At 41.7% G+C, this 144,179-nt stretch overlaps 1 long non-coding RNA gene across 4 annotated transcripts; it reads right to left on the reverse strand.

The window, feature by feature from the left end:
* Positions 1–11,980: 11,980 nt before the first annotated feature.
* LOC140635713 (uncharacterized) lies at positions 11,981–93,234 on the reverse strand. Of its 4 annotated transcripts, none has more exons than XR_012033058.1 (5): positions 92,982–93,234; positions 56,464–56,809; positions 53,818–54,005; positions 33,690–33,759; positions 11,992–12,625 (listed from the first exon to the last, which is right to left on the reverse strand). It is a non-coding gene; the product is annotated as an uncharacterized lncRNA (long non-coding RNA). The 4 variants fall into 4 exon arrangements; XR_012033059.1 differs by lacking the exon at positions 92,982–93,234 and adding an exon at positions 57,558–58,055; XR_012033057.1 differs by lacking the exon at positions 92,982–93,234 and having other exon boundaries at positions 11,988–12,625; positions 56,464–58,048.
* Positions 93,235–144,179: the final 50,945 nt, after the last annotated feature.

The following is a 144,179-nucleotide window of genomic DNA, read 5'->3' on the forward strand; positions in this document are numbered from 1 at the left end:
AAAGTGGCTCCAAATACAAAAAGTGTAAAATTGAAATTAAGTGTTTAATTGAATGTCTACAAGATGTAATACTATGTCGACTCCATTAATTGTTCAATTTGGTATTCATCAAAAAAGTCATTATATTAGAAAATCATTTAAGATTCCTCATCCCATGAGAATTCTTGAATATGGATATTTCTAAAAATCACCCATCATAAATAGTTTTAAAACCAAAATTAGAAAAAAAATTTAAATTTAATAGCAAAAAAAGAGAGAAATTTACTGGGGTCCGTGGAGGCATTTCAGATTCTATCATAGACTTAGGATATTTGAGAAGATTGAGGGTGAGTCTTCATGGGTAAAAGGGCACAGGGCACAGACTTCTGAGAAGGGGCCTGGCTATTCTACAGGGTCCCTCTTGATCATTTTCTGGGACTTCCTACCAGCATCTTTCACCAAGACAACAAAAAGTATCTGGAACCACTTCTGAGTGATTCAGAATATCCTCGGGTAATAAATAATGCTCACTTGGAGCTATGTTTGATTACACTGTCTGGCGTAGGCTCAGATTCTTGGAATGTTTTCTGGAATTCCCAATAAGTAACAGAATGCCTTTCCAAGACGTCACTTTTCCTGAGGGTGGGATTTCCCTGACAAGTGAATGACTTGATGAATGCCTATCACAGTACTTAGCACTTAGTTAGTGCTTAATAAATATTTATCTAATAGGCAAAAGCTCCTTCTAGGACTCCACAGTGCTTCAGAAATCTCCACCTCCAATGCAGCATGTGTCTACTGCACTGCAGCTTTTGGTGTGTTTTTTTTCTTCTTTAGGCCTGAGTGTCTCCTCCACTTAGTTATGTACTCCAGGAAGATAGGCACCATACTTCATTCACCACTGGATATGGAGTACCTAACACGGTGCATACTAGGTGTTCAAAAAGTTGAATGAATGAGAGGCTAAAGGATAGAGAGAGAACAAATCTAAACGATTAAAGCAAGGTTTTCTCCTAATGGGTCAGCTTGTGCTAATTCCAGTTCTAATAATTCTACCTACCAATTTTTGAATGGTTAGTGTGCCACTGCATGCCACATGCTTTTCAGTGAAGCCCCAGATGTGTATGAAGAAGGCAGTATTAAATAAAGATAATGAGACTGAGATTCAGGGACATGAAGCAAGTCGCCTAGGGTCACACATCTAGGAAGAAGTGAGATAACATTTGAACCAGTATTACTGATGTCCTCACAAAAAAAAACAAAAACAAAACAAACAAACAAACAAAAAAAAACGAGCTTTCTTTTACTCTGTTCTGTACTATGGTCTTGCTTGCTCTGTCCAAGAGACTCAAGATCTCATGGACATGAAGTGCGTCAGAATTCCTGCTCCCCACATCCATGGTCCTGATTTCCCAGGCCTAAATTCTGACCATCCCTTTCAGGAGGGGGCCGCTGCCCACTAACCATGCAGTGAGCACACACAGGAGTGGAAAGCAGCAAGGGCGGGGGGGGGGGGGGGAGCGGGGGGGGGGAGGACCAAGAGTCATCACAGTGACCCCCTAAGCCCCTCCAGGGGCCACACACCATGAGGGACAGGATGCTGGCTCAGGGCAGGAAGCTGGGGCTCAGGGTTCTGCCTCAAAGCAGCTGTGTGACCTCTGTTAAGCCTGCCAGCTTTCCTGGATCATTCTCACAGCCTCCTAGGTGCTAATGTCCTCTCTGCCTACAGGCCCAACCTCACCTCCACCTTTTTTGTATCCCAGGGGATGTGCCTCTTCTCAACCTGGCCATCATGTCATGTCTGAGCACCGAGGATGAATTACCTCAGGAAATGTAGGCTTAACCAGTGTAACTGCCAAAATGGCTGTTATTCTTCCAGCCATCTGAAAGCCCAGCTAACCGCTTGCCTCAGTTAATAGTGAGCAGGTTAGGTTCCTTCACAGGTTAATTACACATTGAGAGGAGAGCATTTCCTTTCATCAGTTCTAAATTTGCTCCCTTTTAATTTTGTCAAGTGCGGCCTCTTTCTCCTATTAGGGGAAAGGGCAAGAGGAGCCTGCAATTGGCTCACTGCTCCCATTCATTACACCGCCACCTCAGAAAGTGCTCACCCCTTTCCTCTGCTCCCTTCAGAGTGAAATGTTTCATCTTTCTTGGTGCGGAAGTCGCCCCTCCCCCCATATCCATCTGTTCTGCCCTTCTGGGGACCTTTTCTATTTCTGCTGTGTCCTATCCAAGATGAGGTGAGCCACAAAGTGAAAGAGGTAGTCAAGGTGAGGAGAGAGTGCAAATCTACCCGATAGAGTAACAATTCTTCTCCAATTGTGCTCTGGTTCTTTCTTAATGCTGGCTAATGTCTTGCTCACCTTTTGGCTTACTCTTTCCCTTTAGAAATGAAATCCAATAGTGTATTCAAGATAACTAGTAGATCCTTTTTACCCAAAAGGGTGCCAGTAATTTAAGACTCAAACTCAGAAGTTTAAATTTCTCTCTCCAGCGGTAACTGGGACCTTTGCTACTTTGCTCTTTGTCAATATGTAATGTCATCTTCACAAGAAAAAGAGAAATTTGTTCCTTGAAGTAAAACAGCATACTACTCTCAAGCCCAGGAATCCTAGGCCCAGAAGGCATCTGTGCACTTGGCACCGAATCCCGGTATTTGGATCTGGATATGGCATTCAAGGCCATCCAGCAGGACTCTCTATTAGGGCTACCAAGCCCAAAAAGTTTACTGGGTTGTCCCAAGTATGCCATTCTCCATTTGACTACTTAACAAATATTTCTTGAGTATTCACTATAAGCAGACACCATCATAGGCATTGAAAACACAAGGATAAATAAAACAGATCTAATCATAACAGCTACCAGTTTCTGAGAGCTTGCCAGGCATTCTATAAATCACTTCATATGGTATCTCACGTCATCCTACCCACAACTATGAGGAGAACACAGCTATTCTCATGCTCATTTTTCATGTCAGGACACTGAGGCTTACAAAGGTTACAAGATTTGTCCTAGGTCCCACAGCCGGAAAGTTGTGGAACCAGGAGTCAAACCAAAGAGGTATGACATCAGATGGTGGCTACACTCACTCTCCCTCCTGGGCCTGAGTCGGCAGACTCAGCCAGCTATCTGGGAGCTTGCTGCATCCTTCCTTTAAAACTAGGCTAGGAGCTTTCCTCTCACTATGGGATACTCATTATTTCTTCCAGCTCTCATCACTCTACCATGTCTCAGCCCATCAAGGGCTTTTGGGCTATACCTAAGACCCACATTAACATTTGAGCCCTGGATTATACCCAAGCAGAGCTTTTCAGGACTTATAAGTGGTACCAACAATTCTGAGGTTCAGGGCTTTGGATTCAAACCCATCCCCCCCATCCCCGCTCCTTTAGCCTGACTCAGAATGCTATTCTCAAATCAGATGCCAGAACCCAGAGCAGGGAGTGGCAGGATGTTCCTGAAAGAGGGTGCTCACTAGCCCTGCTCTTGGAAGGGGCTTCTACTGGGCTGCTTGAGGCCCGTGAGAGAGAAGCAATGTTCATACGTGTTCATATGGGTTCTGGATGACGATGATGAAAATAGGTAACATTCAGTGAGCATTCACTATGGACCAGGCACTATGCCACGTGCTTCACCCATATTCCCTCATTTAAGACCCACAACTGCCCTATGAAATAGGTTCTATTACCTTCTTTAACAGAAAAGACTGAGACACAGAAAGGTTAATTAACTTGCCCAAGGTTGCAAAGGGAGGCAGGATTCAAACCTGAGCTATCTGATTCCACAAGGGGAATTAAGAGGGAAAGTCTCAATGTTTGAAGAAAAAAAACCTTATAGATAACCATGGAGGTCAGTGGCCCATCACAGGCTCCTGGCTCTCCTACACAGAACTAGCATATGGATTTTCTCTCCTGAGTTCAGGCCAGCCATGTGACTAGAATCCAGGAGCAGAAAAAGAAGCCTCTGCCCTTCCCCACTAGCTCTGCCTGCTTAAAGCTGCGGCTGTTTATTACTGACTTCTCCTGATCTAATGGGAGTTGAAATTTCCATTAATTAAGAATATAAATAAATAAATGGGTAGGAAAGAAAGCGAGATGGTGGCATGGTGCCCAGAAGGCTCTGCTGAAAGCAGCCAGTTCACGCTTCATTAGCATCTTTGCTTCCTCTCCAAACCTGCTAGCACAGCCTTTCTCTGAGACATACTCAGGGAACTCCAGTTTGGAGGGGATGCTTTGGTTCAATGCTCCTGTGTATTTCTCATTGGCCTTTCATTGTCTTTAAAGACCAGCTTGCCCCCAACCCAGGTTACTGCCTCAGCTCCATCACCCTCTTTCCCACAATGCCTTCAAAAAGAAAACTATTTCTGCAGTCCCCCCAATGGGAGCCTCAATGCAGTCACAATGCAATGGTGTGATAGTGACTCAACTGGTAATTAACATTTTCTTGGTCAAGTTCTCCCCTCAGCTAGGTCTTTATGTTCCTCAGGTCAAATCTCTTCTCATCAGCCTGGGTTGAAACAGCATTGCTAGAAGTGAGCATTTTATCAGCAGGCTGCTACTATAGACCAGAAGCAAGAATTGGAAGGAAGAAATGAAGACGGGACAACAGTGGGAAGTCCATTCCACCAGCAAGCATGCCCAGCTTGAGTCGGATACAAGGTGGTGGAGCAAGTTCCCTGCCCTCCATGCACAGCCATTGAAGGGAGAAGACATAATACGACCACAGGCAGCATTTAACAGGACAAAACTGTGTGCCGTAGACTCCATACAACGGAGTTCAGGAGAGGCAATGGGGGTGGTAGAGGTAGAAAGAAGCTCCAGAACATCTATATGGTAGGGACATGGAGAGAGGACCTAGGCTACGACTTGTTTCACAGCTGCCCAGCCAGCACAAGCACACTGCTTTACTTTGCTACAGCTTAATGGAGAGAAGGGTGCCATCAGCACCTCCCATCAAGCTGTCCTGTGGTGCTGCTACACTCATTGAGGGCTATGCCATCCTGGAAGCTGAGGCTCGCGCTGGGCCAAGAAAGGATGGTAGACATTCCATTCTGCTTCCTCGTGAAAAAATAGTATTAGCAGCTAAAGTGGGTGACCAGAGCTGGGCTCAATGGAGAACTGTTGCAAAAGCAGAGTCAGAGAACTCAGCCACATGCCAAACAATGCAACTGGACCATTGTCTTACACTATCCACAAAAATTGACTCAAAATGAAAAGGCAATCTACTGAATGGGAGAAAATATTTGCAAATCATATATCTGGCGAGGGGCTAATATCCAAATTACATAAAGAACTCATACAACTCAATAGCAAATAAACAATCTGACTAAAAAAGGGGGCAGAGGATCCAAAGAGACATTCTTCCAAAGAAGACATACATACTGACCAACAGGTACATGAGAAGATGTTCAACCATCACTCATGAGGGAAATGCAAATCAAAACTACAATGAGACATCACACCCATTAGAATGGCTATTATCAAAAAGACAAGAAATAAAAATTTTTGGTGAAAATGTGGAGAAAAGTGAACCCTTGTGCACTGTTGGTTGGAATGTAAGTTGGTCCAGCCACTACTGGGAAACAGTATGGAAGTTCCTTAAAAAAAAAAAAACTAAATATTTTTAGGTTAATTCCACTTCTGGGCATTTAGCTAAAGAAAAAAACACAAACTCAAAAAGACATATGCACTCCCATGTTTGCTGCATTATAGCCAAAACATGGAAACAACCTAAGTGTCTATCACAGATAAGCAGATAAAAGAAAATATGGCATATGTACATGGTGGAATATTATTCAGCCATGAAAAAGAATGAAATCTTGCCACTTACAACAACATGCATGGACCTCAAGGGCATTATGCTAAATGAAGTAAGTCACACAGAGAAAAATATCATATGATCTTACCTGTATATGGAATCTTAAACAAAATCAAAAACAAGCACGTGGATACAGAGAACAGATGAAGAGATTAGTGACTGCCAAAGGGTGGAGGTGGGAGAAATGGGTAAAGTGGGTCAAAAGGTACAAATTTCCAGTTGTAAAATAAGTAAGTCACAAGGATGTAATGCACGGCGTGGCAACTGGAGTTAATAATGCTGTCATGCACACTTGAAAGTTGCTAAGAGAGTAGATCTTAAGAGTTCTCATCATGTAAGGGGGCGCCCTCAAATCCTAGAGCCGCTTACCCACAGCCCTGCCCTGGTGACAAGGAGAGAACAGTGAACCGAAAGGGTTCCGGGGCACCTGGCCTGTGTGTCCTCCCCAAGGCCATTTGTAGCCAGCTTCAGATCCCATTCCTCATGGACAAAAACTGTTTTAAAAAATAAATACATAAATAAATAAACAAACAATTTAGGCGATGCAAACTTTCACACTTGCTGAAGTGAACAGTCTCCTTGAGGAGAACTGCAAAATTGGGGGTGGGGGGATAAGAAGATTTTATAGGATATGAAAGAAAAAAAAAATACAAGGAAGAAGCTAATAATAGACGTAAAAAACATCCGATTGGCTGCGGTCACACAGCCAACCTTGTTTGGGGTGAGAAGGCCCAGAGTCAGCTTCATATTTGCAGATTGGCGGCTGGACACAGTTTCTGATCCAGCACAGCATTCATAAGTACGAGGAAGTTGTTGAAATTCCCATTCGCTGAGGTGGCACCCTGGGCAGGAGCGGTTCCATCTTGGATGAGAAATTTATTTCAACAGACCCCAACCCTGTTCTTATCTCTGCCTTCCATACTTTGCTTAGCTTCTTTTCTTTTTTCTTTCTTTCTTTTTTTCTTTCTTTTCTTTCCTCTCTCTCTATCTCTTTCTTTTTTTTTTAAGTAAGGGTAAGGCAGCAGCTGCTGGTCCTCTGGGCCTGTCGCTGGCTTCCGCCTGACCGGGGCGCCGGCCCAGGGCCGCCCCTTCTCCCCGCCTCCCAGCGGCCTCTAACCTCCAGAAGCACCTTGTCCGCCACCCTCCGCCCCGCCAGCAGCCGGCGGGGCGTCGTGAGCTTCGTCGTCGTCGGCGTCGCCGCCACGGCCCGCGAGCTCCCGGCTTCACCCGAAGGACGCCAGCACCTGTGGGCCTCGCACGCTCCTCCCTCGGGGCGCCCGCTGGGCGGCGACGAGGCGCCCCCGACGGCTCGGTGACTTCCGGGCGGCCACTTCCGGCACGAGGCGTCGGTGACTTCCGGGCGGCCACTTCCGGCACGAGGCCCTCCCGCAGGCTGCGAGCCCCGGAGCCGCCCCGCCGGCCTCGCCCCGCCGCCGCGAGCCGGGGCTTCTCTGCCCGAGCCTCCCCCTGCCCCGCCGGGCACCGTGTCACCCCCTGCACCCTCTCCCGAGCCGTGGGCCAAGTGGAGACGGTAAAGCTTTATTGCGGGGGGGTGGGGGGGGGCAGAATATAACAGTAATATTCCCTGCAGTCGGCCTGCTTCATAGGTTAGCCTCATCAAAAGAGATTCACAGCATAATTATTATAAATATTGTCCTGCTTTGGATTCTTGGAGGTTGGGTTAAACTTCAGAGTCATTGACTTAGGAGTTGGGGTGGGGGTGGGGGTTGGATGTGAATAAGGACAGGGACACGGTTTAGGGCATTAGAAGGAGCTCATCCAGCGTTTCTAGCTTCCTTCCAAATTAAAGTGCAAATCATGTCCCGTTTCATTTCTTCTGCCTCTCAGTCCCTGCCTAGTCCTCTCAGAGTTTCCAGAGAATAAGCTCACCCACCTTGATTGTTCAAATGAGAAAGGAGGTGCTATTCTTAGCCAAGGAGATTTCACTTGTGTTGCTCTAACAACCTGCCTTTCTCTACTTTCCCCTAGGAGCACGTCTTTTTCTCTATTGCGGTGGTTTTCAGCCCAGTTACATATTAGAATCGCCTGGGGGTGCTCTTTAAAAAAAAAATACCAACATCTGGGCCCCAACTTCAGTGATTCTGACTTAATTGCTCTGCAGAATGTTTCTAATATTCAGCCAGGTTGAGGATAACTGCTCTAATGTCTGAAATAAATTTATCATCCATTTCCCTACCCTCATCAAACAATAGGCTTTTCCTTTTCTCCGATGGGGTGAGAGTCCAGTTCTACTCACAACTTGCCTAGCTTTGGATGGATTGAGATTTTTTTTTTATTAGTTTTTGGTTTTAGTCAATTTGAGAATTAAGATCTTTATCTTTCAGTGAACTGTCAGGATATTACATGAACCAACTCACCTTTCCTTTGACCAAAATGAAACAGAGCAAAATATTTTTAAAATAAGACTCTGAAACTCAGTGTACGCTCAGAGAATTCAGTGTAACACTTTTGAGGGATAGTAGGATCACTTATTCCAGGATTCCTCAACTACAGGCTGCATCAGAATCACCTGTGTCCTGCTCAGTGTCCCATTTTAATCCAGATACCAGGGCCCATCCGTGGAAATTCTGATTCAGTAAATCTGAAGTAGGGACCAGGAATCTGAAGCTAAAACAAGTTACCCAGAATATTCTGATACATAGCTAATTTGGGGAAGCACTTATTTTGACAATTTCTCACTTGCATTAATAGGTGTGAATGCCTTAGTTTCTAAAGTCGTGTCCTTCAACCATCCTCTTTCAAAATGGTGTCCAACCTTTGAACTGTTGATGCCTCATCCCTAGCATCCCCCTCTATATACCCTCCGGCACATATAGCATGTCCTGTTTATAAGTAGAGAAAGTTTGTGTTGAAGATTCTGAGAAAAAGTTTGGGGCTAGGGTTAGGGTTGAAATAGGATCACATAACTCCCTTTGGAAATAGCACCAGACAGGTATACTGCAGTGAGAACACACTAGAATCAGGAATACAGTGGAAGGGAGAAATAGTTGAATAAGAACTTGGCACGCTCCCTGTTCAAAGACCATGAAAGGGTCCCTTTCCTGGATGTTCACAGAGGTCTATCCCCCCCTCCCCAACCCTCTGTGTGCTCTTCAATGCAAAGGAAATTAAACAGGAGACTTAGAAAACTGAGGGAAAGCTAAGATAGAGGGGAGGGTAAAAATCCTGTAAGGAACAGTACTGAGAAGAATCCTAATCGAATTTGACATTAGGAAAGAAAAAACCTCAGAGAGAAAATAGGATACACCATATGCCTCAATCCCTAGCACTCTGACTACAAGTCTTCGGGATGTCCATGGATCATTCCCATCTCTGAACACACAAAACCTGATGCAGCACCATTTTTCCAACAGAGCAGTATCCAGCATACAGATGTGAAATGGGGCTCCACGTTTACCACACTTCTTTACCAACTTACAACATCCCTATATTGGTTCCTACCAACAGAAATTTTAGAGAAGTGGAGGGGAGCCAGCCTACAGGTGGAGTTCTACAAATATGAGTTGAAGTTGAGATCCAGGGAGGCAGTGCTTTGGGCATAAGTTATCCAATCACTCGACTTTCTCTTTTTACAATATCACTGAGCACTTGTTAGCTATCTTGCATTTACCCACACATTATCTCATTTTGTCCTCATTAGGGCCCTAAGCAGCAGGACTACCATTTACATTTTACCGATAAGGAAACTAAAGCTTCAAGAAGTAGCATGAAACATGATTGATCCAAAGAAGTAGAGCCTGATTCAAACCCAGATCTTTCTTTACCAAAAACAGTGCTCTTTCCACCATCCCCCACTGCCTTTAGATTTAAGCTTCAAGTTTTGTGAACAGGCCAATAACCAGGGAGGAAATTGAAGCAGTCATCAAAAACCTCCCAAGACACAAGAGTCCAGGGCCAGATGGCTTCCCAGGAGAATTTTATCAAACGTTTAAAGAAGAAATCATACCTATTCTCCTAAAGCTGTTTGGAAAGATAGAAAGAGATGGAGTACTTCCAAATTCGTTCTATGAAGCCAGCATCACCTTAATTCCAAAGCCAGACAAAGACCCCGCCAAAAAGGAGAATTACAGACCAATATCCCTGATGAACATGGATGCAAAAATTCTCAACAAGATACTGGCCAATAGGATCCAACAGTACATTAAGAAAATTATTCACCATGACCAAGCAGGATTTATCCCTGGGACACAAGGCTGGTTCAACACCCGTAAAACAATCAATGTGATTCATCATATCAGCAAGAGAAAAACCAAGAACCATATGATCCTCTCATTGGATGCAGAGAAAGCATTTGACAAAATACAGCATCCATTCCTGATCAAAACTCTTCAGAGTGTAGGCATAGAGGGAACATTCCTCGACATCTTAAAAGCCATCTATGAAAAGCCCACAGCAAATATCATTCTCAATGGGGAAGCACTGGGAGCCTTTCCCCTAAGATCAGGAACAAGACAGGGATGTCCACTCTCACCACTGCTATTCAACATAGTACTGGAAGTCCTAGCCTCAGCAATCAGACAACAAAAAGACATTAAAGGCATTCAAATTGGCAAAGAAGAAGTCAAACTCTCCCTCTTCGCCGATGACATGATACTCTACATAGAAAACCCAAAAGTCTCCACCCCAAGATTGCTAGAACTCATACAGCAATTCGGTAGCGTGGCAGGATACAAAATCAATGCCCAGAAGTCAGTGGCATTTCTATACACTAACAATGAGACTGAAGAAAGAGAAATTAAGGAGTCAATCCCATTTACAATTGCACCCAAAAGCATAAGATACCTAGGAATAAACCTCACCAAAGAAGTAAAGGATCTATACCCTCAAAACTATAGAACACTTCTGAAAGAAATTGAGGAAGACACAAAGAGATGGAAAAATATTCCATGCTCATGGATTGGCAGAATTAATATTGTGAAAATGTCAATGTTACCCAGGGCAATATACACGTTTAATGCAATCCCTATCAAAATACCATGGACTTTCTTCAGAGAGTTAGAACAAATTATTTTAAGATTTGTGTGGAATCAGAAAAGACCCCGAATAGCCAGGGGAATTTTAAAAAAGAAAACCATATCTGGGGGCATCACAATGCCAGATTTCAGGTTGTACTACAAAGCTGTGGTCATCAAGACAGTGTGGTACTGGCACAAAAACAGACACATAGATCAGTGGAACAGAATAGAGAATCCAGAAGTGGACCCTGAACTTTATGGGCAACTAATATTCGATAAAGGAGGAAAGACTATCCATTGGAAGAAAGACAGTCTCTTCAATAAATGGTGCTGGGAAAATTGGACATCCACATGCAGAAGAATGAAACTAGACCACTCTCTTGCACCATACACAAAGATAAACTCAAAATGGATGAAAGATCTAAATGTGAGACAAGATTCCATCAAAATCCTAGAGAAGAACACAGGCAACACCCTTTTTGAACTCGGCCATAGTAACTTCTTGCAAGATACATCCACGAAGGCAAAAGAAACAAAAGCAAAAATGAACTATTGGGACTTCATCAAGATAAGAAGCTTTTGCACAGCAAAGGATACAGTCAACAAAACTCAAAGACAACCTACAGAATGGGAGAAGATATTTGCAAATGACATATCAGATAAAGGGCTAGTTTCCAAGATCTATAAAGAACTTATTAAACTCAACACCAAAGAAACAAACAATCCAATCATGAAATGGGCAAAAGACATGAAGAGAAATGTCACAGAGGAAGACATAGACATGGCCAACATGCATATGAGAAAATGCTCTGCATCACTTGCCATCAGGGAAATACAAATCAAAACTACAATGAGATACCACCTCACACCAGTGAGAATGGGGAAAATTAACAAGGCAGGAAACAACAAATGTTGGAGAGGATGCGGAGAAAAGGGAACCCTCTTACACTGTTGGTGGGAATGTGAACTGGTGCAGCCACTCTGGAAAACTGTGTGGAGGTTCCTCAAACAGTTAAAAATATACCTGCCCTACGACCCAGCAATTGCACTGTTGGGGATTTACCCCAAAGATACAAATGCAATGAAACGCCGGGACACCTGCACCCCGATGTTTCTAGCAGCAATGGCCACGATAGCCAAACTGTGGAAGGAGCCTCGGTGTCCAACGAAAGATGAATGGATAAAGAAGATGTGGTTTATGTATACAATGGAATATTACTCAGCTATTAGAAATGACAAATACCCACCATTTGCTTCAACGTGGATGGAACTGGAGGGTATTATGCTGAGTGAAGTAAGTCAGTCGGAGAAGGACAAACATTATATGTTCTCATTCATTTGGGGAATATAAATAATAGTGAAAGGGAAAATAAGGGAAGGGAGAAGAAATGTGTGGGAAATATCAGAAAGGGAGACAGAACGTAAAGACTGCTAACTCTGGGAAACGAACTAGGGGTGGTAGAAGGGGAGGAGGGCGGGGGGTGGGAGTGAATGGGTGACGGGCACTGGGTGTTATTCTGTATGTTAGTAAATTGAACACCAATAAAAAAAATATATATATAAATAAAAATATTAAAAAAAAAAGCTTCAAGTTTTGGTCTAATAGAACTAGAATGTCATTTTTTCCTATTAACTGCTACCTGTAGAATATGAAAATGCCTCTCATGTTAGAAGAATTAGTAAAATTTAGGAGATGAATGCATTAGAGGACATCCCTTTGTTACTTTCTTTTCCCTAAATTTTCCTCACTCTGTTGGTTTCCTTACAATTGCCCTTTGCTTGTCCCCATCTTATAATCAGAACAGTTCTCCAGCAATCTTCTCAACCAGCTAGACCATGTGGAGGGTCATCTGCAAATGGAAGAATAGTTATTATAACTATCATTTATTTATTTTATTTTATTTATTTTTAGCCATCATTTTTTTTAGTGAGAGCATATCATGTCAAGAAACTAAAGTAAGTACTTCATAGATATTATCTCATTTAATCCATACAATAAATTCTTGTGAGCAGTTCAGTTAGTATCTCCATTTTACACATGCGGAAACTAAGACATAGAATTTATGTAACTTACCCGAGATGTCACAGCCATTGAATGGGTTACTCCAGAGATTCAGACCCATATCAAACCACAGAGTTCACATGACTACACTAACCTAGATGAGTTAAGAGAACCCTGAAGCTCTCAGGCCAGACCATTCAGAAGTAACATAAAGCCCATACCAGAATTTCACAAATGGAATGAGCATGATATCAAAGTGTTAAGCAATAATTTGAATACTAAAGTTAATATGAACCATAAAAGACCCCCAAAAAGCCAAAGCAATCTTGATAAAGAAGAACAAAACTAAAGGCATCATGCTTCCTGCTTTCAAACTGTATTACAAAGAGTAATAAAAACAATAAGATATTGGCATAAAAACAAACACATAGATTAATGGAACAGAACAGGGAGTCCAGAAATAAAGTCATGCATATATGGTCAATTAATTTATGACAAAGGAACCAAGAATATACAATAGAGAAAGGACAATCTCTTCAATAAATGATGTTGGGAAAACTGGACAGACATGCAAAGGGTAAAACTAGACCACTGTCTTACATCATATGGAAAAAAATAACTCAAAATGGGTTAAAAACATGACTATAAGACCTAAAACCATAAAATTTCTACAAGAAAATACAAGCAGTAAGCTCCTTGACATCAGTCTTGACAGTCATGATTTTCTGGATTTGACACCAAAAGCAAAGGCAACAAAAACAAAAATAAGCAAGTAGGATTACATCAAATTAAAACGTTTCTACATAGCAAAGGAAACTTTCAATAAAATGAAAAATCAATCTACAAATGGGGAAAAATATTTACAAATCATACATCTGATGAGGGACTGATACCCAAATTATTTAAAGTCATACAACTCAATAGCAAATAATCTGATTTTAAAAAGGGACAGAGCAGCTGAAGAGACATTTTTTCAAAGAAGATATACGTATTAGCCAGCAAGTACATGAAAAGATGCTTAACGTCATTCATCATCAGGAAAATGCAAATCAAAACCACAATGAGGCCTAACCATTAGAATGGCTATTATCAAAAAGATGAGGAATAATAATTTTTGATGAAGATATGGAGAAAATGGAACCCTTGAGCATTATTGGTGGGAATGTAAACTGATGCAACCACTGTGGGAAATAATTCGACTTCTGAGTATTTCTCTGAAGAAAATGAAAGCACTAATTTGAAAATATATGCAGCCCCATGTTCCTTGCATTTTATTTGCAATAGCCAAAATATGAAAACAACCTGAGTGTCCATCAACAGGTAAATGGATAAATAAATGTGGTATATACATAAAATGGAATTATTTGGCCATAAAAAAGAAAGAAATCCTGCCATTTGTGATAACATGGATAACAAATACCATATAATCTTACATATAGAATCTTTAGAAAAAGAAAAAGAACTCATAGAACAGACTGGTGGTCACCAGAGGCAGTGGGATAAGGGGGAAGGGAGAAATGGATGAGAAGTTCAAAAGGTATAGATTTCAAGGTATAAAATAAGTCCTAAAAATGTAATGTTTAGCTTGATGATAGCTAATAATACTTAACTATGTATTTTAAAGTTTCTTTTTTAAAAAATATTTTTAATTTATTTGACAGCACAAGTAGGGCAGATGGAGAGGGACAAGGAGATTCCCCACTGATCAGGGAACCCAAAATGGGGCTCAATTCTGGGATCATGACCTGAGTCAAAGGCAGATATGTAACTGACTGAGCCACCCATGCACTCCTATTTGAAAGTTTCTAAAGGAGTAAAACTTTCCATCACAAGAAAAAAGATTTTGTAACTATGTGTGGTGACAGATATTAAGTAGACTTATTTTGGCAACAAAAATTAAAAGCAGTTAATAAATATAGAAAATGAAATGAGAGATTTCTTTCTCTTTTTTAAATTAAATTTAATTAGCCAACATATAGTACATCATTAGTTTCAGATATAGCTTTCAATAATTCATTAGTTGTGTATAACACCCAGTGCTCATCCCATCATGTGCCCTTAATGCCCCATCACCCAATTACCTCATCCCCCCACCCACCTCCACTTCAGCAACCCTCTCTGCTTCCTGGAGATAAGAGTCTCTCAATGTTTGTCTCCCTCTCTGATGACTTCCCATTCAGTTTTCCCTCCCTTCCCTTATGGTCCTCTGCACTATTTCTTATATTCCACATATGAGTGAAACCATATGGTAATTGTCCTTTAATTGTCCTTCTCTGATTGACTTACTTCACTTGGCATAATACCCTGCAGTTCCATCCACTTTGATGTAAATGGTAGGTCATCATACTTTCTGATGGCTAATATTCCATTATATATACATATGTATGTATATATATGTTTGTATGTGTATATATATATATATATATATATATCTTCTTTATCCATTCATATGTCGAAGGACATCTTGGCTCCTTCCACAGTTTTGCTATTGTGGACATTGCTGCTATGAACATTGGGGTGCAGGTGCCTCCTTAGTTTCACTACATCTGTATATTTGGGGTAAATAACCAATATTTCAATTGCTGAGTTGTGAAGTAGCTCTATTTTTAACTTCTTGAGGAAACTCCATACTGTTTTTCAGAGTGGTTGTACTAGTTTGTGGTCCTACCAACAGTGTAAGAGGGTTTCTCATTCTCGTCAACATTTGTTGTTTCCTGTCTTGTTAATTTTAGCCATTTTAACTGGTGCAAAGTGGTATCTCATTGTGGTTTTGATTTGTATTTCCATCATGACAAGTGATATGGAGCATTTTTTCATATGTCTATTGGCCATGTGTATGTCTTCTTGGGAGAAATGTCTGTTCATGTCTTCTGCTCATTTCTTGACTGGATTTTCTTTTCTTGGGTATTGAGTTTGGTAAGTTCTTTACAGATCCCAGATACTAGCCCTTTATCTGATATGTCACTTGCAAATATCTTATCCCATTCTGTAGTTTGCCTTTTAGTTTTGTTGACTGTTTCCTTTGCTGTGCAGAAGCTTTTTATCTTGATGAAGTCACAATAGTTTATTTTGCTTTTGCTTCCCTTGCCTTTAGAGACATGTCTTGCAAGAAGTTGCTGCAGCCAAGGTAAAAAAGATTGCTACCTGTGTTCCCTAGGATTTTGATGGATTCCTGTCTCACATTTAGGTCTTTCATCCATTTTGAGTTTATCTTTGTGGGTGGTGTAAGAGAATGGTTTGGTTTACTGTTCTGCATGTTCCTATCCAACTTTCTCAGCACCATTTACTGAAAAGACGTTTTTCCATTGGGTATTCTTTCCTGCTTTGTCAAAGATCAGTTGACCATAGAGTTGAGGGTCTGTTTCTAGGTTCTCTATTGTGTTCCATTGATCTATGTGTCTGTTTTTGTGCCAGTACCATACTTTCTTGATGATCATAGCTTTGTAATATAGCTTGAAGTCAGACATTGTGATGCTACTAGCTTTGGTTTTCTTTTACAACATCTGGTTATTCAGGTCTTTTCTGGTTCCATACCAATTTTAGGATTATTTATTCTGGCTCTGTGAAAAATGTCAATGGTATTTTGATAGGGATTGCATTGAATATGTAGATTGTTCTGGGTAGTATAGACATTTTAACAGGATTTATTCTTCCAATCCATGAGCATGGAAAGTTTTTCCATTTCTTTGTGTCTTCCTCAATATCTTTCATTAGTCTGTAGTTTTTAGAGTACAGATCCTTTACCTCTTTGGTTAGATTGATTCCTAAGTAACTTATGTTTTTGGTGCAGTTGTAAATGGGATCAATTCCTTAATTTCTCTTTCTTCAGTCTTATTGTTGGTGTATAGAAATGCAACTGATTTCTGTGCATTGATTTTGTATCCTGCTACATTGCTGAATTGCTGTATGAGTTCTAGCAATTTTGGGGTTTAGTCTTTTGGGTTTTCCACATTCTTTCTTTTAAAAAAAAAGATTTTTTATGTTAGAAAGAGAGAGCCCACACATGTGGAAGTGGGGGCAGGGGCTGGGGGAGAGAATCCCAAGCATACTCCCCACTGAGCACAGAGCCCAATGCATGGCTGGATCTCACAACCCTGCAATTTTGACCAAAGCTGAAATCAAGAGTCAGATGCTTAACCAACTGAGCCATTCAGGCACCTCCTGGAATGAGAGATTTCTAATGCTATTCCAGAACAAATAACAACTAAGAATTTTCCAAAATGAGTGATGCAAGAGTCACCAACTCAAGACTGCACTGTGACTGCTATGCAAGAAAAATAAAGTTAAATCCATATCCAACACTCGTAAACCTGCAGAACATCAGGAAGAAACGAGAGAAAAATACTTCAAAGCTACCAAAAGAAAAGTGAGACTGCCTACAAAGGAATGACATTTAGAATGACAGAAGACTTCTCACAAGCAACAAAGAGGATAGATGACAATGGGGTTATGTCTTTGAAAAGCTGAGGAAACAATGTCAGCCTAGAATTATAGACCCAGTTAAAATACTGTTCAAGAGTGGAAACAAAACAAAGGCAAGTTTTAGTCACAAAAGGGCAAAAAATATATCCTATGTATCTCCTTACTAAAAAATGCACAAAAGGATGTACTTCAACAAGAACAGAAATGAACACAGAAGAGAATCATGGCAATGTGGGAAACTAAAAATGAGAACAGAAAATAATTTAAGTCAATAATTAACTATTGGCCATAAACATTAATAACACTTTTTTCTGTAAAAAAAAAAAGCAGGTAAAGTCACACTTTAGACAACAATAATGAAACAGGGTACAAGAGTTGTACTCATTAGAAAAGGGTACTAGGTCCATATTATGTTCAAAAGAAGGATAAAATTATTTAGCATTTATAAATGCTTCTAGTCAACTGTGTTTTTTTTTTTAAAGGGTAAAGGAAGTGAATGATAAAAGAGCAGGAGCACAGTCTTAATCTTCTAAGCCAACAGAAGTAATATAAGAAGTTGATGGTGGAAATAAAGAAAATTGATCAATCCACAGAAGGCAAGAAGGGAAAAAAAAAATAAAAGGAAGGGAAAAAATGATAAAAACACAAAATGAAAACATTAAAGTAAGTCCAAATATACCACTATGTGTATATACAGATTAAACTTTCAAGAAAATATCGAAGAATAGCATATTGGAATTTGTTTTAAACACGACTATTATTGCTTAAAACAGATACACCTAAAACAAAACACCCAGAAATTTTAGAATAAAGAGTATACCATTTAGGGGGAACAACTGTATCAATATCTAAGTAAAATCCAAGATGACCAAAGTTCTCACTTCTTGGTAATATATTACAGAACAGTGTTTTTTAATGGTATCAATTTTATAAGACACACATATGCGTGCACGTGCACACACACACTCACAAAATAGAATAGGAAAAGGAATAAGTAGATTAGAAAGGATAGACTATGACAGAATGGGATAGATATCAATGTGTATATCACAGTGCTTCAAGGATATAAGGATGTATTGTTTCCATAAAACTTTTATTTGTGGTATCTGTGTACATGATTATGCAAATGTGCATGTTACTAAATTAAAACATAAAATGCATCTCTTCCTTTTATTGAGTTTGAGAAACCCTAGCCTAGAGAAATAAATTCTTGCAAGTGTATACAAGAAAACATATACCAGGAAGTTTACTGTAGTATTATCTGTCATCAGGAAAAATTGGAAACATCTTGAAAGTTCATCAATAGGAAAATGGATACATTAATTGAGGTAAATATGCATACAACAAAGAAAATAAACTTGATTATGTTAACATGGATAAATCTTAAAAACAAAATATTATATGAATAAAAGGAAGCTTCAGGCATGCATACACTCCATGCTAAAATTTATACAGAGCTTGAGAGCAAGCAATACTTTGTGCTCTTATAAATGTACACATGCAGTATGTGGAATAAAGGTATAAAAACCTGTAAGGGATGATAAATACCAAATCCAGGAGAGCAGTTGACTCTTGGGAATGAGGTGGGGGTAAGTAGTGGGTATAGGAAGGATTACACAATAGCCTTCAACTATATCCATAATGTTAAACAAAAAATGGAAGTAAATATAGGGGAGATGATAAAATTTGATAAGGCTGGGAGGATATATGAGTGTTAACAATTTACTCCTTATATTTTTCTCTATGATTGAAAAATTTTAGTGACAAAAATTGTAAAGTTTACCAAAATCTATTATTTTATTAATCTCTGGGCTAATCCCGGGGTCTGGCATGAACTTCCACTCCCCCAAACCTCATGCGTGGCTCATCAGTATTCTAAATATTGACCCACTATCTTACTCCTAAGCATGCAGACATAGTTTTTCCATGATCACATGAAGCAAAAGAAAATTCTCCAAACTGAGCGTGAACCTCACACATTTATTTTTACCTGCAGCAGAAGCAGAGTTAGAACTCAGCTCTATGTATTTAAAGAAAAAGGCCACCACATTAACCCTGAGTACAACACAGGTCCCATTGTGCTTCTGATGAGCGAAAGATGACTGTATCACTTTACTCCACCTAATGAACATTTCAATCTTCTAATAAACACCCTAATAAAGAAAAATTGAGACTTAACTCACTTTTATTATCCCAGCTGACATGTCGCAAGGTCTTAATTGGGCTGAAAACGACTTCCAATAATAATACCCTCCTTAATTGATTCATTAAAGGGGCCCCTACTGAGATAGAAGTGCTAGTTCCAGGAAAAGAAATGAAATAGAGCCCCCAGTTTCCCACTGAGTGGCTATGATCCCTCTGCCATCAACTCCTGGGGCCACTGAAGAGGATGTTAAGAGTGTCCAATGCCTGGAATCACTCTTCTAGTTCCAAAGTGGGCACACACTAATCCCTCAGTGAAGTAACAAAAGAAAGCAATGGAATCTCATGGAATTCTTAGTATCAGATTAATTGATAAATTAAAAAACCAGGAAATGGTAACTACACTTATCATGGTGAGCATTGAGGAATGTATAGAATTGTCAAATCACTATTATATGCACCTGAAACTAATATAACATTGTATGCCAACAGCAATAATAAAAACTTTTTAATTAAAAAAAACAGGTGAGGGGATGCATTAATAGCAAGAGATTAAAGCTTTTTATAAGACTGAACCAAAAATGACCATATCCTAGCACAGCTGGGCAAGGAGAGGAGGGGCAGATGTAGCAGAGAGAAGACATGAGGATTAAAAGAAAATTATCTGTTTGCAAGAAAGGATGGTTTTGATCATATTAAACAGGTAAGATTCTAGTCGTTAAAAGCATGAGATTTGAAGTCAGGCAGACCTGGGAGTCTGTCCCGTTCTTCCTTCCACTTACTAGCTCTGTCACCCTGGACAGGTTACCAAGCCCATCTACATCCCAATTCCTTTAGCTATGAAACAGGAATGATAAACTAATAACTTACTCCAGCAGCCAGAGAAAGTCAGATCATAGCATTCTTTTGCCCACAGTCTCCAATGGCTCCTCAATCCATTCCTACACTATCTGTGCCCTCCATTACCTCTCCCACACCAGTTCCCACTCTCCTCCCTCATTCACTTCCCAGTGCTCTGCCCTCCACCACCCCCGACCCCCATTCCCTGAAAGTACTCAGCAGGTTCTCATCTCTGGCCTTTGCTAATAGTGCCCTCCAGCTCCCTGTCCTGTTCACTCTCACTTCTGTTAAGTTTTTGATCCAACATCACCTCCTCCATGACTATTTTATTTAAAATTGAAAACTGTCTGTATATTCCAATACCACTTCCTCTGCTCTACTTTTTCCTTTTGCATAGCACTTATCACCTTCTAACATACCGTAAAACTCATTTGTTATATCTATTGTTTATTCTCTCCTGCTGTTTTGTTCACTGATCTATCCCAAATGCCTAAAACACTAAACAACATATAGCAGGTGCTTAATTTTTGTTACATGAAAACCTCATAAGATTGTTTTGATGACTAAATTAGATAATGCATGCAAAGCATTTAGCTCTATGCAGCCATACAGAAGTATTCAGTAAATATTACCTATTATTACCACAGTGGTTACTATTATTGTAATTGTTCTTACTTCCCATTCAACAGGAGGGATATTATTAACTAATCAGGTCATGGTTCTTTCAGCCATTGGTTCCTGGAGATGGAAGGACTAGATTTAATTAAGTACAGTTTTTCTGACACTATATGTCATCTTGTCATGCATACATCACTGGCAATGTCCACTGGCCAAGGATTAAAGGTGCCACATCACCTATAGATGCCAGCCCATCCCATCCACAGGGCTGAGGGCAGCTACTAAGTCAAGAATGTATATCAAGGTACATCTAAGAACTCTAGCTCTCTCTTGCCCTTTTAGAACTGTACTGCATGTAAATACCAACTTAAGAGCACTTGCATTACAGCAGATGGGTAGAAAGGGTTTTATTTTACATTTAACAAAGGGTAAGGAAACAGGGAAGGGGATTATCCCACTGGCTTCCTGAGTCTCCAGAATTTACTCTTCTGCCACACTCCCTGAGATATTTGTGCTTCTGTCCAAGAAAAGAAGAAAATAGCACCATCTGCCTACCTTATACCCTCTCAGACACTAATGAGATGCTTTCTTCTTTGTCAAACACTTAGGAGCTTCCATGATAAAACACTGTCCTGAGTAAATAATGAATGGAACAGACCCATTAGCTCAAAGTTCAACTGTATCTTCTGTTTCCTGAACATAAAGGAAGACAGGAGCAGCCAAGTCAATGAGCCATTCAGCACCCAAGAGCCAAAGCTCACTCTTTAGTTCTGAGCTGATAAACCATGTGAAGACTACACAGCTGCCAAGATGCCAAATGCAGGTTTCTATGTGTTTTCTTTCCTGTTGTGTCCAGGTCCATCTGCATGCTGCAGATGACACCTGTACAAAGAAACACAGTTGGTGCATGTGAAAGCACCAATGGAGCCATCAACTTGGCCATCTACAGAGACAACAGGGCATAGGGACAGGGCAGGTGTTCAATAGCACCAGCATCTGAACCAAAACGTACTATGTTCAAATCCTAAATCTCTCAAATCAGCATCTGTGTTACTTCCTACCAGTTACTTTAATCCCTCTGAGCCTCAGTTTTCCCATCTGTAAAATGTGATGCTAGCAAATTCATAAAGCTTGTGGAGGACTGAATGATCCATTAACATTGAGTTCGAAGGATAGTAAATGCTCAATAAATATTACCCTTTCTTTGGAGGATAGAGGGTCTGCAAGGAACAAAAAGCTTATGCCAATCATCTATTCATTCAACAAATATTTATTGAATATCCACAAGTTCAGTCAAATATTTATTGAATGCCTACAAGGCCAAAGTCTGGCCACCAAAGATATAGCAGCGACAAAGCAGACAAGATACCCTGACCTGACAGAGCTTACAGTCCAGTCGATACTAGTGGCCAATACATAAGAGGTACTTACCATGTGCCTGGCAGTTTTCTAAGTGCTTTATCTATCTGAACCTATTTGATACTTACAACAACCCTATGAAATACATTAACATTATTATTTCCATATGACAGAAGAAGCAATGGAGGCACAAATCTGTGAAGTGAATCACCCAAGGTCATAAGGATCAAAGTCAGGATTTGAAGCCAATTAAACTGACTCCATAGTCCATTCTCTTTTTTTTTAAGATTTTATTTATTTATTCATGAGAGAAACAGAGAGAGAGGCAGAGACACAGAGGGAGAAGCAGGCTCCATGCAGGGAGTCTGACGTGGGACTCAATCCTAGGTCTCTAGGATCACACCCTGGGCTGAAGGCGGCGCTAAACCACTGAGCCACCTGGGCTGCCCCATAGTCCATTCTCTTAAGCATTACATATACTGCCTTCTTGCAACTGCTAGACAGTGAGCTCTTTGCAGGTAGAAAATACATGCATTTCATTACTGTATCCCCAGTAAGCACCTGACTTGTGAGAATGCTCAGTAAGTGCTCGTTGAAGGAACGAAGGACGGTTTTTCTTTGAGGCACTAAAGCCACTTTTTTTTGCCAGTCTCATGACATCTCCCTATAAACCCTGAATATATAATGAAAATATACTATTCTTCCTCTGCATAGAGAACATTATTGATCTTCTGTCCATAGGCTATTAAATGTAAGGCTGTTTTTCCAGAAATGGTGATGAATTTTCCTTGAACCACCTACATGCATTTGAGAGGGGTCTGGCAAGGATTGAGCCATATTTTAAAAGTTCAGAAAATATGGTGCCAAGGGGACAGAATACATCACATTTCCCCTTTATTTTGGAAACCAATTAAATACCCCAACCACACTCAACACATCTCACTCAAGGCCTGAGATCTCCCACTCAAACACCTCTAACTCTTCACTCTTCTCATGACTATTTATGAACATACTAGTTGAAATCTGAGTGGGCCACAACTGAAGGAGATGTTAGAAGCTACTACTACTACATTGCGGGGGATGGAGACAGAAGAAAGAGGAGCTCCCCAGGGACTTAGATGTATTTATAGTTCAAGAGAACTAGCTAATCTGCACTGAATATGGCCAGTACTTGATCAGTAGTAATTATAACATTTATTATATTATATTAACTGAGTTAATTGAATTTTATACATTATATTAAATGTTTATATTTTTAATATGGTATGTTATTATTACAAGTGCCATTTATTCAGAAAGTCTGCTAGGTTCCTTTTTTTTTCATATTATCTCACTTAATCTCTTCAACAAACATCAATAGTAGCAGTATAATCTCTTGAAGGAGCAAAGTTCCCTTAACAAAGGCACCCAAAAGGAAGTAGTTTAAACATGATAGTTTTTCCCCTACTGTGTAACAATCTAGAAGAATCATTATGTACACTCTAAGCTGCTGTAACAAAGATAGAAAAAAATATTATTTAAACACGATCAAAGTTCCTCTTCTACATAATAGTCAAGGACTAGGAAGGCAGCCTGCCATCATAAACACATAGCTTCCATTTGGGGGATCAAAGTGGCTCCTTGACCTCCTGTGTCACGTTTCAGACAGCAGCAGGTGGAAGGAGCAGTCGGAGAACATGCACATTTATTTTATGAATACAATCCAGAAGTGATATATATCACTTGCATCCCATTGGCTAGAACTTGGGCACAAAGTTGTGGTGAGGAGTAAATTGAAAAACCAGATGCCTTGAGTAATTTGATAAATTTAACAAATGTCTACTTCTTTTCCTTCTCTTTTGGACATCAATTTCTTGAAAGGAAACTTGGCATATAATCGGCTCTGTCCACTGGGAAGTTAGTAGATATGATGCAAGCACAAGCTTTAAATGTGTTGTGTGGTTCACTTAGAGTACTCCACTGATAAGCAATAAGAAGAGCTTGTCCCCTGCATGATTCTGAACTGAAAACTAACTCCTATGGAAAAGACCTGATCCCAGAACAGCCTGGAGCCAACTCCAATCATGTGCAACTTAAAACAAGCCCCTTTGCTGAACTGAGCCTAGATCGGCTGAATGACAATCCAACAACAGACCTGCAAATGTGAGATTAAGTGCTTGTTATTGTAAGTCATGAGTTTTAGGGTAGTTTATTATACAACGTTATTGCAGCAATAGCTGGCCAACACAGAAATTGGTATCAGAAGTAGAGTACTGTCATAATGAGAACCTAAAACATGTGACTGTAGTTTGGTGATTAGGCAGCAGATGATGAGGAAAGTGTTATAGAAAGCTGGAAACATGCCATCCATGTTATTTAGTGATGAAGCACTTGGCCAGACTCATCTGTGATAACGTGGAGGACAGAAATCTGCTTAATGAACTTGAAACATTGGACAAGAAAGTGTCAAGGCAGAATGTTGATAGTGTAATTTGATTATTACTAGCTGGAGAAGGTATTGCAAGACAAAGTTGAGTTTGTAAAGGAAAGTGATCAGTATGCAAGCAATACTGAGAGAAAACATAGAAAACCCAGAAATTCCAGGACTTGCAGGTTTGAAAAGTTAAACTATGTTTATCTTACCATCTTATCAGCCTCAGGACAAAGACTAAATCAAGCATGTGATTGTCACATCCTTTGTTACAACCTGTTTTGAAAGAACTGAAGGGGTGCCTATCAGTAGTTTTCAGCTGGACAAAGTGCTTCCAGAAATATAAAAGGCATGATCCTACTGAGGCCTGATAAACTCAAAGTAGCCAAAATTAAGTCTTAAGAGGGAGATTTGTCTCAAAATGAATCCTAGATGTAACAAACATGGAGTTGACCGAAATCAAATGTAGGAAACTCATAAAATTTTTGAGATACCTGCATTGATAAAATGCCATCAACCTAACTCTAAAACTGAGATGTAAAAAAAAAAAATACTCTAACTCGTAGATTTCTATAAGCAGAAAGCAGGCTGTAAAAGCTGCTGATCCAGAAATAAAGGCTTACTCTTTAAAGTTCTCTTCAGAAGTGGCCATGCATGGTGTTGAAAAACACTGGAGCCAAAGACATAAAGAATAATGGGAAAAAAAATAAAATAATGGACCAGTAAGCCACACCCAGGGAGAAGAACTAGGGCCTAGTCAGGGGTCAGTGAAGCATGGCCCACAGACCAAAGCCTACCTCACCTGATTCAAATAAAGTTTTATTGGAACAGAACCCCACCCATACATTGATATATTGTCTACTGATGCTTTTGCCATAACACAAAGTTGAGATGTTACAACAGATAATATGGCCTGCAAAACCTAAAACATTTACTATCTGGCCCTGTACAGTTGCCAATCCCCGGCATAGTAAAAGAAGACTATACCTACCCAATAAGGAATTCTTTCTATACTATAAACAGCAGGATTTCAGAATGGCTGGGGTCACTGACTAAAATCTACCCCATTCTTTCCTTTTTTTTTTTTTTTTTTAGATTTTAATTATTCATTTTATTAGGGAAAGAGAGTAACTGGAGGGGCGCAGGGTGAGGGAGAAAATCCCAAGAAACTCCAGGCTCATGGGGAGCCCAAAATGGGGCTGTATCCTACCTCCCTGAGATCATGACCTGAGCCCAAACCAAGAGTCAGGTGGTTAACCAACTGAGCCACCTATGTGCCTCTCTTCCCTTTTGCAGTTGAGAGTATTTATTTCAATTACTCTGTCCCTGTTAATATTGTATATCAGGTGGTTAGAAAGCAAATAATTTGTCTTTTTATTTCATAAGTGTTTCAGTCAACAGAAACCATATCAGGATTTGGTATAATTTCAAGATCTTAGACATCAAACCTGATATTGCCCAGATGATATTTCAGGGTATTGAGATGGGAGTGAATATATTTTGCATGCACAAAAAAAATGAATAAAAAACCAGATTGTGATGGTTTATGTTACTAATCATTCCCCCTTCCATCCCATTGGGTAGTATATCCTTCCTCCTTGCATGGGCATGGCCACATGACTTGCTCTGGCCAATGGAATTTTACCAGATATGGTGGGAATAGGGACTTTCCCTATGTGTTTACATGTTTCATCATAGGTCTTGTATTCTAATGATCTGCCATGAGAAGAGCATCCTCTTTTATCTGGTAATCAGACTAAGTATATATGAAACAGATGTAAACCTAAGACGTAGGCTTAGTCCACAGTGGTGGACTGTGTGTTGGAACCTACAATTACCAACTTGGAAACCCATATTAAGCCAAATCCAGTCAACCTGAAGCCTGAAGCAGAGCCACCCAGATGAGGCCAGGTTAGATTAGCTAACTTCAGTAAATCGGTGGACCAATAAATGATAGCACAAATACTAGTTTTGAGCTACTGAATTTCGAGGTGGTTTATCACACAGCATTATTGTAGCAGTTACTGATTGATACATAGGGCCCCAATAAAATGGTAAGATGCCTGGAACCTAGTAAATTACACTTTAGTTCTGAAATCAAAAGACCTCAATACAAGTTGCAGCTCTGCCACTTACCTGTTATTTAATTGGAGGAAGTCACTATACCTTTCTGAATCTCAGTTTTGGGTTTTTTCTTTATTACAAATAGGAATATTCACAACCTAAATTATAAGGTCTATTATAAGATTAAATAAGACAGTATACTTAAATATGTTTCATAAATTCAGTAAGGTATACAAGATATTTTCATTATTAACTTCAATTCACATAAAGAAGCCCTGATTGTTTTTAAGATTTTATTTTTAAGTCATCTCTACATCCAATATAGGGTTCAAACTCACAACCCTGAGATCAAGAGTTGCATGCTTTTCTGGCTGAGCCAGCTGGGCACCTCAGCCTTGGCTACTTTTAATCAATGGTAAGAAGGAGTTATGCCACTTCTGTCCTCTGACTCTGAAAGATGGCCATGCTAAATCTGGAAAGCTAAATATCTATAAGCTGTTAACATTGCTAGTGTTTTAATAATTCTTTCTTTTTTTTAAATTTTTATTTATTTACGATAGTCACAGAGAGAGAGAGAGAGAGAGAGAGAGGCAGAGACACAGGCAGAGGGAGAAGCGGGCTCCATGCACCTGGTGCCCGACGTGGGATTCGATCCCAGGTCTCCAGGATCGCGCCCTGGGCCAAAGGCAGGCGCCAAACCGCTGCGCCACCCAGGGATCCCCAATAATTCTTTCTTGATTTTGTTTAATCTTATTACTGAAAGTTTTTTCTCTAGTAAACATGTATAATTTCATAATAAAAATCCAAAAATAATCTAAAGGTTATTTCTTTTAAAATTGATTATGCTACCCAAACTTGACACTTCTGAGCAATTTCTGCTTCCCCAAACCTCCCACATGAGGAATACATAGTGCCCCTGACAGCAGTAACCTAAGTACTAGAGTGAAAGAAAATTCTCTGAGCCTGCATTCCTCTCTCATTGCAGAACAAGAGAAAAATCAGAATGCTTCCCTTTCTATACCACCCACAAATCACTGAAAAGCCCAACCAGTTAGCAAGATTCCCAGAAGACAGGGAACCTCCATTAGAAATAAAAGCCCACATTATTCCACCAAATTATTTTCCATGGACTCCTGTAAACCACACAACCAGACTTGTATCTGGGGTATTGCAACACCATTATTTTGTGCTCATGTCAAAAATATTTTTCCATGTTGTACACATGAAACTAATACAATATTGTATGTTGATTATACTTCAATAAAAAATTTTATTTCTCCAAAATGCCAAAGGGAAGAGTGGGTTTCCTAGAAATGGCTCTAAATTGTCTCACAGTACCCTAGAGAGCAGAGCAGTGAGGGCATAGACACTGTCCACCAGGAAAGGGGCAAAGGCCAAATCAATACACTGACGGTATCCATTTGTTCCACAAAGACAGCCAACCCAGATTTCAGGGGAAGATTATTTGAGAAATAAATCTACCCACACAGTTCCTCTCAATCCTCCAGACAAAGTAGCAGAACCCACTAGAAATCAGATCACACCTCTCAGCTTACTTCCTAACAGAGCAGCCGAGCCAGGCAACAACACAACAAAATGGAATCATTGATCAGATTAGCATAGTGCTGAGAGCTGTGGGCATGGGGTACAGGACACAAGGGCTTTGGTGGAAAGGAGGGGATGGCTCCTGGGGAGAAGTTAGATACTTATGAGCAGAGTCCTCCATAAGGCAGAGCAATTGTGGTGCCCACCACAGGGCTAACTTCTGAGGGCTACTGTCCTGCTGTGGGCACTCCCAGGCACTGAACAAGAAAGCAACAAGCAGCAGAGGAAGGAGAAGAAGAGATAGTGGTACTGCCAGCTAGTCCTCATGATGACCTGTAGACTACTGATAGAAGACAGAAGCCTGGATCACTCATTCCCCCTATAAATATCTGTTGGCCACCTACCACATGCTTGCACTATGCAGGGTGCTGGATATGTGAAAATAAGTAAAAGACAATTCCTGCTCTTACAGCGTGTATGTCCCATTGTACCTAGCACATAACAGGAGCCCAATACATAATCACTGTTACCTTACCATTCTGCTTTATGAAGCCTCTTTTCTCTGCCCTCCATAGCACTTTCTAAAATCCTTATTTAACAAGTATTTATAGTAGTCTGAATTTTAGTTACTGGTGCATATTTATTTCCCCTATAATACAGCAGGATTGCTCAGTATAGGATCTGTGTTCTTGTCATTGCGTCGCTCAATAATTATTTATTGGATGAATGACTGTAATCATAACTAGTGTATCACCACCTTCTACCACCATTAGAATAGGATGGGAGGTCTAGGGTCTGCAACTAAGAGAGAGGCATGCTGGGTTAGGAGTCAGGAGACCTTCCTTCTACCAGAAGCTGCTGTCATCTGCTGGCTGAGTGACTGTGGACCACTCTTGAGTGTCTCATGCTCAGCTGTAAGAAGAAGGAGTGGGTAGATGATGGCTAAGGTACCTTCCAGCCTACGATTCATCATTTTAGCTGTAGATTACAGGTGACATTCACTGAGCACTTGGCATGGTTCAGCATTAATAACTTTGCCTGAGTTTTTTCATGTGGTCCACAGAATAACTTTTTGAGGTACAATGACTATCCCTATTTTACATAAAGAAAGGAAGTCCAGAGAGGCTAGGGAGTAGCCTAGGAAGTAACCTTCCTAGTGCCACACAGTGGTGGACTGCGTGTTGGAACCTACAATTACCAACTTGGAAATCCATATTCTCAACTACTAAGCCAGTCTGATTCTTCTTGCTCGGCCACATGTCGGGCAACTTTTGGGCCATTGCTTCTCCTGAACAGCCTCATTTTCCATCATTGCCAATTTTTTAAAAAATGTTAGAAAAGCCTTTATCAGAGAGGCACAATAGGCAAGCTGTGCGTAACTCACATGGGTGGGTGGTGAGTTTCCTTACGTTTTTCAAGGCTTTGGAACACCACTCAAATTGCAGGGATCACTACAACAGCAAGAGAAACTCAGCAACAAATCACAGGGGGTGCCAGCCATGGCCCAGGCATAAGGTAGTTTAAGCCTCATTGAATAACCATCTGATAAGAGAAGAAAAAAAAAGATAGATATAATTTTGTTCAAGGAGCTTTGGGGAACTGTAAAGACTTTGACCATATTCCAAGTCCATCTGACAGATGCTTCTATTCATTCTCCCCCATATTTAAAGCATAGAGAAGAGAGATGTTTACTCTCCAACAGACAACTGGCAGAGTTTGCTGGGACCCCAATAGTGAGTGTTTCTAGGCCCTCACCAGTTTTGGGAGAACATGGTGCCTTACACATGGGCCTCAAAACACCCAAAGGTGGCAGAGATCAATGGCACTGATCAAAGTGTTTGGAGCAATATAGGAAAAAAAAAAAAAAAAAGATTTCTCCAAAGGAATATACTTCTAAAGCTGACAGAAAAGCCAAGTAAATCTCTAAACCTCTTAGAGTTGTATCCAGATTTTTCAAAAAATGACACATAACAAGAGTGAATTCAAGAACTGAAGAATTAAATGCATGGCCCCCAAAAGTGAGGATAATAAACACATGCTACTTAAAGGGGAAAGCCAAGGAAAACACAGCTCCTGTTTAGAAGTCAAAGATATTCAGGAATTTGGCAAGAGGAAAGTTTCTGATTAATTAACCACGTGCAAGTGAAAGGATGTCCCTTCCAAACCAAATGACCTTGAACCCAAGGCAGGGAAAGAATACAAGTATGGGATTTGAAGGAAAATAAATACATTTCAATTGTCTCAAAGAGAAATGTGTGAGTAGAAATCCAGGAGTTCTTTGGGGGGGGTGTGTGTGTGTTGTATTGAGAGAGAAAGAATGAGAGAGAGAGTTTCACTTGGTGGCAGAAAAATAGAAACCAGTGGCGCTAGGTGGCTGTTACTCCCACAGTGAGAGGAAGTCCCATTACATCTCATAACAAACGAGCACAGTGAGCCTTCCTATTAGTACTGGGCAAATGATCTTCCAGATATGCCTAAATCCAAACCACACAAAAGGAGCCAGGGCAGAGAAAGGCAGTTTGCTCTGAGGCAAAATGACATTTTTCATGCTTAAATTACCAATTCCCTCCTCCACCATCTTCCTTTAAAATGCTGAATTGTTAGAGCAGTGGGCATTCTGGAAAAATAGGCAGGTAAAGATTTAGGTTTGTTACCAGAGAGCAAAACCTGACTGCATTCCCCTGCCTTTGTTGGAGCCAGCCAGGTCCACGCTGCTTAACCCTGCCACCCTCTCCTCTCCCTCTCCTCCTCAGATGGGCTCCCAGCAAACTCAGCCACCCTCCTCCTCCTGAGTTGAATGGAAACATCCTCTGTTGATACAGCCTCGTGCCCTTCCTAAACCTGATTGACAAGTCAGTTTTCAGACCTGCCCCCACAAAGCTGAGTGCTTGGCTCAGCCCTGACACCCACTATAGGTCCAGGAGTGGAGGTAGATAGCCAGACATGTCTTGAGGCCATTTTGAATTATTTAGTTGGCTGCTTCTAAAAACAACTGCTTCCTATCTCCCCTTCTCTGAAGATCATAATCCACTACACCTCCAAAATTTATATTGGGTCTATTAGAAATATTAAAATTGACAATTCTACATGAAGGGTGTGAGGGAGGAGGCAGGGTCTCCAGCTGGCCTTGTATGTTTTCCTCAGGGCTTACAATTATGCTTTGGTGTTTTAAAAAATCTGTGAAGAATAGATGAAGAGAAACGAAGGTGGGAGGAGGGTGGGGGAAGAAAGGAGAAAGGGAGGGCGAAAGGAAGGAGGGAGGAACAGAGGGAGGAAGAGGAGACAGGAAGGCAGGTACCCAAAGGAGTTGATAGAATATCCTAGCCTGCCGCTCAACTTCCTCCTTTGAGCACAGTAACACTGCCACCTAGAGGCTGAAAGTACCTTCCTGAACTTGTACACTGGTGTGCAAGATGTATTTATTTGTGTAACTAAGCCTGTTAAGGATCTTGAAAGGGGGAAGGTAGATGATTGGGGGGAGAGGGGGAGTACTGCTATCAAGAACTCGAATATTTCAAAGTGGCTAATATTTATTAGGTGCCTACTGGGTGCTGGGGACTGAGCAAAGGGCTGAAACTACGAACATAGGTTAAGACATTCCTCTGCTCAGAGATCTCCATGTAAGGGTGGAGACAGACACATACAGAAATCATGCAGGCAGTGATAGTAACCATAACATATGGAAACATTGTGCTCACAGTATCAGTGGGATTAATTCTGGCTAGATCTAGAAAGAATTCAGGGAAGAGATGCAGGTGAGCTGGGTCACAGGCAATCTGGACAGGCAAGTGGAGCTTTGGGTGAAGGTAACTGCCCAACAAGGCATGAAGAAAGGACACTGAGAATACTTAGTATGACTGAACAACAAGGAATGTGAATATTGCCTGCAGATGTACAAAGAGATAATAAAGGCCAGAAAATGAGTTAAGCCAAATTGTAGATGACATTGAATGTTAGGCTGAAGAGTGTGCACTTTTTAAGTGACACAGGGACAGGGCTCTGTAACTGCTTTGTTCACTCTGGTATGCCCAACACCTAGAAGAGTACTTGGCCCTTAGCAGTTGCTCAATTAGCATCTGAGGAATGAATGACTATAATGGGAAGCTAATGAAGATTTTGGAGAAAGAATAATCAGATAAAATCTGTTTCTGGGAAATTAACAAGATAATTTGTAGGCATGGTAGAACAGTGGACAGGCTCCATTAGACAGGTACTGCCAAAGTCAGGTAATGTGGGTTTAACCTAAGGCACACCAGTGGGAATGGAAAGACTGGAAGGCCCACAAACAATTTTGTTGAAATCGAATCTAGAAGTCTTTTTTTTTTTTTTTAATCTAAAAGTCTTCAACACCAACACCCATTATATGTGTTTAGCCTGAGTCATGGCATTGGCCAAGATAGAGAATGCAAAAGGAGGGACACTGCTGGGGAGGAGATAGAAAGTTTAAGAGATAGAACAGTTCAGTTTCCAGGAGTTTAACCAAGTGGGTATGGCCAGTGGGCAGTTATAGACACAGTGTGGAGCTCTGGGAGGACTTTTGGCACACACATACCCTGTGCTCACACAGACATGCATTTTTTTTGCCCAAGTTGAATGCTACTGACATTTTTTTAAAAAATCCTAGTGTCAAAAATAAAGTAAACCTGTAACAACCTTGAGATTCAATTGTAGTCTATGCTTTGGTAGCGTCGGAAGGTAGATGGAATGTTCTCATCTTCCATATCTGGAAAATGGGAATTATTGTAACCCATGTAAAGTGCTTACCCCAGTGTGTGGCATAAAATAAATACACAATAAGTGTTGGTCTACAATCTAATCTCTCATTATGATGTGATAGTTAGATTGTAAGACTAAAGTTCAAAGTCCAGTTCATCCACTTATGATCTGTATGATCTTGGACAAGAAACATGGTATCTTTGACTTTCCATTTGTTCATCTGATAAAGAGGAAAGGCATTACTTACTGTATTTGCCTCACAAGATAAAATGAGATAATGCTCATGAAAGAGTCTATAAACTTAAATTTATAAATATTAGTTACAATTTATCAAATGGAAGATTGAAGTAGAAAAATCTCTGAAATCCTTTAAAATACTGTGGTTCTAGATAAGCATGTATCTTTTTAACACCCTTCAGCCCAAAGAGAGAGATTCTTCTCTGCCCCTATTTAGCAAGAAACTCCTCATTTGCCACCTTTCCATGTTCCAGACATGCTTTCATCACAGCACATTTCCTTTATCCCATCTTCAATTGAGATTTAAAAAGAAATCTTTGAAACTCCCCAGCTGGTAGAACCACTAGGGAATCAAAGCACATTTGTTCTCTCTTCTACATATTCCCCACATGGTTGACCAATCAAACTCATGCTGTTAATCTCAACTGACAGGAAATGGAGTATTATTTAAAGGAGACAAAGATGAGCAGGGCAGAAAAAGAGAAACAAGATTATTTAACTTCTGACCCACAAAGTATTTTGTTTGTTCTTTATGCTGTCGATTCCCTCTAGAACATACCTGTAACGAGAGGTCAAGAACCTGGACAGCTGCTGGTTTTAGCCTTGTGGCCATCAACCCACCTCTGCACCTGTGTTGAGGCAATAGGAAAATCACAGAATCATTGGGCTGGAACTGAAGGAAATAGAATATGATGTGACTTTCTTCAGACCAATTTATAGCACAATATAGGAAGTCTTTTTACAGTCAGTGACTAGCAAGTATTTAGCTTCAACTTAATCCCATTCAGGACCAGGCATTCATCACTCTGTAAGAAGCTCATCCCACCAATAGGCAGACTGAATGAAGCTTTAGAAGGCTGTGTTACAAGTTGAAGCCTACTTCCCTGCAGCTTCCAGTCATGGCTCTCAGAGCTGCCCTCTGCTGTTGCACAAAATGAATCTCCTTTCCCACCTCAGCCTTCTTTTCTCTAAATAGCCTTCATTCCTTCACAGTGTCCTTGTATGTTTGGCTGCCTCAACTCATTGCTGAATAAAAACCATGACTGCAAAAAAAAGATTTGAGATCTCCTTGTTGTCCAGTTACCCCCAGGTGGTCACTGTGAATTAACCCTCTAAAGTACCCAAACTGTACTGGGTAGCCCAGTTCCACAGAAGGGCAGCATCTCTGTGTGGTATTTTCTGAGTTACAATAGGCCTGAGGGTGACTGATAAATCACAGAGCCCCTTCGATGGAGGATAACCATTACCACAAATTGTAGAGGAAGATTGGAGGTATTTTCAACTTATCTCAAACTGAGGGTAACAGCACTCCCCTTCCTCCTGCAGTTCTGCTTGTGGGCACTACCATGGTCTTGGGGATATGGACCCAGCCTCAAAGCCTCCTTCTTCATATCCACATACCCAGTCAACTGCCAATTCCATCCATTCTCCACCTTACACCATCTCTTGCATTCACTGCTCTTTATTCTGACCACTGCCACCTACCTCTGCTCAAGCCCTTTTTGTGTTCAGAAACACTGAATGATTTCCAAGTTTCCTGATTTAAAAAAATACATAAATAAAATATTGAGCATAGCCCTCAATGTTCTCGAAAATCTAGCTATATCCAATCTTTCTGTCCTAGTCTCCTACTACTCTCTATATCAGTCAAGGAAACAGATGGCATACACACTACAGGGTTCAACTATAGAGAATCTACTCGGGGGAGTGCCTGTAGGGCTGTGAGTAGGATTTAAGGAACCATCAAGGGAAAGTGAATCCCACAGGAACCAGCAGCCAATGGGAAGTCATGCTGTGACTAAGAGTGAAGAAGTGAAGGCGAGGAACAGTGTTATCCAATCCCTGGGAGAACCACAGGTGGAGGGAGAAGAGCCTGTGACAGAAGTGTCCCTAAAAGACTGGTGGACTGTAGCTCTGCTGAGACCTCAGCAGCTTGGGGGTGGAGAGGAAGAGGAGGTGAGAAGGAAGGGAACAAATAACCCCACCTCTGCTTCCCCCAGCCTCTGATAGCTTGCTGTGCCCCCAATTGTTCAATTCCAACAGGAAACCTCAGAGCAAGGGAGCCCCTGTGAAGGAACCACAGAAGTCAGCTTTCTGGGGCACAGAGCAGGAATAATAAAGGCAAAGAATAGGTATCAGGGGCATCTGGAGAATAACCCATACACTCCCTTACTAGTATTCTATCTTCAGTCAAAGGCACAAGCTCACGATTTTCTAATCACATACACAATTTCCTGATCTTGTGTCTTTGTTCCCACCACCTCCTCTCTTTGCAATGCCTTTCCCCTGCAGGAAAGACTTGCTCAGGGTTATCTGAGAGTCACCGAGGGTTACACATTCACTCACATGATTCTTGCTGCAAGCCTGGTTCACAGTAACATATCTGGTAGAATGAATGATTGAGAAGGAGGGCAGTACTCATAGGCAAAGCCCCACAGGTGGGGTTCATCAACCAGGAGGGAGGCTCAAAGGAATCCCTATAGGCTCTTAAAATGCTCCGTTCATTTAAAAAAAAAAAAAGCAGATACTAGAAATGCAAATATGGACCTGTGTGTGATGACATCTGTCACTGGAAATTGGAAGGCAAAGCCTGTCTCTCTGCAGTACGTCTCATTCCTCAGGTCAGGGGCTGGTGGCAGGACCACTCACTTCAGATCCTGGGTCCTCTTGAGCCAAGCCCCTGTCCCAGCTGCCAGGCTCCTGAATTGATCTGTGGAACCATAAGGCGGGTTCTGCACTTAGCAATTCTTTTCAGAGTAAAGGTTTTCCTCTCTGCATAGTTCTTGCCTTTTGTCAAGGAAAAGAAAAGAAGAATCAACCCAGAGTGAATTCCTTGTAGCTGGATGTTTGTAGGCAGCAGATGCTGCCAGAAGCACACACAGCGTATTTGTCTGAAACTGGCTCCTGCTGCACAAAGGCAGGAGGCCCCTGCCTCCACCTCATCAGGGCCACCCTGGGGGCTGGAGCTCGGTTTCCAGTCTTCAGGGGGCCAAAGAAGCCACATTTTCCTTCAAGTAGAGTAAGTGGGGCAAGGTGGGGGGCCCCTAGGCATTCTAGATGGCTCTGTAAAGCTGACAAACACTTCAGCTATCATGCAGAACACTTTCAAAGAAAAATCAGGAGAGCTGATGAGGAAGCTTCTTGTTTATGTATTCAATGAACATTTGCACTTAGCCTGGCAAAGCAGTGAAAAGCAAGGGCTCCAAAGCCAAACTGAATGGATTCAAATCTTGTCTACACCCTTAACAAGCTATATGCCCTTGGGCAATTTGAGTATTCTCTGTGCCCCTCTGCTGGGAGGCCTAAATCAATCCGTATTAAATAATTAGCACAGTACCTGGCATAAAGTAATAGCTCTCAAGAAAAATACCTCCATTTACAAATGAGATTATGTGGGTGAAAGTTGGTTATATAATTTGCCCAAGGTCATTCAGCCAGTAAGTGTTAGACCTAAAATTTGAAGAGTAGCAATGAACCAAAAGGTAAATTCATAATTGCCTGGTAAGAAATGCTATGAAGAAAATGCAAAGCATACAGTGATAGAGCGGAGGGGAGGGTCCACTAGTGACAGTGGTCAGGGTATCCCATGCTGAGACTTGAAATGAGAGAAGCGATCAGTTGTACGAAAAGAAGAGATAGAAAATTCTAGGCAGAGGGAATGGTAGAGAGGAGATACTCAAGTGGGAAAGAGATCAGAAACTGAAGGGAGAAGGTAAAAGAAGACTACCGTGCTGGGATGGGGTGATCAAGGAAGAAAGGGAAGTGGGATGTATCTGGAATGGAGGGCAGGATCCAGAGGATGGCAAGAACCTAATAGGTCATTATAGAGACTCAGATCCAAATGTAGCTGGAAGCTGCTAGAGGGTCCTAAAATGAAGGGCAACCTGATCTGAATGTTTCCATGTCATGAGCCAAGAATGAAAGCATGGGGATTCTTAGAAGGCAACTGTGATCATGTATAGTGATTTGGACTGGTAAATGTCAAGCTTATTATAGATAAGGGAAGTACCTTGTGATCAGTATAGAATAAAGGCCTCACTCACATCCTCAGCCTAGACTTGATACAAAGAAAACATTGTGTTTTTCTATCATCAACATCATCATCACTATCAAATCATGGGTGCATTTTGGAGGGAAGATGGCAGTGGAGTAAGAGGACTCTAGGCTCATCATGTCCCAAGAACACAACTATCAAATCATGGGCAAGGATCAAAGTGGTCCTGGGCTAGTGATGACTCCATTAAGGCTCCCAGCATGGGGTCTCCCCTCTGGGATGACAGCTGACTGCATGATGCCCCATCCATAATGCATATGCAAACACCTAAAGAAACCCTAAACATAAAAAGCCCAGAAAGAGAGTATATACCACCAGCCTCTAGCACAGATGGAAGGATGAAGACCTAGAGCAATCATGGGAGTTGCATGTGAGATACAACTGTCCTTTTGGTTGTATTGCCAATGAGGGACCGTAAGTGCCCGCTGCCCCATTCTCTCAGCTGCATGTTTGATACACAACTGCCAAGTATTGGGATGCTTATCCATTCATTCATACAACAAAAACAATTGAATAAACATGCTATATCTCCTGTACTGGGTATTGGGAAAATACTAAGACAAATAAAACACCATCTATGCCCGCAAGAATAGTAAGGTTTCTTACTCCACAGACAAGTAAGAGGGCAATTACAGTGCAATATGATTGGAGCTAGGATAGAGGGGGAACAATGGCTGTGGAAGTACTTAAGATGACCATTAACCTAGGGGCAAGGGCAGAGTCTCAGAGTAGGAGTGCAGGGAAGACAAAAGGGGTGGGGTAGCATGTATGAGACTGGAGAGCACCTCTGGTTACCAAGGGACTGGAGGCATTTAGTGTGATTTAAGCCCAGCATCAAAGAGGTGATAAAGGGACATGGGAAGAGCGTTTAGGTTATGCTGAGAAATTGGGACTTTTTCCAAATGCTATGGAAAGTCATTAAACATTTTAAGGGAGTGTACAATGGTTGTATTTCACTTCAGAAAAGCCTTCTGTGTGTGGTATGAAGAGCAATGTAGAGGGGGAAAGATTGGAAGCAGGAAAATCAGGGACATGTCTTTTGTGGTGAATTACCACAAAATTATTAATTATTGAATTAGTAAGTAGGAAGGTATGTGCCAAGGCAGGAGCAAAGAAAAAGGACGGAAGGAGGGTCAATCAGTGACATAAGGACAGGGTAAATCAACAGGAGACATGACTAACTGGATTTGGTGAGAAGACAGAAAGAGAAAGAAGGATTAAAGCTTCCTCCCTTATGTGAGAAAGGAAGCCATACATGAGTGGTCCTGCATGCCAGCCTAGGGTGTCTGAGCCTGACATGTTAGGCAGTGGGGAGGTACTAAATGCTTTTAAGCAGAGGAGTGAGAGATCATGGCTGTTACTTAATATGAATAATAAGCCAATAACATATAAGACAGGTTGGATGAGAGACACTAGAGAGGAGAAGATAAGTAAGGACTCTCTTATGACAGTCTACTACTAAGTGGGAGGAATTAAGGGGCATGCCCATGGAGGAAAAGGGGCATATCCCATGCAGGGTAGAGTCAAGTGCAGGCAAGTTTCCTGAAGGGAAGGCTATCATGAGCAAGAGTTGAAGTGTTTGCCTTGCCAAGGACATAGGGCTCTTCAAGCCCTGAGATGGGACAAAGCAGAGGGAGGTACATTCCACATGGAGAAGAGCAAAGCTGGTGAACCCTATCTGCCCCCAAGCTTCTTAGTAGCATCAGCAGCCACAAGGACCAACTAAGAGTGAGGGGTTTATGCTAAAAATCATGTTGAAGGCAAATACTGAAAGACATATAAAAATGTTCAGAATTTATTGTTAAGTAAGAAAGCAACTTACAAAATGACATAGGTATTATAATCTTGTTTGTTAAAAGCATGTGTGTGGACTGCAAAGCTCCATGCCAGAATGTTAACAGTGGTCATCTCTCAGAAGGGGAGTTTTAGGTGATTTTTACTTTCTTCTAGATGTTGTTTTTTTGTATTTTCTACAATGAACAACCATGACTTTTGTAATCAGAAACCCAACAGAGTTTAAAATATATTTGTTAAGCTTATATAGCATGGCTGTCTCCCAGAATTGAAGAGAGGGACCTATTTGTTAACTTCTTTTTTCCAGTACATTTATGGTTCTTGAGACACAGAATGACTTAAATGCTCCTGATAGGAAAAGTTGTGGCCTCCATTTATAACATACAGGGTCCGCCTTCATCACCCAGAAGGACCTCACTGCTCATCAGAAGGTCTTCAACCCTTTTTCCCAATTCATAGGGTACTGGCTTCAGGCATCCCTCCCAGAAACTCCATGCTGGAGCAGCCAAACCCATCAAGCTCTGAGCCTCTGACACTCCCACCTCTCATCCACACCTCCAGCCATCCTTCCTTGTCCCCCATCCCTCCTTTCATCTTTCTCCCAATTTCCTTCCTCCCAAGGCTCAACCCCAAGGCTCAACCCCAAAAGCTCCTGTTCTGACGACCGGCTTGCCTCTCTCTTCCCTTTGCTTCCAAATTCTTTCTCAAGGTAAACATGTCATTCAGACCCAAATCCTGGTGGGGCCAGGGACAGAATAAAATAAAAGAAATCAAGTTTCTTTGAAGGAGGTTTGGGGGAATGTGAGCATGAGAATCAGAACCTTCCAGATCATGTACCCCCACTAATGCCAAGTGTGTTCACAGAAGCTCCTTAAATATTCTGCACACAATAGATTCCCTGTCCATGGGGGACACATTTCAAGACCCCCAGTAGATTCTTGAAATACAGATAGCATTAAACTCTACATATACTATGTTTTTCCATATATATATATATATATATATATATATATATATATATATATATATAATAAAGTTTAATTTATAAATTAGGCATGGTAAGAGATTAATAACCAACGCTTAAAAAACAATTAAAATATACTATAATAAAAGTTATGTGAATGTGATCTCTTATTCTTTCTCTCTCTCTCTCTCTCAAAATCTCTGTATTGTGTTACCCTTCTTGTGATGATGTGAGATGATAAAATACCTATGAGATGAGATGAAGTGATGTGAACAATGCAGGCCTTGTGACACAGGTAGGCTGCTACTGACCTGACATCTCAGCAAGGGAGGCTCACCTGCTTCCAGGCAGAGGGAGAAGCAGGCTCCATGCAGGGAGCCTGACATGGGACTCGATTCCAGGTCTCCAGGATCACGCCCTGGGCTGAAGGTGGCGCTAAACCGCTGAACCACCTGGGCTGCCCGGGGATGTTATTTCTTATTATACTACCCACTCCTCAAGAGCAGGACACTTTTTGTCTTGTGTCTCACTCAGATCCTAGCCCTGAATTTTCTGTGTTATTTCTGAGAAATAAGACGCAGAGAAGTTAAACAAGGTACCCAAGATCACTCAGTTATTTATTTTTATTATTTTATTTATTATACTTTATTTTATTTATTATTAGATATTTATGAGCATTGCAGGCAGTGGGGATTCAGTCCAGGTATTATCCCGGGAGCTAGGGAAGCAGAGCTCTGTCCTCAAGGGGCTTAGAGTCTAATTATGATAGAGCTGGGACATGAACCCAGGACCTCTGACTCTGACATGGTATATTTTCGCCTCTAGAATAACACTTTCTCTGAGTTTGATCTCTTTACTTATGAAAAAGAAATCATTTTAATTTTACTCCAAATTTTCAAACATCTTATAAAAACTTTTAACTACAAAAACAATTATTTATAACTATATAGTACAAAAAAGAGTATAACTAAATTCTGGGGGAAGTATTTTCTGGAGACTCTAAAAACAAATAAATACTCTTTTGTTACATCAGAGAAATCTTAAAATACTTGCAATTCTAGCTTAGATTTATAATAACTTTCTTATTATTTCATGAAACACTCAAAGACTTTCTATGAATGGTATCCCATTTCTTCTTAAATACTGAGACTTTTAGCAGAAGATTCTATGAGGAAAAAAATAAGATATAGAATTTACAGTCATATGATTAATGAAAATACTAGCCTACATACCAGTTGCTTGATTTCCTGCCTATATATTGTTTTTTGGTTCCGTGAATCTAAAGTGAAACTTCTTAAAACCAGCATTTATAGAATCATAGAAAGTTAGCGCCAAAAGGACTAAGTGTCTTTTAGAACAGCCCCATAAAAAAAAAAAAAAAAAGAACAGCCCCATGCTTTCATAGATAGGGAAACTGAGGCCATTCAGTAAAGTGGCCATCCCCAGTTTCCAAGCAGCTACTCAATATCACATCCACCATTAAAATCCAGCCCATACTTGGCTGCTGGAAATTGGGTCATAGAGACAGCCTTTAGGTAATAAAAGATAAGAGGAGGTGGCAAAGGTCTATGATAAACTGGGCAAGGAATTAAGAAGTGAAGTAGACCCAAAGAGCACAATCATTTGGGGACTGTATTCTCCTAATACCCCCAAGATCAAAACCAATAGAAGGAGGCCTGCTTGGCAGGGTTAACAGGAGCTTGGCTGCCAGGCTACCCTCCCAGGCCATAGCCAAATGAGGGCCAGGTAGCAAGCAGCTGGGAAGCCACGAAAGACCTTCTGGCAAAGGAAAGCTTACACTCTCCAAGGAGAATGCAGTGTAGCTAGAAAGGGAGCTAGGTTTTAAAATATAACAAGAAACAAAAGGAAATGTCTGACATGTTCTGATTTCCAGCTTTGTGTTTTTCTGATTCAGGTCAGCCCGGGGTCACCACCCTGCACAAATGCAGGCCCCCTTACACAAGTGTGATGTAGTGGTCCTAACTAACATGGCCAAGGGCACAGTTACCTTAGAGAGGTTCCTCTAATGTGGAATGAAGAGCCCTTGGTGGAGGGTCTGTAAAGGGGGGGACAGCAGAGATAGCAGGAAGCCAGAAGGCCCAGAGATGTTGGCTGGGCTGACGGGGGTCTCTCTGGCCACAGGCCTACTGGGGTTCACACAATGGATTCTCATTTATCCATGGTAACCACAAGAAAGGTAGCCCAGCTCATTTAAATCCATGGCTATAATAATCAAAAAAATCCACTATAGCTAAAGTCAGCCTCCCCATCCACCAAATCTCTTAAAAAGAGCTGCTAATAAGGAGCAAAACTGAGTGGCTTAAGTTTTATTTCCCTTTATATTTCCTTTCTGGTAGAGGTGTTAATGAGAATGGAAAGGCCCAAAGAGCACAGAGAGACGAGATGAAAATGGTCTGGAAAATATAAACTGTGCGGTCAACCTTCAAATAAGGATGGGCTGATGCTAACATTAGCAGCGACAGACATTTGCAGACAGTTCAAAGAATTTCCTTGTAGATGGCCATGGAGATTGTAATGCAAGTGAGGGGAAACATTGAGTAACAAAAGAGACCTGGCCTGAGAGTCAGAGTTCATGGCTTCTCTTGTCCTCAGTTGTTTCCACTACAAAACAGTAATTGTGGACACAGTGATTTAATGTTCTAAAATCTAGGATATAAATTCTCACAACTCTGTAATATTAAGTTCCCTTTGCAGAATGGCAGTATAATCAAACCTACTCTTCAGGGTCTTGTGACGATTAAATGAGAGCAGGCAACATAAATTTATGATGTGCCAGGTAATACAAGCACTTAATATGCATTAAGTCATTTATTTCTATCTAACAACCTAACAACCTCTGCAGATAGGAATTAATATGATCCTCATTTCACAAATAAGCATGTTGAGACTTGGAGAAATTAGTGGACATATCTAACATCACACATGTACCAAATGATACAACTGTGATTTCAAACAGATCTGTTTTGAGTTCAAAGTCCTATTAGTAACTTCAATGCACACAGTCACTCTGATAATATGTATGCAAGCTCCTGAGACATAATAGATTATCAATAAATATCAATAATGCTTAGACTATCACTCAGTATGATGCACTATTTTAATATGTGTTTATTGAATAGATGAATAAATGAGCAAATAAACCACATGTCACATAAGACTGTCACACTGAGACCCTGGACTTCCAGTGGCCATCCAACCCCACTGTACAACAAACCTAATTACTATGGGAATTCTAGAGCAGTTGCCTTTTCAAAGAGTCAGGAGCCAGAGTCAAGGAAGTTGTATCTATCCAAGGACTAAAGTATGGAAGAGTCTCAATAAAACACAGCAACCACATTACAGCACAAAAGCACCTAAGATATACTTGGGCACTATGATTTGGCTTTTGTTGAATTTTAAGAAGAATAAACAGACCAGGAAAGAAAGTATCCTATTTAATGACATTTTCCTGCTTAGCTCATTCAAGAAGAAATGAAAAAAAAGAACTGGAATTCCAATAAGGAATTTTCCTATGTTCATTACTGCTTTCCTAAAGTTCTTTTGACTCTTTACAACCATATGCAAGACAGCTTCTTCAGAACAGGGGTGACATTTAATGATGAGTTGTTGAGCAGGGTATATGCCCTTGCTCACCCTCCAGAGCAGACTAAAACAATAGCTGAGTAATCCCTCCCAGCGCTAGGGTAGTAAACTTTTCCCTTCACACCCCCACTTCCTATGGCAATCCCAGTCTCCATAGCTAATAAGCAAGGTAAGAGGTTGTCTAAAAGAAAAGAAGTGGGCTTCTTGGAAGCAGGCCTCTGTGCAAGCAGCACCGCCTGCCTTTCCCTCATTCCTGTTCAAGTCAGCCCCATTTCTCCCTGTCCTCTTCTACTTCTGTTGCTGAAGACCTGGGTCACTGGGTGCTAAATGACCCTGTCTCCACTCTCAAGAGAACTCTCACAACCACACACAGCATCCAATCCAAGAGGTGAATTCTCTCTACTTCACCAACAGAACCAACAAATTGTTTGAAAAACAAGAAAGAGGAGAAAGTAACATTAGAAGTAAATAAATCACTAGAGCATGAAAGGAATCTTCTCAAAACACACAGGCAGACACAACCGGCAGAAGGAGGCTAGGGAATGAAGAACAATGTGTGCTGTCCTCCAAGGCACAGAAGAAACAAAATGTGTGCTGGAGCCCAAAGAATGCATTGTTTCAAATTGCTAATCAATGTTAGACACCAACACCAGCAACTGCTAATAACGAAGGAAGAATCACCTCTCCTCAGTTGTAATTATTTCTGACATGGGTCTCCAGGAGGAGTGTCAAGACTCAGGTTAGCAGCTCAGTGTGATAATAACCCAAGATTACCAGCAATCTGCAAGGTCTGAAGAAAAGGAGGGCTTGGAGGAAGGGAAGTGGCAATTAGAAATACTTGTCATGGTAATTGCATTGTGAATAGCAGGCATCCACTTTTCTTCTGTCTGACTTTAGAAATACATCTTCCAGCAGGTAGAGCAATGAAGGAATACATCAAATTTTCAGAAATAATAGTGTGAAAAAAATTATTATTTCTGTCCAAATAATGGTGTGCTAGATAATAAAAACTCTTGAAATCTATAAGGCTGAGAATAGGATTATTTGACCAGCTAGTGGAACTGCCTTATGTCAACTAGTAGCCCCCTGATTTTTTCACTCATGGTGATATTTTCAGCCCATGTCAACATGTTGTCCTTCGCCAAGACCAAGATAGCCCTCTGAGGACAAAGAGTTGAGGCCCTTTGACATTATTCTTCAATCATTCACTCTGTCAAAAATGGGCACATCAGAAGCTCTCCATGCTGGAGCTGATCTAAACATTCAAACTGAAAATCGTCAACCAAGGTCTCTCAAATGTCAATCCTCTAGGATTCATAGCAGCCCACTCATGGCTCCAATAAATAGGACAACATTACTCTTCCATGGCTTTGAGAAACCAGGAAATGCAAATACTCATTGGAGTCTCCAACAGAGTTCTATCTGAGCTTTAATACTGAATGATGCAGCTACTACTAAACTTGGAGCTTATATGAGCAGTGAGCATTCTAAAAAGCAACTCTAACCATGTCAACCCATGCTCAAAATCCATCAGTGGTATCCCATTGTTTTTTGACAAGCCATAGTCTCCTTAACATGAAATCCTTCACCTATAAGGCTATATAACCAAGCTTCTCGCCAAGTCTCCATAACTCAGCCCTGATACACTCACATCAAAGTCTAGGCACCAGAGGCTGAACTCTATTATAGTATCTTCTCTGGCCAAATATCTGTATTTTAACAATACTTAAAGAGTTTTTTTAAATATAGAAATGTATTAAGGATATTTTTTACAAAAGCATTTATTGAGAATTTATAAAGAGAGGCAGTGACTTCCAATATCCCTCCTCTGCTTCCTCTCTGAAGAATAGAGATGAACAGTAAAGCAGAGACCATGCTGGGCCTGCCTGGGCTCTCTTTGGCAGGCCCCACAAGGTTATGCCTAAAGGTTGGAATGCCATTTGAGTCTTACCTTAGGCACTTGCCTAAGGAATAATCTTTTAAGAATTGACTTCAGTTAATTTCTAGAAAGGTGCTGCTCTTCTCTGCAAAATGCTGGTTGTGCCTTTATAAGCCTACAGTAGCAAATTCCCATCCTGAGCTCCATTTTCATGGTCCCTCCCTCTAACCAGTAGATTCTCTGGGAAGGCTCCATATTACTCTAGGCAAAGTGTGGTGTAAAGTCTATTTGGTAGAGTCTTTCCCTGCTCTGATTCAAACTTATGTGGACCACATTTGCATAATGTCACATCATTTCCTGCAAAACACCAGTAAATATCCCCTGGGCAAGGCAATTTGAGACTTGACTTTAGTTGAATTACTTGATGCTAGGTGATTGTGGCCTGTGTGGGGCCAGAGACACTCACAATCCTCATGTCAGATACTTGCTTACATGGAGAGAAAGTGGCTTATAAGGAGAGTTGGGGTTCCAGCTGTGGAGACAGAAGGAACATAAGGAAATAATATCCTATGTGTAAGATTTCCAGTTGGGCTTTGCTTGATACAGGCTGGGCCCACAAGCAGAAGTGAAGGAGCTGTTTTCATTGGAATACTTGTAATACTTCAGGCATAGGAGTCTCACACTAGGGCAAAGAGGACAAAGTACAACCCTGATGTACTTTATTTGCATAGTAATGTCAGGAGAGTTTGCAGATAAGAATATCTAGAAGATAGCACTCCAGTCAGGAAAGCAATTTTCTAACGAGGGTACCAGCTACAGGGTACCCTCCTTGTAGTGTCTTGTGGGTTAAAAACACGATCAGGAGCCTGAGCCAGGAGAATATGAAAAGCCCATTTATGATCAACCCTCTGCAAATGCCCAGAAATACCTAGGTGGAGGATGGTGATGGGCAAGACTTCAAAGATGCTGTGATCCTGCAAATGTAGGTGGGGCTAAAGTCTGACTGAATTAGCACTCATTAGCCAGGAAATTGTTAAAGCAATTTCAGTCATATCCTTCATGTGCAAAATTATCAAAAGCACCTAAAACCATTTCTGGCATAAAGAAGGTACTCAGTATATGTTATTACATTTAAAGTTGAAGCAGAAAAAAAAAAAAAAGAAAAGCTGAAGCAGAATCATGGAACATGGGACCAAGCTGACATGCAGCTAGTGCACACCACAGTGGTCAAGTGCTCACCACCAACATCTGCTCTGAATGGTCTCTGTGCTATTCCATTCATTGTTTTGAATATTGCTCCTAAATGAGACATTAAGAAGTCTGAGATGACCCTGCCCTCTCCTCTGGTGATTGTCAAAGCAGTTCTGGACTGGCTCAAAAGATTGCAGGTTCAGCAACTTTCCCTGAAAGAAGAGAGAGGAAGCAGTTCCCCCACACCTACTCCTCTTGTCCCCACCCTCCCACTTGCCTCCCCATCCACACTCCATCAGAACCAAATACATCCCAAACCAAGTTCTCTATAGTCCTCTCACGGAAAGACTCAACATCTGTGACTTGGGAGTAACACAGCTCATCTTTTGTAGCATTTTGTAAGTTTTGCCCTTAACGTGGGTGCTGGCCCATCTGACAGTTGTTTTGTGAGGAGCAGGGAAGGGTGTTTTACAGCTCAGCTGCTGGGAAGCACAGATGTTGCAGGCTGTGTCGTGGTGAGGTGGTAAAGGCTGCAAGGAAGGTGGGAGAGCATTAATTATCTTCTCGCAGCTGTTCATTAGCCTGCAGATGCCTTGTCTTGCCGTCTTTGGGACTGACAACCACATGATTCCGAAGTAAAGCAAACCAGGAAATTAGAAGGAGGAAGGGAAGAACTACCTGAAGGTTAAATTGGAAAGCAACATGCAGAATAGCTTCAGAAGACACCCCGAACTACGGCTTCTGGGAGCACCGGTGATCACAGGGGTCTCTGGGAGATGACCTAGGGCTCAGCCCATCAGCGCAGCAGTGAATCCCAACACAGGCTGCAGATAAAGCTGTCTATCCAGATGCTGGCAGACCAGCCATATAGGTATCAGGAAACAAAAGGCAGGAGCAAAGCTTCTCCTTTTAAAATTTAACTTGCAAGTGTTAATGAAAGATGCTGCTTCCCTGGCCTTGTCAACTCCAAAGCTCAGCCAGTTTAGTCTGAGTAGAAGCAGAGTCCTTGCCAACAAATCTCAAGGACAGCATTTCAGATCTGGGTGTATCTTACCTGCTGAGATCTCACCTGAGCTTCATCTCATTTTGCTCCACACAGGGAAGGCGCATGTGATATCCCCCAAAACCAATGGAACAATGTTCAAACCAGCACCCATGAGTTTTAGCCTCCCTGCTCTGTCACCAAGTGCCTGGTTCTAAGATGGAATAATTATGTCAGTATCTTCATTTTCCACATATGGTGCTCCCTTGCTCCCAGACCGTCTTCCCAGAGCAAGTACCTTTCTTGCTTCAAAAATGACTTCAAACCCCATCACTTTGTGAAACCTTGAAATCAAGATGGGAAGATGAATACCTCTTCTTGCTTACCCCTGTGCCATACACTCTTGTTCCTCATGTATCCCATTCAAAAAGGAATGAAAAAGGTAATATTGTGTGGGGCGCAGATTAAGAGTCCATCTGATCAAGCCAGATGTCCCTAAAGTAGAGCATGTAATGTGCTTCCTTCCAAGGCTGGTGGGCAATTGCAGCAAGAAAGGGTCTCAGGCAAAAGATGTAGGTGAGGGCACCTGGGTGGCTCAGTGGTTGAGCATCTGCTTTTGGCTCGGGGTCCTGGGATGGAGTCCCATGTCAGGCTCGCCACAGGGAGCCTGCTTTTCCCTCTGCCTGTGTCTCTGGTTCTGTGTGTCTCTCATGAATAAAAAAAATACAATCTTTGGGGAAAAAAAAGATGTGGATGAATGAAGTGCTTCTCTGGCATTTCATGGGAATTTCTGCAGGCTGGGATATGGCCTCAAACTGTTAGGCCTTCTGCTGGTTCCCAAAATGGGAGATTGCCCACTCAAGTCCCAGGGTTGAAGCACCACTGTGAGCAAGGAGCAGGGCTCTGTCCTGCCCCTACCACTCCTCCCTTCCTGCAGGCGATCATGCTAACCTCCTTTCACTGGGATGGTCACATCATCACAGACAGCCATGTGGGTTTCTACTAGCCACAGAATACCAGTCAAGTATTGACACAGCTATTTCTTTAATGACCTTGTATATGGTATTAGTTTAAGTGTTTCCACATGTCCTAGAAAGACACAAGCATCCCAGTCAGGTACAATCTGAAACCAGTCCCTGGACTCAAAGGGCAAGAAGAGACAGAAGAGGCAGCCACTGCAGGTTGGTAGGTGGCAGGTGTAATAAGCAAAGAGAACTTTGTAAGTTCTCTTGAGGCTTGCCTTGAGTGGCCGCAAGATGAGTAGATCCCCACAACTGCCTGCGCATCTTAAAAGTTTATACAGAGGACCTCATTGGGTTTAGCTGTGTACACCATCCAGATGGTCACAACACTACATCACCATCTTAAGGCTCTGTCCTTTTGGCCACTTCTGGGAGACAAAAAGGCAAATGGAACCCATATTCCAAGGATTGGAGAGGGGGTGAAGAGCCTCTGAGTGCTGGGGTCCATCTCATGGGTCATCCAAAGGTCACATTCTTTCAATGACCTCCTCAAATTAAGACAGAACTCAGGCTAAGGGGGAGTGCTGGGTGCCATCTTGTCTGTCCCATCACCCCAGACCCTGACTGTCATTTGAGAGAAGGGACTTTCATTTTAGAGATTTCTGGGGAAAGGAACTCATTCTTTCATCTGTCATCAGGTCACTAACTTACTTGGCCTTCTCTAAAAAAGTTCTCCCTCATGTCTAACCTGAACTCTGTTGAAGCTTTGAATCATTTCTCCCAGCTGTGCACATTCCCTGTGTCTATGGAGTTTCATGACCTATTTCACATGTAGGCAATAGGAGTTAAAGGCTGCTCTGTGACAAATTAAATCAAGGACAAGGGATTAAAAGTCGGCCTGCCATCCCAGGGCCAGTCACTCAGCCACTTTTCTGGTCCAAAGTCCCTAATCAAATGAACAAGATCTAGGTTCTTTCAAAAGCAAGCATTGATTCCTATTCTTTTCCTCTTCTTCACCCCTAAGTGGTAACTCAGAGCTATCCATTTTTAAGTGATTTTCTTCTTTCTGAGTAGTTCCACTTTGGGCATTTTGCTATTTTTATATTATTTATATGGGTGTGATCCTTTTGTGATGATTATCTGTGATTAATCCTCGCAGCTATGGGAAAGTCAGTGTAACAGCTTGTACTGCATCTAACAAGAGTTGATGTCTGTGTAGCTTTTTGTGTTAAGCAGCTTTGCAAGTTCACTTTAATTGACAAGAGAAAAAGAGGATATGCAATTAAAAAGGTGTTTATTATTTATTTTTTAATTTATAATTTATAGAAATTATGTATATAGTAGACAGATAATAAGGCATGCTTTCAGTGGGATTTAATGAAGCCAGGTGGCACACTGGCAGGGCCCTAGTGCCCTCCAGCAAAGAGCTTCTCATGCCCTCCTCCCCACGTCTAGGCTCCCATCAGAATGAAGCCATCTTCTGCCAGTTGGAGGCAAGAGAAAGGGCAATATTGTGATAGTCCTAGGAATATGATCACAGCATGGATCTCCAACTCCTATTAAAACAGGAGCTGCATTTAAATCATCACACCTCATTTCTGACGAAAGGGACAAGGAGAAGTCAATTCACTCCCCAAGAGTGGCTGGCTCTTCAGACTCTGGCAGTCAGGCAAGAACAACTCAGCTCTTGAGTTTAAAGGGTTAAAAAGGAGATTTACACCACCATATTTCTTTCCCTGAAACATCAGGCAGTTCATATGTACACATTTCTCTCCACTAAGACCTAATTTTCCACCATTTCCCTTGATTTGCAGCTCCCTTTTCCCCATTTCCTTGATTTAATGCCCAATTATTTTTTGTCCCATTGCCAGTAAAACAAAATATTTCATAACTGCTTCTGTGAGGTTTTAGATACTGTTTTAAACACATGACTTACACACCTTATATTGCAAAATTTAGAGAAATCTCATGAACACTTACATATGAATTCTGCATTTTTCTCAGCCAGCTGACCTAAACTTGATATTTAAAAGCACCATATCATTCTTCAACTAATCTCTACATTCCCCTGTCTCTCAGGTTCCCACTCAGCAGTCTTGGTGTCCATTTGGAAGCAGAGACATCAAGACGGCATTTTTCCTCCTTTCCCTCCTCTGGTCATGAAGGGACACAAAGGGACAGAGAACTATCTGGGAAGTCAGGAGACTGGCACCTAGTTCCACACCTGCCGCCAATTGACTGTGGGGCTTTGGTTGCCTCATCTCACCAATTGGGTTATTAGTTACTTAATGTCTAGAACAGGGGTTTCAAATCAAGTCACTTCTAATTTTCTTACAGCTCTAAAAACTCTAGATCCCCTTCTGTGTCCTAGAAACAAAAATTAAACATCCAGACTTATGGGCCTGGTTTTGGTATTTGAGGAGGGAGAAAATAAAACATCAAGAGGCAAGGCTTCTCTACTCTTAGAATCTTTTTTCCCTACTTAAGCCTCGTTTGGCCTAATTTTCACATGCCATAGATACAAGGACAGTAAGATGGAAAGGAATCTTATAGGAGTTGTCGCTGATTTGTTTGATAATCCTACTTATTTTCCTGCTCACCAGCTTTACATCTAACTGTTTCTGTTCTCAATAAAATAAAAGTAAAAGCAACTTTGTTTTGAAAACTTCATGAAGGCTATAAAAATACTGGAGACAACCTGGAGTATCTGAAACCATTATTACCAAATTCACTCTGGAAATGTCACGGAATGTGGCTACTCAATCGCACTCCTACCAGTAAGAAGGGACTACTTATAATTCAAGGCAAAACTCCCTCATGTAAGCCCCTAGTCCTGTCACATTTACTCTCAGGCCTGATTTCCACTACCCAGAGGGGGCAGAGCTGGCTCTAGCCAGGTCCCAGCCAAAGGTCCAAGGCAGGGATTAAGTTCTATAAAAGGCACTTCTTACTAGATATAAGATCTAGTGGAGCAAACACAACAAAGTCCTGGGGAAAAAATGAGCTTTGAATCCGAGACCAGACACAGGGGGCCGAGAGGCAAGGAAATCAGAAGTGCAGAATTGAGTAGAGAACACCCAAAGGAATATTAGATTGGACTAGATAAGAAGGGATTCCCAAGAACACCAAGGTAAGAGGGCAGCCTGGACAAATTACCAGGCCCATGCTGGAAAGGGGTCAGATTATATTGCACATCAATCAAATCAGCCCTTGCTAGAGGGCCTGATGTTGTTTCCCACTGGGGCCAAACATACCGTTAAGTTCCTGGGGCTTCTAAGGTGATTACTATAAACCACTGATAGTATTTGCTTCTTGGGGACAGACAATGGCCTGACAGCAGGTTGGAATAGGCTGAAATCAAGAGGATTTGGGAAAGATGGTGGATTGACTACATAATGTTCCCCCCACACACACACACACACACACATTTCCATCTCCAACTACCTCTATTTCCTGAGCAAAGGAGCCATTAGAGCCTGAAGGCACCAGGGTGAATATGGGGGAAGGCTCCCGGGACTCTGTGGAAGAAGTTGGTGGAAGTTTCTCCACTGTGGGCCTCCACTGAGATGCAGTTTCAGAGTGCCCAGGTCAGAACTTGCAGGTCCTAATAGCACTTGATGTACACAGTTGCCCTATGCGTGCACGCACGCGCACACACACACACACACACACACTAGCAGGGGCAGGTCTACATCTGTCCTGGGTGAGGGTCCTGTTCTCTTTACCCCTATGAAGAGCTGAACTAAGTCCTCCTTGCTCTTGGAGTTGGAAAGGCCCAAAGAAACCAGGAAGAAAAGAGAGTCTTCCTAGAGTTTAGCTGCAACACGGGTCTTCAGGGGTGACAAACCTTTGGCCTTTCTTCAAAATACCTCCACTTAATATTCTCCAATAAGCACACCTGAGCCTCAGTGAGGAGCAACACAACCAGCAGCAAAAGAACTGAAAGAACATTGAACACAGTCCTGACCTGTGGGAGCTTATATTCTAGGAGGAAACAAATACCATGGCAAGAGCCATGCATTTCCATCAGTACTAAAAATAAGCCAACAGGAGAAAATCATCCTCTTTCATAAGGGGCAAGAAGAGCTTCTCACAGACTGCTTCAACAAGCAGGAAATGGGCATTTTTCTCTTTTTCCATATTTTTGGAGGAATTTTTTTTTAAATAAAGGGATAGGGCCAAGGAAGACTTTCTCTCTTGTGACTCCTTACTTTTTACTATGTCAGACATAACTATACCACAAGGAAGCTGGCCTCATAATACAGGCAACAGAAATTTATACACCCAAATGAACATAGTCGATGGTGTTTTAAAAGACTGATAAATAACACCTCTTTCTTTATCAGCTGGAGATTAAAACCAAATGAGAGATATACACAGGAGTCATATAGATAGGATTCAAAATATCACCAACATTATTGACCATGAGGTTTTAGATCTGTGGCCAAGAGGGCTTACTAATACTTTACTTCCAAGTTAATCAGACCCACCCATGCAGACTTCTCCAAGGGGTGTCTTACTCCAGGCCAAGACATCTGAAGGCTGACAGATCTGAGAGTAGAGCCCAAAAGAGGCTGAGCCACCCATGCCCAGTCCTACTCCCTAACTCAAAGTCAAATGCAATTATCATTTGCCCCTGGAAGGAATAGGCATGGGTGGGGAGTGGGTGGAGATTGGCCAACAGAGTTATTCTAGAGGATCGCCCTCTATGCAGGTGCATATAATCGGGAAGACACCTCTTTTGCCCCCAACCTAATAACCATCTCCTTCCAGGTGGACCCCAGGCACAAAGTCTCTCTTTCAAATGCTACAATTGTTCAGAATATTTTGGAACTCCTCTCCACTCCTCTATTCAGAGTCTGCGGTTACACTGTGAATACCTTCAGCTACAGCAAAGTTTCATCTCCAGACAAGAGACAGTCTAAAGTCATTGGAATAAAGCAGGCAGAAAACTCTGGAGCCAGTATGAGAATGATAGTGGAGAGATGAATGTGCTTTTCTTGTATGACGTACAGTAGTCCTCCCCTTATCTGCGGCAGATATGTTCCAAGAACCCCGGTGGGTGCCTGAAACCACAAAGAGTCCTGAACCCTGTATATACTCAGTACATACATACCTATGGGAAAGCTTAATTGATAAATAGGCACGGTAAGAGGTTAGCAACAATAACCAATAATAAAGTAGAACAATTACAACAATATATGTAGTAAAAACTATGTAAATGTGTTTCTCTCTTCAAAATATCTTATTGTACTCACCCTTCTTGTGATGACGTGAGCTGATAAAATGCCTACGAGATGAGATGAAGTGAGTCGCAGTAAATAACGCAGGCGTTGTGATGTAACGTTAGGCTACCATTGACCTTCCGATGACTCCATGATTTGATGATTTGTCAGGAGGAGGATCCTTGACCAGGAGGAGGATCCTTGACGAGGGGTAATTGAAACTGTGGAAAGCAAATGGGCAGATAAGGGTGAGGGGGTTGTTACTGGTGTTACTGTATAAAAGGATCCTGAAGTTCAATCAGTGTTTTTACATAAGAGCAGCACTCTGGGCATGAAGGTATGGTTACTGTGGTGATACTTTCTGAAGCTAAAAATTGAGACACATGGGCTGACAAAGACTTTTTGAGCCACTTTCACGTGGAAGAAGTGATCTTGCAAATATAACTTAGATGCTGAACTACTGAACTTTCTGACATATTTCAATGGTTTATGAACAGAGCCAGATGAAACTTTGATGGAGAACTGCATTATCAATTCTAAACACACAAGTGGCATGTGTGGAGTACTTATTAAGTTGACAACTTTGAAGAGGATAGTTTTCATTTCACAAAATTCTGGTATATTTATACATTAAAAAAAAACCACACGGCTTTACAGTAAAACCTCAAATGTGAACACTGGTGAGAGGCTTTGGTGCGTTATACTGACCCTCACCAGGAAGCCCAAACAGCTATACCAGCTCAGCTGTTACTGGAACAAAGGAGTGAGCTGCAGACGAATAAATCCTTTTTAACTGCATATCCATTTCAGAAGAGGAATTAATCATATTTTCTACTACATTTACATTATCCATTGGTTTGTAATTAATTTTGTGGGATGGCCTCTTTTATAAGACGGGAAACAAGTAATAGGGTTCAGAAGGTGGGTGGAAGAAGATGAGGCATTCAAAGGTAATTAAAAGTTAAAAACCCAAAAGCCAAAAGGAGGTTCAGTAGCCACATAGGAAAAACCCTGGTGTTTAGAAGGATTTGCCTCTTCTTGGTGAAGAGAAAAGCTCCACACAGGACTCTGAGGAAGAGAGGGAAAGACCTGAGGGTTGGGGAAAGCAGACAGGGTACAGCTTGTGATGGTTAGAAAGAAATGAGGGTATTTTCTAGCTACTTCCTCATAAGGAGGGAAGGAGGGGGAGAGGGGCCCAGGGAAGTAAGGCAATGGGAAGCTCAAATAAATAACATTTCTTAGAAAATCATAAGAAACATGGGACTTGAGGCACCTTGGTGGCTCAGTGGTTGAGTGTCTGCCTTTGGCTCAGGTCATGATAGTGGGGTCCTGGGAAGGAATACTACATCGGGTTCCCCACAGAGACCCTGCTTCTCCCTCTGCCTATGTTTCTCATGGATAAATAAATAAAATCTGAAAGAAGAGAAAGAAGAAAGAAAGAAAGAAAGAAAGAAAGAAAGAAAGAAAGAAAGAAAGAAAGAAAGAAAGAAAGAAAGAAAGAAAAGAAAAAAGAAAAATATGGGACTTACTCCTCTTGGCAAATAATGGCATTTAGAAATGCATTGTGCAGGGTGGAACACGGTGGCCCCCCCAGGGTTGTGCTACCAGAGCACACTGCTCCCCTAGGGCCATCCTGGAGGACTCCCATTAGAACATCAAACTGTTCACCCCTCTGCTCAGAAGATACTTTGACGCTGTCGGGAAGACAAGAACAGCTGGGCTGTTATAGTCAACAGGCTCCCACTTCCACACCGACCAGATTGTGTCATAATTGGAAATGTGAAATATGCCTTCCTCTGTTTAGACTTCTGAGGCAGGGTACACCTTGTTTGTGTTGCCTCCAAACCCCAGAAAGAGACAGTCCCAGGTTTGCATAAAGGTTCCAGGCTTGTCAGTGAGGAGAAGGGGCCAGGGCCCCTGCCAGGTCAAGAGTGAAATGTATGGGCTCAGTTGGAGGGAGAAGGATAGGAGACGGGAGAGGTTAGGACTGAAAATGTGCCAGCTTAGCTATAGTAGTATTGCACACGGAATGTCCTCACCAATCCCCCCGAACTGCCTATAGAATCTTCTGGTCCTTCAAGTTCAGGTCAAACCCTGCCCTGTTCCATGAGGCATCCTTGGTGTCTCAAGAAACCCTCACTCCTTATGGGAGGTTGAACTCCCATAATGCCTGCAGTTTGCACGTGGACCCCCCCGCCCCGGGACCCAGAGAAGTCTGCTGTGAGACCAAGCCCTCTGTCCCTAAGCTGCTCTTTCTTCCTTTTCCGTCAGTCCTCATCTTACCCATCCCTTCCCTGAAGTTCTCCCTTCCTTACCCTCCCCCACCCACCCAGAACCCACTCCCTCCAACCACATAGCACAGAGCCCCAAGACCTCCATTACTCAGGCTCTGCTGTCTGTGGTGGGTCAAAGATCGCCCTCCTCTGCCCCCGATTTCTGCTCCCAGACCTGTGTTCCTAGGCTGTGGGTTCATGTATGGGAGGAAGGACTTTGGGGTTTACCATCCAAGTTTGCACTTTGCTCTCTCCCCAAATATCTAAACATACCAGATACATCTCAAGCTGCAAAGATTCATTTCCTGCCAAGACGCATCACCAGGCCTGCTGAAATGACATGCAATTATCCCGTTAATGCGGTTTTGAGCTGAGTATTCTATCAGATGCCGTCACCCCTCCTCACCTTCCTGCCGGTGGAAGGTACTGTGCCCAGCAACTCCTCCTCAACTTCTGGGTTTCTTTGTGGCTTGTTGAGGGCGTAGAGGTGAAGAAAGTCAGAGAACTATCCAGCTACCCAGAAATTAAGATTTTTTTCTCCCAAACCAAGATGCAAATTCCTTTTTATTGCCCATAGGATGTAACATGGCACTGGGCCCATTTAGCTGCTTCAGGGCTGTTGCTAGCTAAGCAACAGGATGGGCCTCAAACTCAGGTCTATCAGACTGGGGACTTCCACACTGTCTCTGCTTGACACCACCTGCCTTCCTGTGTCCCATGATTTTCCATGTCTGGGCTGACCAGATGGTTCTCTGGGGAAAAAAAATAATAATTATTATTATTATTGGATCTGGGGATAAGAGGACAGGGGTGTTTGGGACAAGCAGAATTCCCTGCCCCCTGTCCTGTTGTGTGTGGCCTCCTAGCAAGCACATAATAAGTGGGGTCCAAGGCCATTAATGTCCATGGCAATGTTATCAACAGCTCCATCCTAGCTCTTGCCAAGGAATTTGACCCCCAGCCTGTGGCCAGGGAAAAATGGTGAGCAGGCCAGCCCAAGAACCCTACTCTTCCATCATGATTTGGCTGAGAGTAAGAACAGCGAGCATTAGTAATTTGTATTCTTTTTTATTGACAAGAGTCATGCCACTGAATCAGTACAACCTGCTAGGCCCCACACCCAGACTGAGATCTGACCCTGGGTCAGCAGACAGAGGCTTTCATGCATTTTCTAGTATTACAATCCCTTTTCTCCAGTGAAATCTTACACAGAACCCCAATATGGAAAAATAGTGAAGGTGGTGGGGGTGGGGATCCCAGAGCCCATCTACCCGGTCCTCCTCCCATCTCGGCTCCCTCACCCACCCCGGATACACCCAGGGTGAGGAAGAGTCCTAGAATTATAGCAGCAGGGCAGCAGGGCAGCGGGGGGAGGGAGCGGTTGGGCAGGAAAGCTGAATAGCACATTTGTTCTGCACAAGGCCCCTGGAAGTGGAGCTACTTTTGTTTTTAGAGACTAAATAATGGGCCAAGGGATCAGAATGAAGCCTGACACAGGACCTGTCAATGTTTCTAGCATTCATCGTCTTTAAATATTCAAACACCATGATTTTGAAGGATCTTTGACTTTTCTCTTCAATTTTTTTTCCCAAATGTCAACAAACACTGCCTCTGCTGAGTGAAGAGTCTGGCCTTGCCTTTCCTGGTGGAAAACAAAAGACGGAGAGTGAGGGAGAAGGTGAAGAAAAACAAGGACAAAGAATGATAATCCTCAACCATCCTGAGAGAGAGACCTAGAATTCAGGGAATGGGAGACAGGTGCAAGAACTTGAGAGCCACAGGTGAGCAACCCTTCGTGTGCTGGGTTGTTCCATCATGCCCTTCACCCTACAGATAAGGAAACTGGGGCTTCAAGAAGTAAATGGACTTACATTAGCTCATAAAGCCAAGTTGAATAAAAAAAAGTAAAGTTGAACCTGGAGTTCACCGTTTCCAGTTTCACATGGTAAATATTTTTAAAAGGGAAAGGCTGTTCTCACAGACTAAGGGAAAAAAAGATGCCCAGACGTGAATTAATGCTGTCAGCAAGCATTTATTGAGTCCCTACTGTGTGTCATCCATTGCCCTGCAGGCTGGGGAATAGAGATAAATAAGACATAGTCCCCGCCCCCAAGGAGTCCACAGGCCAGTGGGTGAAGCAGACATATAACAACCACTGCAGTACAACCTCATAAGTGTCTTGACTGTGCTGTGTGTATGGGGCTTGGAAGTGTCAGCAGGACAAGATACATAATTTACGGGCTCCAGTGCAAAATAAAAAGGCAGGGCCTTGTGTCAAAAAACAATTACTAGGAATTTTAAGATGGCAACAGCAGAGCAGTAAACCAAATGTAGGAGTCTTCTGAGCATGGGGTCCTATGTGACTGCACAGGTGCCACATAGCACTTCATAGCAGAGGTGCTTCTACAACCAAGTCTGAACGACAAAGAAGTCACCAGGATACAGGAGAGGAAGAATGTTCTGGGAGAAGAGAACAGCATGTTGGGGCGCCTGGGTGGCTCAGTCAATTAAGCATCTGCTCAAGTCATGATCCCAGGGTTCTGGGATCAAGCTCCAAGTCAGGCTCCCTGCCTGCTCAGCAAGGAGCCTGCTTCTCCCTCTCCCTCTCTCTTTGCCCCTCCCTGCCATGCTCTCTCGCAGTCTCACTCTCTCAAATAAATAAGTAAAATGTTTAAAAAAAAAAAAAAAGATAACAGCATGTCTAAAGGCATAGGGAAGTAGAAACGCACAGTATATTTGAGAAATAGAACAAGTTCAGTTAGGCCAGAGTGGGAGTTAGGTGGGAGAATAACAAGAAATGAGGCTGGCAAGGAAGCAGACCCCAAATAGCAAGATGCTTTTCTTTCTTTTCTTTCTTTCTTTCTTTCTTTCTTTCTTTCTTTCTTTTTTTTTTTTTTTTTTTTTTTTTGTAAATTTGTATTGGAGTTCGATTTGGCAACATATAGTATAACACCCAGTGTTCATCCCGTCAAGTGTTCCCCTCAGTACCCATCACCCAGTCACCCTAACCCCTGCCCACCTCCCCTTCCACTACCCTTTGATCATTTCCCAAAGTTAGGAGTCTCTCACGTTTTGTCACCCTCTCTGATATTTCCACTCATTTTCTCTCCTTTCCCCTATAATCCCTTTCACTTTTTTTATATTTCCCATTTGAGTAAAACCATATGATGATTGTCCTTCTCTGATTGACTTACTTCACTCAGCATAATACCCTCCAGTTCTATCCACGTCGAAGCAAATGGTGGGTATTTGTCATTTCTAATGGCTGAGTAATATTCCATTGTATACATAAACCACATCTTCTGTATCCATTCATCTGTCGATGGACACCGAGGCTCCTTCCACAGTTTGGCCACCGTGGACATTGCTGCTATAAACATTGGGGGGCAGGTGTCTTGGCTTTTCACTGCATCTGTATCTTTGGGATAAATCCCCAGTAATACAATTGCTGGGTCGTAGGGTAGTTCTTTTAACCCTTTGAGGAACAGATGCTTTTAAACCATACTAGGCAGGGGAGCCTGGGTAGCACAGTCAGTTAAGTGTCCAACTCTTGGTTTAAGCTCCAGTCATGATCTCAGGGTTGTGAGATCAAGCACCCTGTCAGGCTCCATACTCAGTGTGGAGTCTACTTGAGATTCTCTCTTCCTCTCCCTCTGCCCTTCCTGCTCATTAATTCTCTCTCTCTCTCTCTCTCAAATAAATAAATCTAAACAAACAACACCATACTAGGCATTTGGTATTGGTGAGTCATTGAAACTGCTTAGGGATAGGATCTAATGGGTACTTTGGGGAAAAGCAAAACAAACCATTTGGGCAGCAGAAAGAGTGTGAGTTGGAAGACAGTGAGCCTGAAGCGAGACCCAAGTATGAAGGTTGGTACAATGACCCAGGCAGGAAGAGGAATATTCAGAGGACATCCAAATATTGAAGAAAGAGTATATGGCTGGAGATGGAGATGGAGATTTAGGGGATTGTCCATGCACAGGGCAATTGAACTCTTGAGACTAAAGTTGCCCAGAGGGAGAATGAGAATGGTCATGAAAGGTAAAGAGGCAGGTGAAGGAAGGAGACTTCCAAGAGGATGACCAAAGGAGCAAATCACATGATTTAAGAGACAAACAAGCTTCATGGCGGACAGAGTGGCCAGCTTGTAAAATAGTCCAAAGAAAGGCAAAGACTACAGTGTCTGAGATAAAAATGTCCAAGGATGCAGATGGAGTCAGTGGCTGTTTCCCAGACATGGCAGTCCAGGTGAGCACAAAGACAATAGAAGGTTCTGGCTCTGCACCTCCATGTGCCCCGTGGCTGGATGCCTGGCTCTCCTCAGGTTCTTGGGGGGCTGCAGTAGCCTGAATCACTGGCTGTTCCAAGAGCTAGAGCAAAGTAGCTCTTCTTCCCACCTGCTCTCCTGTGGCCACCATGTGCCCCTGTGAGGGTTGACACTGGGAGGACACTAAGGTGTGCAGCTACCCCATGGATGCCTTCCATCTTTGTAGATGCTGACCCAATTACTCAGCCCATTGCCAGCCACACTGTGACCTCTGCAGCTGCCCAAGCTGTTTGCACAGAGGGTACACTACTGCCACCAACTTTGAAACTCTCTCATGAGGCCCCAAATAGGAAGATCCTCCACCATGCTTGTTAGAAGGCAACAGTACATTTATTTGACTTATTCTCCCAGCATAATAAATAGCTCATCTGGCTTAGAACTTAGTACAAGTTTCCCAGAAGGACCTGCTCAGGTAGGTGAGGAAGGTCTATACAGCAGGTAAAGCCCGTTCCTCCATTGGCCCTCAGGCAGTAGACTGAGCCCCCTCCAAGCCCCAAAAGAGCTCCTGCCCTATGAAGTACATGCCCTGGGAGATCAGTGGTCCAACATGGAATTTTCTTTTGTTAAGTTCCTACCATGTGCTAGGTGTTTCACATCGATTAGCTCATTTCTTTCTCAACTCAAGCCTATAAGTACTAGGATTGTCCTTTTTCCCAGAAAAAAATAAACCAGTGCAGCCAATGGTCGTATGACAGTACAAAGAGTGCTCAGGTCCTCTACTGCATATGGGGGAGGAGGCCTTTACACATTCTTTTGCGCTCTTTAATATCTCAGGCAATCATTTCTATAAATTCAGTATATTCTGCATATTCAATAGCTCCTGGCCTTGCCTCTCCCCAAAGATAGCATAGTAAGATGAATCAATCAGTGGGATCCTCTCTCATTCGTGGCTTCACATCCACTGGCTACAAGACTGTGGAAAGGGAGTGGGATGGGCCAAACTGGCTATGGTCCAAGGTTTCCAAAAGAAGTATCTCTCCTGACCCTGCAACTGTGTGGCTTCCAAAGGAGAGCTTCCTTTCCACTCCCAGGAAAGCTTCCTGCTGTTTGCTGAGAACACAGCACACACATGCATGTGCGTGCACACACACACGTGCACACATACACACACACACACACACACACACACACACACCGATCTCTTCCTTACTGAGTAAAACCCATTTCTCCTGCAGAGATAAACCACAGATGGAATCCACATCATATTTGAAAATGCAAGCCAGTCCACACTGGTTCTGGCTTGTTTACAGCTGGCATTGCTTCTGATTTGGCTTCCATCCATTCTGACTAGTTGATGCCCATGCCGTATCTGTTGGCTAAATATTTTTTGTATCAGCCTTGCTTCTGGAGACAATGAGGCCCAGACAAGTTAAGTAATATGTCTATGGACTCTCAGCTGTTAAATGGCAGAGTCAGCATTCATAACCAGCCCTATCTAACTCCACAGCCCAACCCTCCTAGCCCCAACACTCCATACATCAGGACTCTCTCTGACTGAATGCCTATTGGGTTGCCATATATATATAGACTCCTAGTGGTCCACCGAAACATGTTTGATGTCTCATGATAAAAATTCAAAGTTGACCCTGTTTGGAACCTTAGCTATACACTTAAAAAAAAATCTCTAAGGAAAGGCAAATGGTGAATCCTATTTCTACAAATCTCATAAATTTTGGATAAACCATCCAGTTGGAAGAATGAGCCAGGGCTTTTTTTCCCCTCTGAAGTGGATTACCAGTTCCTGGGAAATGCCCATAAATCAACATGCTTTCAGTTTCCAGGCCTTTACTAATGTTTTTCTTTTAAAGATCTTAGCTTGTTAGCAGGTGACCCTCACGAGTTTAGGGCAGTAGACCAGCCTAAATACTACCCAGATGAGAGACACTAAATTGAAACAGTTGCAAATAACCACCTTTCTGCTCTCCTGTGAAATAATTTTCAGGAAGCACTCAACAAGCCACAGGTGCTACAGCAGCATCGCCCCACTGGCACCCTGGACCAGAGGGGCTGGGAGCAATGGGTGCCTCGTTCCCACACTTCCGGGCTTCCCTAATCCACTAAGACAGTGGTTCTCAAAGCGCAGCTGTTACCAGCGGCAACAGCATCACCTGGAAACTTGTGAGAAATACAAATGCTCTGGCGCAACCCCATAACTGCTAAATCAGTGTATTAACAAGCCCACCACTGATTCTGATGTGTACTAGTATTTGAGAACCACTGCACTAGAGGTCTGCAAAGATTAAAATCACAAGAGTCCATCTCTTTGACAAAGAGAACTTCGGAACCGTCAGCCCTTAAAGAGAAGAATGTCCAAAAAAAAGTGATGTGAGAGAAGTATGAAATTCAGAGTATGAACATGGAATTGTATCCCAGCTCAGCCACTTACTAATCATATGGCCTTGAGCACCTCATTTAATGTTTCTAAGAATTAGTTTCATTGGCTGTAAAATGGAAATCATAAAACCTAGCACAGTGCCTGGTATACAGAAGGTGCTAAATAAAAAGTGACTGTTATAATGATGCTTCATCTCAATCAGCAACTGAGCACAGCCAACAGCTACTGTGTACCTCTCTCTCTGGTAGGTAAACTACAGGGAACATCCACGCAAGGGGAGGGATAACCTCCCTGGGGACAGGGGGACAGACTCCTCCACCCTCATCTGGAAATCTTGGTGGGGGAGGTTCAAACTTGGATGAGCTCTATTTGTGCTCAGCAAGGAGAATAATGGGATCACAGTGATCTCATCAGCACAGTTGGGGAGCAACAGATATGAAGCCCAGATCCAGATCTTCAGAGACAGAATGTCACCAAAGGAAAGCTGCCTCTCTTCTTCCTGCCGACATTCCCCCAAGAGACCATTGCTTGGAGAAACTTCAAGTTCTGTGCTGAAGTGCAATGCAAAGCTAAACAAGACCCTGAAATGCAAATGTCTTGTCAGCACAAGGCAGAGCAAGTCTTTACAAGGTAAACCAAAGGATCCTCAGCTCCCAACCTCCTGGGAGAGAAGGGATAGAGGGCAGGATCGGAGGCAAAGAATCAGAAGCCAAGTGCACACCTGTCACAGGGTCAGAAGGTAGGGCATGAGTCAATATAATTTATATCAGAGCTGCTTCTCCACTACACAATGAGTATAATTTACTCATTAAAATGCAGATTCAGAATCACCAAACCTGGAAGGGTGCCTGAGACTCTGCATTTCTTCAAGGGGAGAAAAAAGGACTAGATAATAAGATTATTTTTGATGGGCTGGAAAAAAAGGGAAATTTATAAATGCTGGCAACTTCATAAATTTTGTCTTCTTGCATAGGAACATGTCCTAGCCCTATGCTTCACACAATGTATTGCTTAATAAAATAAAGGATAAATTATAAAATAGTCTGTAGAAAAAACCACTAGTAAATGAAATGTTATTGTCATAATCATTACCATGTTACTCTGGACTCTCCCTAGCATGTGGTGTCTTAGAGTGCCAATCGGTCCTCATTTATTCAACATCCTGAGGCTCTAAGGACTACAAAACGAGCCCTGATTTTAGCCCAGAATTTACTGAGTCCACACTATTATTGTTTATTCATAAATACTTGTGCTTGCAGTTAATGAGAATAATATTTTATAATGTTATTCTACATATGTTTCATTTCTGATAATTTTATGGTTTCTGTTGCCCACCAGCCCTCCATCCTCATAGTCTATTTATCCATGATGTGGGGTGGGTGAAGTAAAGAGCAAACAAGGGATTAAATTTTCCAAGAAGAAGGCTTTAACATTAAAGTTTAGTTTTTTAAATTCACAGAAAAGATATTAATCTTGAGAGACGTAGTTTTCCAGTACAAGAACTAGGCACTTGAGAAGATGAAAGAGTCTTTCTGAATTCTGTAGACTAGGCAGGATGGAAAACATGAAGTGGGAAGAGTTTACCTCCAATGAAGGAGGAGAAGCTCAAGGGAAAAAAATCACAGAGTAGAGAGAGTTATGTAAGGTGGATGTCCTGAGAGGACTCCACCTGTCCCTTCTAGGGCACCTCTCCAGATGGTTGCTTACAGAATCCAAGTGGAAAGAAAGTCTCCCTATCACGAATTGATTGGGCATTGGTCAGGGTCCCTTGTTCTGAACCAGGAGGACAGACCATACATTACACCAGCTGCAGATACAAAGGCAACCAGTGCAGTGATAAGAGAGGGTAATGCTCACAAACCTGGTAGGACCAGCTACTCTACTTCAGAGGCTAGCCAGGACCAGAGGCCAGAAGACGAACCAGACAGGAATCTTCCCACCTCTTGGTACCATGATTCCTACTGGCAGGTGCCATCCCAGGTAGAAGAAGAGGGAACAGTTGATCAGGGACAAGGGTACTGATAGAAAGTTTAAATTTAAGTTAAGTGAGTTTTGGGGCACCTGAGTGGCTCAGTTGGTTAAGAGTCTGCCTTAGGCTCAGGTCACGATCCCAGGGTCCCGGGATTGAGCTCCACATCGGGCTCCCTGCTCAGCAGGAAACCTGCTTCTCCTTCTCCCTTTACCCTCCTGACTTGTGCACTCTCTCTCTCTCTCTCTCTCATTCTCTCAAGTAAATAAAGCCTTTTCAAAATAAAATGAGTTTTAACTATCTGAGTAATTAGGGGAAAAAAAAGACTAAAAATCAAGCCAGAATTTGACTATGCTACCTTTAATTACGAAGAATAAGTCTTTCACAATAGCAAAAAAATGATGGCTAGTGGCAGTTATAAGAAAATAACATTACGCTTTGCACATCTAAGTTGTAAGTTTCAAACCCACTACATGTTTTGGCTTTGGACAAGAGCAAGAGCAAAACAGATGAAGTCTCTATTCCCCTATGGAGCTCCTAGTTCAACGGGAAGGCAGTCGTTAAACAGGCAGCTCCACAAATAAATACAGGACAAAGTCATGCTCAGCTCCATGAAGGGAAAGTACAGGGAGGAAAGGAAGGAAAACCCCTGTCCCAAATCATCCTGCCCACACATCTTGATGCCAGAATTTCAGCATCTAGAAATGAATTCTATTGGTTAATCTTTGCTTTCTCCCTTAATCCTCTTTTACATGTGAAAACTGTGCAAGGAGCTGCTCATGAACTTGCTAACCTTTTCATTTTCAGAGTTGAATAATTGTCATTCTGTTCGAAAGTTCAAAAAGCAGGAAAGTTCCAAAAGTCTACTAGGGAAGGCAGGGAGGAGAGAGCAGTGGGAGCCCCGCAGAGGTAAACCCTTTTAGGGGGACGGTGGAGGATGGAGAAGGGAAGGAGGGGAGGCAGGGGGCTCAGGCAGGGGTGCGTGGGGTTGGAGGTTTCCATAATAAACTTGCCTGGCAGTCTTGCCTGAGGTTGCTCCACCCTGTACAATAGGATTTGGAGCTTAGCAGAAGTTTAAAGTGATCCTGTGGGTATGGTCTGATGTCTGCTCTAAGGTAGAATAGAGAGCCCCTAGATGCCAAGACAAGCTTGACTTCCTGGAAGGAGGTTTAGTCTCTTTCCCAAACCCAAGCGACTTCAGCTTTCATCTTAGTGCCCAGTGGTAAGTAGGGTCCTTCTTCCAGGGAGGATAGGAAACCCAGTTAACCAGAAACCCCTCTCACTTCCAGGAAGGAGCACGGCATTGTGGCCAAATTCATTGCTCTGACATCCAGCAAAATTCAGACTCCGCCACTTACCAGATGAAGCACTACAGGTGAGTTACTTGATCTCCCTGCACCACTACTTTCTCGTCTATGAAACAGGAAATATAAATGTAGTTATCTCATGGGGTTATTGAAAGATCAAACGAGACACCTTATGCAGAATGCTTTTTTTTACTAACCTGTAATTTACTGGCTTTCAGAGAGAGGCCACAGCCATCTTGGCAGGTGCACCCCAGCATCAGCATCACTTGAGTGTTTGTTAAACCCGGGCTCCACCCCAGACCTATGCAACCAGAATCTCTAGGAATCTGTGTTTTAACAGACTTTCCAGGTGACTTCTATGCACCCAGGTCTAAGAAGCATGACTCTATACTCACAGGTAAGCCTAAAGTCATGCATAGTATCTGTAGTGTGTGAGTAAAACGTTTGGGGAGGGTCAGGGGTGTTGAACTCTTGCTGGCAGAGTATCTTAGGCAAATCCTTTCTTCTCTGGAGGCAGTGATAAGATTGATGAGAGGACCCCATCACATGCCTGAAAGGGCTTTGCAACACATCAAACAATGTGAGAATGGAAGAGAATGCTATTCTCACCGCCACATCTGTAATAGGGTTTTTAAAGGGAAAACAGCCAAGTCCTTGGCTTTCCTTCCTTGCTCTTGGCAAAACCTCCTACTGCTCTAGGAGGATTGCAAGAACATTGACCCAGAATTCCCGGCGTGTTTCCTTGGAAAAGCAAGCTAATTCTGACAGCTAAAACTTCTACACGGTGTATCATAAGATCCCTGCGGCTCAGACCCGACAGTTATTCCCTACGGTCTCGCCTGCACAGCTGGCCCACAACAGTGAGGCTCCCTGTGCCTCGGGAGCTTTCTGCTGATGGAGCATAGCTTCCAGGGAGCCCCAGGATTTAAATCAAGACCAATAAATGGGTAGAAGCTACAAAGGGTCAGGTTTCATGCCCAAATAAGGAGAATTTTGCAGCTGTCAGAGTTGCCCAAACGTGGCATGAACTTCCCTAGGAGGTGGCAAGTGAGATCTGTGACCCAGAAGATGGTCACTCACAGGCCAGTGAGTGGGGCAGGGCTCTGGCAGGGCTATTTTACAATTTTTTTTCTTACCCAGCTCTAGTTGCAGTGTGCTCTGCCTGACTCCAGAGGGGCCGGTCTTCAAAACATCCCTAAATCCCTACTTTTCATTCAGCTGGTATTTGCTCATCACCTACTGCACGTCACGAACAGTCCTAGACACTCAAGATGAAGGGCCCTGCTCTTGGTTTAGACCAGGTGAGCAAGGAAGGCCTCCCTGCACAAGCAATGTTGTAGGCTGAGATCCAAATCACAAGCAGGAGCCAGAAGTGGGAAAACTATGTGGAGAAGCATGTCAGACCAAGAAAACAACTGGTGGTAAAGGAGGTCCTGCTGCAGGAATCCTGGAGTGCAGTCAGGGGGGCAAACAGCAGGAGAAGGCAGGGAGGGGCCACATCCTATACCGAAGGCTTCATGAGCCAGTGGACAGGCTGGCTGGCTTGCTTTTTCCCTCCCTCCCTCCCTCCCTCCCTCCCTCCCTCCCTCCCTCCCTCCCTCCCTCCCTCCTTTCTTTCTTTCTTTCTTTCTTTCTTTCTTTCTTTCTTTTCTTCTTTCTTACTCTTTCTTTCTTTCTCTACTGCTGCCCTTTAACAGGCCTGCTGATTGCCAGCATCACCAAAATTCCTTTGCTGAACACCTACTTCCCTCTATAAGCCTCAGGAAACCAGGGCTGCGTCCTCCCACCCAGCTGCTACTTCCTCTGAACACCCCCCAAGTCTGGCCTTTGCTTTCAGCATCTTTCTTTACCCAGTGTCATCGAAGAACTTGGATCTGGGCAGCCCCGGCAGCTCAGGGGTTTAGTGCCACCTTCAGCCCAGGACATGATCCTGGAGGCCCAGGATCGAGGCCTACGTCAGGCTCCCTGCTGTGTTTTTCTCTCTGTGTGTCTCTCATGAATAAATAAATAAAATCTTAAAAAAAAAAAAAGAAGAGGAAGAAGAACTTGGATCTGATAGTCAATTGCTTACTTTCTGCTTTACCAGCTCACTACAGAAACAACATCCTTTTTCTTCTTTCACTTGTCTTTTCTATGTGATGACACACAGGTACATTGTGGACATGGGTCCAAATACAACTGGGGAACAAATTACTCAGTCTCTCAGGGTGGGGTCGGGAGGGGTCAATGTAGCACAGGGGTTAAGGCACAGGGTCCAAGCACAAATGTCTGGGTTTCAAAGCAGATTCCTCCTCACTTGCCAGCTGTGTGACCTTGAGCAAGCCACCTCCCAGAGCCTCAGTTTTGCCATATGTAAAATAAAGACACTGATAGTCCCTACTCCATGGGAGGGAATGGAAAGAATTTAGAGCCGGGGCTGGTGCTTAGGGAGTGCTTATAAAGCTTAAAGGTTTATTTGGCTCAAACTTTGGTTTTATGTGAGTGTTAACATTGTTCAACACCAAATGAATATTTGTTGAGCATCTACTATGTGCCAGGCACTGTGCCAGGTGTGGTTTCACAGAAACAGCTTTGGTCTAGAAGTCAGACAACTTGTGTTTAGGTCTCACTTTGGCCATGAGCTGGGTGACCAAAGATCAACCTTGTCAGTCCTCTTCCCCTTTAAAAGAGTCCACTAGGATCATGTGACTTGCAAGGGCCCTTCTGGTCCTGGCTTGCCTGAATGACTGTCCTCAGGAGGACACCCCCACCCCGCCTTGTGCGCCCCGCTCCCATGACCCCTCCAGCTACTCACATCTACCAGGCCTAGTGTGCAATCGCACACTCTGGAGAGAAACAGGTCTGATCACTGTCTTGTGCTTGCCATAAAATATTGATTAGGGAATTTAAAATTTCGAAATGATTTAGGAGCCCCAAGATGGGGACGTAATGTGCTGTGCCCAGCTGCGTTATGAGCCATCTATCTCCTGTCAGCAAGCAGCACGAAAGTGACAGAATCAATACAAACGTGTCTGAAGAGAGTCTTAACTCATTTCCTTCCTCCAGGGGCTGTGGTTGGAATGGGTCAGCCCTGGGAGATCAGCGCTGAAGCTGGAGCCTGGACATTCATCTACTGGGTGCAGGAAAGGCAAAGCTGCTAGGGTACCGCCTATTTTCACTCTTTTTATTGGCTGCTACCTCAGGAAAAATTAATGAATCTAGAACTTCCATTCCCTCTTTTCCTTTACCAAGGCTTTAAACAGGATCTTCTGGGAGGTGACCTGAAAGAAGAATGATAATTATAGCTGCCTCATATTTAGCACTTGCTGGGCACCAAGAATCTTCTAAGAATCATCTTAACTTCTCAGAGCCCCAGTTTCCCTATCTATGGAAGGAAGAGGATGATCACACTGCCTCATAGGGTTGATGCCAGATTAGCGCAGATGCATTGTGAATGCGCTTCATGCCACTGACTTGTACGTCTCAAATGGTTAGAATGGCAAGTTTCGTGTCATGTATTTAACCACTATAGAAAAAATAAATCCTAGCAAGGTTAAAGCCGAGAAATGGCAGTGCATTGTGTATAAAAGGTTCTCCAAACATGGCAACTCTTGAGAAGACTGGGAGGCAAAGTGTAACAAGTAATGTGTCCAAAGTAACAAGCTTCAAAGCCATGGAGCTGGCATCTGAACCCAGGGCTCCTGATGCTATCACAGAAGGCACTGTCCTCCTGGCCACACTATGCCACAGAAGAGAGGGCAAGTGTACTGCACGAAGATCTTCTACATCCTCCTTTGCCAGGTTCACCTATTTCCCGACCCGGCATCCCAGGTGCAGGTCTTACATTCCTCAGCGAGGTTAGTAAATATGTTGCTGTTGGGGAATGGCTTTGCTCCTTCCTGCCTCACACACAGTTCCATGTACCTGAAGCATTTATCAAACACACTGAGAGGCTTGCATAGGAATTTAATTTTTCTAGCTAAACAATGGTGTGTGGAGCAGACAAATAGAATTACTCGTTTAACCTTAACTTTGCCCGCCTATTCAGCTTTAGGGGGTTGGATTACCCCAGGAGCAACATGACATCTCAGGATTTAGGATACTAAAGAGCACATCTATAAAGGATGTATTTACTACATCAAGGAAAAGCCAATCCATAGGTCTTTTAAATTCAGGATATTTTTTTCATAATAAATTTATCTTCCTAAGAACATATATACTAAAGCTGCTTTTTCCCAAGACTGTGTTGACCTCCTCACAGTACAGAGTATAGAGCTACTGTTTAGTCATGCCAAGCCTCAAATTCTAGAATGTTAGTGTGACTTTTGCTTATCATAACTTACCTTTTATTCAACCTCTTCCTGCAGCCTATTATTTCTTTACTCCGTTTATCACATTCATTGATTAAAAACGTATTTTGGGGGGACACCTACTACAGGCCAGGCAATATGGACTGTACAGAGAAATCGTTAAGACAGAGTTTTTGCCCTCAGAAAACTAATGTTCTAGCAGAAAAGACAAACATGTAAATAAAAGAGTACAATACAGTATTTGAAGTGGTGCGACTCAGGGATGCCAGTGGAGGGAACAGTTAATTCTTCTGGAGGATCAGTAGCAACGTCAGGCTATGGCTGACTTTTGAAATGCATCTTCATGCAAAAGAAAGTGACCCAAGTGGACTGAGTGAGGAAAACCATTACAGAAATGGCACATGGGCCATGGCATGGAGCTGAAGAACAGGATAGGGAATTGAGTATAATTTGTCAAAGCTAGAGCATAGGGTGTAGGTAGGGATGATGTGGTGGAGATGGGGAACCAAAAACAGTTGCTTTGGTCATTAGCAGCCAGAAAATCTGAACAGATATTTTTCCAAAGAAGGCATAGAGATGGCCTACAGGTACATGAAAAGATGCTTAAACATCACTCATCATCAGGGAAATGCAAATCAAAACCATAATGAGATATTACCTCTCACCTGTTAGAATGGTTATTAAAAAGATAAGAAATAACAATTCTTGGTAAAGATGTGAAGAAAAGGGAACCCCCATGCATTGTGGTAGAGTGTAAATTGATACAACCACTATGGAAAACAGTATGGAGGTCCCTCAAAAAATGAAAAACAGAAATACCCTATGATCCAACAATTATGCTTTTGGGTATTTATCTAAAGGAAACAAAAACACTAATTTAAAAAGATATATGCACCCCCATGTTCATTGCAGCATTATTTACAATAACCAAGATATGGAAATGACCTAAGTGTCCATCAGTGAATGAATGGATAAAGAAGATGGAAGATTCTACAGTCATTAAAAAGAATGAGATCTTGCCATTTGTAACAACATGGATGAAACTCAAGGGCATTATGCTAAATAAAATAAATCCGACAGAGAAAAACTAATTCTATGTGATCTCTCTTATATTGGAATTAAAAAAGAAAAAAAAAGCCCACAGACAAACAAAAAAACCAAGCTCATAGATACAGAGAACTTATTGGTAGATACCAGAGGTGGGGGCAGATGGGAGAAATAGGTGAAAAAGGTCAAAAGTTACAAACTTCCAGTTAGAATACAAACAAATCTTCGGATATAATGTACAGCATGATGACTAAGGTTAACAATACTGTATTGCATATTTGAAAGTTGCTAAGAGAGTAGATCTTAAAAGTTCTCGTCACAAGAAAAAGGTTTTATAATTATGTAAGGTTATGAATGTTAACTAGACTTATTATGGTGATCACTTCACAATGTGTGAAGATATGGAATAATCACGTTGTATACCTGAAACTAATACAGTGTTCCATGTCAGTTTTACCTCGATTTAAAAAATGGTGTGCTAGATTGTATTATTGTTCTGAATTGTTCCTTTCCCTTTCTGTAAAAGAAATATGCATCCCTTCCTGTTGCCAAGCAATAGCAATTTACAGAAACTTCCTGTGAAAGGAATATATTCCCTGCCCCCATTGACCACAAGCTACATGAGACTTGCTTTAGCCAACTGAATGTGAACCAAAGTGACATATGCCACATTCTACATAAGAACCATTGTGTGATTCAGCCACGTATCTTTTTCATTTTCCGTAAGAATAGTTATCCCAGATGGTGGCTGTTTCTTCAACCTAGATTCTCAAAGGAAGAATATATTTGTTGTAGGAGCAGTGCCATTCCAACCCACAGACGATCTGAAACGTGATCAGGAAATAAACTTTTATTGTAAGCCACTGAGTTGTGGGGGTTGCTTGTTACTGCAACATAATTTAATGAGAACTGACTAATATAGTTGGAAACCTATTTTCACAAGGCTCCAAGAAACAGGCAAATGGAGCTTTAATGTTTAAGACTTTGCCAACCAGAATGGAAGTTGTGGACAAGTGAAGAAGGGACATTCATTCTTCCAAAGTCATGGTCCATTTCGAGCATGACACAGTTTTCTCGCTTACATTCACTGCACAAAATCTCTCAGATTTCTCACAAAAGACCTTTGATCATCATCTTTCTGCTAGGGGAGAGACATTAGTAGAGCTTCCAAATTCTCTAAATTGAAATTATTCAGTTGAAGTCGAATACTGAATAAATCTAGGAAATAAGATTGAGCTAGCTGATTTCATGCTTTAACTTTTTTTTCATTTCCCAACCTGTTTCTATGTGTAAAACACCAAGGCAGTAGACCATCTGCCACTTAAGTTTCTGCAGTAGCACTTAAAGCAGACAATGCTTTTTGCCTGAGGAAAGTTATCTTCCTTCTTGTGTTAGCTTATCCAAGAGAGACAAAGATAGAGTTCTGGTATTATCCAGAGAAAGACATTGCTAGAAGGGTTTCCACAGATTATTTGAGCTTCCTTTTTAGAGATGTGAAAATCGAAGACATAATGGGACTTATATATAGCAGCTGGCACATAATAGGTACTCAATAAATAACTATTGAATAAATGGATGAATTAAAACCTGAATGAATGAATGAATGAACACTCAGCCTTATTGCTGATGGCAGGAGTGGCCCTAATTAAACCTGGTATGCCATGTCAAATACACTTTTCACCAGGATAAATTGTGTTTTATCATTCATTCATCTGCTCATTCAATATCCAAATTCTGTTGAGCTCTTCCTGTGCGCCGCACACTGCAAAGGAGAAAGATGGCTTGAGCAGGTCACAGCTTCTGCACTCCAAGAGCCCTGGTCTAATGTGAGCCCTTCACAATTCTAACTTCCTTGCCAATACCACTTTTGTATTCTATGTCTTTAGTTCTTCCATCATCCTCTCTTTCACAAAGGAAATTTTCTACTGGTATGCTTTTCTTTAATGCAGGTTTTTTTTTAATTTTCCATAATAACTGTTAATACTAATAATATTTACCATATTTGAAATTAAAAATGTTTATTTAGGGATCCCTGGGTGGCGCAGCGGTTTAGCGCCTGCCTTTGGCCCAGGGCGCGATCCTGGAGACCCGGGATCGAATCCCACATCAGGCTCCCGGTGCATGGAGCCTGCTTCTCCCTCTGCCTATGTCTCTGCCTCTCTCTCTCTCTTTCTCTCTGTGACTATCATAAATAAATAAAAATTAAAAAAAAATAAAAAAAATAAAAATAAAAATGTTTATTTATTTATTCATATAACTAGAATAGGGGTACCTGGGTGGCTCAATGGTTGAGTGTCCACCTTTGGTTTGGGTCATGATCCCAGCATCCCAGGATCAAGTCTTGCATCAGGCTCCCTACAGGGAGGCTGCTTCTCCCTCTGCCTATGTCTCTGCCTCTCTCTGGGTGTCTCTCATAAATTAATAAACAAAATCATTTATAAATAAATAAATAAATCTAGAATAAACCCACTACATGGAACTTAAACAGCATTTTTCTTTTTTAAAAGATTACATTTTTCAGAGAAAAATAATTTTAGGGAAAAGAATAGCATTGCTTTACATTTTTTTCAAATATCTTTAATACCCAGCTTGAAAAAAATAACTAGATTCTCATGTCTGGTTCATATATTGAATCTCTTGTGATATCACATGTCCTGTAACCTTTGCAAATTTCCCCTGTACACTGTGAGAATATGGAAAGTAAAAATAGTAAATAATGTCTTAATATTGTTTTGAACACAGTTTCAATTTCAGAGACCCACTAAGTGGTGTTAAGGACATCTCAAGGATCCCTAGACCACACTTAGAGAACCACTGTTCTGAAGACAACTTAATCTTCCCTTTAAATGGGGGTGGAGGGCGGAGGGAAATTGGAAAGTTAAAAGGAAAAATGCTAAGGGACCTGGGTATGTCAAACCTCTGAACACATGCCCATTCGGGATGTAGAGAGTGAAGATGGAACATGGCCTTCCCCCAAATTAATTATTTTTTTTAAGGTTGGACAGCAACTCCCCAGGAACATTTAATACTCTTTACATCAGGCCCCATGAAATTTAAGGCAGGGTCATTGCTATACCAGTGTTTCTCCTCCATTAATCCTGTTTCATTCTCTTGAGGACCAAATGACTTACAAGGATAAAGGAAGTTGTTTTAAAGGAAAAGGTACAATCAATTACCTATACACCTATCCCATGTCAAATAAATAAATGTCACCTTTACACCAATGAAAACAAAAATAATATACCCAAAAAACGTGTATAAGTCTATGAAACCTTTGTTTGTGTATATATTATTAAAGAGTAATTCTGTACCTGAAAGGATACTTGAGAGATTATAAAAATATGCAAAATATGTCATAATAAAATACAAATAAAAAAGTGCCATTAAAATAAAGAAATAATCAACATCTAGCAGTAATATGAAGTTATAGAGGACAGTAGACAAAAATGCAAGACCAAAAGAACTGCATAATTATCTAAATCATTTAAAATTGAGGTCCAGGTTCCTTTTAGTCCTAGCAAAGGCAAAAACACAATTAGCTACAAGAAAATATATGCTAACTTTATTTAACATAGAAACCCATGGCACTGGCACTAAAACTGTGGGTCCTCATAGAGGTGGACAGTAAATAGCATGGAGAAAATACATTTCTTGTAACTTCCCTCAATACAAGCTTAGGGCATAACAGCAAGGCCTTTAGACCACAGATTTAATATCTGTAATATATTGAGGGTTTCATGATTCTCAGTAATTCCAAAACTACTTGTACAAAGGTTTCCAGTGGCTTTTCACCTTCAATGACTCACATCCACACTCTCTAGGCCAGCATTCAGAGCCACAACCTAATTTCCTGAAGTTATCTATCACTGCATCATGTTCAAACCCTCTACCCTAGACAGGCTGCTATAGTCAGCCCTTCAACCTTGATTCCTGGCTCCACATTTGTGTATATGCCAAGTCTCCCACTGACTGTGTACCTGCTGGGTATTTGTTACTTCAGGGCTTATGCCATGATCAGAGAAATATATATGAGTAACCTGCCTTGCCCGTAAGCTCTTTTTCACTCATTTTTATTGGCTTGTTTTGTTGTGTTTCAGGAAGAATAGAATGAAATGGAACAAGTTGTGTAGACCAGGGTACCACGTGTACAATTCATTTAGTGTCTCCATACAACATACCCTCCCACCCCTTTCCCTTTCCTTGACTAAGTTCCATGAAAGCTGGTCATTCGTTCCATCATTAATCTATTCAACAAAGATTTAAGAGTCAGGTGCTGTTCTGAGCTATGGAGATATAGCAGTGAGTAGAAAGACATAATTCCAGTTCATGCAGACAAAGCACAAGTGAACAAAGAAATTGCAAGTTATAATTGATGCTATAAAAGCCAAAACAAGGGACTGAGTATGAAATTAGCACTTTAGGTAGGGAAATCAAGGAAAGTATCCTTGAAGAGTGATATTTTAGCTAATACCGAAAAAGAAAAAAAAAAAGGAGGAAGTTATTACAGGAAAAGGGGGAAAGAGCATTCAGATGAGTATATGTGAGTCAATTTCCTCACCTGTTAAATAAAAGAATAACAGTTCCTATCTTGTGTGGGCGATAGGAGAATTTAATGTGTTAATCCATGAAAAGCACTTAGAACTGGCTAGGCTCATAATAAATGCCATTAAGTTAGTGATGTAAATTACCATTCCTGGCAAAGGGGACAGCATGTGCAAAATCCTTGATGTGTAAGGGAGTATGATATGTTCAAGGGATTAAAAGAAGTCTGGTATGACTGAATCATGGTGAATAAAGAGGAAAACATGGTAAGAAAGAAAATGGAGAGGTAAGAGTCAGAGCAAGCAAAGTCCAGGACACACAGTAGGAACTTGGATTTTATCCTAGAGGCAGGGCAAAAATTTGGAGGTTTTTAAGTAGTAAAGTTGCTACTGTGTGTAGAGTGGACAGTAATATACAGGAAGACTGGAAGAAGAAAGGCCAATTAGGAGGTGGCTGCATTAGCCCAGGTGAAGATGACAATCTAGGCTAACACTAGAAGTGGCAATGGACATTGAAACATACATTATAGAATTTGGAGTGACAGGACTTATTGATGGATATGATGTGAAGAGTTGGGGAAAAGGCAGCAAGAGCACCTTTCTGGTCTCACTCGGTTTGAAATGTCTATAAATAGCCATGTCAAGTAGATGATTGGATTTATAAGTCTAGAACGCAGAGGAGAGGTAAGATAAAAGATAAATATTGTGGACATCAGTGTAAACATATTTAAATACATGGGACTTGAGAAGATCAGCCAGGACAAGACTTTGGAGAGAAATGGAGAAGAAACAAATCTAAGCTCTAAAGAATCTCAATATTTAGGGGTTGGGTGAAAGAGAAAAAGCCAGCCAAGGAGACTGGGGGTCATGGTCAGTGAGGTCAGAGAAGAGTCAGGAAAAAAGAAGCACCTGGGTGATTCTGTCCACTGAGTATCTGCTCTCAGCTTTGGTCGTGATCCCAGGGTCCTGGGGTGGAGCCCCACGTTGTTGGGCTCCCTGTTCAGCAAGGAGTTGGCTTCTCCCTCTCCTTCTGCCCCTTCCCCTGTCTGTGTGCTTGTGCTTGCTCCTTCTCTCTCTCCCTCAAATAAATGAATAAAATCTTTTAAAAAAAAAAAAAAAAGGAGTCAGGATAAGAGAATTTTCAAGGAAGCCAAGAAAGGAGAGTGTTTCAAGAGGGAGGAAATGGCCAACATTGTTCCAAGATGTCGAGGCCTCAAACAAAGTGATAATGAAGAGACACCACTGGATTTGGTAACTGGGAGGTCACCAGTAATCTTGGCAAAATTGAGTTCAATCAATTAGTAGAAGCAAAGGTTTGACTTGAGTGGATTGGAAAAGAGAGATTGGAAAGTTAAGAGAGCTTAACTGGCTTATTAGCTGAATTGTTAACAATGCATGTAGACAATTCTTTTGAAAAGTTTGTGTAAGAAGACTATCAGAGAAATGAGACAGTGACTGGAGAGCATGTGGATCCAGGGAAGGAGTTCTGTTGTAACTGATCCCTGGTATTTACAGGCAGTGAACTTTGGTGTCCATGGTTTTACCTCAGAAACTCTAAGTTCAGCCAGCAAATGGGTTACATCTTTTGTCCCCTGAAGGGAAACATGAAGTTGTAGGAAAATGTAGGAAAGTAATATGTAAGTAGTCTCACCTGGACATTCCTCCTAATTCCCCCCACCCCGCCCCCAGCTATTATTTTACTCAGTAAAATATTCCTAAAGTTCCCTTATCTTAATATCAAAATAACCATGTATGATATATTTCAGAAATTAATTCAATTTGTAACTATTCTTGGCTGGAAGACATGTGTTCCATATGTCCTCATCCCTGACTGAATGCCACAACATCCCCATCTCTCACCTGGATGCAGAGTAAATCATTAAGTTTCAATGTGCCAAAGCAGTGTTCATTTAGATAGACACTACAGCAAGCCAAATATACTCATTTAAACGTCAATAAACTCGACCTCCAGCTGCGTTCATTTGTGCAGAGGAAAGTAGGATAAATTTGAGGAACATCAGTGAACCCCGTTAGCTCTCAAGATGTTATTAAAGTGGAGGAAGCACCAACCTCCCACCAATAGTTCCTAAATGTGATCACTTTCAATTTGTTCAATTCAGCAGATAAGTGATATACAGATTCGAGGCTTGGAATAAATCGTAATAAGAATTCCAAAGCTGTGATGGTCCAGCAGGAACTAAGAACACATATCCCCATCCTATTCTGCTGAATTAATTTGGGCCTATTGTGGCTGGGTAGTCTGCTAGTATCACAAACCAGCAGACTTGTGAAAAGCAAAGTCTGCTTCTATCAGCAACTGACCAAAACACTAATGGCCCTATAACCTCCAAATGCAATTTGAGTATTGATTTTTTTTTTCATTTCTGTACTTTATCTAAGGGCTGTACAATGTCCGTTGTATATGATGCCATAACAGAAGACAATACAAAGCCAATTCCCTAACAAAGATTCTGTTCGAACTCTCTATATTAAGATCATCTTTGGTTAGTTTGAAGTTAGAGGTTTTGCCTTGGGTTGGGCCAAGCACCTTCATTTCACCCAAAAACCTGGGCTCAGTAAACATTTCCATTAAAGTACTTTATCAAAGCAGAGGCTTATTCTAACCTAACAAATGAGTAAAACCGTAATTAATTAATCCACTGAATGTTTATCCTTGGTATGAACATTAATCATTTTAAAATAATATGGTGGGGAGGGAAACTAAAAGGAATCTAATCTTCGCTCGGGTTTCTAATGTAGGCTAGGAGCTGCATTAGGTGCTCTCCTTTTAGTAACAAACTTAATTCATGCACCTCTCCTATAAGGTAAGTATTATTACCGCTGATTAGGAAGTGGAGTCTGGCATGTTAAGTGATTTGCCCAAGGTCGTACACTCAGTACAAACTGAATCAAGATTTGGCTGATCCCAAAGTCCATATGTTCTTCCCACTCCACTGGACAACCTCCCCCACAAAATGACCCAAAACATATTACAAATGAGAAAGGGGAGGAAGTCAAAACAATTATTTGTAGGGTCAAGACCCTAGAGCATTCACCTTTGCAAGAAATAAATCATGTTACCACACTGATCCATGCCAGTGAGTTAACTTCTCATTTATTCATTCCGCAAAATAATCTAATTATTTCAAGCCACCAGAGAACATGAAATTACCGCTCTAGTGCACTAAATTGCTCGCCAGTAACTTTAAAAAGCTAACCAAAAGGTCTAAGTTATTCCTGGAAAACCCATCAGCCTATTAATCAGAGAGAACTCATCCACTTCCCACTATAAATTGAAGCATCGCTTCCTATTCAGCTCCTGAAATTTCACACACAGTAAATAGTTGGATCTGTGCAGCCATAATGCCATGTAGTACTTTTCTTAGAAGAGGTTACTTGATCAGTCCTACTTCCCTAAACCTGAAAATGGAGAGGCAGGAAGGGACAGAAAGACACAAAGAAAAAGAGTGCTAGTGGGCTGCGTATGTGTATGCACATGCATATCCACTATTTATTTTTCTCTGTGTTGGTATGTTTAACCATCTCTAATGGACTCCATAAATGCTTTCAAATCCAGTTTCAATGGTCTATTTGCTGCCTAGTATAGCATATAATCTTTTCCAAAAGTGGTATTGATCTTGTTAAGTCTCCTCCTCATCTAGACTTTGAGCATCCCTCTGCAGCATCATTCCTGTGGACAAACCAGGCTCTTCTTCCATACAGCTGTCCACTCCCAGTATCTGAATGCTCTTTGCCTACTAAATCCGATCAGGAGGCAGGGGGATGAATAATCACGATAATAGCCACCAGGCATTGAGATACACTATGCTAAACACTCCACATGCATTTTCTCAAAGGAGCCTCCCTTACAGCAGCCTATGGGGAAGTATTATTATCCCCCTGTTACGCCAGGTGTTAAATGTGATCCCTATTTATGACAGTGAAACTGGACTGAAAGAATTTAAGTAGCTGATACAAGCCCATTCATTCCACTCAGAGGCGCTCCACTGGCTCCTCCCTCCTGTCCTATCTTTCCCTACTGCTCATCACCCTCAATTTTTTTGAAGTGTCCAAGAGAACTGTGTGATTATTTCCCTACTCATCTCTAAGAGCAGTATCTAATTCCCTTGAGAATCCTACAATGAGAGACAAAATGGAATGTGAGGTAGCATTCTGTCCCCCAACCCAAAGTTGAACATGAAATGAAATTCAAACCCCTAACACTGTGCCCAGTCTTTTCTCCCAACCAAACTTTCTCTAGCTCTTCTTTTTCCTCTCCCTCCACACTCCACATCACACACAGTCAAATCTGGCCGCATCTAGACCCCAGAACACCCCGCACCTTTCAACTGGCTGAGTTCCTATTCTTCCCTCTAGAGTCTTTTGTCTGCCATTTCCACCTGTTCGGATCCTCTTGAGCCTTCAAGGCCCTGCCAAATTCCACCAGCTCCTCTCAGTGATGTCCTTGTTCCTCTCAAGTCAAGATTCATCCTCCTCCTGTTCTTACTATACCCCTTCACCTCTTGTTCATGGCTGGCCTTGAGTCGTGATTCCTCAAATGTGACAAGCCATGGCTTATTCATCTTTGCAGCCATTCCTCTGTCTCCCCCCACCCCCACCCCAAAGCAGTTGGCATATTGCTCTACAGAAAGTAGATTCTCACTACATGTTTAATGGGTTGAATTGACTGTTTGGGTCCCAGGTGGCCCCTCAGCAATGGGTATTGAAGGCAGAGACCCAGAGAAGATTTCAGCTCAGAAGAGCACCTATGAGTAAAGGAAAACTTTTCTCCAGGCAGAATGAAGAAGGAAATTGAAAGTGAACAATTACCACCTAGAATTTAAGAGGAAGAAATGGAAAGATCCATTGCCTGGGCTGATTGGCAAGACCCAGGAGGGGTTGCTGGGTGAGAGCCAGAGATGAGGTGAGCCTCCTGGGTATATGGAAGGACTGACAAGAAAATGTAATCAAACAGGGCAGGCCTGGAAAAAGATGACGTTGAATGTTAAGGACAAACGTTGCCTAGGTCTTTGCCTAGGACCGACTTTCTTTGCAAGGTAACTCAGTTGTCACTGCTGAGATAGCAGGAGGCTCTGCAGACAGCCTGCTTCTTTGCCCTGTGCCGCTGACAGGAAAGATTCATAAGGCCCGGTGAGGAGCAGTGACCTGCCTGCTATCTCTTTATGATCTTCAGCAACCTACTATGGACGTGGTAGAGAGGGAGGGGGAGTCAACAGAGGAGGAGACACCACCCTCACCCCCTCGACATTCACATGACCCGATTGTGTCAGCGCCACTTGTCCCCCCATCTGTCACAATGTCAGCTCCTGCTGGGGCCCCAGGATCCACAGAGGTTGCTCCACGTGTCGCCCCATTTATCTTTGCAGGCGGCAGCGCTGATGTGTTTGACACTTCTATTTGTTATCCTACAAAGCAGGGTCCCCACTCTTCAAAGCAAAGGGGAGAAAAGTCAGGGATGGCACAGGACCAGGACAGAAATAAGCACTAGGAGAAATCTGGAGAAGAAGGTCTGCGGCATCTGTACATCTAAAGATGAGAAGGGAGAGCAGGCAATTTGGGGAAGCAAGCCCTCCACCTTGCTTTCTGGAGGATGGCTGAACCAGCAGAAAGTGTGTATGTGAGTGTGTGTAGAGACCGTGGCATCACACTACAACTCTCTGACAACAAAAACAGTCTAGTATGCTTTTGTGGGACTAACTACAGTGTCTGGTAGCCACCACATTCAAACTCTCCATCCCTCTCTTCTCCTTCCTCCACCCCTTCTTCAAAGAATGGAGCAAATAGAGACATGGGTCCTCTGCCAGCTGACACCTCAAGCTCCCCCTTTTTAAGCTATGACATTTATCACAGTCTGTGCTCAGAACACAGACTGTCTTTGAAAAGATGCTATTCCTAGAGGAGCCCTTGATCCCCCACACACATACCCTTCCAAGCTCCCATTGTCATGAAAAGCCCTCCACCTGGATAACACACACCCCACAGGAAGTTGCCTGCAGCTGCACAGATGCACTGGTGCTCTGTACCAAACACTGACACCAAAGGGTTTAGGGGTGTCTGGGATAGACTAGATTCCAGAAATTGTGCCCATGGGACTGGGCTGTGAGATGTTGATTGATGTAAAAAGGAAACCAGGTGTGACTATCAGGTGATGAGACTAATTGTCTTGTGGCTCTTTAACTGATTCCAAATGAATAAATGATCTGAAACTCCAAGACTGGGGAATCCTTAAGAGTAAATGGTGCATAAGGAAGGCAGGATGATCAGGCCGCCATGTTTGGTCAAGGTTTAGTGGAACAAACATGATCTTGGAATCCAAAAGGATTAGGTTAAGAATTCAACGACATGATAAGGGAAAGCACCTAAACATAGCAGATACTCTGCAGTTAGTATCTATTTTGACATTTTTATCATCATTATTATTAAAACCTGCTGTAGCTTGGCCAAAAGGCTTCTATCTGGGCACCAAACATCCCCCTCTCTATTGCTCCATGCTGAGCCTGGGGAAGGAATGGGAGGGAATGAATAAAAGCATCCACATTTGCGAGTATCTGGAGCAGGCTGGCAGGGTGTGCTACAGTGCATTCACAGAGCTCAGTGATCCTCTTTGTCAAGGGGACAAGAATGAGCAGTTCCTCAAGGAACTGTCAAGGGAAGTCCAGCAGTGAGAGTGTGACGGGGACTGGGGCAGGGAAGGGGATTGCCCAGGGGAAGTCAGAAAGCAAGCTCTGCTCTAGAGCCTGGGGACAGAGGTGAGGGTTTTCCCTCATCCTCACCCTCATCCAGCTCCACTGAACAGTTAAACTGGCTTGTTCAATGTCACTCAGTCAGCAAAAGGGCTGCACCTAGAGACTTCAGATGCTAGTTTGGGCTCTTCTCACAATGCCACATGCTTCTCAACAAAGGAATGATTTCTCAATTGATTCAGACCAAGCTAAAGAGAGCGTATGGTTTGGAATATCAAAAGACTAGAGCAGGAGCTCCTGAGCATGGGCCATGGGCTGTGAAGAACCACAGGCCTGTCACCTGCTGCTGCCCAGGCCATAAAAACCCAAAGGGCTTCAGGAATCCACTGGCTTCTCTGTGCGTCTTCCACCCCTAGGGCTCTTCTTGGACAGCATTTTCTGGGCTTTGAAGCTGCCATGCCTCTCACTCATATCTTTCCTCCAGGCTGGTCTCAAGTATCCCAATGACATCCCTACTTGAAAGAGTGGACTAATGAGAAATTGGGATAAGATCATAAAGCAGGCCTGTGGCCTAAGGAAGGCTGAGATGTTGGCTTATTGAATCCTGGTTCAGCAGCCACCCACTTGCCAAGTGATGCTCAACCTCCAGCACTCTGAGGGAGCCACTGGGCAGGGAAATATAGACCAGGAAACCACCATCACTTGACAATTTCTTAATATGTAGAGTTTCTTGCCCCAGAATGAATACGAATAATGGCACTTATTGTCATGAAAATATGCCCACTTATTCATGCTGGAATTTGTGTTGTATTTTTCAAATGACTTTACTATGATTCATCAGTTATTCAAAGAATGCCTCTTGAGAAACATTTTTTCTAAACATACATTTTTTTTCTAAACCATGTTTTCTAAACATATATTATCTCATATTACAATCACTAAAGTCCTCTAAATTATATTTTCATTAGCCTCCCCTACCTTGCTGCCATAAGAGACTGGTTACTGAGGAATACCATTCCCATAATTTCACCAAGGACATGGGGTTTACCAGCAAATGTTTATAACATATCATTTTAAAATATACCCTCTCCTGGAAACTCTTTGTGAGTGCCTCCTATCTGCCAGGCAGATGGCATGCAGAGGCTTAACAAACAAGTAACCAAGAAAAGTAAGATATTTTCAGCCCACCCTTTCCTCTTGCCCATCACCTTAGGCTGTAAGTCAAGGGCTGCCAAGGTGCACATACACTTTGTCAGGTTCAGACATGAAGTTTAGTGACAGTACTTGAGTTTCACTAGCTACTGAGCTGGAAAGAAATATGTGGCAAGGAAAAATAGTACCTATGCATGAAAGCAGAAAGCTATTGTATATATACATATACACAAATATACATATATACATATATAATTATATATGTATATATAATTAATGTATTGTTATTTATAATATAATTGCAATATGTTATGTTATGTTGTGTTATGTTATGTTATGTTGTGTTATGTTATTTAATTAGTGCTCCCAAAAGAATTGTAGTGATTTTCTGGAGAGAAAATCACAGTAAAGGGCCCAACAGTCAAATGCAACAGCCAGGCACATCCTCTGACCAGGGAAACAACCAGGGATTCAATGGAGAGGGCCCCCTTCGATAGGAGAGGCGGATGTCACCCAAGTCAGATCACAACATGCTCACCTAGAGGATCTAATTTCAGGCCCTATAGAGTGCACTGTTTCTTGCCTGTTCTTGCCCAAAGAAAGACAAAGTGCTGGGACAGAGGCAACACCAGACTTGGAGAAACAGTTCTGGCTGCGTGTTCCAGATCTACCATAGTGGTTAAGTCATGTGCTTCCTCAGCCTCAATTTCTTCATCAATAAAATGGAATTCACATCTTTCTCCCGGATATCAGAGGACTGCTGAGAGATACACATTAGAGCTGCAATTTATAAGTTATAAAATGTATAAAGCAATAGAAGGAAATTTCCCTGCACTGCAGCTAGAAAACTATGTAATAACTTTCAGGTTTACAGGCAGATACAGAGTGGTTTACAGACCAACCCATGCCTCTAATCTCCAGGATGTGTGTTGAGGTGTGCTTGGAGGCTGTACAGTCACTTATGAATATGAAGGTGATTCACTGTACACATGCAGGTCTTTCAAGGGAGAATACAGTGCCATCTCGGAGATGGTAGAGACATGCACCATACCCCATGTGAACATAGAGACAGTTTCAAATGCATTTTTCACTATTGTGGCTCAGAGATTTGGATTTTGTGGAGGATGGAGAGGCAGGGATGAAAGCAGGCAAGGAGAGAGAGAGAAGATAGGAATTGAAACAACCCAGAAAACAGTCTTCAAGTATTCAGGGTACACTTTGTCAGGCTAGATGTCTCAAGAATCCTCCAACATAGCATGTTCTAAGCCAAACTCATCATTGTCCCAACTCTAGCATGCCTGTTCTCCTCTGTTCTTTGTGACAGACAATGGCTATACCAGCCACCCATTGTTCCAGATCTAGGCATCACCTTGGCCTCCTCCATCCAGTTAATCCAAATCCAGTAACAATAAATGTCTTTAAATGTCCAGTCCTAATAGGACTATGTCTGAAGTCCTCTGCTGGCCTGAATTATCACAATTACCTATCAAAGTTCCCAGTTCTCTCCCTTGAATCCATTGTCCACATTCCTGATTCCTAAAACCAAAAACCTGATCTTGTCCCTTCCCTTGGGCTCCTACCTTCTTCTGTGAATTTGTTTCTTGTCTTTCTCTCTTACACATCTAGACATATTACTCTTGCTTCTGGGTCTTTGCATATGTTATTACCACTGTCTATAGGTACCTTTCCCCACTTCCCCTACATAAGTCTTTCTCATCCTGGAGTTTCCAGAAAACTTTCTCATTCCCACAGGCTAAATTCAGTGTCCCTCTTTAGCACTTCCTGTTCACACCCTCTTTGACATGATCAAGTATTGAGAACATTGAATAGTAAGAATTGGTTTGCCAACTGATTTCAAGACTATGAACAACTCTGAATCAGGGCTCAGTTCTCTATGTTAAACACCCTCAAAAGTGACTGGAGCATAGAAGGTGCTTGATAACTATTTGCTGATTTTTTAAATTTAAATTCAAGTTAGTTGACATATAGGGTAGTATTGGTTTCAAGAGTAGAATTTAGTGATTCAGGACTTACATAATACCCAGTGCTCATCCCAACAAGTGCCATCCTTAATGTCCATCACCCATTTAGCCCATCCCCCACCCACCTTACCTCCAGCAATCCTCAGTTTGTTCCCTACAGTTAAGAGTCTCATGGGGCACCTGGGTGGTTCAGTAGGTTAAGCGTCTGCCTTCAGCTCAGGTCAGGATCTCACGGTCCTGGGATCCAGCTCCACATCTGGCTCCCTGCTCAGTGGGGGTCTGCTTCTCCCTCTCCCTCTGTGCTGTCTCTCTCTCAAGTAAATAAGTAAAATCTTTTTTTTAAAGAGTGTGTTACGGTTTGCCCCCTCTCTGTTTTTATTTTACTTTATTGTTCCTTCCTTTCCCCTATGTTCATGTGTTTTATTTCTTAATTCCACATGAGTGAAATCATATGATATTTGTCTTTCTCTGACTGACTCATTTCACTCAGCATAATACCCTCTAGTTCCACTCACACTGTTGCAAATGGCAAGGTTTCGTTCCTTTTGATTACTGAGTAATCTTCCACTGTATATATAGACCACATCTTCCTCATCCATTCGTCAATTGATGGACATTTGGGCTCTTTCCATAATTTGGCTATCGTTGATAGTGCTGCTATAAACATTGGGGTGCATATGACCCTGCAAAGCAGCATTTTTGTGTACTTTGGATAAAGTCCTAGTAGTACAATTGCTGGGTCATAGGGTAGTTCTATTTTTAACTTTTTGAGGAACCTCCATACTATTTTCCAGAGAGGCTGCACCAGTTTGCATTCCCAACAGTGTAAGAGGGTTCCCCTTTCTCTGCATCCTCACCAACATCTGTTGTTTCCTGAATTATTCATTTCAGCCATTCTGACAGGTGTGAGGTGGTATCTTATTGTAGTTTTGATTTGTATTTCCCTGATGATAAGTGATGTTGAGCATCTTTTCATGTGTCTGATAGCCATCTGGTTGTCTTCTTTGGAAAACTAATCTCCGACAAAGCAGGAAAGAATATCCAATGGAAAAAAAGACAGTTTTTTCAGCAAACGGTATTGGGAAACTGGACAGGCCACATGCAGAAGAATGAAACTGGACCACTCTCTTACACCATACACAAAAATAAATTCAAAGTGGATAAAAAACCTAAATGTAAGATAGGAAACCATCAAAATCCTAGAGGAGAAGACAGGTGGCAACCTCTGTGACCTTGGCTGTAGCAACTTCTTACTAGACACATCTCTGGAGGAAAGGGAAACAAAAGCAAAAGTGAACTATTGGGACCTCATCAAGATAAAAAGCTTCTGCACAGCAAAGGAAACAATCAACAAAACTAAAAGGTAGCCTATGGAATGGGATAAAATACTTGCAAATGACATCTCTGATAAAGGGTTAGTATCCAAAATATATAAATAACTTATCAAACTCAATACCCCCAAAACAAATAATCCAGTTAAAAAATGGACAGAAGACATGAATAGACACTTTTCCAAATTTTGTTGATTTGGGTAGCAATAAATGGATGTGGGTCTGGTTCAATTAGTATGAAGAAATCAAAAGAAAGCTTTGCTCTGACTATACCCCATTCCAGAGGACACCTCTTCCATTCCCTTGGTGACTATCTGGAGCCTTTCCACAGGTCAGGTCTCTACCAGAAGTCATGAAACTTACTCCAAAGCTCCAAATACGCTGTTTGCCCTAGTGAACCTGGCTTCCTGTACTCCCCAATGTAACCCATCTTAGAAGTGGGTATTCATGATCTTAGGCCCAGAAAGGGCCTTGAAAGTAGTCCTAAGACCATCACTTCAACCTCTTGACAGGGCCATTGAATGCATATTTCCCGAATAAATCAATGAATGTAAACCAGGTTTTGACACATGCCCTATGTATTCTGCAGCATAAAGGAATAAAATTGTTCCCATTCCTTCCAAGCTTTATTCATCACTACTTCAACGGGACTTGGGGGGAGATAACATTCCCCTGCTTTCAGAAAAGTATAAGGATGCACTTTGTGATAGCTATTTTCTTTCCTTTATTTCATGTAGGTGACAGTCTATATGGCCAAACTTGCCAAAAATCAGGCCCTATTGTCTATATATTGTTATGTAAAACACAATCATTAAGATTTCTTGGGCATTTAAAGCATCACTTCACCTTTCTTACTGGCCTGAATTGTCCACAGGCTTTAGGAGGTTGCACAATGCAGTAGAGTGCAAAAAATGGTCACAAGGCTTCATTTCTCCCTTTATCCAATCACTTTCCAATGTGACTTTAGCTCCTCCCTTCAGAGGCAGTCTATTTCTCCTTCCCTTGAATTGGGCTGGCATTGTCATGTGCTTTCCAAAACTTAATGCAGTGGAAGTGACAGTAAGCTAGTTTAGAGCCTAGGCCACAAGAGACCTTTTGCACTTTGGCAGGAAAGCTACCCTACCTAGGAAAGCTAGCTACCCTGCAAACAAGCCCTGTTGAGCCTCCTGAGTGACTATATAACTCTATTCCAGTTATCTATTGCTGCATAACAAGCCACCTCAAACTCAATGGCTTAAAACAACAATTATCATTCATTTTCCTTACAAATGAGCACTTTGGGCAGGTCCTGGCAGAGGCTGTTCATCTCTGCTTCACACAGCATTAGCTAGGGCAGCTCAAAGACTGGGGGTGACTCATCTGGGAGCTGGAGTCAGCTAAGTGTTACTTACTCACATGGCTTCTGGCTGATGCTGGCTGTCATTTGGGACCTCAACTGGGACTATGTGTTGGACACCCAGCCATAGCCTCTCCTTATGGCTGGCTGGACTTCCAAGCATTGTAAGTGGGTTCCTAGAGCAGTCATAAAGGGAAGAAAATGGAGCTCCCAGTTTCTCAAGACTAAGCCTGGAAATTAGCCCGGTATTATTTCTGACCTATTTGATTGGTCAAAGCAGTCACAAAGTTCTTCCCAGATTCAAGGGGAAGAGATATAGAAGAGTAAACTACAATGTCCCATTGTAAAAAGAACACATGAGACAGGATGTATTCTGGTGGTCCTCTTTAGAAAATAGAGTCTTCCACACTCCCATATCCTAACCAATAGTTAACCAACTGCCAGACACCAGTCAGACACACACACACACACACACACACACACACACACACACACACCAGCCAACTGGCAAACTGGCTGCAAATGTATAAGCAAACTCAACCAAGATTAGCTGAACCAGAGCAGCAGGAGTGCCCAGCTACCCTGTCAAGAAATACTGGCTATAGGCTTGAGGGTATTAATAGATGACTATCTTTGTAAGTTATCAAGTTTTAGGGTAGCTTTGTCCCACAGAAATAATCCTGGCTCTATCATCTACTAACAAGTTAACCACTTTGAGTCTGTTTTCTTGCCAATGAATATGTCTATGTCACAGGTTCATAAATTATTAGGATTCAATGACATAACGTCTTATGTGCCTAGCAAAGCACTGGCACTGAATTCATATATGATAATTCCCTTCCCTTCCCTTCCCTTCCCTTCCCTTCCCTTCCCTTCCCTTCCCTTCCCTTCCCTTCCTTCCCTTCCCTTCCTTTCCCTTCCCTTCCCTTCCTCACACATTCAAAGCTGTAATGAAGGTCATGTTCTCATCATTCCCTATGCTGCATAAACCAAGGTCATAGAATCTTGACTGTATGTCAATCTTGGTTCTGCTTTGCAGAAGGTGACTTTCAAAAATAACTCTCCTTACTAATCAATTAAACTAGTGAGAATTTTCAAAATCACTCAACTATTCCAGGAGAAAGGATAAAGGGCAGGACAAGAGGTGAACTGTATGATCCTCCTAATGAAAATTTCAAGGAGTCTTGGTTTATAAACACTGCAAAAATCCATTCTAAACAAAAACATCAGCTTTTCACTGTGACTTGGATATTAGCCAGCAATGAAGGAGAGATTGACCTGATTTAGGGTTGGTTGCACAATATGAAAAGTGATTTTTTTCCCTTTCCCTAGACCTAGAGCTAATAGCTTTGTTTGTGTCCCTGATCAACAGAACATTGTGCTTGTCCCCTTTAAAATCTGTAAGTGCACAAATGGAACTTTGCTTATAGTTAACTCCACATGCACTTTGGAGCTGCTGCAGTTGACATAAACTCAACTAAAGCAAGGGTTCAGAATAAATGCATCACATTCTGATATTCTGCACCTAAACTCCTGAGGGGAGGGGAATACCAAACACAGAAGCAAAAGATGACTGGTTATCTCAGCTTTTGCCCCTGACAACAACAACACAGGCTTATATTTGAAGGGAAATTTTCATCTAAGAGAGGCTCCAGGTCCCTGACTTCCTCTTAACCTATACAACAGCTCTGTGTGACAGCAGAGTAAATGTTAATATTCTCCATCTATAGATGAGGAAAGCTCTGTGATTTGACTACTTGTTTAATGGTTGCCAAACTTTTAATGAACTCTCAAACTGAGGACTTTGTTAGAAATTCAGATTATTAGGTTCTACCCCAGATATTTGAACTTAATAAAGTGTAGGGAGGGGCTTACAAATCAGTATTTTGAACAACATTCTAGATGGCCCTTTGATAACATTGCCTCAGTCTGATACTCTGCCTACCATGAAAAATCAAAGGATGATTTTTAGAACTCATGCATACAAATAAATCCTATTTTTTCATGGCTTGTTACTCTTGAGAATTTGGAAATACCATGGGTCACATCATGCCCTCTTGAAACATAACTATTACCTTCAGTGAAAGCCTCATAGAGCACAGTTAATGCATTAGGTTGGTGCTTGATCTGACTGCCAACACCACAGTATTTGGCTTTGGAATGCAGATTTTTTTTCCAGTAGATTTGTCTTCCTAATTATGTCTGACTTCAGATAACATTAAAATTAAATTGCTTTTCCTTTTTCTTGGGCTCACACCAGGGCAGGGAACAAGTAAGGAAAGCTATTCCTTAAGTGTACAAGATGGAAAAAAAAAAGAACCAAATGATAAACTCAAAGAGCTATAGTGATTACCTGGTCCAGCTTCTCATTGACTGAAGTAGAGAAACAAAGGAATTGAGATATTAAAGTTCAAGACAATCCAGCCTTGACCAAATAGAACCAAGCCATACATCATATAGACCAAATGGCTTTTGAAAACTCTATGCGGGCAGTCTTGAGTTCTTCCTCTCAAAGTTAATCAACACTCTATCATATTTGCCCACCCTCTCATGGAGCTAATAACTCAAATGAGAAGCCAATGGCCATATAGCATGATTATTCCTTTAGCACATTGTCTTGTGCCTTTATAAATTATTGTTATTGAATATTTGCTTGATGAACTGAAAGTTCCTGCCACTTTATAAAGCCACCTTACTATCTGAAGATTAACCAAAAATGATTCTTATTGTCTTTTCATAGTAGACACTCAATAGCTGTTTGATGGATGAATGAGTGAGTGAGGGCAGGGCAGGAATCATTTTGATGATCCAGACAGACTAGATGCAAAATTGAAGCATGTGAAGGGTAATTCTAGAGAAGACATAGGCAATATCAAGTTGACATCAAGTTGAATTAGATTAGCCAGATGAAAGCGGTTTCAATATCCTCTGGAGGGGTCTTTTTGTTATGAGAACATCTAGCAAGCATGAGGTTACCACCACTTCTTCAGCATCTTAATCTAAGGAAGCAAAAACAAGTTCCACCTACCCAGTGGATCAGGAGCCATCCTACTCGAAGAGGTCCTCACTGCTGTTCATATTAATGTGCATATTCACATTTTGAAGTACAAAAGACTCTTGCCTTCATTTAGTGGCCAAGTTCTCTGAACTTCCCTTGTTACAAACCACCCTATAAAACCTTACCCAATACAAAAACTAATTTCACATTAACGAAAGTCATGAGGCAGGGGCTAACTAAATGCTTGCCAGTCCTTTTTTCCCATCATGGGAATACAGGAAACCTACATTTCCTAGCTTCCCTTGCAGTTAGGTTGGGGCCATGTGTCCAGGTTCTGGCCAAAGGAATAAGAGAAAAATAATTGTCACTTTGAAGATGGATATAAAATATCTCCCACAATCAACCACATTCTATATCTTTGTTAATCAGCTGAGGAAAGCTAAAACTCCAGTGGAGAACATCCAAAAAGTCCTAGGAAACATGGGAACCACAGGACAAAATGAGTTTAGGTCCCCATATCAACACTGGAGTAAAGCCCTCAGAAGACATGCCTGATCTCCAGGAGGTTCTAGCATGAGGCAGAAGGAAAATTCTGCTAATATAACCTTCAATGAGAGGTCGGGGTTGTTGATTACAGCAAATATTCTAATATGGGTCACATCTTCACAACTCAATAATTGAATCTATAATGGGCATGTCTATAAACTATTATAAGACAACCTAGAAGATTAAACAAATTTTAGACTTTTTTCCTCTCTTCTAGAGAAAAAAGAGATTTAGTAAACTAAACACTAAAAAGTAGAATAAACTAAAAGTCCCTCTTTCTATTTGTAAAAGTAAACACTTTCTCTGCCACAATTTTGCCTCTTTTATATCTGAAACTGAGTTTTTTATTTTTGTGATTACATAATCAAATCCACTCAATAGAAAATCTGAACTACTATCTGTTATTAGCTTGGATCCACTAGTCTTACCTTACAGCTTCTCTTTATTTGAAATGCTCATTCTTTGTATCAGACTCCTGGGGCCTCCAGGAGAAAAAATATATATATTATTACCAGATTTTATAATATTTACTGAGCATTCACCTTGTATCAAGGACACTGCTAGCATTCTCACAAGCACCCTATGAGATAGGTCCCAATTTATAGATGAGAAAATGAAGGCAGAGAAAAGTTCTACTTGTTTCCAAGGCCACCTAGATCATAAGTTATTTAGGCAGATTAGGATCTGTTCACTCTCACTATAGAACCTGTTCTCCTAACCACCTCAGCTTATTTTCTTCCTTGAGTTTTGTATGCTCATTTTCTTGGGTTTGTCTGTGACTATCACATAGTAACCATTTTCCTGGAGACAGAATTCCAAATTGGCTATGACGCCAGTTACTTTAATTATGATCTGGTCAGCTTCCTAAATGTACCTCTGAATTGGCCCTTATTTTATTACTCTAAGCTCTACATATTTATGAATATAAGTGAGGTTCTTTTTGAGTTAGGAATTCTTCAAACTTTTCCAACTATTTTTCAAAGGCTTGGGGCTACTCACGCTCCTTAATGACTTAAAGGGAAATTTTCTCTCCATTACAAATTTCAAGCCTGCTTACCTTTTAAATATTTAATATTTAGGTATTATAAGAGCAGTAGGATTATTTGATGTCCTAATTGCCTCAGGCCTTGTTTTCAATGTCTTTGTAGCAAAGTGTAATGCCAGCAGTAGCATCCATCCTGCTGCTTAGTTTAAAGAGCATCCAGACAGCCTGTCTGATGTGAGACCCAGGGTTGAACTCAGACGAATATAAGGGTGCAGCCTAACCACCGTCTGGAGAGTCATACTTTGCCCCTCTCTCCCCACCACCTCCAAACACACATGCATGCATGCGCATGCATGCACGCCTACAGGTAAAATGACATCACAATTCACACCCAGGACAGAATTAAAGGAAAAACAAAGAAAAGCAGTGTGAGGCACAATCCCCTACTCGTTTTTTGTTACTGGGAGTTCTACAGACTGATAATATTTGTGGATAAATGTACACCCAGTATGTCCATTTCTGTGTGTGTGTGTATAAAATATGAAAATGGGGCTTTAGGCTAAAGTCTTGAAACAGATATCATTTTGCTATGGTGTCAAATTTCAAAGGAGGGAAACAAAAACTATTTGACCCTTAATCCCTTCACTCACATCAAGTGTGTTAAGATTCCAAGATTAAGAGATAAGTATGATATACACATGTGTGTATGTGTGTATAATGTAGATATATGTATAAATATGTATCCCATTGGTTCTAATTCTCTGGAAAAATGATGATACAAAGGGAAACTATTAACAACTATACCCAGGCAACAAGCAACTGGGACCAGACTGAGTAAAGCAGGATGCATGATCTCCTTCATCAGAACCCATGAGTTAGCCAAAAGTGGAAAGAGGTTTAGAAGTGCCAAGGAGAGGACAGGAGAGAGAGGAATCTGAGAAACTCCTTTTCCCTGATCAGAGCCTCCTGCCTGGAATAAGCCTGAGGTGAGAGAAAGGGAAAGTTTTTTTATCTTAAAATTTGAGGGTTTGGTTTTGTTTTTTTAAATATTTTATGTATATATGTGTGTATGTATTTAAGAGAGAGAGAGTGCATGAACAAGGGAAAGGGCAGAGGGACAAGAAGACTCCCTGGTGACTGGGGAGCCTGACATGGGGCTCAATCCCAGGACCCTGGGATCATAACCTGAGCTGAAGGCAGACACTTAACCAACTGAGCCACCCAAGCGCTCCCAAAATTTGAGTTTTAACTATAACACATGGGGTCAGATTATACTGATTTCCATCCTGAGATGATGTTGGTGCCTTGAAGTGATGGAAGAACCATTTGAGTTACTCTGGCTTGGACAGCAAGGTCATAGAGCATGTCTGTATTTCACTGGGTGAAAGAAGAAAAATTAGTCCCACAGAGTGTGGACTTAGAGAGGCAGTAGGAGGCAAATACAAGTAACTACCTGACTTCCCTCCTTGGTTATGTGTATGTATATATCCTTCTTCTTGGTAGGAGAGCCCAATTGAGTTACGCTCAGGTACCAGCTCCTGCAGCACCAAGGCCTACCCCTGGGACCCAGGCAGGCACCCGTATTCTCCAATCTTGGGGATAGCTCTGCTGGGCTCCATGACCTGGGATGAGCTCAGCCACAACTCCTATTTTGGTGCTCAGCATCTATTCTGCTCATACCTCAACTAACATGATTAGCCCATCAGAGCATATGGTAACTGCAAAAGCTGTTGAACACATTCATACATACTTTACATATTCAGTACGTATTTATTGAACATCTCCCTGTGCCTGGCGTTACGGGATAGAAGTACGAATATAGGACTTCTGGCTTCAAGAAACTTGCAATCACATGTAAACTTTGACATATATACATATATACATTCAATGTTAATCCTCTTATGTATCTTAGTCAATGTATTTTAAACTCTGAGAGTTCTGAATTTGAATTACTTGTTTTTCCAAACTTACCCCTGTAAGTTCTGTTCCTGGCTATAAAAATCAGAGCAAAGACTAATTTTGTGGTTTGAATGAGAAACCTAACATAAAACACCACAAACCTTAGATTTGGAAGACTTTCCTCTTACTAGAGACTCAGAATGTGTGCAAAACCCTTTTATTTTGTGTAGTACACAGAGACACACACATATACAATCATTATTTTTGGATCTTTCAGGTTGCATTTATGTGATCTACTTTTTTTTTCTCTAAATGCTGAAAGAGGGCCTAAGGACTAAAATAAATTGCTCTTCCTAAGATATGGGAGTAGCACTGAAATTATCCTTTCGAAAAGCAGAGGGCCAGATGGCCAATCTATACAATTCTTTGAAAAAACTTAATTCCACAAGAGAGAGCTCATGAAATGGCCTCAGATTTTCTTTCAGGAAGTGAGCTAAGATGAAACCAAGTGGCTAACATTCTTAAGCACAAGATCCATGCTGCAACTGAGGGAAATGAGCAGGAGCCAAAGCTTTGTTCTGAGCTACAAAGTTCATATGTGAGTCAATAAGGAGAGGACCAGAAGCAGACCAGGGGGGTCCCTGGGGCTTGAGAACAGATCAGAATGAGACCTGTGGACTAAGCTAGGCAGAAGGGACATTGTCCTAAGTGTAGTGGTGTGGGCTCTCAGCATTTGCTGCCTTATTTCCTGCAACAATGAGCTACTGCCACACTCGGCTCCCATGCCACCTGCCCCTTGCCAATCCCATCAAGCTGCACTTTAGTTCCCATTTTAGCCAAAGCCAGCTTCACTGTCACTGAAGCCTCACTCTGCACCAATATTTCCAGAAGTAAATCGGAGACCATCCAGGGACCTATTTCATAAAGGAAATGGGAGTAGGAGTGCTATTGCTTTATCTAAAACCAAATGTATTTCTTTGCTCCCTGTCTGGCAGTTTGCTATTGTCCATAAAAACAAGCAAATTTCCTTGCTCCCTGTGAAGCCCACTACACCTGCCCCAAATAAACCAAATTACCCTTGGCTAACTCAATGCCACTCACAGCTTGCCCTCCCCCTCGTCCCTATCACCATATCTCACGAGAGTTGCCCAGCCTGGATAAGCCTTACTCCCCTCGGAATTCAGTTAATTCACCTTTTCCCCTCAAGGATACACATGGCTTCTGCCTCATGGAGTATCCTTGGCACATCGCTGGCGCATGCCTGTTTTGTACTACCAGAATCTCCTGAACTTTATCAGAGATGATACAGATGTAATTAAACCTGAATTCTACTCTCTTCTTGTGACAACTCAGCGGACAATTAATGATGATAAAAGAGCCTGCCAGCTGCTGTCTGACATACCAATGTGAGCTTCCAACTCCAATGAAGATGGAGGGTGAAGGGCAGGTCCCTCTGGCTCCATTTCAATCTGTCTTTTATCTCACACTAGCTAAAAATTAACACTCACTTTGGGGAAATTTAGATTCTTTCTTCTCCTTTCTTAAAAGCACCAAATAGATAATCTGGGGTAATGTAACGTCTATGAAATAAATAAGAACGCTTCTGGGAAGAGTAATTTAAGCTTTATCACCAGGGATGGTAGATTCAAACCTAATGCCAGAGAAGCAGCCTCTTAATCACTGACCCCAGCAGAAGAGATGTGCCCACTGCCTTTTGGTCATGGTCCTGGGAACTTATCAGGTGATAGGGAAGGATTTTCATAAGGAAGGCACTTTTGGGGTTTTTTCACATTAATGCTATTCCCCTAAAACTAACTTTGATCTCATTTGTCCTTCTCTCTTTCTCTCTCTCTCTCTCTCTCTCCAAAATCTCAGGTTCAGTCATGATTGCTGCCCCGTGCAATGAAATGCTTGGAGTGAGACCAAGGCTGGAGGGAGACATAGGCTGTGGAGGAAGATGACTGGAGAGAAAATAATCAAAACAAGGAAGATGAGAGGGAATAAGAGAATCCTGTTCCCCACTCACACTTCAAAAACACGTGCTGAGGCTCCCTGGTAACAGAGCCGTGCTGCTAGCTTCCTGTGCTGCTTTCTGTTCAACAGTGGGGTGTTTGGGGGGCTCGAGAATCTGCTTAGACAATTCCCAGGAGAAAAAAAATGCAAATGACTCATAAACATATGAAATAAATGTTCGACATCACTTGTAATCAAAGAAATGCAAATATAAAACAACAAGATAGCATTTTCACCTATCAAATTAGCAGAGATTAAAAGGAATTCAAATTCTAACAGTCGAATGAGGTGGCAAGGTGGGCCATCGCTTGCTGCTACAGTGCTGATTGATACAACTTTTCTCCTGGGCAATTTTGCAATATGCAGCCAAAAGTCTTAAATATATTCTTACTTCTTGCCTCAGTAATTCCCCCTCTAGGTTCTACCCTAAGGACATAAGCAGCAATGTGAGCAAATATGTCACTGGGATGTTGTTTACAACAAGAAATAGTACAAAAATAAACTATTTGTTGTTAAATATATAATATAAATAGAATATAAGTGTAAAAACAGATTATAACATTCCTTCACTAATACTGCATAATAAATTTATATATTTTAAAGACTATTGATATAATAAAAACCAAAAGCAATAATATTGCATATATAATGTGATCTTAGTTTTTAAAATTTCATATATATGAGAGGAAGAGAGAAAAACAAAATATATCAAAATATTAACAGAAATTATTTTTATCTAGGTGATTTCAGTGCATGTTTATTTCTGATATTTTTATGTATTTTCAAAATTCCTCATAATGAATACATGATAATCAGAAAATAGAAGCAGCATTTTAAAATATATATAAATAAAGAATTAAAAGCATATCAGTCAGGATGGGATTTATAACAAACAAACCCCAAATCTCAGTCACTTAAAACAACATAGGCTGCAAATCCGCTAGAGACTCATCCCCACATCACATCACTCAGGAACAAAAAACGAATAGAGCCTCCATCATCTGGAACATCATGGTCACCATAAGGGAAAGGAAAGGTAACAAATCCTGAACTGGCTCTTACGTTCATCTAGAGGTGATGTATGTCGCTTCTACTTACATTTCATTGGCTGAAGTCAGTCATATGATGAGTCTTTTCTAATGCAGATTGGGAAATTCAATCCTACAATGTGCCTAGAGGGAAAAGAATCAGAAATATTTGTGAACAGAACCAATATTTACCGCACAAAAAAAGTTCATTGTTTTCTAAAGAATTAATTAGCTGTCAGAGCAGAAATATTTTTCCTCTGTGCTTCATTCGCAATCAAGATGTGACATTATGCATCATTCATAAAACCCTAAACGACTTGGTTCTGCCTCTGAATCCAGTGTATGGAAGGTAAGCTGTTTGGGAGATGTCATTATTGCAGGCAAGAGGCTATTTAAAAGGGTAAAAAGTTACAAACATTCCAGAGCTACACTAAAAAAACATCCTTTCTTTCTAGGTCTCACAAAGTAGCCAGAGAAATGTCAGCATTTCCCCGGCCAGCATCCTACACACAGAAAAATCTAAATTAAAAATGTTGGAAATGTCTCTCACTTTGTCTTCAGTGTTGGAGGATGGGGCCTAAGTATATATACAAGGTTGTTAACCCAACCACGGAGAACATTTTTTTTTTTTTAATTCATGAGAGAAAGAGAGCACAAGCAGGGAGAAGGGCAGAGGGAGAGAGAAAGGGAGAGGCAGGCTCCCCACTGAGCAGGGAGTCCTACATGGGGCTCTATCCCAGGACCCCAGGATCATGATCTGAGCCAAAGGCAGACACTTAATGGACTGAGCCACTCAGGTGCCCACTGAGAACATTTTTCCTAGTTAATATAGCCTGTTTTCTTTTTAAAATCTGTATTCTGCAAATATAAAAGATTAGAAGACACCAATTCCAAAATACAACTATCAATGTTAAAGAAAATACTATTATAATCCCCTGTGCATTCTAACAGTCTATCATACCCTGTTAAGCATCATTTAAATGCTTTTGTGTCCACAAAAAATGAATATGACTTTGTGAATAACAAAAATGGAAGGCAACATCATTTGGACATTAATTCACACTGTTTTGTTAAAGTATAACTTGAACCACATTAAAAATAAAAGTTAATTAGGGATCCCTGGGTGGCGCAGCGGTTTAGCGCCTGCCTTTGGCCCAGGGCGCGATCCTGGAGACCCAGGATCGAATCCCACGTCTCCCACGTCGGGCTCCCGGTGCATGGAGCCTGCTTCTCCCTCTGCCTGTGTCTCTGCCTCTCTCTCTCACTGTGTGCCTATCATAAATAAATAATAAAAAAAAATTTAAAAAATAAAATAAAATAAAAAAAAAAATAAAAGTTAATTATATGGAATGTTAGCTTGTAGCTTGCATTGATAGACCTCTCTGAGGGATTCAGGTAATTACAGAAAATCCCATCCAAGCCAGAACCCTTAGGGTTATCATGGAATCTTTTCATCACCCACTATATCTAATTGGTCTTCAAACCTTACAGATTCTAAACTTTATAAATATCCTTTTATCTGATTCTTTCTCCCCATTCACAATTGCTAGATTCAGGGCTTCGACATCCTTCACCTGGGCTACTGCCAATCACCTATTTTGCTTGTTTTCTTCCTTCAGACTCCCCTCCCTCAGCCACCCTCCACACTACCACCAAAATATGTAATCTTGACAGTTCTCTTAGAATCCCTCAGCGGCCCCCTACCACCTGGAAGATACAGTCCGAACTCTATAGCAGAACATGGAAAGTTCTGTACTTTATATGGCTCCAGGCTACCTCCCAAGCCTAAGATGGCCTTCCTCAAAGTATATTCAATGGATAACATTTCCACAGTTATATAGAGGAATGTGGGTTCTATGGTCAAATAGATCAGGAAAAGACATGTTCAACCTGTCAGAGTTGAGAATTCAAGTGCATCCCAAGGTTCAGTCCTGGCTCTTCTTCATCTATACTCATATTCGGGGTGACTTCACCTGGTCTCCTAGCCTTAACTACTGATACATGCTGACAACTCATCGGTTTGTATCTCTGGCTCACACCTCTGCTCTGAGTGCCAGACCACCTATTTCCAATCTCCTGAGAGATATCTCAGTGACATCTGAAACTTGACATGACTTCAACCTCCTCCCTCAGACTTGCCACCCAACTCAATAGCTACTTCATTCTGTGAAGTTACTCAGGCCAAAAAGTGAATGCCAATCCTGATTTCTCTATTTTTCCACACTCTTTATTTTTTTTAAAGATTTTATTTATTTATTCATGAAAGACATAGAGAGAGACAGAGACATAGGCAGAGGGAGAAGCAGACTCCCTCTGGGGAGTCAGATACAGATCTGTTTTTCACGGGGCATTTCACAGGACAAGTTATGAACAAGTGTCCATACCCTGTCTGCTCTCCTGGTATGCTCCAGAGGCCTTGGCTTTGCCTGCGTGGCTTTTTTTCTCCCCGCCACCCTCCACTCCTGAGAAGCGTTCTTCCTTTGGCAGTTCTTGGGGTCCACTAATGCAGATTATGGAGAATGGATCTATCTTACCATGGTAGGCATTTATATACAAAACATGAAAAACATTTCACTAATCTTTCCTTAAAGTAGAATTTTTCACCAAATCTACTTCACTTAGTAAAATATCATTCACTGAGTGCCAGGTGCCAGACATGCGTTAGGCCCCTATGGCTAAAATGACTAATATAACACAGTATTTGACCTCTGGGGAGACAGACTTTGAACTAGTTGGAGAATTGTAATAAGGAGGAGAACAGACATATGACCAAATGTTATGAAGACTCAGAGGAAATGCTTCACTGCCTACAAAGGCCGAAGAATACTTTCCAAAGCAGGTGGCCTTTGTGTTAAAAGGTAATTGGAAACTCTCTGTGAGGGTCACTCCAAGCAGAGAGAAAGGCAATGCAAAGGCATGGAGATGTGAGAGGAAACTAAGAGCAGCTTAGGTCAGTCAGAGGAAGATGAGGAGAGTTCTGGGAGAAGAGACAGGGACGGTAGTCAGGGCCCAGGCCAAGGAAGGCTTTGTAGGGTTTGCTAGAGAGCTTGCCTCACTGGCAGCTAAAACTTTGCTCAGAGACTCCACAGAGGAGTGAATTCCGCGAAAGGAGTCCCACGGAATGAGAACTCTAAGATAGGCGAGGGACTGAGGTGGCTGGTGCACCTGGGTCCCTCGTGCCCTCTCTTCATACTCAGCCAGTTGGGCCACCACAGACATATATGTGGTACAGGCTCACACTGCACTGGTATGTGTGGCACATCTGTCTGTTGTGTCTGCTAATGAACGAAGTCTTGCTGGATTCCACGTCAGCGTGTTGCTCCTCCTAATCATGCCACCACCCTGTCTGCTAGAACTGAAGTCATGCACCATGTTTCCAGTAACACTCAAGGTATAAAGAGGAGAGGGAAAAATGCCAATGAGGCACAGCCCTCCCCGACACTGCCTCCTCCCCCGCTGTGTTCTAATTACATCACCTTCCCCAAATCATGCATATCACACACATGAAACAGCTCCCATACACCAGACATTGAGACAACTGATTCGGTATAAGTCCTAACACTTTCGCCATCCCTCTGCTAACATAGCACTTAAAACTCCTTGGAGCTGTAGAGCTTCATGGTGTCAGCTACCCATTCTGCTTCTTTACATATAAGTCTGTCTCCTTTAGCAAGTCATAAGCTTCTTGAGATCAGGAAGCATGTTTTGGGCATTTGTGAGGCTCATGGAAGTACCTCCCATGATGTCTGGCATATGGTGGGTGTTCAATAAACATTTGCTGCGTTGCAAGTAATTGTGCAAGGGTAGTCAATCAGAGGCTGCTGTTGAGAACAGGCTTCACTAAAACTGTTCAATGACCCATGTGAGCCTCACACCTGAACTGGGCTGTGACTCCAAAGGGGAGCACTGAATCCAAAGGAAATTAGGATTCCCAGACTTCCAATAGAGGGCAGCACGTTTATAACATCTAGACATAATCTAATGCCTAATCACTGGTCTGTGATGGTAGGAAATGTGCCCCAGCCCAATAGACAGAAGGAAAACTGCTAAGAAAGCATTTATGACTATAAACAATTTTTCTTTATTCCTCATCTGGGTCCTGAGGCCTGTGATTTGGCTCCAATTTTTCATTTGTGGTTGTTTGTTTCAGATAATAAAACTGTTCCTTTAAAATAATGGAGACTATATTGAACCTAAAAATAAATATCAAAAGACCAAAGTCCCTGAGTGGGAGCAATTATTGCAAAAGGACCAGCCAAGCTCAAAACAGCTGTGAAGGGATCCTGGCCCAGGCTGATCTGGAGTCAACGTGAGCAGGTTGACAAACCAAAGTAGACAAAATTTTAAAATACAGAAAACAAACACACACAGCAATGGTAAATACACCACCCTGTGAACGTTGCTCTTATTTGATCATTATTGACCACTAACTCCTCACAGTATTGTTAGCGCACTTCACAAAATGGATAGAGAGTGAGCCTTCGACATGTGAAGGAAAACAACACCCACCAAGAAGCACCAGGAAAAGCCACTTGTGAATTTCCAGGAGAAACAGCACCAGGGTCCAATTTTACTGTTAGATGTAATAAGACCCAGTAAGGAAGCAAATGAGACATAAGTCAAACTGATGTGGCTTCATTTCAGTGCTAGGTTTGTGTGTTCTCTGACGCATACAGAGGAAAACAGTGACAAAATCATTCTCCACATGCAATAGTTACCAGGAGTCTGCAGCAAATTTTTTTAAGAAAGAAAGAAAGAGAAAAGAAAGAAAGAAAGAAAGAAAGAAAGAAAGAAAGAAAGAAAGAAAGAAAGGAAGGAAGGAAGGAAGGAAGGAAGGAAGGAAGGAAGGAAGGAAGGAAGGAAGGAAGGAAGGAAGGAAGGAAAGAAAGATTTATTTATTTATGAGAGAGCATGAGCAGAGGGAGAGGGACAAGCAGACACCGTGCTGAGCACAGAGCCCAATGTGGGGTTCAATCCCATGACCTTTACCTAAGGCAAAATCAAAAGTTAGATGCTTCACTCACTGACCCACTTACATGCCCCAGCAGCAATTTTAGAAGTGACTCCTCCCACAGGATCTGGGCCTAAACAATTAAAAACACAGTCTATGTTTATTTCTTAAGAAATCTCTGCATAGGGACCCCTGGGTGGCTCAGTGATTGAGCATCTTCCTTTGGCTCAGGTCATGATCCCAGGGTCCTAGGATCAAGACCCTCATCAGGCTTCCCACGGAGAGCCTGCTTCTCCCTCTGCCTAAGTCTCTGCCTCTCTCTCTCTGCATCTGTCATGAATAAATAAGTAAAATCTTACAAAAAAAAAAAAGAAAGAAAGAAAAAGAAACCCCTGCATAAAGACAATTCTCTCAGAAAGTACAGCATCTCTAGGCATACCTTGTCCCCTTCTTAAATGAATATTTCAATATTTATGTTGTTTAGGGATGCATTTCAACCAATAATCATTTGATCCATTATTTTTAATAATAGATTTTCTCATCATTCATTTATTTAATAAATATTTATTGAGCACCTACTATGTACCAGACCCTCTGCTAAATGATACCAGATAAAAAATGTTAGTTCTGTCCCCAGAAAAGCTCAGGGTCTGGTGGAAGAGATGCAAGGAAAGACACATGAATGATACAGGAACACAGAGGATTGGCACTGGACCCAGCCTGGTGGGCAAGGGCTGGGATCAGAAAGGCTTTCTGAGAAAATCTAAAGAGGGATCATAAGGGAGGTATCCCTTAATCAGATGGCTTTGCCAGGACCTGTGGAGAAAACAAGAGACTTATTGTCATCTGCTTTTCAAAAGCAAAAACAGAAGCTAAAACTGATCAAGAGCTTACTCTATGCTTGGCATTGAGTTTAGTTTTTTAAATATTAGATCTCAATGAAGAGATATTATTAATATATATGAAGCAACAGGCCATCAATATCTGGCTATGGTAGGAATACTAATGTCCCTAAAGATGTCTATGTTCTTATTCCTGGAACTCATGACAGCATTACACTGGCTGTCACATGCAAAGGAGTTTTGAAGATGAAATTAAGGTTATGGACTTTTAAGATAGGGCTGTGGATTAGCCCAGATTATCCAGGTGGGCCCAATATAATGAAATCACATGGACTCTTTAAGAAGGGAATAGGGAAACAGAAAAGGAGGTCAGAGTAAGGCAGTGTGAGAAGGACCCCCCCAACTGTTGCTGGCTCTGAAGATGGAGAAAGGAGGCCACAAACCAAGCAAGTTGGGTGGCCTCTAATAGCTGAGGATAATCCCCCTGCCTCCAGCCAGCAAGGAGATGGGACCCCGGTCCTACAACCCCATGGAACTAAATTCTGCCAACATGGAGAATGAGCCTAGAGCCAAATTATCCCCCAAGACCTGCCAACACCTTGAGTTCAGCCTCTCCAGACAGGCAGAGAAACCAACAGAGCCCACTGGACTTCTGACCTGCATGTCTATGAGACAATAAATATGTGTTAAGTAACTACATTTGTTGTGATTCATTATGGCAGCCTAGAAAAATGATACAATGGCATCATCTGATGAAATGGCAAAGTAAATTAAATGGGAAAATCTTACTACCACACCTACGATGTGCATAGGGCTTCTCAAATATCATTCTCCTTAATCCTTGTAAACATGCCAAGTCAATATTATTCTTCCCATCTCACAGATGACAAAACTGAAGCACAGGGATTTTTAAATAACTCGAGTCACAGTTAATAAGTAGTACAATTAGGATCTGAGCCCAGTTTTGTCAGATTCCAAGACTCCTGGTCTTTCCACACCGCCATGCAGCTCCCAGGTAATTATTCTTCCTATGTATATGTGCTGGGTCAGAGCACTTCTCTGTGCATTATCTTAATTGAACCCTGCAATGGTCTGTGAGGCAGGCTGGAATCAGACAGGAATCATTTACCCCGTTTTCCAAATGAGGACACCCAATGTCAACATAAATTGCGAGCTGCCTATGGGAGTTCACAGGTGAGAACACAGGCCTTCCAGTGGCCAGTCCCACCCTCTCTGCTCCACCACCGCAGTGGTGCAGAGTGGACAGGAATTACACCCTCCTCCAAAGTGACCTCAGACCAGTCAGGTTTGCCTTGATTATGCAGCCTGTTCTCATGAGCGGTGGGAGTGGGTCATTGCTAGGAGTGACAGTGCTGATAGGGCCCTGGGTGAGAAGTCAGTACTCTCCATGAAACTGAAACCTACAGCTATGTTGCTAGTACTATATTAGCATTCTTTGCTCCAGTTGGGATGATAATTATCAATAAATGCTGTAATGTGACTTTAGTGCAGAGAGCCACTAAAGTGCACTGAATTGTCTTCAGTGTCCTCAACAACTGTGCTAGGGACCAGCAATGATGCTCTAAATGTCTCATTTTTACTCAATTATTTAATATATGTGTTCCTAGAGTCCTTTTGTGCCCTGTGCTTTAAAAAAAAAAAAAATCTTAGTTTTGAGAAGGCTCCAAAGAAATCTGCTTTATCTGTAACAGAATCCATTTACTCAAAGGTCTTTCTGGAATACCTCTATAGGCCAGGCAGGGTGCTAGACACCAGCAATGCTGGCTCCTCCCTTCATGGAGCTTACATTCTATAGGAAGATAGATAATAAGCAAGTCAGAAAGTGAATAAAAGAATTACAGTTGAAAGATACAGTGAAGGCAATAAATAGGACCTGAAATAGATGAGAGGTGCCTATTTTAAAAGCACAGAGGGGCAGAGGCTCTGACCATGAGGATCAGAAGCCTGGAGCAGTAGGGCCTCTGCACATAGTAGTAATCTCTGCCAGCTGTGCCCTGAGAGGCACAGGGTCTAAAACAATGGAGAGAGCCTCCATAGAGAGCCTGTGTTGCAGGAGGGTAAGGATATAAGGGTTAAGTAATTCAGTTCATACAAAATATATCTGATCTGCTTCTCTTTCCTTATCATGTGAAGCTGGGCTGTTTATTGACCCTCCTGGGCCTCAATGTCTTCATGAGATAGTGTCAATGCCCGTAAATCACTAGTGTTCAATACATAGAAAGTGCTCAAGAAACACCAACAGTTCCTGGTACATAGTTACTGCTTGATAAATGGTAGCTGTCTTGCGGGTGTGTCTGCCTGAAAAGAGTAGAAAAGGGAACTACTCCCTATCCTGGGTTCACAGTGAGCATAGATGAACATCATCTCACTATAACCCCCATAAAATGCTGCATGCTATTATGGGTTGAATTGTGTCCCTCAAAAACAATGTGTTGAAGTCTTAACCCCCAGAAAGCGTCTCAGTATGTGATTTTATTTGGAAATAGGATTATGGTAGATATAATAAGTTAAGATAAAGTCATACTGTAACAGAGTCCCTAATCCAATATGACTGGGGTGCTTATAAAAAAGGGGAAAATTGGGGATCCCTGGATGGCGCAGCGGTTTAGCGCCTGCCTTTGGCCCAGGGCGCGATCCTGGAGACCCGGGATCGAATCCCACATCGGGCTCTCGGTGCATGGAGCCTGCTTCTCCCTCTGCCTATGTCTCTGCTTCTCTCTCTCTCTCTCTCTGTGACTATCATAAATAAATTTTTAAAAAGGGGGAAAATTTGGACACAGACATAGTCATGCATAGAGGGAAGACAATATGAAGAAAATATGAAGACACTGGAAGATAGCCATCAACAAGCCATGGAAAGGAGACTGGAACAGATTCTTGCTTACAGCTCTCAGAAGGAATCAGTCCTCCCAACCACTTGATTTCAGAGTTTTAGCCTCCAGAACTAGGAGGCAATAAATTTCACCCAAGTTATGATACTTTGTTAGGGAAGCCCTAGCAAAACAAATACACATTCCTTAAGAGTAAGAAGTATATATTCCCAACTAGGAATAAATTTAACCAAGGAGGTGAAAGACTTGTACTCTGAAAACTATAAAACACTGGTGAAAGTAATTGAAGATGATACAAACAAATGGAAAGATATTCCACGTTCACAGATTGAAAGAATCAATATTGTTAACATGTCCATACTACCCAAAGAAATCCACAGAATTAATTCAATCCCTATCAAAATACCAACAACATTTTTCAAAGAACTAGAAGAGATAATCCTAAAATTTGTATGGAACCACAAAAGACCCCTAATAGCCAAAGCAATCTTGAAAAAAAACAAAGCTGGAGGTATCACAATCCTAGATTTTTGTAGATCTACTACAAAGCTGTAGTAATCAAAATAATATGTTACTGGCACAAAAATAGACACATAGACCAATGGAACAGAACAGACAGCCCAAAAATAAACCTACACCTATATGGCCAATTAATCTATGACAAATAAGGCAAGATTATACAATGGGGAAAAGATAGTCTCTTCAACAAATGGTGCTGGGAAAACTGGACAGCTGCATGCAAAAGAATGAAACTGGGCCATTTTCTTACACCATACAAAAATAAATTCAAAATGGGTTAAGGGCCAAAATATGAGACCTAAAACCATACAACCTCTAAAAGAAAATATAGACAGTAATTTCTTTGACATCAGCCATAGAAACATTTTTCTAGATATATCTCCTCAGGCAAGGGAAACAAAAGCAAAATTAAACTATTGGGAGCACACCAAAGTAAAATACTTTTGCACAGCAAAGGAAACCATCAATAAAATGAAAAAGCAATCTACAGAATGGGAGAAGATATTTGCAAATGATATGTCTGATAAGGGGTTAGTATCCAAAATATACAAAGAACTTATACAACTCAACACCAGATAATCAAACAATCTGATTTAAAAATAGTCAGAGGTGGCTCAGTGGTTTATCGCCACCTTCAGCTCAGGGCGTGATCCTGGAGACCCAGGATCGAGTCCCACATCGGGCTCCCTGCATGGAGCCTGCTTCTCCCTCTGTCTTTGTCTCTGCCTCTGCCTCTCTCTCTCTCTCTCTCTCTAATAAATAAATAAAATCTTTAAAAACAAAAGGTCAGAGGACCTGAATAGACATTTTGCCAAAGAAGACATCCAGATGGCAAACAGACACATGAAAAGATGCTCAACATCAGTTATCATCAGGAAAATGCAAATCAAAACCACAATGAGATATCATGTTACACCTGTTAGAATGGCTAGAATGAAAAAGACAAGAGATAACTATTCTTAGCGAGCATGTGAAGAAAAAGGAACACTTGTACACTGTTAGTAGAAATGCAAATTGGTGCAGCCACTGTGGAAAACAGTATGGAGTTTTCTCAAAAACTTAAAAATAGAATTACCATATGCAGTATTTCTGCTACTGAATACCCCAAAAGTGAAAACACTAATTTGAAAATATGCATGAACCCCCTATGTTTACAGCAGCATTATTTACAATAACCAAAGCATGGAAGCAACTTAGGTGTCCATCAATAGATGAATGGGTAAACAAGTGGTATATCTATACAACAGTATATTACTTCACCATAAAAAAGAATGAGACCTTGCCATTTGCAACAAGGTGGATGGAGCTAGAGGGTATAATGCTAAGTGAAATAAGTCAGTCAGAGAAAGACAAATACCATATGATTTCACTTATATGTGGAATTTAAGAAACAAGTGAACAACAAAGAAAAAAGAGACAAACAAAAACTAGACTCTTAGCTATAGAGAACAAACTGATGGTTACCAGTGAGGAAGTGGGTGGGGGATGGGTAAAATAGGTGAAGGGGATGAGGAGTCCATGTATGATGATGAGCAATTCTATATAAGTAATGTATAGACTGTTGAATCACCATATTGTACACTTGAAACTAATGCAGTATGTTAATTATGCTTCAATTTTTAAAAAGGTGAGAGCAGTAAAATAGAAAAAAAAAGAAATACATATTAACTCCGAGTCCTCAGCAGCTTACTGAGGGCCTGGCACATACTAAGTGTTCAACAAACATATATTAAGTGAATGAATAAATGTGTATATATATATTCATAGATAGATATTTATGGCTCACACTCTCAGCAAGATATACCAGAGGAGGGGATCGGGTGGCTCAGCGGTTTGGCGCCTACCTTTGGCCCAGGGCGCGATCCTGGAGTCCAGGGATCAAGTACCGCGTCGAGCTCCCCATATGGAGCCTGCTTTTCCCTCTGCCTGTGTCTCTGCCTCTCTCTCTCTCTCTCTGTCTATCATAAATAAATAAATAAATCTTTAAAAAAAAAAAAAGATATACCAGAGGAGAGATATTTAAGGCCTATATCCAGGCCACTGCTAAGAAGATGGGGCTGACACCTACATATGGGGATCTGCCACATATGAGACTGGCCATTATCAATCAAGAGGCAGACTTGATGTTGTGATGAACCTTGGAAGCCTCAAACTGGCAGGGAGGCACAGACATGCAGAAAAGGCCTGTGGCCATATCTGTGAGGTGTGCCTAGGAGCAGGTGCCCTCGTCACAATGCGCTAGAATCAAGTACCAGGCCCTGTGAAGGAGGCTGGCAAGAATAAGCAGCATCCTTGTGGGAAGAAAGAGGCCAAGGAGCCAACAGGGTGTGCAAAGACAATCGCAGAATGAGGAAAAGTCTAGAACCCCAGGCCCACAGTCTGAGAGGCCACTGAGGATGTGGGTTCCCACCTGGGAAATGAGGTGACAGTTCAGGGGTCAGCCTGACCCATGGGGGTGCTCAATTCTGAGCCCACTCTCTCAGGGGGAGTACAAATGTGAGGCCTCTTCCAGAAAGGACTGGGAAAGGAAGGGGGATGAGGCGGGCAAAGGAGCCACAGCCATCAGATGGAGAGTGTTCTGGAGTCAGAGGCAGAAGGATGAGATGGAGTAGCAAGAGTTAAGGGTGATAATTCTACAGAGCCAAAGAAGAAGGGAGAAAAAAGGATTTTTGTAATTGAACTATTCTAATTGACTGCTGACTCTACACCACTCAGATTCACCAGGTAATTGTTCAATCCCCATTTCATTTCGTCTGTGGTGCTAGAGCGGCAGCCGCTGGTCGGAGGGGGGAGGGCGGCTTTAAGAACTGATTAGGGGAAATCACTCCTTGCAGGCCTTAGGTTATTCTTGTTAAAAATGATGCCAGGAAAATCATAATTAAAATGGGAACATGGTGAATAACAAGTGCCTCTTTCCTCGAATGTGAAATAAATTTTAACAGCTACCTTAGCTAAAGAACCCAACACATTCGACCTTCCAATAAGGGTAAGCAGAGTTTTCTATCAGAGTGAAATAGAAACTATAAATCAAACGTTTCATATCTAAAGTCCAAGCTGGCTTCAGTGAGTAAAATTCCACTCTCCAATAGTCTTACGCTTTTTTTTTTCTTTCTTTCTTTCTTTCTCTCTCTTTTTTTTTTTTTTTTTTTTTCCTTTGCACTGGCTGGCTTCTTGACTCAGGAACTATACAGATACTGTTTCTTCATCTTAAATCTGTGAAAGTACCTTCAAGAGCTATAGTCTTGACTACTTGTGACATACTATCCAAGAAAAAAAGGCTGGTCAATAATAAATGTGCCCGTGTGCAAGATTCTATCAAGTGCATATGGTTGAGATGAAATCATCCTCCTCAGGAGGAGTGGGAGAGAGAGAATGGGATGGGTATGGAGATGGTTGCAAAAAAGATTCCAGAGAAGGAGGCGGGCAGCAAGAAGCACAGTGTTGGCTCAAAGGCAGTTTAGAGAAGGGTTTATGTTGATGATCTAATTCTCCTGCTCTGAGTACAATGAAAATTTTCCTTCCCTGAGCTTATGACTTCCCTGGTCTCCTCAAACTCAATAAAGGACTCCAAAGCATCCTACATTGCGGGAGCGTTTACATCCATCAGGAGACAGGCTGCCTGTGGAAACTTCTCGTAGTTTTTCCAGGATGCTGTTTGCAAACCTGAAGAGCGCTCAGAGCTGTGTGACTACTGCTATCTTCGTCCTGTTGAAAATATAAGTGAATCATCCCTCAGCAGTTTGGTTCAGTGCAAGAAGAAATATGCTCCCATGGTCACAGTCACACTACAAACTCTTCAGAGGCTCTCACAGCTCTCCAGTGACTCTTTGATCATCCTAATGGGCTTGACAGTGAGAGTCCCAGGGTGCGGTGCAGCTGCTAAGGGGAGCCAGATCTCAGGAGAAATTGTCAGCCTTTGCAAGAGGGGGTGGAGCCTTCTGCTGACCCAGCCCAGCGCCTTCAATGGGACCAGGTCTAGGGCTCCAGATACCTCTGTGCCCCTTCCCCTTCCTTACATCTCCTCCATCCCCATATTCCCTCCCCATCCCCATCAGGTTCCTAGCCTTAGGCTATGGGAGATCTCAAAAATTATAGCAATGAAGTAGTTGAAAGTTCAGTGCCTGTTCCAATTACTAAAGCTTACCTCCTTCTCTGCAACCATCCTTCCAGCACCCTCCATGCCCCTGTGCTGGGCTGTCTTCAATCCAAGCTCAAAAAGGTCTCTTGGAAATAATCCTAGAAGCCTAAAGGGTAGCCAACACACTTCCACCCTCATGCAAGGAGACCTGAGGTTTACCTCTGGCCCACTGCAGACCAAGGCTTCTGGCAGATGCCACCAGCCTTCCCATCTACAGATGCCTTGCCCAGCGCTTTGCACCCCCAGATCCCATTATAAATGCCTAGGTAGTCTCTGAAAAGAAAAATGCCAACACCCAGGCCCTGCCCCCAGAGATTTTGGTTTGATGGTCTGGAATGAGGTCCAGCCTGGCACCCGTGTATTTCAAAAGCTCCCCCAAGTGATTCTAAGCTGCACCCTGGGTGGGCTACCAGATACCACCCCCACCCCTCCTCAAGTCCTCTGGGTCATTCTCTGCAAGCATAGGTGAGTGCTCTAAGGGAGCTTCTGACAAAGGTGGTCTCACTTCTTGCTTGTTTTCCTGAATAAATTCTCAGAGGGTAAACAAAGCCGGAATCTGCAGCTCCTAGAGGTCATCCTCAACATATGGACGAGGATATAAACCATCTATTTATTCAGAGTGAGCAAATATTTGTTGAATGCCTGCTACACACTGGACAGACGCACTGCTGGGAGTCAAGGCGTGGGCCTATACATCAGTTTCTCCATTTGTTAACCTCTCCTCCTGCCCCTTTGTGTTCGGAAGCCTAGCCTTCTGCTTTGAATTCCTTCTCTCCTTCAACTTACATATATGACACATCAACATAGACACATCTACTACTTATAAATCTTACTGTTAATGCTCACCAATAAAGAGCTAAATCTCCAACATATTCCTGAAGTTCCATGTAATTAGATTATGAGAACCACCACCACCACCACCACCACCCCGCAAAGAGTGAACACACCTCATACACTGTCCTTTCACAAATTCATCTCCTGATCAAGTTTCTATTACATAGCCTAAGGAGCTAACAAATGTTTAAATACTCAAGAAGCCCTAATAAAAGACTTTTTCTACTCTCTCTGTCCTGTCCTTTCAAGTGTTAAAGTTTTATCAAGCTGTCAGGAAAAACACAATCATGAAACTCCCAACCAGATTTCATAATTCTTGTATATGTGTGAAACCTGAGGGAGAGGAAAGAAAATCTTACTGCTATAAACACTCCCCTACCTGAGCCTAAGAGACCAAAGATCTAGGACCACAAGAGTGAATGGCCCTCATTACTCACAAGTCACTCTGCCTCCATGCTTCAGCTCTACCTCCTACCTGCTTTCACCATCGTTTCTCATTTCGGTATGTCTACATCTGTCTTCTCCCCTAGACTTCAGCTGACCCACAAGCTGTGACTTATTTTTTACTGTACTCCCCGCCCCAAGCAAAGACATATTACAACAGTTCTCGTGTTTTGCACACTCACGATCTGCCAGGCACTGCCCCACATGCTTTCTGCGTGTTACTTAATCTTCAACTCTGTGAGTTTCCTACTTTCTCAATGGTGTACAGAGTTTAAACAGCTTGCTCTCATTTATGCAGAACCCAGGAGACAGAATTCTGATTCAAGCCGAGGCCACTACCTGTAGATCAAACTCTCTTAGCAATTACTATACAACGCCAGGACTTAGACAAAAACAAACAGAACAAAACACCAAAACAGTTATTTCCAAGGTTTTTATGACCTTGAGAAAATTATTAAGCCTCTCTAAGCCTCAGTGTCCTCTTCTAGAAAATTAGAGTAAGAGTAACTCTGAGCTCATGGGGGTTACATGATAATTAAATCAGATGATGCATGTAAAGTGCTTCACACAGTGCCAGGCATTTAGTAAGTACTTGAAAGCTAGATGCGACTGCTGTTATTTGGCACATGGGTTTCTATCCTCAGGAGCATCTGGGATTACTCCCCAATCTGAGCAGCATTGCCTCACTATACAAGCAGTGAACAGTAGTCACGAATTTTCTTAGACCTCTTTGGGATGTAATTCATACACCATGCCATGCACCCATTTAAAGTATACAATGGAGTGGCTTTTAGTATATTCACAGGATTGTACAACCATCATCGCAATCAACTTTAAGACCAATTCTTTTTTAGAACCAATTTAGAACCAAACTTAGAATCACTTCTGGGGGACTCTTCGTCACTCAAAATGAAGCTCTGTAACCATTAGCAGTTACTCTGTTTTTCCACACTATCTCCCACCATCCCCTGACAACCATTAATCTATTTTCTCCATATTCTGCATATTTCATGTAAATTAGCTCATGCAATATGTGATATGTGGCCCTTTATGACTGACTTATTTTACTTAACACAATGTTTTCAAGGTTCACCCAAGCTTAGCATGGATCAATACTTCGTTTCTTTTCACCACAAATAATGTTCCACTGTGTCAGTAGACCTCACCTTATTTATCTCTTAATTAACTGATGGATATTGGGGTCACCCCTACTTTTTGGCTATGATGAATGAGGCTACTATGAACAACAGTGTACAAGTGTTTGTATGGACGAATGTTTTCATTTCTCATGAGTATATACTTAGGAGTCAAATTTCTGGGTCAAGAGTTTATCAGAGACACCTGCTCTGTCTACTGTCTTTTAGGGCCCAGGTAGGTGTCCATTTTTGCCATCTTTCACTATGTCAGAAAGGACTTTTCTCTATCCAGACTCTTTAGGGTGAATCTGTCCATGTGTCCCATGGCTATTCATGGTTCAGGACCAAAGTGGTGTGTCTACACAGATACCTCATAAATCAGGACCAAGTCCAGAGCAGTGACCTACCTCATGAATACAGTTCCCTTTCTGTATAGAACACAGGATTTTTCCTTGTATATCATTCCATGCTTGTTAAAAATGCAATAGTGTACCTCCCACACTTGAAAATATTTGTTCAAACCTCATTTTCTGTGAAAACTTTAGGTAGGAACTTTGCTTTTTGATTGCTCTTTAATCAGAATTCACCATTTTACTCATCCCCCACTAACAAAAGAGTTGAATAATAAAAAAAAAATTTCTGGGCCATGTGGTAAATCTATGTTTAACCTTTGGAGGAACTGCTAGACAATTTTCAAAAGTGAATAGCCACTAATCCTGCTTCCCTTTGAGGTGACTTGGACCAAACCACCAACCTCAACAAGCCTCGATTTTTTCATCTGCAAAATGACGATATTATCTACCAGATGAGCTATTCTAAGTACAATGCTGTCTATTGCCTGATACACCATCAGGTGCTTAACAAAGGGTGAGCACTCCGTTGCCGTGGCAAATGGCTCCCTGCCTATACCATGGAAGGCTTGAGTACAGCCTGATAGAGGTGTTAGGTAGAGAAAATCAGAGTACAAAGTCACATTACCTTCCTGGACCATGTCACCCATCTCTAAAATAAAGAAAATAAAGAAAGAAAGGAATGACTCTCCATTCAAGTGTGTGTATGTTCTCTTTGCTTCTGGAAACTGGACTTCTGCCCAGAAACCACAACAAGTAAAGAAGAAATCAATAATCCAAGTTTTATATGCTAATGTAATTTGGTGAAAAATGTACTACAATGAGTTCAGTTAAAACAACATTCTCCTGATTGCCAAAATTTCTACAGACCACATCTCCAGAAGGACCTACAAAAACAAGATTCAGCAAAACTGTTGTCCACGTGGGCTTAAGCAAAGCATGGAAGTGTGAGTCCCCAGTCCCATCATGCTGACGGCCTGATTAGCATTTCTGTTTCTGGCAGAAAAGACTGACAGTCCATCAGTCCCAAATAACAATAAGAGAGCTCTGCAAAAAAAGAAGCTCTTCAGTTCTTAGGGGAGTTAGTGTTTTTTCAGGGTAAAAAATATCCCTTGGGCAGATTCACTTCACTGCAGAAGTTGGTTTCAGTTACTTTGCAAAACCTGGGGGGAAAAGAAAAAAAAGAAAAGCAGAAAAAATTGCACGTGCAATATTTCACGTTGTGAGGAATCTTTTTGCTTTGGGGACAATAGACAGGACATTTGGAGAGACTTCTTCTAGCATATGGGAAAATAGAAGGAATTTTATCTTTAGCTGCAAAGATAGTAACAGGACAGACTTGAAGATTCAAGGCAAGTGAGGCTGCCCTATTAACGGGTGTGGGGGTCACACATGAGCTGAATCCGTTGTCCTAGGCTTGCTTCCATGGGTTCCAGTTTCTATCTCCTTCTGCAGTAACGCTAATTATGGGGTGAGAAAAATTAATCTTTTCTTTTTCTAAAGACATTAATCAAACCTATCAAAGAAGCACACACAAAAAAATATAAAGCCTTCAGCTGGGGATTGCAAGGAAAGATTTAAGAGAAAAAAATATATATAGGATTTGCTTACTATTAGCCATGTGAAAGTTAAGGGGAAACATGATAATTGAGTAAAAGCCACCTAGGATGTTCGTTATGTGTTTTATATACACACACCAAAAAAAAAAACAAAACAAAAAACAAAACATGTAAAGCTGAGTATCATAGCCTACTTCTGAGCTCTCAGTTGTCACTGGGTAAAATATATGCCAGATAAATTCACTGACAGCTCCCGCAGGTGGTATTACTGTTTTGAGGCTAAATTCTATATGAAGCAGGTGTGGCATAGAGCCCATCAGTTACTGAAGGACTAACCGATCTCATTAATTAGGTGTCGGTGCCTGAGAGCCTGAAAACACTACCAGTGTGAGTGGTGGTGGGGGGAAGGAGATGGAATGTCTGATCTTAGAGCCAGAGAATCAGTATAATGGCCTTGAATGAAATTGAGGTATGGTGGGGGGGGGAGGGGTAGATTTTTTTTTCCAGGGATATTGCAGCTCAGGATCAAAAGAAGACTTCAGTCTCTAAATCAAAAATGTTCTCTGTGGTCTCCAGGGCTTTGTTTAGGTGGTTCCTTCTGCCCCACCCCATGCTAGTCTACTCATCTTTGGTCTCTGCACAGACACCGCATCCTGTAGCCCAAGTTCCCCGGCTCCCCAAGGCTGAGTTATGTGACACCACCATGTACTTACCCAGCTCCCTATAATCACATCGTAATAGAAACTGCTTACTTCTTCATCTCCCCCACTGGACTGCAAATTCCTAGAAGAAACAGAAAAGGCATATCTTGTTCATGGCATATCCTCAGCACCAGTGCAACATGTATTTAATGGGCTCAATAACCTTGCTGATTTCACTGAAGTCTCTAGCTGAGTGGGAAAAACAGAGCATCTGAACTCAGGAGAGGTTTCAGCTCACCAGCCAAGGTAAACTGGGTCAAGTATTAGGGGACAGACAGGTTCTGGAGAGATGGTTCTAGAGAAAAACATCCCAAGTACAAGACTTTTACCCTTGTCAATCAATATCCATTGGAGCTTCTTTTAAGAATCTGTGGCTCCTGAAAGAATGGGTTCAAATTAAGTGATCATCAACTTCATTTAGGCTAATAATACAAAACTAATGGTAACCACAAATGAAAAACCAATGATACATGTGCAAAGGATTAGGAGAGAAGAATCTAAGTATATTACTAAAGAAAACCAGGAAACCATGAAAGAGAGCAAGAGAAGAAAGGATCAGAGAAAAACTACAAAAACAACCACAAAGCAAGTAACAAAATGGTGACAAATATCTATCAATAATTGCTTTGAATGTAAATGGACTCAATGCTCCAGTCAAAAGACATAGGATGACAGAATGGATTAAAAAAAAAAAAAAAAAAAAAAGCCCATCTATATGCTGCCTACAGGAGACTCATGTCAGACCTAAAGACACCTGCAGATTAAAAGTAAGGGAATGGAGAAACATTTATCATGCAAATGGAGTCAAAAAACAGCCAGAGTAGCCATACTTGTAACAGACAAAATAGACTTTAAAACAAAGACTGTAACAAGAGACAAAGACACTATATAATAATATAAAGGGGTCTATTCAACAAGAAGATCTAACAATTGTAAATATCTATGTACCCAGCATGGGAACACCCAAATACATAAAACAGTTAATAACAAACATAAAGGAACTACTCAGTAGTAACACAATAATAGTAGGGGATTTTAACACCCCATTTACATCAATGAACAGATTATCCAAACAGAAAATCAACAAGGAATGCGTGGTTTTGAATGGCACACTGAACCAAATGGATTTAACAGATACATTCAGAACATTTCATCCTGAAACAGCAGAATACATATTCTTTTCAAATGCACATGCAACATTCTTTAGAATAGATCACAAAACTATTTTTTAGGCCACAAAACAAGTTTCAACAAGTTAAAAGATCAAAGTCATACCATGCATCTTTTCTGACCACAATGCTGTGAAACTACAAATCAGCCACAAGAAAAAACATGGAAAGAGCACAAATACATGGAGGTTAAATAACATGCTATTAAGCAATGAATGGGTCAACCAGGAAATCCAAGAAGAAATCAAAAGTTACATGGAAACAAATTAAAATGAAAACACAATGATCCGAAACTTTGAGATGCAACAAAAGCAGTCATAAGAGGGAAATACATAGCAATATAGGCCTTACTCAAGAAGAAAAAGCGCAAATCAACAACCTAACTATACCCCAAAATGAGCCAGAAAAGGAAGAACAAACTCCAAACCTGCCGAAGGAAGGAAATATTAAAGATTAGAGTAGAAATAAATGATATGGAAACTAAAAAAAAAAAAAAAAAAAATAGAACAGACCAATGAAATCAGGAGCTGGTTCTTTGAAAAAAATCAACAAAATTGATAAATCTCTAGCCAGACCCATCAAGAAAAAAAAAAGAAAAAAGAAAAAAAGAGATAGGACCCAACAAAAAACAAAATCATAAATGAGAGAACAGAAATAACAACCAATACCACAAAAATACAAACAACTGTAAAAGAACACTATGAAAAATTATATGCCAATAAATTTTACAACCTAGGAGAAATGGATAGGTTCCTAGAAACATATAACCTACCAAAACTTAAACAAGAAGAAATGGAAAATGTCAACAGACTGATTACCAGCAGGGAAATTGAAAAACTACCCCAAACAAAAGTTCAAGACCAGACAGATTCACAGAGGAATCCTACCAAACATTTAAAGAAGAGTTAATACCTATTCTACTCAAACTTTTTCAAAAACCAGAAGAGGAAGGAAAACTTCTAAATTCATTCTATGAGGCCAGCATTACCCTGATACCAAAACCAGATAGACACCACTAAAAAAGAGAACCACAGCCAATATCTCTTTTATCATATCTATGATAACCATAGATGCAAAAATCCTCAACAAAATATTAGCAAACCAAATCCAACAATATGTTAAAAAAATTATTCACCATGATCAAGTGAGATGTATTCCTGGAATGCAAGGGTGGTGCATTATTCACAAATCAATCAGTGTAATGCATCACATCAGTAATAGGAAGATAAAAAAAAAATATGATCATTTCAATAGATGCAGAAAAAACATTTGACAAAGTACAACATCCATTCATGATAAAAAATAGGTTTAGAGGGAACATACCTCAACATAATAAAAGCCATATATAAAAAACCCACAGTGAACATCATCCTCAGTGGAGAAAAACTGAGAGCTTTTCCCGTAAAGTCAGGAACAAAAGAAGTATTGTTAAAATTGGCACTCTTGCCACTTTTATTCAACATAATACTGGAAGTCCTATGTCACAGCAATCAGACAACAACAAAAAGCATTCAAACTGGTAAGGAAGAAGCAAAACTCTCTATTTGCAGCTGACATGATACTCTGTATAGAAAACCCTAAAGACTCCACCAAAAGACTACTTACTGATAAATGAATTCAGTAAAGTCACAGGATACAAAATCAATGTACATAAATTGTTTGTATTTCTATATACTAATAATGAAGCAGCAGAAAGAGAAATTAAGAAAACAATTCCATTTACAATTGCACCAAAAATAATAAAATACCTAGGAATAAACTTAACCATAGAAGTAAAGACCTGTACTCTGAAAACTATAAAATACTGATGAAAGAAACTAAAGACACAAAGAAATGGAAAGTCATTCCATGCTCATGATTAGAAGAACAAATATTGTTAAAATGTCTAGACTACCCAAAAATCATCCACAGATTTAACGCAATCTCTACCAAAACACTAACTCCATTTTTCACGGAACTGGAACAATCCTAAAATTTTTCTGAAACCACAGAAGACCCCGAATAACCAAAGCAATCTTAAAAAAGAAAAATAAAACCAGAAGCATCACAATTTCAGACTTCAAGTGATATTACAGAGCTGTAGTAATCAAAATAGTATGGTACTGGCACAAAAATAGACACAAAGATCAATAGAACAAAACAGACCCCCAAGAAATAAACCCACAATTAAATGGTCAATTTTTTTTAAATGGTCAATTAATCTATGACAAAGGAGGCAAGATTATACAATGGGGAAAAGACAGTCTCTTCAACAAATGATGCTGTGAAAACTGGACAGCTTCATGAAAAAGAATGAAACTGGACCACTTTCTTACACCATACACAAAAATAAACTCAAAATAAATTAAAGATCTAAATGTGAGACATGAAACCATATAATGCCTTGAAGAGAGCACAGGCAGAGAAGTCTCTGACCTTGGTCATAGCAACATTTTTCTAGATATGCCTCCTGAGGAAAGGGAAATGAAAACAAAATTTTAAATTATTAGGAGTAAATCAAAATAAAAAACTACAGAGGGGCACCTAGGTGGCACAGCCCACTGAGCATTGGACTCTTGGTTTTGGCTCAGGTCATGATCTCAGAGTTGTGAGATGGAGCCTCGCATTTGGTTCCATGCTCAGTGTGGAATCAGCTTGGGATTCTCTGTCCCTCTCTCTTTGCCTCTCCCCACCATGCTCTCTCTCTTAAAAATCTTAAAAAAAAAAAAAAAAAAGCTTCTGCACAGTGAAGTAAACAACAAAACTAAAAGGTAACCTACAGAATGGAAGAAGTCATTTGCAAATAACATCTGTGACAAAAGGTTAGTATCCAAAAAAAGATAAAGAACTGATACAACTCTGAGCACTCGGTATTGTATGGAATTGTTGAATCACTATATTGTCCACCTAAAACTAATATAACACTGCATGTTAACTATACTGGAATTAAAACTTAGAAAAAATAACTCAACACCCAAAACACAAATAATCCAATTAAAAATGGGCAGAAGACATGAATGGACATTTTGCCAAAGAAGACATCCAGATGGTCAACAGACACATGAGAAGATGCCATCATCACTCATCATCGGGGAAATGCAAATCAAAGCTGCAATGAGATATCTATCACCTCACACCTGTCAGCATTGGCTAAAATCAACAACACAAAAAACAGCAAGTGTTGGCAAGGATATGGAGAAAGGGGAACCCTCTTGCCCGGTTGGTCAGAATGTAAACTGGCACAGCCACTGTGGAAAACAGTATGGAGGCTCCTTAAAAAGTTAAAAATAGAAATACCTTACAATCCAGTAACCACACTACTGGGTATTTATGCAAAAAAAAAAAAAAAAAAAAAAAAAAACACTACTTCAAAGGGATACACGCACACCTATGTTTATTGCAGCATTATTTACAATAGGATGATATGGAAGCAGCCCAAGTGTCCATTGATAGATGAATGGATAGAGAAGATGTGGTACACACACACACACACACACACACACTGACACACACCACACACTGGAATATTTTTCATCCTTAAAAAGAATGAAATCTTGGCATTTGCAATGACATGGATGGAGCCAGAGTATAATGCTAAGCGAAATAAGCCAGACAGAAAAAGACAAATACCATGCGGTTTCATTCATATGTGGAATTTAAGAAACAAAACAAATAAGCATGGGGGGGAAGTGAGAGAGAGAGAGAGAGAGAGAGAAGTCAAGAACCAGACTCTTAACTATAGAGAACACACTCATGGTTACCAGAGAGGAGGGGATTGGGGGATGGATGAAATAGGTGATGGGGATTAAGGAGGGCACTTATTGAGATGAGCACTGAGTAATGTATAGCTGTTGAATCACTATAGTGTGTACAGCTGAAACTAATATAACACTGTATAATAACCACACTGAAGTTAAAATAAAAAATTAAAATAAGAAAAGAATCTGTGTCTCTTTCTTCCTCTTAGAGCAAAGAAGCCTCTTAGCTCTTACCTTTAAAAAGTCAAAAGCCCTTTGCAATTGTGAAATGTTAGTAAATAAGACCTTAGAGGGGTGCCTGGGGCCCTTAGAGGGATGCTTAGAAGGTTAAACATCAGCCTTCAGCTCAGTCATGCTCTCAGGGTCCTGGGATGGAGCTCTGTGTCGGGCTCCCTAATCAGCAGGGAACCTCCTTCTCCTTCTCCCACTGCCATTCCCCCTACTTGTGCGCTAGCTCTCACTCTCTCTCTCTCAAATAAATAAAATTTTTAAATAAGTAAATAGGAGCTTAGATCCTGAATACAGAGTAGAAGAATGGAGGTAAATAGACCTGAGTTTAAATCCTGACTTTGCTTAATATCTCAGTGCTTTCTTATTGTAGTATAGTTGACACACACACAATGTTACATAGTTTCAGTGTGCCTCAGTTTTCTTACCTGCAACATAGTGATGATAATAGTAATTTCATCACAGAATTCTTACGATGATTAGATTAAGTAGTGCAAGATAAGTTGGTCACTCCATTCAGTGATATTTCTTGGTGATGGGTGTGTGTGTGAAGATGTGTTTCAACAACAGGTAAAGGTATGATTCTGACATGTTTACTAAATTTGTTCCTATTATGTCAAGCACTATAAAGAAAAACAAGCTGTATTTCCTACCCTGGGGGTGATCATAGTGTACTGGAGTCAACTGATCCAGGACCTGTTGCAGAAGAGATGTTGAGACACTTGCCCAAGGCTCCCATGTGACACAAATGGAACAGAAGTATAGGTCTAGAAATTCCCAGACACTGCTCTTTCCAATGGCTTCCATTTCGGGCGAAGAGGAAAGAGCATTTCTTTAGCTCATGCCCCCTCTGTGGAAGGCAAGTAAAAGGAAAAAATAATATGATGTCAGATGGTATCTTAGTCCACTCAGGCTGCTATAAGAAAATATCATAGACTGGCTCGTAGACTAGCTTCTGGAGGCTGAGAAGTCCAAGATCATGGCACCAACAGATTGAGTATCTAACAGGGACCCACTTTCTAATTCATAGACAGCCATCTTTTCCCAGTGTCCTCATATGGTAGAAAGAGTGAGGGATCTCTCTGGATCTCTTTTTTTTAAGGGCACTGATGTCATTCATGAGGAGTCTATCTTAATGACCCAATCACCACCCTAAGACCCCATTTCCTAATACCAACTTGGGTGTTGGGATTTCACCATATGAATATTGGGAGAACCAAATATTTAGTCCATAGCAGATGGCAAATGAGGTGTTTCCTAATAAGGATGCATTAAGGCTTATTGCACAAAAAAGAGAGAGAGAGAGAGAGAAAGGCAAAAAACATGTTCGAGTTTTATCTAACAGTGTTGTCTCATGGGTCACTCCGAGCAGAAAACCATTTTCTACTTTTATCCAAAACAGGAGCTATTTTTCTGCTATAGAAGGAAATGCAGACAGGCTTCCATTTTTCCCCCTACATTTTAATGACTTCTCTTCCAAAAAAAAAAAAAAAAAAAAGCTGCCTGTTGCAAAAACTCTCCATATCTGACAGGGAAAAATTTATGTGTGAAAGGAACAAAATCATTTATTAATATTCTACCTCCCACTACCACCCAAAAGACTAGATCCTGATATCTAGAACATTCTCTGTTTAACAGGTAGAGTAGGGGTAGTTCAGATGTGGGTTGGGGGCAATAGATTACTCTGCATAAGAAAGGAAGAGCTATTCCTGTGGAAGAGGGCTGTGCAGTGTTCCTAGAGCCGCTTGTACACAGCTGGCAGGAGCCAGGGTAGCCAAAAATGACCCTGTCCTTCAGATACTTGAATCAGCTCTCTGATCACTGAACACTACTTTTAATCTCAGAGGTGCAGACAAAATGGTGGGCAGCCATTGTTTTTGTGCCTCCCTCCACTGATGCAAGCCTCTCCTCTCCAGCACAAGTGACTTCCAGGGGATTTAAAGGGCTGGCACCCTTCTCTCTCCTCCTTTTATTTTTCTCTTTCCAATTTTTGGAGCCAGACATCAAAGACTAAGATATTCAAAAGCAACTGTGTGTTTGGTGGGGGGGGGGGATGGGGATCAGAAAGTCACTGCACGCACAGGGAAAGATGCAGGATCAGAAAACACCTGAGAATCTCCTAAGTTCACAGCTCAGGCTGGTCCTCAGCAGAGGCAGCTGACAACAATCAAACAAAAATTTAGCAAAAACAAAAACAGGAAACCCTAGGGAAGGAGAGGAATCTGATTTTTTGAGTTACTGTATTATTAGATTAAAAAAAACAAAAAACAAAAAAACAAAACAAGAGAGGAAGAGCTATTGAGAAGGGCCTTGAAGAAAGTTCCCAATCTAAAATCCTCCTAATAAAGGGATGCCTTGGTGGCTCAGCCATTTAGCGCTTGTCTTTGGCCCAGGACGTGATCCTGGAGTCCCAGGATCAAGTCCCACATCGGGCTCCCTGAGTGGAGCCCGTTCCTCCCTCTGCCTATGTCTCTGCCTCTGTGTGTGTGTGTGTTTCATGAATAAATAAATATTTTAAAAAATAAAAATAAAATCCTCCTAATAAAAACATTCTGAGTGTCTACTGGTCTTTGGCATTGACTAGCTGGGTTCACACGTGGTCCTCACTATAAGTCACAGTGCACTCTGAGTCACAAGCTTGGTGTTACTGTTGTGTTTCATTTTTTAACTCAGGAAACAGGCTTGAAAGGTGAAATTATTTCCTGAAGGTGAAACTATGACCTGTAAATGCATTGGTGGAAATGCAGTTTGTACAAAGTTTATGCGTTTAGGGCTGAGCCCAGAGATTGGCAAGAGTGGGGAAGGAGACCAGAACATTTGATGAGGCACAGGGAGGGGGTGGGAGGAGTTTCAGAGAATACCGTGAAGTTAGGAACACCGGGGCATCAGGAGAACTCCTCAGGACAGCAACAGAAGTTGGGAAAGCAGAGGAAGAGAAGAGCCTCCTGGAGGGAAAACAGGGCAGGGAGGAAGGCTGGGCCTCCATCAGAATTTTACAGAAGACCACACGTGGGGAGAGCAAGTGTGACTAGAATCAGAAGACGTCGGCTTTCATCCTCACTGTGCTACATGCTTGCAAGTCTGACCCTAGTTGCGCAAGTTACTGAATCTCCTCCAGCTCTGGCATCATCTCACCTGCAAAAAGGGCATTATTTGCTTCAGAGCAATGATGAATTATTCTAATTGCAGGTGGCTTGAAAACTGCATGAGCCTCAGGAACATGACCTGTAGTGGAGCTCCTGGATGGTTTCTCAACCACCATCACCACTTTGACGCCCACCATCTACATCTCAAGCTTTATTTGTTCAGGGTCCAATTATTTCAGAATTGTACCTGACCTTTGGAAACTAATATAACACTATATTATAATTCTGTTTGAATAATAAAAAAAATTGTACTTGACCACGTTTATTTCCTTCCCTAGTTAAGAGAAATACCATGTAGAGAGCAGACCTCTCACCCACACTGCAGAGCTAATCACCATGCAACCCTTGTTCTAGTCCCAGTTGTACAAAGTCATTGTCTCCTTTTGACTGGGTTTTCTTATCCTTAAATGAGAGGGTTGGAACCAATGATCCCTAAGGTCCCTTTAGGCTCCAAAGCTGTGTGGTAGCTTGGAAGACCCCTCCTGAGGCTGTCCTGCCAACCCAGTGTTCCAACTCTTTCTCTTGCCCAATTAGCAGCATTTACTCAACTTTTTTTTGTCAGGTATGTGCTTTATTCCAGGCATTCTGAGCCAATTCTGCAAATCAGACTTCTTGGAAGACTCAAATGTTTTAACAATCTTCAAACATATGACATCAAATGTGCCATTTTCTCTTCATCCACCAACTTTGTACTTCTATCCAAAAAAAAAAAGAAAGAAAAAGAAAAAAAAGAAAAGAAAGGAAGAAAAGAGGTACTGAGTCCATCTGGCATGATTTGCTTTGAATAAAAGCCCATCTGCTTATTATTTCTAATTTCATTGTCCTCTAGAATGTTTACAGAAGTTTCTTTCAATATTTATTGCACCGTGTTTCTAATTACTGATCCCAACCATCCACGCAGACTTAGTGGGGTGCCGTGCTAGGATGTAGGTGTCGTTCTCTTTTTCATCTCCACACTGCTTTACTCTGGGGGCACCATGTGGCCCTCGGCCGTCATCACGCCGCCCTGTTATAATGCTGCAGAGGCGGATTCTGACAATCAGTCCCTTTATCGTGAGTCTCCCCGGGGACTTGTGAAGCCGCCTCTGATGAATTTTTGCCTGCCTCAACACCATTATTGTCACAGGAAGGATGGAGATAATTACCTGGTTTATTATCCTGAGGCTGGTTTCACCTGGGAGCCCCGTGATCACTGGGAACAGAAGGCTCATCTCTATCTTCAGGAGTCCTGAATAAATGGGTAAAAGATTCACATTTCCTAAATTGTGGTATCTCTGAAAGGCAAGGGATGGTCTCTGCAATGAAAATACTTCCAACTGAATTCTTTTTAAAATACCTCCCCCCTTAAAATAACCCCCAATCCAAAATACTGTTTTAAATTAAGCCCTTTTCCTCCCCAAATGAGTTCCCATTTCTGATCTCCCCAGTTCTATTATGATGCTTTATTCTTCTCATCTCATCGCACTATCACCATCATCCCCACACAACCAAGGAAGTCCTCTTACTCCTGTTACTGACATCTCAGTGCCTTCCCCGTCTTTTCCACTCCATTGTCCAGTTTCCACCCAATATCACATTGTCTCCATTCCTGCAGGACCTCCTTCTTGTCTCCTAGTCTCTCCACAGCCCCACCCACCACGCACCTGAGTCTGGAATAATCCACATAAAATATGTATTGATTTCATCACTCCCAACTCAGCAATACTGTGTGAGTGCCCCTTGCCTTCAGAATGACATCTCCAAAGCTGCTGATGGGCAGGGTCTCCAGCCCCCCCGCCCCCCCGTCAGCTGGGCATCCCCTGAATCCTCCTTCCTGCCACACAGGGGTGCTCTGGGCTCTGAAGTCTCAGCACTTGCTCACACATCGACTTCGCAGGCATGTGGAAAAGCGGAGAAAGAAAAAGACAGGATTTGAGGTGATTCCTAGTGCAGAGATGTAGAAGTTAAAAGTTAATTCTACCCTATTTTTGTATGTGGCATGTCAGGATGCTCCTGATTTTGATACTCCCCTAGATCCTAGGAAAATGTTTCCACTGTGAAGTCCACTAAATAGGCCACAGCTCTCTCTCAATGATTCAGAAGGAAGTGAAAGAAAGAAAGAAAGAAAGAAAGAAAGAAAGAAAGAAAGAAAGAAAGAAAGAAAGAAAGAAAGAAAGAGAGAGAAAAGAAAGAAAGAAAGAAAGAAAGAAAGAAAGAAAGAAAGAAAGAAAGAAAGAAAGAAAGAAAGAAAGAAAGAAGAAAAGAGAAGAGAAAGCATGATACAGGAAAGGCAGTGAGTATGGGTTAAAAAGAAGGGATTTGGAATTAAGTAGAACTGGACTCAAACTCCACTTAAGCCACTTACTAATGCTTGGCATTAATTGAGGGCATCACTTAACCTTCCTAAGACTGCCTCCTGATTGCCTTGCAGGGTTGGTGTGAGAGCTAAAGTCAACACACATGGGGTTTATTTGTTAACCCAAGTGAGGGCTGATAAGAATCCGAATTAAGACCTATGCACAGGATTGAAAGGAGTGAAGAAGACATGTCAGAACTATTTAGGAAGTAAGATCATCAGGATGTTGGACTGATTAGGAATAGAAGGCAGAGAAGGCAGAGATGAATGAGTCCCAGATTTCTGTCATGAATGAAAAGTCAAGCTTTGAATTTAAGTCAGAAATTCTAAGAGTATTGGGATGCCTGGCTGGCTCAGTCAGTGGAGCATGCAATGCTTAATCTCAGAGTTGTAAGTTTGAGCCCCAAGTTGGGTGTAAAGATTATTTAAAAATAAAATCTTTCAAAAAAATGTATTTAGATTTATATGATTCTCTTTCTGTGCAACATTACAAATAGTTTCAATTTTAAGGCAATGCTAAATAGAGGCTTCACCATATCAAATGGATAATAAAGAAAATAATTTCTAGACCCTACAGCCTCAGGTGGACAAGTTTTCCAGGTAGCAATAGATCTTGTATTCAATTGAAGTATCTACTACTGAAGTTCAGTCCCCTTGAAATGACAACCTCTACAAAGAAGATCAGATGGAAGGGGTGGAGGATACATCTGGAAGCAAAGACTCTCAGGTCAGTATGGGACAAATGCCTGTGGTCCTGATAGTGGGACACAGAACAACATTGGAGAAGGTGGGCAAGAACTGCTGCGATGTGGCGGTGCTACTGCTAACAAGTACTCAAACCAGAGCAACAAAGGACTACACCTTGGGGCTGATCCTATTTGAAACTCTTCATTAAAATTTTCAATCACAAAACAGTCCAACATTGAGTTCATTTTCCATCTTGGTCATTCTACATCGTTCACTTTTTTTTTGGGGGGGGGGGGGCAGTCAGGCTTTACTAACTAGAACCAGAAAAGTCTACATGAGAAAACAGAAGATGGGGGTTGGAAATGAGTTTTAGAGGGAAGGCAAATGTCAGGTTTAGGGATGCAGTCTGCATTTGTAAGCAATAGGGAGTCACTGAAGGCTTTAGAGCAGAGCCCTGATGAGATGAAAGCAAATTTTTAAGAACAGTCTAGCAGAGCTGGGCAAAATGAGCGGACTTGAAATCCACTCAAATACTGAATTATTGTTGTCATTCTAGTTAGACCTTTCACTTTCCCCATTAATTGCATCTTTAAACTCTGGTCCCTCTAAAACCCCTGACAATATTCTTTCCTGGGAGTCCCTAACTCTGTCTCAGTGATTTTCAACCAGAAGAGAGGTACAGGATTTGGAAATCAGTTGGCATTTCTTATTGAGGTAGTTGCTATGTTCACAAGTTGGGTGGAGAGTGAGGTAGGTAAACTGGGGTTTATTTCCACTTTATGCCAAGTATCCTCAAGACACTAAGAAGCCATGTACAACAAAGACTTGTCCTGCCCAAAATGCCTGCAGTGCCCTGGGTGAGAAGCATGGTATCTGATTTCTTTTGTTGCCCCTATGTTTGTCTTCCATAAATTTTCTCCTTCTGTCTATCACCAGGCATCCCGCCAGTCGCCTGATTAGCAGGTTAAATGGTCACTCAACTGTCATCGAACTCTTCCCTTTCAGGAGCAACTGGAGCAAAGCCAACATCCATTATTGACCTAGTTCTGCAGTACTTAAGAATTCTACAGTGCTTTGCAGTGGTTTCTATTAGCTAATTCTCATGTCAACACATGCATTGAGTTAGTTTTGTTATTCGTGGTTTGCAAGTGGAGAGACAAGTACAGAGATTTGAAAACCTGTTCATGTTTCTTACATTTAATTCATAAAACCAAATTGTGGGAAGCTATTTTCAAAGTCACAATAATTCCCTTATACCTCCAGGACATTCACTTAGTAGGGTGCCATTTGTGACAAAATTTTAATATAAAAGTCCCTTGCATTTTGGCATTTAAATACTTTGAAGGCCTAGTGATGAAAAGTGAATCTCCCTCTCCACTGGCTTTCATTATACTGAAGATATATTCAAGGATTTTTTTTAATCTCTCTTAAAAGCTGAATCTTATGGCCACTCCTAAGGGCCTCTCTTTTGAGATCTGTTACATTTTACTTTGTGTTATTTGGCCCCTTTGGGGGACTGCTGTATATTCCTAACAGATGGGAAGTGTTTTGAGGGTAAACTTTTTCTCTGTATTTTTTCAGACACTATGATAGTGCCTGGCCTGCAGTAATGACATTAAATATTTGCTGATGGACTGGTGCTCAAGTTGTTGGCTAATTCCACAGGATAAAAGGTTTTACTTGCTGGGAATCTACTCTTTGGGGAAAAAAAATCCTCACAAAACATTACTGTATTTTGCAATATTCTTCCCCTAGGATGCCCCTGTTGCAATTAGTTACCTTACATCAACACGATCTCTAAGCTCTGGATATTTCTCTTATGATGAAGGAGTCCCTGATGCCATAACTGCCAATTCCCATCATCTTTTTTCCACCCAGAAATGTACTGTGCCAAATATGGCTAATAACTTACCCAGCAGGGGTGTGGTAGATAGACGGTCACAATGGGCAAAAATGATCCCAATTTTCCACTTCTCACTATGTCCTTGACCTTTGCATTATAACTTTGCCTATACTCCTCTAAAGATGTAGGGTCTGTTTTCCCATCCTCTTGAGCCAATAAAAAGGAAATCCCTTAAGTTGATAAAAGAGAAAGGAGATCTACCGGAAAATCCAGAGGAAACTTCATACACAATCAATGCAATATTTTCTATTTTTTTTAGTATACTTGACACGCAATATTACATTGTTTCAGGTGTACACCATAATGATTCAACTTCTCTATACATTATGCTCAATCACAAGTGTAGCTACCATCTGTCAGTATACAACACTATTATGATATCATAATCAATGCATTTTAAATGCATTCCTTTTAATACCAGAATGAGATAAAGGTGCTCACTATTACTGCAATTGCTTTCTTTACATAGTTCTCCATGTCTTGGCCAATGTAATAAGACATGAAGATTTTAAGGAACAATAGCCAAACTGTGGAAGGAGCCTCGGTGTCCATCGAAAGATGAATGGATAAAGAGGATGTGGTCTATGTATACAATGGAATATTACTCAGCCATTAGAAACGACAAATACCCACCATTTGCTTCAACGTGGATGGAACTGAATGAAGTAAGTCAATCGGAGAAGGACAAACAGTGTATGTTCTCATTCATTTGGGGAATATAAATAATAGTGAAAGGGAATATAAGGGAAGGGAGAAGAAATGGGTAGGAAATATCAGAAAGGGAGACAGAACATAAAGACTCCTAACTCTGGGAAACGAACTAGGGGTGGTGGAAGGGGAGGAGGGCGGGGGGTGGGGGTGAATGGGTGACGAGCACTGAAGGGGGCACTTGACGGGATGAGCACTGGGTGTTATTCTGTATGTTGGTAAATTGAACACCAATAAAAAATTAATTTATTAAAAAAAAGATTTTAAGGAAAGAGCAAAACTCTCAATGAATACACAAGAATTTTATAGAGAAATTTTTAGAACCCATTAAATCATACACATTCTGATTAGTGGAGAGAAACTCAATGCTCATGGGTAAGATTATTTAACACTGTGAAGATGTAAATTCTCCCCCCAAATTAATTCGTAAATGTAATGGAATCACAAACAAAATTTCAGTAGGATTTTTTTAAGCATCTCATCAAATTGATTCTCAAATGAGCATGAAAGAGCAAAAGTCCATGAATATTAAAGATCATTTTGAAAATCAAGGGGCAGAAGCCATCAATATCTGTATCCATTTCCTAAGGCTGCTGTTAACAAATTACCATAAACTGGCTTAGAACAAGAGAAATCTATTCTCTCAGTTTTAGAGACTAGAGGTCCAAAATCAAGGTGTTGGCAGAGCCACATTCCCTCTGGAAGCCCAAGGGGAGAATCTATTGCTGGCCTCTTCCAACTTCTGCTAGATGTCAGCATTCTTTGGCTTTCCTTGGCTTAGGGCTGTATCACTCCCATCTCTGCCTCTGTCTTCACATGGCCTTTTCCTTTTTTTTCTTTTTAAAGACTTTATTTATTTATGAGAGACACACAGAGAGAGAGAGGCAGAGACACAGGGAGAGGGAGAAGCAGGCTCCATTTGGGGAGTCTGATGTGGGACTCAATTCCAGGACACCAGGATCATGACCTGAGCCAAAGGCTCAACCAATGAGCCACCCAGGTGCCCCAATCACCTCTTTTCAGTAGGTCTACATCTTTCCCTCTTCTGTCTCTTGAAGGATACTTGTCATTGGATTCAGGACCCATCTAGGTAATCCCAGCAAATTTCATCTCAAGATCCTTGATTTTTTTGTATCTGTAATGGCAAGACCTCAAAAGCACAAGCCATATGGTAACAAATTTAAAAATTGCATTAAAGTTAAGAATCCTTCTTCCTTATAGAATTCCTACCAATATGTGTAGACGCTTCCCTGCTCAGAAGGCGAAGCTTAATTCTCCACCCCTTCAGTGTGAGCTGAAACTAGTGATGCACTTCCAAGAATAGAATATGGAAAGGATAAAAAGTTTAACTTTACAATGGAGAAAACTGGCAGACATCACCCAAGTGCTCAAGGTTAACATTTACCAGCGATAAGTCACTTGATATTGTATACCCCTTGATAAATTATAAGAAGCATATTTACTTCTGTGGTGTTCTTCCAAGAAATGCATAACCCCAGTCTAATCATAAGAAAACAGCAGTCAAACCCAAATTGAGAGACATTCTACAAAAGGTTTGAATGGTACTCTTCAAAACTAAGAAGGTCATGAAAAATGAGGAGAGACTTAGAAAATGTCTAAGAGATCAGATCAGAGGAGACTAAGGAGATAAGGCAACTGAACACAATGTGGCATCCCAGATTGGATCCTGGGACAGTAAAAGGACATCAATAAGAAAAAAAAAAAAAAAAAACCTGTGAAATCTGAACAAATCCATGGTTTTATTAATAGTATTATACCAATGCTAATTTCCTGGTTTTGACAAATGTGCCAAATTATATAACATGCCTAACATTAGAGGGAGCTTGGTAAAAGGGACATGGGAACTCTCTGTAGTATCTCTACAAGTTTTTGGAAATCTAAAATAATTCTAAAATGAATCATTTGCCATTTACAAAATAATCTCAACAAAAAATATTAGAATTTACTTGTAGCAACTAAAACTTACAGAAATTAGTATCTAAAATATACATAGAAGTCCAAGAAATTAATGAAAAGACAAGAAACCCAGTAGTAAAATGGACAAGGAAGGATACAGACAAGTCCTAGAATGGGAAATCCAAATGACTAACAGTATATCAAGGGATGCTCTGTATTATTAATAACCAGAAACATGGTTAATTAAGTCAAAGAAATATATTTATATTAATCAGCTTGGGGAAAAAAATATATTGATGAGAATGTGGGGATATAGGAAACCCTAGTTCACTCCTGACAGCAGAGGACAGTGGAAGAGCCATCCTGGAGAGCAAGTTGGCAGTGGTACGTGGGATGAAGTGTGCAATTGCCCTATAACCAGTGATCCCACTCTAAGGCTAACACCCTAAGAACACTCACCTAGGGCCATATGGGGGCATACAGAGAAGGATGGTCCTCACAGTGGCTTTAGTGGCAGTAAAGCACTGAGCCAACAATGGGGTTGTAAGCAAAACATGGTAAACACACACTCTAGAAGATGATATAGCAGAAGAAGTAACCAGAAGCACATTCACCAACATGGATCAACCCTGAAAAATTACACAGAACAGAAACAGTAAAAACAAACAAAACAAAAAAAGCTTATACTAAAGTATCATTACATAAATCTAAATATCATACGTGTCAATAGAAAGGACATTCTAAACACATTAGTATGCACGTTTGCTGTACACGAAGTAGACAATAGGCATAGGGATGGGCAGGCAGGAAGGAAATACTGTAATAAATTAACAGGGAGACCATGAACAGGTGAATGCCATGAGCTCTGTAAGATGGTAACTTCAATTCTTTGCATCCAAGGCCCAAATTATAGAGAAAAGGGTAGAGGGTAGTTCTGAGCAAGGACTTGAGATCACCTTTGAGCTAACAGCATGAGTTTCAGTGCATAGACGTGGAAACATCTATATTTTCTGCTCAGCAACCCCCCTTTTTTTTACAGACTGATTACAAAATAAGTCATTTCTTAATGTCCAGGTAGGAAGGGCATTGCAGTACTTGGTTTCATTATAATAAGATATACCCCACAGCATAACATGACAGTCAAGAGTAATTCTTTCCAAGACCTTTATAAATCTCCCCAATTCACAAAGAACCACTATATCACATAAGTTCCCTCATAATGTACGTATACAGTGAGTGAAAAACATTGTTTCTTTGAGCAACTGCGGGCAGGGTGTCAGACTCATACACCAGCCATGTAACCCAACACTACGCTCCAGCATCCCGGCCAGCAAGTGCAATTCTAATTCATGCTTCAACAAAAATACAAATTATAATATATTTTGAACCTGGAGGGTCATTTGCAAATAATGAGAAATGCAAATTTTAAATCAATGAAAGTCCGGGGAGTGCTATACCACGATGACCACTCTGGTGCCCTGGAAGGGTTACTGCAGCTTTTTTAAGTGTTTAATATAATCTCTGAAACAACGGAGGCCGTGAGCAAACCCTGATCATTTTGATTGACCATTTGGCCTGTGGCTCAGACCACCGCAGCATTGCCTCTAAGCAAATCACAGAAGATTGAAATTCTGAAAGAAGCTGTTGATTTCAAAGCTTTTAATGATTCAAATTTTCAATCAGCAGTTTTTTTCCCAGTTCATTACCCACAGACTCTGTGGATCAACCAATGTGTGCAGCCCATCTCCTCCTTAATTCCTCTCGTAATACAATCCTGTCCATCACGTTACCCAGCCCTGGAAAACAAAGCCAAGATATACATGTTAATTTTACCTTCATTTGCTTTGGCAGGATTCCAAAAGCATGGGAAACAAAGTAAAAAATCCCACCATCTCAGGAAGCTTCTAAAAGGAAGCTGATCAAGCCGTTGATTCCTTAACACAACTGGACTGATGGGAAATTGAATGTGAGCTAGCAGCTCCGGCTGAGATAAATGAGAGATGCATGTGAAAAAAAAGAGGGGGAGAGGAAAGAATCTTCAACCTCGAGTCCGAATCGTGTCCATCCCACAGTGTCATTCTACCTTGGGAGTCTGGAGATGAAAATGACTTGGCTTTGAAACACATGCAGGCTATTCAGGAAAGCAGCTGACAATTACAAGTATGCAGGGGGACACAGGGATAGGTTCCCACTGTGTAAAATTGCATGTTATTGAATTGATTGAGTTGTCATTCAGAAAAGGTGATTTTGGAAATGAAGCTAGCGGAGAAATAAATAAAGTAGAAATTCAGATAAGATTCATTCAAGTCCTGCCACCGGTATCTGTGAAATTAAAGGGTTGCAGCCTGTGAAGTAATATGATTAAACAATGGGGTTGAAGGTCATTCCTCACTACCCTTTTCTATAAATTATCCCATTTTCTCTTTGGTTCAATGACTGTCGCTCAACAGAGTCGCTTGCTCACTGACTCACCTGGAGCTGCGGCCAGCCAGCCTTGGTAATATTAAGTTATATGCGACTGATGAATCACAAAATTCTACCACTAAAACTGAAAAAAAAAAAAAAAAAAAGGAAAGAAGGAAAAGAAAAAAAGAAATCCCCATGTTGTCTTAAAGGTTTCCTAGAATCCATTTCCCAGCCACCACCTACCCTGACTTCCAGCCTTCTCAGTGTCCCCACCATGCTGTCACATCCCATGATTGACAAAGAACGCAAGATGTGGGGATCCCTGCTCCAGCCTTAGGGCATCTGGAGAGCTAGTCAGTAGTAGCACATAGCATGGTTTCTAAAGGCGGGTGGCAAACTCCTGTCTCATTAGGGTTACCTTGAGAGCCAAGGGAAGTCAACGCCAGATTGTGTCTTCTATGTAGTAGGTGCTCAAAAAAAATAAGGCCAGTGAATGAAAGAATTGGCAGTTTCCTGCAATAGCAGGAGTCCGAGGGAATAAGCATCAATCAGTGTTCAATTCTAGCAGATTTGTCCAGAGAATAAAACCTCAGCTGAGGGTGGGAGCAGAAGGAACAGAGCTTAGCTTTCTGGGGAAGAGAACTGGCAAGGAAGCGGCAAGTTTCCAAGACTTCAGCCAAGGAGACTGGGGGTCAAGTCCCAGCAGGGAATGCGAGCATGGAATGAGATGAACACAGCAAGTGTAGAGGGAGTGTGAGCTCACTGATGGTTAGCTGGTGCCTCGGGTGGGGTCAGCCCAGGAGCCAGGAACAGGGCAGGGAGCACTGCAGGAGAGGGGATCTTGGGGGGCGGGGGGGAGGCGGGGTGCCAGCTGAGCTGGGCCCAGGAAGACTGCTGAACCAACTCACCCACTCACATCTCCACCTTTCCAAACTGGCTCTCAGGTCGGCCCGCACTTCAATTGTGGACTTCTCCCTGTAAGGTATTTATTTTTTTCTCCCTCGTAAGGTATTTAATGCAAGAGCCTGCTCTAGTGGAAAGATCACAGAGGAGGCACTTCTGCTGTGACCTTCGTGTGCCCTCAGACAAGTCATTTAACTTCTCCAAGTCACAGGTCCCTCCTCATAATTGGGGGCAATGATCCAACTTATTGGAGTGTTTGAGGATAAAGAAGAGTCCGCGTCTGGCAGCGCTCTGTAAAGAATGTAGCTATTTGTGTGTTTCATATTGATTTCAGTGTTGAATTTGTCAAACTGAATTTTCTGTAATTATAGAAAGAAAGCGTTGGTTTCAAGAAATTTTAAGCATCAAGCAGGCAAAATGAGTTTTGGAGGTTGCCAGAGAGGCCTTCTCTGGGCCGCTAAAATCAGACTGCGATTGGCATCTACCCGACGCAGCTCCACTTAATCAGGCTCTGCTTGAAGCTGTGATCCACAGACACGTATGAAGTACAGTTAAGTATCTGCTGGAGGGCATGTAAATAAAACCTTCACTGAGGTAAACAGTTGTTCAGTTTTACAGCCCATTCACATGTAACCTTTATGCTCCATCATGATATATGGTTCCTACGCATTTGGAAGTCTGGGAACGTCATTCCATGTGGTGTCCTCTAAGGGACTGGCTGATAAACAGTTATCTACTCACTAGTTTTCAAGGCCCATGAAAACCTTTGCACTGGAATGCTGTCCCTAACTACCCATTAGTGGTCGTGGTGATTCCTGCTAACAGGATGCGAGCCAGTTATCCTGACAGCCTTAGTGGCACAGGGCAGAAGGTTGGGTGGGAGGAGGAGGAGGAGCCCATGTCTCCATCATGCTGTCTAAAGCAAAGACCGTGTCTGCCACTGGTGTGTCACACTGTGAGGAAACATGGAGTGCCTGCACTCTTAGCACATGGCCCATGTCACAAATATGAAAAGGTTCCAGAAAAGAACTTGGGTGCTATAAACAGCACCTGTTACTGAATCAAGCGACTGAACCCTCAGTACTCACCTTCTGCTGGTTTCACACCAAAATGACTGTGTTCAGCTGCCTGACACAATCGTAAGGCACAGACAAGAAAGTCGGGTATGTTTGTTTCACTTCCTGCTGACACTGTGAATTCTCCTGTGATGTAAGGCAAGTCTCTACTCCATTCTGGGGGAAGAAGCAGTCCACAGCTTGATAAGGGAATGGATCCAAATTTTACTTGCAAGATTGTTGGTTGGAATCTGCAAAGTATTTTTAATAGAAGTAACATTATAAATAAGAGTCTGAAACTGTTACCATGGTTATCATAATGACAATAGTTCCCAAGTATTGACTGCTTATTACTTGTGAGAAACTATGTTAAGCATTTTCCATGTAATATTCATGAGATACTCACAGCAAGCCCACAACATGAGGCCTACCCTCTCTCTTCATAGCTGAGAATACTAAGGCTCGGAGAGGCTAAGACACTTGCCCAACATCACAAAGCTGAAGTTTGAAGCCCGTGTTCTTGACCACTCACTCCTCCACAGTCAGTGGAGACCCTTGAGTTCTTCAACTTTCCCTATTTCCCAAATTTTAAAAGGAACAGTTTGAATTGGACAGTCAGGAAGGTATTTTGTCAGCTTTCTAGGCTAGCCGTCAAAAATCAGTGTTAACAATACACAGGTGATTTATGAGAACATGCGTCTTCGCAGAGGACCAAGGGAAAGATGAGAAAGAACATGGAAACCGGGGTAGAGGAAGAAGACAGAGACAGAAGCTAAAAGGGAAAGTCAATGGAAATGGGAGAGAAGAGGGCTTCGTGGAAGAGAACATGGGCATATGAAGATATAGGGAAGGGTATTCCCAGCAGTTTGAGCAAAAACGTGGAGAAGAAAGCTAGAGTCTGGAGAACGTGAAAAGGATCTGTGGAAGGACGTTGGAGGTGGATGGTGAAAACTTTGAGTGTCAAATCTAGAATGTTGGATTCTATTTCATCTCCTGACCAGTGCCACTTCCCACCTCATGTGGCTCCCATAACGCAAAAATATAATGAATGTTGGAACTGTTGTCAACTGGAAGACAAAAGAAGCAATTGTTGACACCTACAGAGACCAGATTTTTTTTTAAAGGGTGAAATTACTTAAAAGTCATATGTATTTTAAAAATCACTTTTTCCCTTGAAGTAATGAGACAGGTGATTTTTCACATTTTCAAAATACTAATGATAATCTAGCACATTAAATGATTATAAACATACATTATATGTGATCATGGGCCAGGTCTTCTGGTATATTTTTTATTTTGTACGCCATACTCAACATCCTGACAGTGTCTCTGCACTCAGCAGGTCAGTAAGCATTCGCAAATATCCAACCTTATCTAGGTAACTGGAATATTAAGCAGGGAAACTGAGGCAGAAGCCCAATTATGAATTCAGAGGTGTTTAAAAAGACCGCCACCCAGAGCCTCCTCGGGGACTCACAGCTCAGCCCACCACAAGAAAACATTGAATACTAGGCACTCTTCCTGGCCCAGGAGAGACACACACTCAGTGAGGGCCCTGCATACCAGGCATTTGAGAAACTCAGTCTCCTGGCCCTTATTCGTGGTCAAAATTAATCCAGGGACCAGTGGAGGAGAGCTGATAGGTAGAGGGCATCCATGAGCACTATGCTAAGAGGCCGATGGGGAAGGAGGAGAGGCAACAGGTACAGGACCAGGGCAGGGACCCTCCCAGACAAGACACACATGGTCTTCACTGGCCCTCTACAGCTGTGTGAGGAGAAGCCTCCTCTCCTCCACCTCGTGCTCAGAGACAAGACAGGATATTTACTTTAGCTTTGACTTGTTTTAACCCTGTGCCAAGGGAACACATGGTCCCTTGCCAGCCCCAAAAGGACAAGCCCAAACTCTCAGGCTTCATCCCATCCCTGCTGCAGCCATCTCAGACAACTTTTGGTTTTTCAAAAGCAGTACATTCTCTCCACTCTGGTCCCCTGTGCAGTCTCTTCCCTCTGGGGGGCACACTTTCCCCCCTTATTCCCTTCTCCACCTTCACCTGGCTTATTCAGTTCTGTATTCATCTGCCGGCTTACACAGGACTTCCCCAGGGAAGCCTTCTTCCCTCTGATGAGGCTGAGTATCTTGTTCTGTATAACCCAGAGGACCCATGGCCTCCCCTTTTTTCATAACTCTTAGCACACTCATAATTACTTGTTTGTTGTTTCCCCACCCCCACCCCCCAAGACCATGACTTTGTAAAGCAGCAGGGTTGTATCTGTCTTGTTTCCCACGGTATCCTTTGCATTAAGCACAGGACCAGGCACAGAACAGGTGCTCAGTAAATACCTGAATGAGTGAGCACATGAGCCTGGGTCCCATCTCTCTGGAAGGTCAAGTTCCTGGGAATTTGCATTAGTCTATTGTGAGCTCCTGAGTCTGGGACAGAGCCTGAACCACAGCATGGCTGTGATGCCTGGCTTTGCTGCTGGAACATTACAGAAACTCAAAAATGGGGCACAGGAGAAGGGAGAACACAGGATGAGATTCCCTCACACCAAGCCCTCCCCTCTGCCCAACCCCAGAAGACCAACTCGAATTTCAGCAACTATAGGAAATCCCCTGCCTCCCCCACTACAGGCCCAAATCAGCTTCCTTTTCTCAAGTCCTATAGACCTTAATGGCTGTGCCGTTCATGTGACACTCATCACCTGTCTTTTTATGTCTCTCCCATGAGCTCCTTAAAAGTAGAACCTGTGTCTTCCCTTTCCTTTAATCTCTTGGCTCCTAATTCCCTGCACAAAGTCTGTGCTCGATGTATATGTTCATTGGGAGCTAATGAGAAATTGAATTCATTCCCAAAAAGATTTTTATAAACTCCTTCCCTGGCAGACTTGGAAAAATAGGGTAGATTTGTAGGTGTGTGGGAAAGCCAAGTGAAGGACTTTCTGGAAACAGAAAGGTGAACTATGTGAGTCCCTCTCCAAGCCTACAGTTCTATGAAAATCAATGTCCTGTCAATACTCTAAAAATGAGAAAATGCTCTTTTTGTCTTCCTTTATTTTAGACAAATCCTGGCTTGTCAGATATGCTCAGGTTTCAGAGGGCTCTGGAACAGTGGGCGGCATTCTCCACTCTGACTTTCAGTAAACACACTGAGGACAAATGAGCAGTCTGCTTGGAAAAGCTGAAGATGGGTTCCTTGTGGCCTAGAAAGGATCAGCAGCACCACAGAGGTGGTCCTGTTGCTTCGTGGATGGAGGCGAGGCTTCCCCAAGGGTCTTTCCCTGAGGTCCTGTCCACACCTACTGGCATGCTGCTCTGGCCCACAGATCATGTGGGAAATGTTGCCTGGCCTTTGCACCACAGCTCCCCCTTAAAGAGCTCTGCAAGGCTTTTCTATGCCTTCCCTCGTGGGGAGAGACAGGAAAGGCCCCCTCAGAGGGACCCCTGGGCGTGCCGCTAATCCATTCACCTGCTTCCATGTCACATTTAATTACTCACTCAATACAGAATTATCTGTACTGCTACTCCAGACTAATGAGATGCTGCGAAGCCTTCCAACTGGGGATTACAAAGTGCAGCGTGTTGCTCCAAGGTCGGTTGAGATTGTTCTAAAGCTCTGATTACTACACAATCACCTTCTCTTTAACCCATAAACCTTTATTTCTCATTTTTCCAATGGATAAAATTATAGAATACTGTGGACGAGGCAAAGGGTGTTGCTTGGTTGTTTGTTTTAACTTGAAAGCCTTAGTGATCAATACCTAAATCCTCAAAGCTCCACTGAAGCAAGCTCTCTCTCACTAATCTCCCAAAGGGGGTAGGCTGACCTTTGCCTCATAAGAGCAAGAAACTACAACCTCTTGATGGCATTTTGCACGGAAGTAACGCAAGGAGTCGGATAGATGTTGTTTGAAGTACCCCTGCAGGCCCACCTCGCTTAACAATCTCAGAGAGCCGGTGCCAATTTTTTATTCCAATTCCTCATGCTGTAGATCTGCCACAGGTGGTAGGACGCTGCATCTTACCCAGAGGAATTTGAGTCTCACCAAATTTGCTGTGCCCACAAAATCAGTCATGGAGAGCCACCCAGATTTTACTAGACACTCCTTACACGTGGGCTGTGGCTGCTTGGCACACGGGGCGGTTGAACAGTTGGAACATGACTGCCCTGGGCACCTGGGGGGTTCAGTCGGTTAAGCATCTGCCTTCAACCCAGGTCATGATCCTGGGGTGCTGGGATTGGGCCCCACATTGGGCTCCCTGCTCAGTGAGGAGCCTGCTTCTCCTTCTCTCTCTGCCCCTCCTCTCTGCTCATGCTCTCTTTCTTTCAAACGTATAAAATCTTAAAAAAAAAAAGACTGCCCTGAATTAAGATGTGTTATAAGCATAAAATGCACCCCATATTTTAAAACTCAGAAGTTTAAAATATGCAAAATATCAGATTAATGATTTTTTTCGATTTGATTGACATCAAAATGAAACATTTTAGAAATATTGGCTTAAATCAGGGTTTCTCAACCTTAGGACTACTGACCTTTGGGGTCACATCATTCTTTGTTGCGGGGGGCTGTCCTGTGCCTCACAGGAGGCTTAGCTGCATCCTGGTTTTCTCCCCACTAGATGCCATCAGCACCCTCCCAGTTGTTGACAACCAAAAATTTGCCTAATGACATGGTCAAGTGACATTACTAGGTATTAGTAAATGCCCCACAGGAGGATATGTCTTCCCTAGCTGAGAACTACTGGGATAAATATATTAAAATTAATATCCCTTTTCCATTTTACTTTTTAATGTCATTCCTAAGAAACTTAGAATCACACGTGTGGCTTGCATTTGTGGCTTGTGTTGTATTTCTGTTGGACAGTGCCACCCTAGCCTGAGCATCTTGAGAACAAGGCTCTCATCTTTTCATTGCTTCATCACCAATGCTGAGAAAAGCACCCCCCCCCCCGCCGCCACCCAGGGCCTGGCAGTGGCCAGAGGGGCAGGAGAGACCCATAGTAGGTCATAGTTTGGCCCACTGAAGACACCCAGAAGAGAGGAAGGAAATGGGACAAACACCAGAAGGGTGCAGATCAAGCCTACTGGTGGAACAGTACACATCTGTGACAAGTTCTAAAGTTTGAGGAAAGGAGAATTCTTAGTAATTATTGTGAAATCACTGGCTGCCTCGGATGGTGTATATCCCACTCAATAACGGTCACCAGAACCATACACTCTCTTTCAACCAAGAAAAACTTTATAGGTGTCAAAAACAGCAGAGAAGAAGACATCATTTAGGGGACATAATATCTCCTCCAGTACACAAGCTCTGAAGTCCCCCTGCCATGTTTTTGTTTCCTGATTTCCAGTTCTGGTCCACCTAGCTGGCCTATCTTTAGCTGTCTTTTCCTACCTGGGCTCCCCTTCCCACCTAGTTGGACCATGAAGCCCTCAAAAGTCTGCTATTCCTAAGGCACCCAGCATACCCCCCACACCCCACCCCAGGCTCCCAACCTATTTGAATATGGCCTCATCTCCCAGCTTGTGAGCCCTTCCCTCTTGCTGTCTCCACCCCTCCCTAAAATCTTTCCCTTCCTGATTCTTGTTCCATTAGACTTTGACAGAGGTACACAACTCATGGCTAACTACAATCACTAGTGCCAGCCATCCCCCATCACCGCTAATAAGGCTCAGCACCCGTCACATATCCTACCCCGAGGTCCCCATGGGGGAAAAAAACTGTAACATCATCACTTTAACCATTAAGTTCCCTTTGAGAGTAACAGAGAAAAAAAAAATAAAAAATAAAAAAAAATAAAAAAAAAAAGAGAGTAACAGAGAACTCCAACTCAAAGTGTCTCAACAAAGAAGAGATAGACAGTGCCAGTTATTTCAGCAACATAGTGACATTATTAAGGACCCAGATGCTTCTTATCTTTCTTGTTTGGTCATTCTCAGAATGTCCACCTTGTCCTTAGGGTTGCTTCCTTCATAGTCCCAAATATCTGCAGTAGTCCCGGGTGCCCCATCCAGAGACAAGGTCCAGAGGTAAAACAGAAGCCACCTCTTCCTTTTGAAGAGTGGGGATAGCTCTCCCGTAAGCCCCAGCAAGCTTCACATCTCATTGGTTAGCACCATGTCATGCATCTATACCTGACCAGTGATTGGCAAGGAGAATGGGATGACCATGACTGGCTTACCTGGTAGCGCTCAAAGCATGGTCTCCTGACCAGCAGTATTACCATCACATAATGCAACTTCTATGACCCCAACCAGACTTACTAAAGCAGAAACTCCAGGGGTAGAGCCCAGCAGTTGGTGTTTTAACAAGCCCTTCGGGTGATTTTGGTACACATTAAAGTTTGGGAACCACTGGCTGAGACCAAGCAAGATTTGCTTCTTCTTAAAGCCCACCTCCCTGGAAACATGTGATCATGATGAAGGAGGGTGTATGTGTAAACAAAATCAGGATTCTTTCACAAAGGAGAAAGGAGTGATAGGAGAACAGAGCCAATGTTACCTGCTATAATCACCATGGCAATTTTCCCCCTTTTGACTGGGAAAGTACCCTTCCTATACAATCAGCTTTAATTGCATGTATTCAGTAACCATTTTATGGGTGGTTCAAAGAATATTCTTGGATATCCTGAGAAAAAATTTCAACTAACTCTATTTCTATTCAATATCCAACAAAACAACAACTCTTTAGCAATGCAAAGGTTTCCTATTATCCACGGGAAAATTCTATAAGGTGGAAAGAGCAGTTGTTACTACATTTTCATTTTACAGATGGGAAAACCCAAGCTCAGAAAAGACAGAGTCACACAGCTAGCAAATTTCAGAGTCAGGATTCACATCATAGACCTTTTGGTTCCAACTCTTTCACTCCTTCCACAATGATACCAAGCTGCCTCCCAAGTAAACATTGGTAGGCAGAAACAGCTGTGACCTAATGCAACCTATGTCAGAACTCTGCAGGAGGATGGTTTCCTGCAATGAAGTCTTTTAGGGAGAAAGCCAGGCCCGTTTCAGTGACTTTCATCTGTATGGTCACATCTGATGCAAGATGTTAGAATTCCAACTATAAGAAAATCTGACAGCTAGAAGAAATGGCAGATTTCCCCATCACTGTTAATTGTACAGCAGAGAGATTTTACATGCTTCTGCCCAAGAAAATGAGCATTTTCATTAATACCATAGATTTGATGAGTGACCTAAAGTTCAGCAAAACAGATGCTGCCTTGATCACATCGAAATTACCTAAGAAGATATTTTTCTCTAGAAAATCCAAAAGATTTGTTATATTTGTTAGCTAGAGATATGGATGATTTTTAAGCCCTAAATTTGAAAAGGCACATACAACACATTAAAATAAATTTCAACGGTGGCTTTTCAGCTAGGGGACCCAGGCTATCATGTTCGTGAACAGCCATCAAACCAGGAGCTCAATCCCCAAAGATCACATGGGGTTCCCAGGGAAGAGAACTCAAGAAACAGAGCCATCATGTTTCTCAATCCCAGAGATTACAATCTCTTAGAACTGCTGCCATTCTACGGCCCTGTCAGGAATTCCCTTCAGATCCTGAGACCACTTTTAACTAGAACAATACTGCCTGAGATGGGAATCCTATGACCTCTGTCACAGCCTAGGTCAATCCTATGAGATCCTAAACAGGAATCTGGAGACCTAGGGAGCAGAAAATGCCGTGTATTTGGGTATTTCCAAAAGAAAAGGACTTTCACTGAGAAGACATGTAACAGGCTTCAATGGAAAACCTGAATAAATGCCAAGGGTGACACTGTCCTAATGTCCCTCGTCATAGGATC

This window comes from Canis lupus, chromosome 6 (genome assembly GCF_048164855.1).
Source record: "Canis lupus baileyi chromosome 6, mCanLup2.hap1, whole genome shotgun sequence".
NCBI classification, from domain to species: Eukaryota; Metazoa; Chordata; class Mammalia; order Carnivora; family Canidae; genus Canis; species Canis lupus.